The sequence below is a fragment of the Dipteris shenzhenensis genome, chromosome 3, assembly GCF_047967505.1.
Source record: "Dipteris shenzhenensis isolate YYH24624 ecotype China chromosome 3, Dip_SZ_1.0, whole genome shotgun sequence".
Taxonomy (NCBI): Eukaryota; Viridiplantae; Streptophyta; class Polypodiopsida; order Gleicheniales; family Dipteridaceae; genus Dipteris; species Dipteris shenzhenensis.
Window position 1 is genome coordinate 47,585,134 of NC_141598.1, and position 144,179 is coordinate 47,729,312.

The window sequence follows — 144,179 nt, forward strand, 5'->3', positions numbered from 1 at the left end:
AATGTACCCTTTTTCTATACAAATCTGTATTTTTTTTCCAAAAAAAAATTAAATAATCCCTTATGTAAATTAATTTTTTGTAAAATTTAGGAAATAAAAATAACCTTATGTTGAACTCACATGATAGGGTTACATATGATGAGTGACCCCCCCGAGACTTAATCGTACCATTCGACTGCCAATGTTGTTCATCAATCTTAGAAGGGTAATAGGATTCAACACTTGGTCATTTAGTCAGATTGTGGTGTTGTTTTCTTAGGTATATAATTTGCAAAATAACTAGTCTTTGACACTTGGTCATTCACGTGGCTTTCGGTGTCATTGTACCTTACATCATAAATAATTATTTAAACTTCAACATGTGGTCATTTATTTGGCTTGTGGTGTTGTTGTAACTTGTCACAAAATACAATAGTCAAATCTTCAACACTTGGTCGTTTATTCGACTTCTCATGTTGTACTTTAAATTATTAATTGTAATTATCTAGGTTTTGACACCTAGTCATTTTTCGATTCATTGTAGCTTGGATATGAAATGGTTGCATATGCTATTTACTTTAAAATGCTTGTGTAGTAGTGTAGCTTGGATATGAAAAGGTTACATATGGTTGCATCTGTCTCATGGTAGTAGTGAAGCTAGATCTCTATGCCTTCTCTTAAGCCCCACCCACCAAGGAATTGGTTTCTAGCCCCTATGCGCACAAGGTGATGGAACTAGATGAGACCACTTATAAGGTCAAGTTCTTGAACTCTTTTGAAGAGAGAGGTACCTAACGGGTTTTTTCTTTCCTACATAAGAAGCATGGCTATTTGATTTAAAGTCCACTCTATGCATGTACATAGTCAGAACCATTGATAAAACTTTATTTAAACTCCACGATAATTAGATTTTTTACTCTCTTTTTTGCATGAATTTTGTAAGGTCCTATGCTCTAATAAGAAGAGCCTAAGAAAAGCTAGATGGGACCACTTTTGAGGCTAGGATTTTATACCATGTGCAATATGTTGTGAGCAAGTTGTATTAACATGTAGATATTATATTTGGATTTACAAACTTTCACACAACTTTTTGTGAAATGGAGGTTTTTACTAGCAATAAGTATAAGCATGCATTAACGGTGAAACAACGCAAGCAAGTTAACCATGCACTTAGAGAGCAAATGCTAGACAAATGGAGACCATAATAGATCAGAGCACTGATAGGTTGAGTAATTTCAAGGCGAAGGACTTACATGACAAAAAGAGCATGCTAGAACAAGATGTCAAAACCCATGAGCTTGTCAACATTGTGAATTGGGATTATGATGCATTGCTTTGGGTTGAATCCCAAATTGGTGATGCTCACACACGATTTAAGCAAATGTGTGGTACAAGACTAGGATTTGCCAATGATGTTAGTGCATCACAAATGGAACGATGGGATGGATTATGGGCTATGCATAAAAGTAAGGTCCTACGGTCTGATAAGAAGAACCTTAGAATTGAAATCTGGAAAAAGAAGTTAGCCTTAAAGTTTGGGATGGTAGGAGGCATTTCTCTAAGGAGTAGTAATGAAAGGAAGGGTTCTTAGAGATGACATGAAAAAGATACAACAACGAGCTAGCCATGTAAGAAATGTTAATTTTATGACATTTATCACTGAGAAAGAGATCCTTGTAGGTGAAAAGATTGGATCTCGAACATATGGGTCTATTTATCAAGTCCGTCTCATAGGCTGTCATAGTTTCTTGCAACACATGTGGTATGCTGGCAAGCAGTACAAGGGAAATGCTAGTGATCGTAGACAAGAAGCATGAAGAGAGTGGGGCATGCAAATAAGACACCCTATTCTTGCTCGTGTTATTGTTGCTACTCTAGAGGAGCCTCTTTGGACCATCACAATGGTGGGAGCTTTTCTCAAATTTTCCTTCAGTTACCATTTCATGAAGGGTCCTTCAGGCGTTACTTTGATATGCATTTGAAGGGAGGAGTAGAGAAGAGAGCACATGCAGAAGGCAAGCTAGAGGATGCAATCAAAGGATTTGGAGATGTTGTGCACACAATTAACTTCTTTTGTGCCAATGTACACCATTTGATCCATGCTCTGCTGGCTGGAGTAGCATGCTTGCATGAGGCCCGATGGTTCCATATAGACATGCACCCTGGCAACATCTTGCTTGATTTTACACCAAACGGTGCATCTCAAATTGGAATCATTGATTGGGGAATGGCACAAGAAATTTCAAAGGATCGTAGAAAGGCCTTTAAGAAAATGAAGAGGCTAAAGGATTAGGATTTACAAGAAGCTTACCTTACATCAATATTTTTCCGTACTTCAATGGAGTGAGTATTGGAGATATGATGATGCTGCTACCCTTTGAGAAAGTGACATTTAGAAAGCAAGTGTTATGTTTGAAAGGAAATGGAGTCATTAGGAGAGAACCAGATCCAGTACTTGGTGATACATAGATTACTAGATTAAAGGCATTTGTGGAGGCTACCTCGGACATCATACATGCAATGGTTGATGCGTTAGCAACTGTACATCGAGCAAGCATTATACATTGTGATCCTTACCCTTTCAATGTGATGCTTGATTTTACCAAGGATCATTGTCCACAAGTTGGCATTATTGATTGGGGGCTATTGCTTTGGTCTGGTGAATCAAGAGAAGTTGTTAATTTTCTGAAGAACACTTTAGATATGGATGATGCGACTTATAAGATTAAGAAGGGTGTGGCAATAAGATGCAATAGACTTCATCCTTGGCAAGCTTCAGAGATAATAGACCTTGATAACAACAATGCATATAGTAAAGAGCCAAATGTCTATGCCACTACAAGGCATAGGTCCTTTTTCGATGAAAATAACGACCCTTTTTACACTAAAAAGCTTTTTTTTGAGAGGCGCGAAGGTCATTATTTACGTCGCGATAAGCATCGAAAAAGAATGGTCGCTATATAATCGTCGCTATATAGCGACGTTGGTAAACATTGCTATTTAGCGATAGCATTAATCATCATTATATAGCGACACTGGTAAATGTCACTATATAGCGACGATTAACAGAAGCTTAAAAAAAACATTAGTGGGGCTAAACAGGGCCTATTTAGCCCCACTAATGTTTTTTATTTAGTAATTACAAAAGAATGTTTTTTATTACAAAATTTTCCTTGTGAAAAGGGTAATACAAAATCGCTCAAATGAACCGAGCGACAGAAGCATATACATGTCGAAGATATACAACATTGTTTGTTACAAAATTACCCTTTCGAAAAGGGTGATACAAAATTGCTCAAACGAGCCGATATACAAAAGCATATACATGGTGAAGTATATTCAAACTATTACTACTACTACTACTATTGCTCATCCGAATCATCGTCGTCCTCCTCGTCTTAGCCCTCGTGAGCTACTGTGCCTGATCCTTGGCCCTCATGAGCTACTGCACGTAATCCTTATCCCTTGTCAGCTGCGCCTGATCCCTAGCCCTCGTCGAAGCCGTGTAAGCCTAATCCCTCATCATCATCACCGCTCACCTTCGCTGATGGGACATTCGAACTTGCACTCTAAGAGTAAAACCATATTAATTGGAAAATAGATTGGAACTTAAAGAATAAAACAGTTTGAAAAGTGAGATTACAAGTAGGAGTAGACTTATACCATGCCATCAGCCACCTTAACCCAATCGACCGTCGCCCCAAGTGCCTCCTGGTCAATAAACCACGGCTTTGTTCCTACATGAAAGGTGCATCTCGTCTTTGAGTCTGTAAAAAGGTGACCCATCGCAGCTTGCTGTGAATCTAATTTACGAGAGTTAGATAAAGTGCATGCAATATGTAGTAAAACAAATAGAACAATACATTAAATGAGAAGAAGTAGACTTACCACGGTTGCCTCGAACGCCAACCGTCCACTTGCACCAAAGTGCGAAGTACCTACGCAGTCCAACCATCTCCTCACAGCCCTCCTTTGACCCTCCTCTGACCCTCGAACATTTTGGGATGGTCCCTGTTCTGCTTCTTGAAAAATTTTCAATTAGCTCTGTCTACCTAGCTGGGTTTAGCCCTCCCCTTTGCGATCGAAGTACACAAGGTTGACCTACGATGCTTCAAGACCAAACCCATGCGCTCTCGCATGTAATTCTCATTGAACTCCCAATTTGGGAGGTTAGGGTATTGCCTTTTCAATTTATCAATAACTGCCTATTTCTTTTGGTCATCTTGGTACTGCCAGTCAGTAGCCATGCCACTCCTGAAGTGCTGGCTCATCAACCGCCTCATGGTGGCCATCACTGCTTTGCCCTTTTTATCTTCTATTATCTCTCTAGCAATCGTGAATTGATAGGAGACTCATGGTAGTGGCAGACTCAGAGCGGGTGGTGTTATTGCGAGCGTTTCCGGAGCGAGGATTCCGGAGCGAGGAGTAGCAGTGGGAGTAGGAGAGGGAAAGGGACCTGACTGGTACTGAGTCTCAGGACCAAGTGGAGACTTGTAGGGATGTGAGTGTGCTCACTCGTCTACATCTCCCAAGTCAGCACAACATAAGCGACCCCTCCTACTCTTCCTTCCCTTATGTCATTTCATAATTTTCACAAGTGATTAATTGCATGCCCGTAATTTCTTGAGTTTGAATTTCATAATTATCTCAAAACATTCTTTTATAATTACTAAAAAAAAAACATTAGTGGGGCAAAACAAGGCTTGTTGTGGCCCTGTTTAGCCCCACTAATGTTTTTTTAAAGCTTCTCATAAACGTCGCTATATAGCGACGATTAACAGTGTCACTATATAGTGATGTTTACAAGTGTCACTATATAACAACATTTACCAGTGTCGCTATATAGAGACGCTTATATAGCGACCGTTCTTTTTCGACACTTATAGCAACGTAAATACCAACCTTTGTGTCCATAAAAAAAAACCTTTTAGTATAGAAAAGGTCGATATTTTTGTCAGAAAAGGGCCTATGCCTTGTAATGAACTTAGGGCCCAAAATTGAATTATGTCCACTCCAAAATATATTGCTCAAACTTGCAATAATAAAGAAATACAAAATTGGCACATGGCCATAAATAATGCACTTTGCGACACCTCAATCGGTACCCTCACACTAACTCCAATCCTTGCTATGAGTTCCATCACCTGTTCTCAAGCTGCCAATTACATTAGTTATTAACAATCAATTGAACGAATCACCGAATCAACTGATCCTAACATAACCGCGCTCAAAGCATAATAATCAAGCACAACACCAATAACACTAGCGACATCAGTATTAACATGGAATCACCCACAATACCAACCGTCTAGCATGGCAAAACACATGCTAGTCAGGCATCCCCAACTAACCACACAAAGTATCCACTAGGACCCCCACCGCGTCCGATGCACTCCTATTCGTTTCAAATTGCCTCCTTGATTTGAGCATTCAGATTTGGTTGTGGTCTTCTCCTTGTTGGGTGTCATAGCTTGCTAAATTTTCCTTGATTTTTTCTTTTTTGGGCTTAAAAGGGCCTTTTGAACCTTGGGGTTCTCTCTGTAAATATAGACCCTTGAGTCTATTCTTTTACCCTACTTTGTATGTAGTCAAAGAAGTCTTTGACTTGGTTTTGTATGATCTCAAGTCCCCCCAAGTCTTCTCAATGCTAATGATTGATTTTTTTGAGGGTAGTGAGCACTGAGGAGTGAGGACCTACTGCTGCCTGACAGTTGCTGGGTAGGACCTCTGGAGTCTGTGCACTCGACGCGATGGCTGCTTGTGAGAATCAGACTAGTGGACTGTCTATGCAGGCGCACAAAGTGGAATCGACTCCCAAGGTCAAGACAACTGGCTACACGGTAGCTGGGCGGGCTGGTTGTAGCTGTATAGCTTTGGGATTGGTCATTGCTTTGATGAGAAGGTCCATAGATGGGTGCACGGAGGTGCAGTCCCTAGATGTCAAAGGCTACTCCGGAATCCATGAGGGCATGGCACTATGGCAGCACTGGTAGGGCAAAAATGGTTACTGTGGGTGTGATATGCAACTATGAGTAGTTCATGGGGGCATGATAGCCAAGGGGTCTTAATGGGCATGAACTCTAGGATACATTGCACAGCACATGCAATGGTGGAGCGCACGACGATTGTCTCGAGCCTGATGCTCCCAAATCCCCAATGGATTGTGCACTTTAGTTTAATGCAAGGACCTAAGCAGAGATATATATAAAGGCATTGGTGTTGAGGAGGCAAGGAGTTGAAGGCTTTATAGTAGAACTCCTTGGAGTCTTGGACTATGAAAGAGATGCAACCAACAAGGCTTGTTTGGCTCCAAAACACACGTACGGGCACATCCCTCGATGCGAACTCCCTAGCTCTGATTCTGCACACGAGTCAAGTGGTACTCTTGACTCTAGATTCCAATCTCTTTCCCTAGGCTTCTCCTTCTTCCTCCACAAGAGTGTGACCAAAGCTCTAATTCCACTGAAACCAAAAAGTAAACTCTTCCACACCAAATTCACCACTTAATCAATTGGAGAAGAAGAACACAAATCACATCATGAAAGTGATAGCAAACTGGGTACAATCTCCCCCCCCTATATGAATGGCTCACGCTTCCTCATCTAGAGTATTTATGATATTTCATAAAAGCACAAGGAGCCAAAATTATCCCTCTCTTCCAAAATGAGGGATTTGCTTTACATAGCCATCTTTAGGCCCAAATTTGAATTATGTCCACTCCAAAATATATTGCTCAAACTTGCAATGATAAAGAAATACAAAATTGGCCGATGGCCATAAATTATGTATTGTGCGACACCTCGATCGGTACCCTTGCACTAACTCCAATCCTCACTGTGAGTTCCATCGCCTGTACTCAAGCCGCCAATTGTAACATTAGTTATTAACAATCAATTGAACAAATCACTGAATCAATCGATCCCAACATAACCGTGCTCAAAGTACAATACTCAAGCACAACACCAATAACACTAGTGACATTAGTATTAACATGGAATCACCCTTAATATTGACCATCTAGCATGGCAAAAACACAAGCTAGTTAGGCATCCCCAACTAACCACACAAAGTATCCACTAGGAGCCCCACCGCATCCGGTGCACTCCTATGGAGTACTTTGCCATAGTCACACTCGACTAAAATAATAATGTCCAAAACAAGATATACTAGAAATATAATTTCCATAACAGAAAGCCAGCACCACCAGGTAGTAATTACCATGAAGCCTATTGCTTGCATAAATAGGCAACATGGGCCTCTTTGCGAATATGATAAAGACTACCCAAAGCATCCCATGCATCATACAAATGTATGGGGTTATGCCCAGACCCACAGCATTAATGGTTCACTTTACTACTTGACTTTTCATTGACGACTACAGTAGATATTGTTGGGTCTACTTTTTTAAAGAAAAGTCTGAAGACTTTTCCAGATTTCAAGAATTCAAAGCCATAGTAGAAAACCAGACAGGCAAAAAGATCAAAGTCATGAGATCAAATAGAGGAGGTGAATATATGTCTTCAACATTCATGAACTTTTGCAGAAATCACGGCATTCAAAGACAATTCACATGTGCAGATACTCCTCAGCAGAATGCAAGAGCTGAAACAGAACATGACGACCCGTGCACCACTCGTGAAACAAAGCCAATAATAACCGTGAAAATTCGATCTTTTTGGGGAATTTCTTCTAATTTTCATTTGTTAAAGATGATCGTCTCGCTAAGCCCTTCCAAAGGTCAGGCCAAAAAGTGTCCCTTTTGTCGTGTGGCTCCTCCCCCATATCCAGCAAGCTGTACATTTATTCATCAAGCATATCTTTGTTCATCATGGCTTGCCAAAGATTATAGTGTCTGTGTCTCCTGAAACAAAGGAGAAATGGCTTGGGCAGACAATGTCAAAGATATTGTCAATCAGAAGGACCAACATGGCTCCAACAGTTGAAAGTAGAGCAGAAGCAATGCACGATCATCCCGATTCGAGAAGTCTTTGGGCTTCAACAGAATGCAAGAAAATGAGAGACAGCCTAAGTGTGGAAATTGTTGCTGCAGAGATGACATTTTGGCACAAAAATACGAGAGTTTCTCCAAATAGAAAGAACATCTGTAAGAAGCGGACAGGATGAAAGGTGTTTGAGGAGCACATCATACACATGCTACATACAACGCAGGTTAGTGGTTCCTAAACCAGCCCGGTGGTTGTTTGTGACTGAGCTTTGGGATAGTTTACTTGTTTCTTTTCTTAAACTAGGCTTGGTGTACTAAAAGTGATTGTCCTAAACCAGCCCAGTGGTTGGAACATCATGCAACTGTAATAATAACAATTCATAACAAAAATCATAACAACCCTACCAACACCTCGGGAGATGCATGCCCAAGAGGCAATGCTCTCTAACCTGAGAAATGGCCTACATAAAGTGAAAGGGGTGCATGTGCAACTTAGATCAACTAGTTGCAAAGAGGGCTACATTAGCTGCTGTAGTAGGAAAGCTTGTTATGAAATCCATGGATATTTGTTCCCAAGGTTGCATAGGAATAGGCGAAGGCATTAGAAATACTGGGGTCTTTCCTTTATAACTCGTGATCTTTTGACAAGTGATGTATTTGGCAACAACCTTAGCCACATTTTTTCTTATAGTCGGCCAATGAAGTTCCCTTGCTATCACTTGTAAAGTGGTAGTCACTCCCCAATGTCCCATATATGGTGGTTGGTGCATTTCTTCCATTACAATTTGTCTAAAGGGTCGAGTGATGCATAATTTCTTTTGATAAAAGAGGTATCTATCATTGCATGAATAGTTCAACATAGGATTCCAATTATTATTCTCTAATTTGTTCCATAGATAGGAAAAGTCTAGATCCTCTTGATAAGAATTCTTCATACCTTTGAAAGGGTGGGTCTGTACAGCAGTGATGTGATTAATACTTGGCTTTCTGGTAAGAGCATCAACTACATTTTCTTTTCCAGGTTGATACTGAATCATGGGCTGAAAACTTTGTATAAATGATGCCCACTTGTCCCTATTGGATATTAGTGGCTGAGTCAACAAATGCTTAATACTTTGCTGATCAGTTTTGATAACAAACTCAACTCCCATCAAGTAATGTTTCCACATTCGTAAGGCATGCACAATAATGGTTGATTCTTTATCATATGTGCTATAATTGCATTCCACTGGTTTTAATTTTTGGCTCTCATATGCTATTAGATGTCCATCTTACATAAGTACAGCTCCAATTCTATATCCACTAGCATCGATTACAACTGCCAAGAATGGTCTAGAGAAAGCGGGTAGTTGCAATATAGGAGCTTGTGTGAGAGATTCTTTCAAAGCTGTAAAAGATTTATCTTGACTCTTGGTCCATAAGAAATGCTTAGCTTTTCTAAGAAGGTCTGTCAATGGATGTGCAATGTATGCAAAATTCTTGACAAACGTTCTGTAAAAGCTACACAATCTCAAGAATGATCTTAATTCATGTATATCTCGGGGTTTAGGCCATGTGACTATGCATTCAATCTTCTTTGGATCCACTCGAATCCCATCGATGGATACAATGTGACCCAAATACTCTATTTGATCTTGAAAGAAACTACTCTTTTCAGGATTTATGTACAATTGATTTTCTTTCAAGAGTGCAAAGACTAGCTTCAGATGTTCCTTATGCTCCTCAATGTCTTTGCTAAACACCAGAATATCATCGAAAAATACTACCACACAATCTTGGTGTTTAAGAAAGATTCGGTTCATCATTCTACTAAAAGTAACTGGAGCATTAGTTAGCCCAAAAGGCATAACTAGGAATTCATAATGTCCCATTTTGCGTTCTAAAGGTAGTCTTGTATATATCCTCTTCTACCATACAAACTTGATGATAGTCGCATTTGAGATCTATCTTACTGAAGACCTTGGCCCCTTTCAATTTGTCCAAAAGATCATCAATCCTAGGGATTGGATATTTGTTCTTCACTGTGATTTTGTTTAGTGCATGATAGTCTATGCACATTCGATAGGTTCCATTTTTCTTTTTGACTAATAAGATAGGTGCTCCATAAGGAGAACTACTGGGTCTTTTCAATCCTATCTCTATCAGTTCCTCCACTTACTTTTGAATTTCCTTTTGCTCTAGCTGGTTGATTCTATAAGGAGCTTTGCAAGGTGGAGTATTGCTCGGTAGGATTTCTATCTTATGATCTTCAGGTCGAGAACATGGCAGTTCAGGTGGTAGATCTTCTAAGAAACAATTAGAAAATTGAGAAAGAAACTTTTGGTGTGTAGGCTTAGTGTTTGGCTGAGTAGCCATTAGTGTATTCACCCTCGGGGGGGTCACTCATCATATGTAACTCTATCACGTGAGTTCAACAAAAGGATATTTTTTATTTCTAAAATTTACAGAAATAAATATACATAAGGGACTATTTTAAATAGTTTTGGAAAAAAATTACAGATTTGTTTAGAAAAGGGGTACATTTTATTAATGAAAAATTTTACAGATAAGGGATTTTAAATATAGGCCTTGAACGCACGTGATATAGAGGGTTTGTACATAGTGACCCCCCTGAGTATTCACCAAAATCAGATATGTCTTTTCACATTTCCTAATTGCTCTCTTAGCTTGTGTGTGGTTGAGTAAAGGATTGATCTCAAGTTCATAGAGCTTTTTAGACATATTTCTTGTTTGTCCTCCACATCTGATGTGAAGCATAATCTATCTTAGGATTATATTGATGTCTCCATGACATTCCTAAGATGATATCAACTCCCTATAAGGGTGCCACTAAAAAGTCTCATCTATACTTGTATGGTTTGATTGAAATTTCAAGATTCTTGACTTCTCTAGTGCAATTATACTTTGTCTTGGTAAAAGTAGCTTTGACCTTATAGTTAGATGGGAATGACTCCAGGTTTAGCTTTGCTAAGGCTCTTTTTGAAATGAAATCATGTGTACTACCATCGTCATGTAGAATAACAACCTCTTTTCCATTAATGAAACCTTCCATTTTCAGAAGAGCATGACAATTGTACTTACCTCCCTCTTGCTTGGATACTTCGTCGTCGATCATGTGCACTTTTTCCATCAGGATATTCTTTCTTTTGGGACATTCAGTAGCTATATGTCCCACCTTCTTGCACCTGAAACACCTTATTTCTTTCTTCGAAAAATTTTCACCATTCGGCTTCAAAGAAGAATCTGTCTTCTGTGGAACAAAACCATTTTCAAATTTAAAGAAGGGCTTTTTATCAAACCTCTTTTTCTTATGGAAGGGTACAAGCCCTTCCAAATCTTTCCCTTCCTTTGGGATCCCATTTTTCCTCTCACAATTCATTGCAAGAGAAATTGTAGAGTTTAGTAAGCGAGGACGAAACATGTTAATCTCAGCTCTCAACCTAGATTTTAGACCTACCACATACTTCCATCGTTGATCTCGCTCATTCACTTTTTCTAAGGACTGCCATTGGGTCAACGTTTGCCAAAACCTATCAGTATATGTGGAGATCATTTCTTTATCAAATTGCCTGAAAGTATCCCACTCTTGTCTGGTTTTTGATTTGAAGTGTGAGGGAATAAAATCTCTCTTGATGGGATTTTTAAAAGACTTCCAAGATTTTGGTCGCCTTTTACTATGCTTAGTGATGTTCCACCAAAGTGCAGCACTCTCAACTAAATGATTTGCAGCACATTTAATCTTATCTTTTTTAGAGAATTTCTACCCTGAAAAGTAATCATCTAGCTGACTGACAAGACAGTGCATGCTTCTTTCTTTCCATCTAAATTTTGAAATGAGAATGCTTTTCTACTTATCTTACTCTCCTTTCTCGAATTATGTGCTCTCAGTGTGGCTTTGATTGTCCTGCTAATATGATCATCGTCCGAATCATCGTCGGATGACCCATCATCACATGAATACCTCTTCCTTTTCTTACCATTGATTTTCTTTTCCAATCTCTCCCTATGATCATGCTCATTGGCCAACTGTGCCTGAAGTGCATCTAACTGCACTTGTAGCGTGGGTGCTTGTGGTTGATTCACCATGATAAAGCAATAATTACAAATAAAGCAGAGCGGAGGCAAATAAGGATAATAAGTGTATGAGAATTAAATGGATGAAATAAAGTGTGATTCGAGTGTATGGTAAGAAATGGATGGTAGAAGATACTAAGTGTATGAAATATAAAGCAAAAGAAATCAATTATCTTACTCTTTGATCGGACGTAGAAAAGAATAGACTGGGAGATATGTGACTGATCATGTCACTTGTAGTCATCTTTGCACTCGACCGTTGTCCAATTAATTGAACGGTGATTTCGTAGTTCCAAATTGCCTTCTTGATTCGAGCTTCTTCAAATTTTTCTTTTATATATATATATATATATATATAAAACATACACCTTTGCTGGTCAGTGGAGTGGCCTTAGATCGCCAATTACGTCTTTCTCTGAGAACATTTGGGCTCTCTCTCTTTTCTTTTCTTTTTTGAATAAAAGCCTTTGAGCCTTTATACCTTGATCCTTCTATTTAATTGTCAAAGAACCTTTTGCTTTGTAGCGAGATGGAAAGAAATGCTTCGTGACGTTGCCTTCATTTCCCCTGAATTGTCAGAGTGAGAAGCCATGCCATTGCTTTGAATGACATGCTTGTATGATTGTAGGGATTGGTAGATACACAGTGGGGTAGAGATAATCAGGTGCACAGAGGTGTAGTAGGCGGGCTACGTAGGCTAGCAGAGTAACAATAGAGGTAGCTTTTATGTAATGGGACTACTTGAGTGCACAGCTGCACTGCATGCGGGCAGAGGCTACTTTGATGAGCCGGGCTGCCGGTGGCTATAGGTCTGCACTCTGCAAATAGGTGCACATAGAGGGAGACCCCCAAGGTCTCTAAAGGTGGCTGGCCTTTGCAGCTAATCGAGGTAGAGGCTACTACATAGGTTGAGTAAAGGCAAAGCCGCAAACTCCAAGGTCTAGAGAGCTCTCCTCAAGAGTACTTTGTTATTGCAGTCTGGCGGCGATGGCACACCAGCCGAGGTGCTATAGTGACTTTCTGAGGGCACGGAATCTAGATGTAGGCTACGCATAATCCAAGACTGAGAGGCATTCTAACTTCGCACGATTCATTGAAGGGCTGGCAAGGTAAGGCTGCTGTTTGGATTCTGGAAGGCTTTGCCAAAAGTAAATTTTTTTCCAAAGTGTCCTTTTTTAAAAAATCCACAAGAGGGAGCTTCAGACTTTCTTTTTTTTAATTCCACCACAGAGAGCGTGACAAAAGCTCTGATCCCCATCAAAACCTTAAAGGTAATTATCTTCCACATAAATTCACCACTTAATCAATTGGAGAATGAGAACACAATCACACCTCGAAAACGACAGCAGACTGGGTACAATCCCCTGCCTCAGATTAGTGGCTCATGCTTCCTCATATAGAGTATTTATGATATTTCATAAAAGCACCAAGAAGCCAAAATTATCCCTCTTTTCCAAAATGAGGGATTTGCTTTACATAGCCATCTTAGGGCCCAAGATTGAATTATACCCACTCCAAAATGTATTGCTCAAACTTGCAATAATAAAGAAATACAAAGTTGGCCCATGGCCATAAATAATGCATTGTGCGACACCTCGATCAGTACCCTCGCACTAACTCCAATCCTCGCTATGAGTTCCATCACATGTACTCAAGCTGCCAATTACATTAGTTATTAGCAATCAATTGAATGAATCACTGAATCAATCGATCCCAACATAACCGCACTCAAAGCACAATAATCAAGCACAACACCAATAACACTAGTGACATCAATATTAACATGGAATCAAACACAATACCAACCATCTAGCATGGCAAAACACAAGCTAGTCAGGTGTCCCCAAATAACCACACAAAGTATCCACTAGGACCACCGCTGCGTCCAGTGCGCTCCTACTGCGCTCCTACAGAGTACTTTACCATAGTCACACTTGACTAAAGTAATAATGTCCAAAGCAAGATATACTAGATATATAATTTCTGTAACATGTTTCCAATCTTTGACATATGAAAGATCTAGACGTTTGTATTTGGTAAGAAATAATTGTTATGTACTCATAAAATATTTTGTCAATTTGACTAATGCTAGTTCATATGGTTTTTGTGACATTTTGAAGCATATATGTCATTTATAAAGGTTTCCAATCTTTGAAGAATTTCTATAAATGGTTTTTCTTTTGGATTGCAAGAGCTCTTTGCATAGTTCAAGTCAATTTGCATACCTTTTTAGTCTTGGAAGTTGGTGTGTATAGCACATAAGATTTAACTTCTTTGCTATTTGTTCTTACTTTTGGTATACATGCAATGCCTTGTTTACTCTTTGTTTCTCTTAGTCTTTTGGCATTGTCCACTACAAGGCATAGGCCCTTTTTCGACAAAAATACCGACATTTTTTACACTAATTTTTTTTTAAAAATGGGCGCAAAGGTCGTTATTAACATCGTTATAAGCATCGAAAAAGAACGGTCACTATATAAGCATCGCTATATAGCAACGCTAATAAACGTCACTATATAGTGACACTGGTAAACGTCACTATATAGCGACGATTAACAGAACTTTAAAAAAAACATTAGTGGGGCTAAACAGGGCCATAGCAAGCCCTGTTTTCCCCCACTAATGTTTTTTTTTTTTAATTACAAAATTTCCCTTGCAAAAAGGGTGATACAAAATCTCTCAAATGAAATGATCGAGTAACAAAAGCATATACATGTCGAAGATATACAACATTGTTTGTTACAAAATTACCCTTTCGAAAAGGGTGATACAAAATCGCTCAAATGAGCCGATATACAAAATGATATATATGGCAAAGTATATCATTAGGGAAAAAGGGAGCTCATTTTGGGGCCCTGTAAGAAATTCACTATTTTTTTATTTATTTCTCTCCTAAAAGACCTCAAAAATAGTAAAATACAGAAACTTGTCTCAGAACTGTCAGTAAGGACTACAAAAGTGTCATTTCAGAAAGGAATAAGATAATCTTTTGTCTGACTAACACGATTTTGCATTAAATATCTCCTTAGATTTTTTTTTGTTTACCAAAGATTCCGCATCTCTTTTGCTGACGTGTGCAGGCCTTTCATAAAGAATCCATCACTGAACTTGGTGATTGCAAGTTTTCAAAATATTTACATGGATACCGCCACACTTCCACAGTTCATGTTACAAAATGACTATGAGATTGACAAGCAAACTTCGCAACCTCAGAAGCACAAAAAATGGCCGATACTAGTGAGTCACTATCTCAGAAGAAGCGATTACACCATCTTCACATCGACTTAGAAGAACAATATGCTCCAGCACAAAAAAGACGAAAGGATACGGTGCTGAATGCTTAACAGCGGGAAAATATGAGAAGAGAAGGGCTTCAACATATTGACTTATAGTGCGATGGAAGCATATATCCAAAATGTCAAGTAAAAAACTCTACACCTCCATTTGTCAATCCCACCACATTACTGAGGTTTGCCGGCGATGGACAAAATGGACTTCTTGGTTATATTTCTGCACAGTCTGCATTTGCAGAAATGTATAAAATGATGTACCTACAAGAAAAGGGGGCCAAGATGCAAGAGATAGCCATTCGTGCAAAATTGGAGAAGCAGTTGCAGAATGAAATTGAGGAGCATTCAAAGAGTAAAAAAGAGTTAACAAGAGCAAGAAAGAAGAGAACCGTGCTTGGAGACAGACAACGTAGCAAGAAGATTAAAAACATTGCAAATTTGAAGGCTGGGATTGATGGATGCAAGCGAAGAATTCAGGAAGCAAGGTTAGATTGCAATTTATCATTTTGTATACTCAAAAAGGCTCTCAAATGACTATATCTATTTCGTCCATTACCGCAAAACAAGAATGGAGGTGCTGAATGATATAGGCATATTGTGTTGTTACTATAGGAAATTATTGGAGCGTGCAAAAGAAAATATGGATCCGAACCTTCTTCCTGTGAAACAAATGAAAGGATTGCTTTCTTGTGGTGTAGCAAAAGGTTTGATTGAGGAAAAAAAATACAAAACAGTCAAATGCAATGTTGTAGAGAACTTTGTATCCAATAATCAAGTTGATGGCACTACAATCCAAGATGCTCTTGATGTTAGTGGAGTTAGCAGGAAGGGATATAGTTCGATTTTCCATGCGATATCCTCAACTTTGAAAGATCAAAGGATTAAACGAGTTTTACTACTAAATCCAGCAACTGTGTGAAGGATAAGAGGTCATTTGAATGAAAGTATAGATGAGTTTATTGGGCAATATATCCATATTGAAGAAATATTTCATGGTGGTAAAGGAACCACTGTGTATGACCCTTGAAACAATATATTTGTAGATCTACAACAACTTCAAAGAAGAATGGTCGAGTTTTATGGAATAACATTTCAGGAGTGCAAAGGCATTTTGAAATTTGTTATCAAACTGGATGAGTGTGAGGTTGTAAAGGAAAAGAAAATGGAAAGGGTTACTATTACATTGATGAATGGAGCACTTGATACATCATTGACTGAAGCGAGTTCGAAGTATTTTAGTGTGCAGTCGGAGAAACACATATGGTGGTTAGGCTCGTTCCAGGTATGATCATTTTTTGTTTTGTACTTGATTTTGGTCATTGTTTTCAAATCTGTTATAGTAAGACTTTTGTTTTCTATAATCTAGCAGGTGAAGACAAAAGACCATGAAACACTAGATTGGGTGTTTCACCACACGGAAATACCAAGAATAATCAAAAGACAAGTGCAAGGCGAGAATCTCCATGTTGCAGGAAAAGGTGATTTTCAAGTAGAGTGGCACATGGCCAGGGATCTTAAAACACTTAAGTGCATGTATAACGTTAGTAAAGGAGGCAACTCAAAGTCTCCTTGTCTTTACTACAAAGAATCAGCTCAAGTAATGGATTCCAAATGGTGGAAGAGAGCACCTAATAGAGATAAACCTGACTTCAAGGCCATTCTAGACATTCCACTATGTAATGTTCACATCTGCACATTGCATGGTCTATGTCGAATTATTGAGAAATTGGTATTTTTGTATATTGGATTTGCTTGGAAACTCTGTCCCAAAAAAAATAGAAAGGATGCTCTTCAAGCATTGGAAAAAGTGTTATCCGATATAGGTCTGCATGGAGGAGATGTTCAAATCACAAAGGATTTTAAAAAGTCTACCAATGGCAAGGAGGTACCAATCAAGCCCTCTATTGGTGGTGTTAAGGCAAGAAGATTCTTGTCTCGACCCAAACACAGTAAGCAAGTACGGCAAGGTAGAACAGTTTCAAAGATTAATTATGGATTGTGGAAGCAAGTCCATAATGCCATGAAAGATCATGAGGCAGATGGGGAAGCACGAAATGTGAAGGCAGAGGTGTGGAGCTCTCTTGATCAACTCTTCACGTTTTGTGACAAAGTAACATGGAAAAAGAGTGATTACAAGAACTTTGAGGAGGCAATTAAACATTTTGGGAAGTCAATGAAAGACGCGTGGATAGCCTGCAATATAACTCACTACATGGTAAGGTTCTGTCTTCTTCTTTTACTTAAGTGTGATCCTCTTTTTTTTATTGCTTACTATGCATTCTTATGTCTTACAGCATATCATCTACAACTACCTTCCCTATTTTGTCAAAAAGTATGGATGCCCAGCAATTTGGTCTACCCAAGGCATGGAGAAGTCTCACTACATGGCACATAATGCATTTTTCAGACACACACAACACTATGGAGGGAGTCAAAAGGCAAATAGTCTGAAGGAAGTCTTCCAATGGTTTTACCGAGGCATACTACAGAGGCTGCATGCTAAAAGAAAAGTTGCTAGCTCCAAAGTCAAGCTTGCTTTTCTTCTAGTTCAAAAGCAAAGACGAAGACAAACTCTACACAATTCAATGGCAACAGAGAGACATAGACAATGTAGGGAATCGAAGATATTTAGAAACCATAAATGGACAAGTAAACATGAATAGCAGTTTGTAACTTATTGGTGTTATGTCCACATGTTTTCAAACTCAATTAATAGAATTTTTTTTTGTGGAACAAGTGACTCTTGGTGTTATGCCTATATGATTTGAGACTCCATCAACAGTATTTCTTTTGTGAAACATGTGATCTAAACGTAATACAATTTGTTCACAATTTCAATATATTATTTGTTTAATATTTGATGACACCACTCTATCTATCCCAAGGACTTTGTACAAATCATTTCATCTTCAACTTATTGTTCATTTATACAAGATCATACCAGACATCAAAGACTTTGTACAAATCAGTTCAACTTCAATATAATGTTTGTGCTATATATAATGACTAAATCCTATTTCTCCCAGGGCCTGCCGATCGGAACTCTCTTTTTGATCTTGATTGGACTCTTTTTCTTCCTTATTGGCTTGATGTGGACTGTCTGTTTATCAATGCTTGCCTCTGTTGCTTGTCTGGGAGGGGTATCCTTTTCTTCAACTGTCTCCATGTGTTCTTCTTCTTGGATTGTGTCGCCTGATGCAATCATGGGTGGCTCTCGAAACCTTATGAGCTTGTGTTTTCCATAGCCCTCCAGACATTTGGGCTCCTTAACACCACATGCTAATGCATAAGAAGTGTAAGACAAAAAGTAAGAGGCCCTAGAGGCCTACTTATTCACATAATCCCCAAATATATCTATGGCAGACAACCTCTCTATCAAAATGATCTTTTCCTTTTGCCATGAAAGATCATGTCCACCTAAAACCCTGGACAAACATTTTAAGAAGTAAACAATGGCTTCTCCATTTTTGCTCAACTGCCTATGGTAAATCAAGATCTTAGCACTGCCTAGATCATGAATATAATGAGCTAGGCTTGATTGTTTGCCAAACCTAGCCGGCCTGCTTCCACTTGTTCTTTGGAGGAATGTGTCATCCTCAATTTGTAGTTGCCACATATCAAAACATTGGAGTGAGACAATACACAACCTACAAAACATTTAAGCAGAAGACAAAGTATTTGATTTGAAGTAACAAGATCGTACCTTCTCATTTTCATCAGCAACAAGCAGTTCATCTTTCCAAAGATTTATTCCTCTCCCCTCTAGTCCAGCCTCTTCTTTAAGCTTTTCCGTGTATAGTGCTGAGAGATTCATAGCTTCCTATGTGAGCTGGAAGGTAGTTTCACCTGGCTCTTGGAACTTTTTAGCCTCTTTGAAACAAATAGTAAGGGCCTCTGCAAGATCAAAAATTGTTTCCAAAGCCAATAGTGAATCTTCATCCTCTATGCCAACCTCCTTGTCAAGCCTTGAAGCCTGGGCAATAAGGGAAATGGCATAGTCCTCCCTCAAATTGAACATACACTCTATATCATGGAGGAAAACATAATCTTTTCCACCAATCAAGACACCTGGAAGCATGGGCACTACATAGTTGCTGCTCTGAACATCAAAATCTTCAACTGGCTATACTGCCCTAAGAGATTTTGTCCTCAGTTGAACAAGTCAAGAGCAGCCACTTGCAGCCCCTCATCCTGGAGGTTGATATCTTCTTCTTGCTCTGCCATTTTTGTTACCAAAGGAACGTCCTCTTTTTCCTTTGCTTTAGATGTGTCTTCTTCTTCAGCCTCCTGCCCTTGTTCATCCAGAGAGTCCTGACTGAAGACAATGTACATAAGGAATGCCATGGTTTCCTCAAGCACTCTACACTTTTTGGTGTGCAAGTTACAGTTGAATTTATATTGATCAGGCAGCCTATCAAATCTTCTATTCACATGGTACCTCAGCCTGTCAATGGAGATAATATGATTTATATGCACAAAAACCTTTTCATCTTCCACAATTCTTCCTGCCTCTGTCAGGTGTTTGAAGGTATCCCAATGGTCTGAAAGAAAATCTTTGTGATGCTCCAGTACAGAGCTCATAGTGAACTCCATGTTGAGAATACTGTGGTATATGTGGAAGTTCCTCTGAGCCTTGCATTTGTGAAGAAACTCAAATAGGAGCAAATCTGGAGATTTGTCCTCTTCTGGTTCCTTTTGTTTTGAGATGGAAGACTCAGCATTCTGCTCCAGTCTCTTCTTTTTGCCTGTTCCAAAATTTATATACATTGAATTCTATATGCTGACATATGCAATCAGGAAATGCATAGGATATCACCAGATAAATCACTTCATGAGCTCTCATGACTCACCTGGTGATTGCTGTGGTCTAATTATAGCAGCAGAAAAGTCCAGCTTCCTCTTGAAAGGAAGGGCCTGGGAGTCAACTATTCCAAAGCAAAAACATTTCTCAGCATCAAGGATGAATTCCATAGGGCCAAAGATAGCAAAACAATGAGGTAGAAGTGAGAACCAAAAGAGACACAGGAATTTGTAGGAAAACGCGATGTAGGACCATTTGGAAAATATCAAGCACTCTCCTCGCATTTTGTTGCAAATTTTTTAGTTCTATTGATATCCATGTCAAATCAAATGCAAGGATCATCTCACAGATTCTTGGACAATATGAGTTGATATGCAAGAGAAAGGAGCTGAGTGAAACTTTTCAAGAGGAATGTGTCAACAACAAGAATTTGCAGCAAAATGCGATATGGGCTATCTAGAGATGGATAAAGCACTTTCCTCGCATTTTGTTTCAAACTTCTAGGTTCTAATCATATCCATCTCCAATCAAATTCTTGGGTGATCTACCACATTCTTGGACAGTATAAATTGAATATGCAACAAGAAGGGTGGAGCTGAGTGAAGATATTTGGACATCAAGAATTCAATGGATGGAAGAAATATATGTCAAAAAACATTGAAAAGAATCTAGAATTCTGACCTTTCTTTTCCTTTTCCATGCTGTTGGAGTTGCACTAGTGAATCTCCTGCTCTTTCCCAAACTTGAACTACAGCCTTAGTAACCTGGAGATCTGGTAGTGGTAGTAGTCTTCAGGCAGGTTGCAGTCTAGATGGAGTGTGCTGGGTAGGAAGGGATCAGAGAGGGAAGGAAAAGGACGATGGGAGGGTGCTGGCAGGGATGAAAGATTGGGAGGCAGGGAGGGAAGAGTGGTTGTGGAATTGATTATGAAATCATGAATGGCATAAGTTCCAAGGCATAAAGTGTCCTTTTCACATGTGCCAAGTTTCAAACTCCAAGAGATCTGGGTCCCATCCACACTTGTGAAAAACGTCTCCATTCCACACATGTGGGATTTAGTAGTTGCCTTGTTTGTATTTTGCACTTATCTTTTCCCTCCTCTTTAATCTATCCTGTCTCGGCCCTTCACAGTCTCAGCTCTCTTGCCTCCCTACCTCCCTACTCTGTAACATCAGCATCCTGACTAGCAGCACAGGTTCATCCCCAACACAGGGTACTCATCAGCAGCACAACACACCCATAGATAGCTTTCAGGTTGGTATTAATGGGTTCTTCCCTCAGTCTCTGCAATCTTCTTGCCTTCCATAGAAACAATCCATCTTGCATGGACATGCATAGACTCAATCCATATTTTATTTGGTTTTAAAGACAAGGAAATCACTATAGGAATGCAGATCTTCAAGTGTGATAATTGCATGTGAGGGGAAAACTGTTCTTATGGGTTCTTCCTTCAATCTGTGCACACTTCTTGCCTTCCATAGACTCAATCCATCCTGCATGGACATGCAAACACCTTCAAATTACTGACGGCATATTCCAGCATGCTGCCTCATGAATTTGCAGGAAAATGCAAGGAGAAGGCCTTAGGAATTTCAAACAACCGAAATCACGTTTTTTTGCGAATATTGAACTGTTGCTTCATCCACCCTTGTCATTCTGGTTTTGTGACTTTCATAGTTTTCCATGGCTATACTCTCCTTTCATAAACTCCATTCATATTGTATTTAGTTGTAAAGACAGAGAAATCACTGTTGGAGTGCACCAGCATGTCACTTCAAGAATTTGCAGGAAAACGTGATTTCGAGCTATTAGGAATTTGAAACTGTCCATATCGCATTTTATTGCAAAATTTTCAATGTTGCTTCATCCACCCCTGTGATTGTCTTTTTGTGTCATACCATGTTCTCCATGGCTGTAATCTCTTTCCATTGCTTTGTATGCAGTTTGTCAAAGTGATGGCAAGAACCAAGTCAACTGCAAGGAAAGCTGGCAAAGGGCCAGGGCTTGCAACAACAGCAGCTGGGGCAGGTACCAAGAAATTTAGTGTGCCTCCAAACGGAAGAGCTGCACATGGTAGGAAGGGTAAGCCAATGAGCCTGCTCCAGCAAAAGGCCAAGAGATTGAAACATGGTGCAGGTGTGCTAAGGGAGATCAGGAAGCAATAGAAAGCTATAGGCTTTGCAATCCCAAAGGCACCTTTTCAAAGACTGGTGAAAGACATATGTGATAGTTGACACCTTAGGTTCAGGTGGAACAAGACTGCCATTCTTTCCTTACAAGAAATGGCAGAGGATTACTTGGAAAAATATTTTGAAGATGCAATGCTGGTTGCAGCCCATGCTCACAGGGTGACTATGATGGCCAAAGACTTCAACACTTTGTCCAAAGTGACATGGAGGTATGACAAGCTTGCTCATCCTGTGGAATGGCAGGACATAAAGATGAGAGACATATTATTAATTCCACCTACAAGGAAGTTGAAGGTAGATGAGGTTAAGGTTGTTGAAGTAACCCACTCAAAGAACACAAAGGAAAGGCTGCTTATGAGGAGTCACTGAAGCAGCAAATAAGAGAATCAAAATCTGTTATAGATGTGGAGACTAGAAAGAGGGAGCTGCAGATACAAAGAAGGTTGCAGGAGCTGGGCCCTAATATAGTTGTCCATCTTGAGGATGAAACTTCAGTGAATGATTTTGACTTGACACAACCATGCTTGGCAGCATTGGCTCATAAGAATGAGTATTGCTCAGATACTATCATTCTTGCAATGCTCTAGTAAGTGTCTATTATTTTACATTTTTTTGCAAAACAATCCTCCTTGTACCTCCTTTATAACCTACCCTAATTATTTTTTGGTCCCATGCAGCATGATGAGAAGCTGGCTTCACCCCTCTGTACAGCATACAGTCCATATTATTGATCCTGCCATTTCTTCCAAGTTAAGAGATGCAAAGGAAACTCCCATCGGTATTTCCAACTGTTTCAGACACTGCAATTTTGAAGTTATTGATGTTTTGATACTTTCATACCATAATAGGTATGTGGGTGATTGCTTCTTGTGGGATTCTTCTTTAAGATTGAGAACTCTTGTAGCCTTTGATTTCTTAATGCTTTTTTTCTTACTCAGTGACCACTGGAGTTTTGTTTCTATTGACATCTAGCAGAAGCAATGCTTTATATTCAACTCTCTTAAAAACACACATAGAGAGCTGAAATTGTAAGTGGTGTGTGTGCTTTTTTAACTTAAAAATTCATTATTTTGATTTCATACTAACTAAATTATATGTATTGCAGTTGTATTAGAAGGCTTCTAGATGCATTGGATCACTGTCCTCCTAATGTCTCTCTTTTGGATTCAATAGAACCAATCAATCTAGAGTAAAAATTCGTTCCCTCTACTGATGTCTATTTCATGCTATGCCTTTGAACTTATTGAATAATTTTGTTTTGTTCAGATGTTAACAGTTTCTAACATATCTTTCCAACTGTACAGACACCACAACAAAATGATTCAAGTAGCTGCGGATGGAGAGTGCTGATCAGTGCCAAATATCTACTTTCAAGCTATTTTGAGAAAAACAGCCAGACCTTGTAAGAAAAAATAATTTTCATTCAGCTTCAAGAAAATTGATAGTGGTACAAAGTGTTCTAAATCATCATATGCTATTGCAGATGAAAGAAGATAGCTTCAGCTCAAACTATGTATATAATTTTAAAGCTGATACAATTTGGAAGTTTTTGAGCTATGCTTCCCCCAAACTTATTGTACCAGCTACTGTGTCGAGTTGGGTGAGAGCTCTAAAGTACGAGAAGGTGTCATACACCTTGATGACACAGATGAAACCGATGTGGTGCCACAGGAACAAGGACCTAGTCTTGATGAGGAGAAGCCATAGGAACAAGGACCTACTGCTGATGTTGTTGAGGAGAAGATGGAACAGCAGCAAACAGATGCTCTAGGGGCAGTAGAGGAGACAATGGAGCAGCACCAACATACTGTAAAGGACAAGATGGAGCAGCAGAAAATAGATTCTCCAAAAAATGATGATACGGAGAGCTTGGACCATGTAGAGCAGCCTCTGGATCAAGCTGTAGATAAATAGAAAATGGTTGTCAAGAATATATTCTACATGTACAATTAAACACTTCTGTACAAAATTTTACTTTATTGAATACAATACATTTGTTTATGGAGTCTGTGCTATCTCAATTTTCAAATTTTCAATGTCTTTGCATTTTATTGAGCTCTCTCTTCTTTTGAGCACCTGTAAAAGCAATATGAATCAATAGGGTAAAGTAAACTAATAGAAGTGCTTAATGAGACTAGGATAAATCAGATGGTGTACCTTTTTATTGTTGTAGATAAATAAAAAGTCGTTTGAAATAGAACCTTCTGTCTCAAACAAAACGTCATTGCACAATTGAGCTAGGGAGCAACATTTTGTTAATGAGATATTGACTAGCACATCACCATTCTCAACAACATCAATATCAAGAAGTTTATTTTCTGCACCAAAAGAATCTTCATCTTGATCCATTGGGACTAGTTTTGTGCCTAGCATTCGACTGAGCTTATAATAAAAAGAAAAAATAAAATTTTGTGATGCAACCATGTACTTCAATTGCATAGAAGGTTGGACAACCTCACAAAACACTGAACTACATGTCTTCTTATCCCAACCTTTATCCAAAAATTGTGGCATGCATGCCGAACTTGTTGCTTTAACTATGAACATTGTTTTTGAAACCTTCACTGGAAAGGTATTAAACAAGTCCACAAAAACTGTGAGAGGCATGCATAAAGAAATTTTTATTATCCTTGTGGCAATATTGGGCCTTAAAGCTTCCTGTACTTCTTTGAAAAGCTTGGCCCTATATGCCTCTATAACACTAGAATGTGGGTGAGGCCAATCCACTGAATTCCATGCCGGAAGGTCTTGTTTCCTTAACACACCATGTGTGTTAGCATTGTCTAGCAAGTGATAAAAATGATCAGTAAAAAATATAGCCGATTGAGCTAGCTCTATTGCACATCGACCTTGGTATTGTTGTTCTCCTATCGATCCATGCAAAACATCTATAAATCCCAGAATACAATCGATGTTTTGCCATGTTTCATACGATGAAGGGTATAAATCTGAAATAAAACAACACAAGAATGTCAATAAGCAAAGAAAGAAAGCTTCATCTTAAAAATCCATACACCTCATAAAGAAAAAAACCACAATAGAAAAATATACAATTAGGCCTGTGTTGTGGAAGATCATTTGGATAGTCTCGCAAGACAAGTTCTTTATGCATGTACACATGCTGAATCAAAACTTCTTTCATCGATATCTTCCCTCTGGTGATTTTAAAATCTTGTACTCTTTCCTTCCATGACGCCAAGAAAATGTTTTTTGTCTGGGGTCTTTTTCTTTTGCTAGGTTGCATGAGCACCCATGCTCCTTTCGAAACACTAAACCTTTCCCAAGTTCCTTCTGTTTTGACTATACTTGAATTCTCTACCAAAGAAATAGAAGAAGCAGGTCGACGGGGTAAGGATGTGTGGTATAATTCTGCCTTCGTAGCATTATCATCCACAGAGCGTCTTCCACAAGAACGGCCATTGTTTTTATTCACCAATATGGAGACCTTTTGAATCTGTAACAATAGCAAAGTAATGTAAACAAGATAACAAATTGAAGTTTCAAGAAAGAGAAAGTGGGCAGAGAGACAATTGACAAGAAACATCTTACTCTACGCCAAACAGGATCAAGGGAGCAGTTTTGGAAAAGAAGAGGCTGCTACACAATGAGGCAGTGGTGTAGAATGGTAGACCTTTCGAAGGAAAGGCGGCACAACATTTCAAAGTTCAAAGGAAGGTGGAAGCGGGAAGGCCCTTGTCAAATAAAATGTCAGACTAGATTTTATCTTCATGTCCAAAGATCTTGTGAGAATAAAAAACCAATCTCCACATTAATATAGCACGCTTGTACCTACATAAAGTATTGTTTCTTTTTTCTATTTTCTCTTATTTTCATGAATTTCCAATGTTACGTTGGCCCTCTATTGATTGGTTGAGAGCTTATTTTTCCAAACCGTAAAAGGCCCAAAATGAGCTCCCTTTTTTCCTAATGGCAAACTACTACTACTACTCATTCAAATCGTCGTCGTCCTCCTCGTCCTCATCTTGCTCGCCTGATCCTTGGCCCTCATGAACTGCGCCTGCTCCCTAACCCTAGTGAGCTACGCCTAGTCCTTAGCCCTCGTGATCGCTCGCCTCTGGTGATGGGACGCTTGAGCTTTGACTCTAAGAGTGAAACCATATTAATTAAAAATTAGATTGGAACTTAAAGAATAAAATAATTTAAAATGTGAGATTACAAGTAGGAGTAGACTTATACCTTGCGGGCAGCCACGTCAACCCAATCGATCGTCGCTTCCATTGCCTCCTGCTCAATAAACCATGGCTTTGTTCCTATGCAAAATGCACATCACGTAGGAAGATAACCCATCGCAGCTTGCTGTGGACCCAATTTACGAGAGTTAGATAAAGTGCATGTAATATGTAGTAAAACAAATAAAACAATACATTAAATGAGAAGAAGTAGACTTACCATGGTTGCCTCGAATGCCAACCATCCGCCTGCGCCAAAGTGCAAAGTACCTACGGTGTCTAGCCATCTCCTCGTAGCCCTCCTCTGACCCTCGAACATTTTGGGATGGTCCCTATTCTGCTTCTTGAAGAGCTTCCAATTAGCTTTGTCTACTCAGCTGGGTTTAGCCATCCCCTTTGCGATGGAAGTACACAAGGTTGATCTACGATGCTTCAAGACCAAACCCATGCGCTCTCGCATGTAATTCCCATTGAACTCCCAATTTGGCGGGTTAGGGTATTTTTCTTTTAATTCATCGATGACCACCTGCTTCTTTTGGTCATCTTGATACCGCCAATCAGTAGCAACCACTCTTGAAGTAATGGCTCATCAACCGCCTCATGGTGGCCATCATTGCTTTGCCCTTTTTATCTTCTATTATCTCTCCAGCAGCCGTGATTTAATAGGAGAGGTACTTGATTGGGTAAGGAGGACTCATGGTAGTGGCAGAGTCAGAGCGAGTGGAAGCTATGCAAGTGCTTCTAGAGCAAGGAGTAGCAGTGGGAGTAGGAGAGGGTAAGGGACCTGATTGATATTGTGTCTCGGGACCAAGTGGAGACCTATAGGGATGTGAGTGTGCTGACTCATCTACATCTCCCGAGTTAGCACAACATAAGTGACCCCTTCTACTTTTCCTTCCCTTACAATGGGCACGTCTAGGTGATGACCCTTTGGTCGAAGGGACACGAGGGGACGGCTGGGCAGTAGGTCCAGCCGTCGATGTAGGAGAGGGAATTGCTGAGGTCCTCTAGGATAGCAGAGAGAAGAATCTCGCTGCCTCCTCATCGGTCATCTATGCTACAAACTCGTCGGGACTCTCGACAAAGCCATGGGCTGCAAGCAAAGGAGTTCCCTGAGGGCTAGTCACAGTGCTACATCTGAGAGAAGTCGAGCCAAGGGTAGTCACAGTGCTACATCCGAGAGGAGTCGGGGGCCAGGGGTAGGCCCCTGAGGTGTCGCCTAAGAGGAATCAAAGTCCTCTAGAGAATAGAGATCGTGATGTCTCCTTCTGCGAGGCTGTCCGTAGTCGTAGGACATGCGACGTGATCCCATGTCTAACGTAGACACAAACACGAAAACAAAAAACAAAAAACAAACATAAGCATAGGCATAGGCATATGTTTATGAAAAGAAGAACAAAAGAGAGGAAGAGAGAATAGAAAGAAGAGAGGAGGAAAAAAGAAGAGAAAGAAGAGAGGAGAAGGAGAAGAGAAAGAAGAGAGAAGGAGAAGGAGAAGAGAAAGAGGAGAGGAAAAAAGAAGAGAAAGAAGAGAGAAGGAGAAGGAAAGGACATGCATAGGCATATGCTTATGAAAAAGAAGAGAAAAAGAAGAGAAAGAAAGGAGAAGGGTATGCATAGGCATAGGCATATGCTTATGAAAAGAAGAGAAAGAGTGAGAAAAAAAGAAGAGAAGGAGAGAGGACACTACTACACACGGATCCTATTGCGACGTTTACGTACCGACGTTTAGCGTCCGCTTAGCGTTAATCGTCGATATAAAAAGCGGGTTTCGTAAATCGTCGCTATATAGCGACTGTTGTTGAAAGTCGCTATATAGTGACTTTCAACTATATAGCGACGATTACAAAAAGTCGCTATATAGCGACACTGATACAAAATATTATAGCGACGTTTTTACATAGAGGTTTTTTTTTTATATAGGCCTTAAAAGTTAGTTTTTTGCAATGACAATTTTTTTTAATTTTTCATATATGTTTGAACTCATAGAGAATAAAAAAATGAGAGCATGTACATCAAGCCTTTGAAGCTCATATATTCATGTCCAAGTTTGAGATGAGAAAAATCAAATAAGAGCATTTACATCAACTGTTTCATCTTGAGCCAAGTCTAAGGCGCCAAGCAAGTCTATCTCCAACTCTATAGCGAGTTAATCTCCTATATCATCATCGTACTCTAGCATCGTACGTTCACCTAAAGGTATTTGATCATCTTCTTCAATAAAGCTTAAGTGTGGTGATTGATCTTGATGATTGTTGTCTTCTTCGTCAATATCGTGATCTCCATCCTCCTCCCGTGCAATGTCATTATGCGCATCTTCCTCTTGGCTCATATGATGATCTACATATTCTTCGCTAGATTCATCAATTGGATCCGGCATTGGTAGTGGCATCTCCATATCCACATCTCGATCTTCAAGAATTTGCTTACTTCGTGGTGTAACTTGGATCACGTACCACCATCTTGGATCAGAACGATCCGGATGAAAAACCACCTATATTGAAGATGGGTGCCAAATGTCGTCAATTATATATATATCAATGGACTTTAAAAACGAAAGCTTCGACTAATTAAATCATTAGTATGCACCTGCTCATAGTGCTCGGGAAGAACAAAAGTATCACTTTCATCGGTCCAATGTTTGGTGGAGTCTATTGCAAAGAGACCGCTACTATCTTTTCTCACTGTTGCATGGGGACCGTTGTAAGTAGTTCTAAACCACTTTAATCAAGAATGAAAATAGTAAATCGTCTGAAATCAATTTCATAGATGTCGCGTATGATTCCACAATAATCCAACTGTGAGGAGAGAAAATTGGTATCCGAAGCACTTGCTCAGCTATCTTGTATGAAGTTAGCCATGACTCCACAATCATACGTGACTCTCTTTGAATCAATGCGTTCCACATGAAAATGTCGTCCATATGACCATAATGCACTGTACTTTTTGTACTGTAAAAGAGCATCATTAAAACAACGAAGATGCACCTATTTTATAGCATATATTGCCACAAATAATTACTTAATTACGTCAAGAGATAAGAAACTTACATGCACCATACATCCAGATGATAACTCTCGCTCGCGCTCGTTTATTGTCTCTCCATCACGTTCGGCTTTACGTAGAGCCAGTTGTAGCCAATCAAGTGACATGTGAGTAGGGAGAAGAGCCAAATCTCGTGGATATGGTTGTGATCGCCTGTACATTACTCTGAATCTCGTCCTTGCATTTATTCTTTCTGCTTTGGCCACTTCATATCTCTCAATCCACTTCTGCATCTCAGGGCTATTGAAGATACAAGACTTATTGAATTTCTCCATTTGCTCTTCGCTCATCTTTCTTTCAATCCCTTTTCCTTGGGGAACCTCGCCAACGATGCGATCATCATCCTTGTTGTGCCAAGCTTGCGGGATATCAGGATCCGTGGATGCAAGAAACTCTGTGATATATACTAATGACTCTTGCACAAGCCATCCCTTTGCCATGCTTGCTTCCGGTCTTGCTCTCTGTCTTACAAACCCCTTTAAAGTTTTCATAAACCGCTCGAGAAAAAACATCCATCGACTATGAACGGTACCTGCTATAGCCACCTCATCAACTATGTGCACGAGCAAGTGGACTTGAGTTGTCATAATGCTCGAGGGAAAGTGCTTCTCAAGCAAGCATATGGCTTCGATGGATTCCACCCTAGCCTTCTCGATGCTCGATATAGAGATCTCTTTTTGAGATATCCACCTATTTCACATGTCCATGCATATGTAAGATATTTGAGATATCCACCTATTTCACATGTCCATGAAGAAAATACATAATGCGATTTGATAGTAAGCATACCTCACAATACCACAGATCTTGAATATAGCATTTCTAACATCTTCTTGTAAGCACCCTTTTATTGTAATTGGGAGGATGAACTATCAAAGCAACAATGAAGTCATGTCAACAATATAACATAATAATAATTACGCTAATGCATCACTATTATCGGTACACTAATTCTACTTAGAATACCTGTAAGACCTTGTGCCAATCATGGGACTTGAGGCCACTAAGCTTATTGTCCTTTGAAAATGCTCCTTTCAAGCAATGCATGTACCCTGTCAGTGTTTGAAAAGAGGCAATGTCTGCCTTGACCGCTGTCTCCTCCCTCGTAGAGAGGATCCACGTTGCTTTCGGGAGGACAACTTTTCCCGAAGCATGCACTTGGGGCCACAAACGAGACATCCTATTCATAGCACGCAAGTCTTCTCGCACTCCTCTCGAGTCCTTGGAACCAACCAAGTGTGCCCAAATAGTAGCCCCCACATTCTTGAAGATATGCATGGGATCCAAGAGATGATTGATTTGTAACTGACCCCAATAAGGAAGCTCGTGAAAGAACGATAGCCTCTTCATACCAGGAGGAGGTTCCTCTCCATTCACCCTCCAAGCTTGAATCCAATCACTTGCCTTCAAATATGATGGTGGTGGATCAAGCTGACCTCCACGTGCGAGATGGTCGAGTGGAAGGTATCGAGTCCTTGGAACCAACCAAGTGTGCCCAAATAGTAGCCCCCACATTCTTGAAGATATGCATGGGATCCAAGAGATGATTGATTTGTAACTGACCTCAATAAGGAAGCTCGTGAAAGATCGATAGCCTCTTCATACCAGGAGGAGGTTCCTCTCCATTCGCCCTCCAAGCTTGAATCCAATCACTTGCCTTCAAATATGATGGTGGTGGATCAAGCTGACCTCCACGTGCGAGATGGTCGAGCGGAAGGTATCGAGCATGACCTTCATAAACATTTTTTCTCATATGTTTGGAGTAGCGTGCAAGCGATTTCAGAGCCGGTCCACAAATAGGACAAGCATGGTACCCACTTGTAACAAGTCCTGCACGCGTGCATGAATGTGTTAGTACAAGACATGCATGCAAAAGAGAGTAAAAAAGGCTTGAATCCCTCATTGTACATGTAAAGACACAACCACGTACCTGCGCACTCTCCATATCCTGGGTAGTCATGCATGGTCCACATCAAGATACCCCTGACCAAAATATCATTGGTATGTCTAGGAGCTCTGGAAATATCAAAGACTTGCACTCCTCTCCATAATATCTGTAACTCCTCTATCAAAGGTGCCATGTACACGTCCATGTTTTTTGCCTTGTACTTTCCTGGCACAAGTAGTGCAAGCATGAGGTGTCCCTTTTTTATTGTTACCCATGGTGGGATATTGTAATTCACCACGACTATGGGCCATGTCGACCAAGATGTCGAGCGTAACCCGAAAGGATTCACGCCATCCATGGCTAGCCCAAGATGTAAGTTGCGTGGCTCCCTTGCAAAGTCCAGCCACTGATTATCTATGTGCTTCCAAGCTGCACAATCTAGGGGAATCCTCAATGTGTGATCAGTGGACCGATGAGATGCATGCCATGTCATCAACTCCGCTATGGATTTGCATCGAAACATGTGTTGTATTCTTGCAATGATGGGAAAGTGTCTTAAGACCTTTACCGGTATCCGCTCACCCTGCAAGTCATCTCTATATTGTTGTTCCCCACACTTTGGACAACTAGCCAAATCTCCATGCTCACGATGAAAGAGAATACAATCATTACGTCAAGCATGGATGGTATCATAATCCATACCCACCGTTGTTAGCATCTTTTTCGCTTCATCTCTTGATGCGGGCATGGTATTTGGTGCAGGCAACATCTTCTGGAGCAACCTATGACAAAGACACTATCCAAATGATGATTCTCAAAACAAACAATATCCAAATAATGAGTCAAATTAATGCAAGGGCTAACCTCATTAAGGCCAAGACACTTGTATCCGACCACCCATACTATACTTGTAGATTCAAGATTGAGAGACAAGCACATAGTTTAGACATCCTAGCACCCTCGTACAATTGTGTTGATTGCAACTCTCGCATTTTGACCTCAGACTCTGACATCACGTGTACATGGGATGTAGTGCCCCTAAAAATGGAATCCATCATGTCGACCATACCCTCATCATCATCCGGGAGACTATAGTCTTGCTGAAAGTGAGAAGGTATATGTGTACCCTCGTCACCCTCCTCATCCTGTTTTAAGATTTCGTGTAAATATAAGATCTTCTATTTCCTGGTATACAATAAGATTGCGAACTTAAATAGCTTTGACTTACCGATGATCCATCAACATGTGCAACACCAATGGGGGGTACTGCTCCCATACATCCGCAAGTGGCACATGATAATACGACGTTGATGTTGTACTTCTCGCTTGCAATGAGTGCAATGACAATATAATCTCTCCGTAAGCCACTTCGTGCTCTCGGGCGTTGGAGCATCATCGGACGAGCTTCCACTCGTCCCTTTCATCTACACTTATAAAATCACAACATAAGCATGAAGAGGAGATATTGACAATTATAAAATAGCATGTTTGAGCTTCTCTTGATGCCACATCAAAAAAGTAATAGTAAGCATCGCTATATAGCGACACTTTGCTCTGTTCCGTTGCTATATAGCGATGTTTTTAATTAAAAACGTCGCTATATAGCGACAGATTAGCATCGCTATATAGCGATGCTGTGGGTTAAAACCCGAAACGCAAAACGCGCTGCAGCATTTTGCTCATACTATTCCCTAATCTCTCAAGTAAGCAACCCAAAATCTCCTCCCACCTATTTTCAATGACCTCCCACCTATTCCAAGCAACCTCCCACTCTATTTTTCACTCCTCACCCTTCTCCTACCTCTTGTACTCCCTCTCTATCCTTTTCCCTCTTTGGTTTCTTGAAAGGAAGTTCTTCAAGAGGTGAGTTTGTTTCAACACTATAGGTTGTTTGTTTGTTAGCTTTAGTTTTGTGAGTGTTTCTTCTTGTATTGCTAAACTTGTAAACTAGTTTTCATGCTTGTTTTGAAAGGATTGAAACAAAAAACGAGATTCAAGAAAGAAAGAAAACTCACCTCTTTTTTCTGTATTTCTCTTCCTTCTCTTTCTCCTTGTCTCCTCAATCTCCTCCTTTCCTTGTCTCCTCAATCTTCTCCCTTCAAGAAGTTGCTTTTGCAATCTCCTCCTTCCACTAATATCTTATTTGAAAAAATGGGTTGTTTTCTCTCTTTTGTAGGGCCAATCCACTACACTGAGCGGGACATACTATTTCAGGTAAGTGCTTCCTCTTTTTTCCATTTATTATTTTTGTTATTTGCATTGGCCTGCAGCTAGCGCCTTAAGCGCTAGCTACAGTGATGGGCGTAGGAACCCTCTCTTCCCCTCCCACTCTTTCCTTCTTCCCCCTTCTCTTATTCTCTTTTTTCCCCCTTCTCTTTTTTCCCTCTTCTCTTATTCTCTCTTTCCCCCTTCTCTATTTCCCCCTCATCTCTTTTCCCTTCTCTCTTTCCTTTCCCTCTTATTCTCTATTTCCTTTCCCTCTTATTCTCTTATGCTTATGCTTCTCTCATTCCCCCTTCTCTCTTTTTCCCTTCTCTATTTCCCCCTTCTCTCATTCGCATAAGCTCATGCTCATGCATGAGCATAAGCATGAGCTTATGCTTATGCTAATGCTTAAGCATAAGCATAAGCTCATGCTTATGCTCATGCATGAGCATGAGCTTATGCTTAAGTTTCCCCCTTCTTTATTTCTCTATTTCAACATAAGCTTATGCATAAGCTCATTCTCTATTTATTTATGCATGAGCTTATGCTTATGCATGAGCTTAAGCGGAAATAGAGAATGAGAGAAGCATAAGCTCATGCTTATGCTTCTCTCATTCTCTATTTCCGCATAAGCTCATGCATAAGCATGAGCTTATGCAGAAATAGAGATGAGAGAAGCTTATGCGGAAACTCATTCTCTATTTCCACATAAGCTCCTTCTCTATTTCCGCATGAGCTTATGCTTATGCTTATGCTTATGCTTAGCATAAGCATAAGCTCATGCTTATGCTCATGCATGAGCATGAGCTTATGCTTAAGTTTCCGCATAAGCTTATGCTTATGCATGAGCTTATGCGGAAATAGAGAATGAGAGAAGCTTATGCTTCTCTCATTCTCTATTTCCACATAAGCTCCTTCTCTATTTCCGCATGAGCATAAGCATGAGCTTATGCTTATGCTTATGCTTATGCTTATGCATAAGCATAAGCTCATGCTTAAGCTCATGCATGAGCATGAGCTTATGCTTAAGTTTCCGCATAAGCTTATGCTTATGCATGAGCATAAGCATAAGCTCATGCTTAAGCTCATGCATGAGCATGAGCTTATGCTTAAGTTTCCGCATAAGCTTATGCTTATGCATGAGCTTATGCGGAAATAGAGAATGAGAGAAGCTTATGCGGATCTCATTCTCTATTTCCGCATAAGCTCATTCTCTATTTCCCCCTTCTCTCATTTCCCCCTCATCTCTTTCCCCCTTCTCTCATTCACATAAGCTTTCGCCCTTCTTTATTTCTCTATTTCCGCACAAGCTTTCCCACTCTATTTCCCCCTTCTTAAGTTTCCACATAAGCTCATGCTTATGCATGAGCTTATGCGGAAATAGAGAATGAGAGAAGCTTATGCGGAAACTCATTCTCTATTTTTGCATAAGCTCCTTCTCTATTTCCGCATGAGCATAAGCATGAGCTTATGCTTATGCTTATGCTTAGCATAAGCATAAGCTCATGCTTATGCTCATGCATGAGCATGAGCTTATGCTTAAGTTTTCGCATAAGCTTATGCTTATGCATGAGCTTATGCAGAAATAGAGAATGAGAGAAGCTTATGCTTCTCTCATTCTCTATTTCCTCATAAGCTCCTTCTCTATTTCCGCATGAGCATAAGCATGAGCTTATGCTTATGCTTATGCCGCATAAGCTCATGCGGAAACTTAAGCATAAGCTCATGCTCATGCATGAGCTTAAGCATGAGCTTATGCTTATGCTTATGCCGCATAAGCTCATGCATAAGCATAAGCTTATGCGGAAACTTAAGCATAAGCTCATGCTCATGCATGAGCTTAAGCATGGGCTTATGTTTATGCTTATGCATAAGCATAACACGAGCCAAGAAAACTACGGACTTCATGTAGGTTCTTCAATGGAGGCCAATTCTTGATTGCCTCTATCTTGGCACGGTCCATCCTCACTCCATCTCGTGAGATAATGTGCACAGAAACCGCCTATTTTAGACAATAAAGTATCTAGGGTCTCCAAATGTTGCGAAAATCCGCCGCCAGCCCGATTTTGGTCGTTTTGACTTTGATTTTGGCCTCCTGTGCAATGTTTCGCTCCTTACACTCCTTCAGCCTCATACTCTCTCCATCCTCAAGGTTTTCCAACCCTCCTTGATCCCCATTCACTCCTTTCTCTCCTGCAGGCTGCTTTATCCCTCCATCATCATCTACTCCCCTTCAGCCCTCCTTCAAAGCTCTAACTCCACTCCTTTAGCCCTCTTTCAAGCTTCAGCCCTCTTTCAACCCTCCTTCAGCCCCCTCTTTCAGCCCTCTCTTTCAGTCTTCTAAGTTTAACTCCTAAGTTCTAATTTGTAACTTGTTCTAAGTTCTAACTTCTAGGTGACATTGTGGTAAGTATTATGCACTATATTTTAAGTTACAGATAGGTTGTAGGCTGTAGCAATCTAAATGTGTGTGTTATCATCTCAAAACCCCCTTTTCTAAAACCCCCTTGATGACATGGCGTTTCCCCGTTTCAACCCTCCCAAAAATCCCGGAACGTTTTCATTTCCATTTTCGTTTCTGTTTCCCGTTTCCCCGTTCCCGCTTCCCCTAAGTATGCTTATGCATAAGCATAAACATAAGCCCATGCTTAAGCTCATGCATGAGCATGAGCTTATGCTTAAGTTTCCGCATAAGCTTATGCTTATGCATGAGCTTATGCGGAAATAGAGAATGAGAGAAGCTTATGCGGATCTCATTCTCTATTTCCGCATAAGCTCATTCTCTATTTCCCCCTTCTCTCATTTCCCCCTCATCTCTTTCCCCCTTCTCTCATTCGCATAAGCTTTCCCCCTTCTTTATTTCTCTATTTCCGCACAAGCTTTCCCACTCTATTTCCCCTTTCTTAAGTTTCCGCATAAGCTTATGCTTATGCATGAGCTTATGTGGAAATAGAGAATGAGAGAAGCTTATGCGGAAACTCATTCTCTATTTCCGCATAAGCTCCTTCTCTATTTCCGCATGAGCATAAGCATGAGCTTATGCTTATGCTTATGCTTATGCTTATGCATAAGCATAAGCATAAGCTCATGCTTATGCTCATGCATGAGCATGAGCTTATGCTTAAGTTTCCGCATAAGCTTATGCTTATGCATGAGCTTATGCGGAAATAGAGAATGAGAGAAGCTTATGCGGATCTCATTCTCTATTTCTGCATAAGCTCATTCTCTATTTCCCACTCTATTTCTCCCTTCTCTCATTTCCCCCTCATCTCTTTCCCCCTTCTCTCATTCACAAAAGCTTTCCCCCTTCTTTATTTCTCTATTTCCACACAAGCTTTCTCTTATGCATGAGCTTATGTGGAAATAGAGAATGAGAGAAGCTTCTCTCATTCTCTATTTCCGCATAAGCTCATTTTCTATTTCCACATAAGCTTATGCTTATGCATGAGCTTATGCGGAAATAGAGAATGAGAGAAGCATAAGCATGAGCTTATGCTTCTCTCATTCTCTATTTCTGCATAAGCTCATTCTCTATTTCCGCATAAGCTCATGCTTATGCGGAAATAGAGAATGAGAGAAGCATAAGCTCATGCTTATGCTTCTCTCATTCCCCCTCATCTCTTTCCCATGAGCTTATGCTTCTCTCATTCCCCCTCATCTCTTTCCCCTTCTCTATTTCCCCCTTCTCTCATTCTCTATTTCTGCATAAGCATAAGCATGAGCTTATTCTCTCCAACTCTTATTCTCTATTTCCCATTTCTTCCTCTTCTCTTTCCTTTCCCTCTTCTTTCCTTTCCCTCTTCTTTCTTCTTGCCTATGCCTATGCCTATGCCTATGCTTATGTTTGTTTTTTTGTTTTCTGTTTTCGTGTTTGTGTCTATGTTAGACATGGGATCACCTCGATCATCCGACGAGTACGGACAGCCTCGCAGGAGGAGAGCTCACGATCTATATGCTCCAGAGGACTTTGATTCCACTCAGGCGACTACCCCGAGGACTACCCTTGGTCTGACTCCTCTCAGACCTAGCACTACGACTACCCCTGGTCCGACTCCTCTTCCACGTAGCACTGCGACTACCCCTCGGGGAACTCCTTTGCTAGCCGCGCATGGCTTTGTCGGGAGTCCCGACGAGTTTGTAGCGCAGATGAGCAATGAGGAGGCAACGAGATTCTTCTCTCTGCTCTCTCAGAGGACCTCAGCAATTCCTTCCCCTACACCGACGGGTGGACGTACTGCTCAACCATCCCCTCGTGCCCCTTCGACCGCGAGATCATCACTTGCGCATGCCTCTTGCAAGGGAAGGAAGAGTAGGACGGGCGGCTCATGTTGTGCTGACTCGGGAGATGTAGACGAGTCAGCACACTCACACTCCTTTAGGTCTCCACTTGGTCCAGAGACACAGTATCAGTCAGGTCCCTTTCCCTCTCCTAGTCCCACTGCTACTCCTCGCTCCAGAAGTGCTCGCGCAGCTTCCACTCCTTCAGACTCTGCTACCGTCAGTCCCCCTTACTCATCAGGGGATCTCTCCTATCAAATCACATCTGTCGGAGAGATAATAAAGATAAAAAGGGCAAAGCAGTGATGGCCACCATGAGGAGGTTGATGAGTCATTACTTCAAGAGCGGCATAAATACCGATTGGCAGTATCAAGATGCCCAAAAGAAGCAGGCGGTGATCGATGAGTTAAAACAAAGATACCCTAATCTGCCAAATGTGGAGTTTAATGACGATTATATGCGAGAGTGCATGGGTTTGGTCCTGAAGCATCGTAGATCAACCTTGCGTACTTCCATCACAAAGGGGTTGGCTAAACCCAGCTGAGCAGACAAAGCTAATTGGAAGTACTTCAAGAAGCAACATAGGGACCATCCCGAAATGTTCGACGGTCAGAGGAGGGCTGCAAAGAGATGGCTAGACGTCGTAGGTACTTCGCACTTTGGTGCAGGTGGAGAGTATGCGTTCGAGGCAACCGTGGTAAGTCTACTTCTTCTCATTTAATGTATTGTTCTATTTGTTTTACTTACATATTACATGCACTTTAGCTAACTCTAACTCTCGTAAATTGGATCCACAGCAAGCTGCGATGGGTCGTCTTCCTACAGATGCAGAGACTCGATGCGCATTTCGGATAGGAACAAAGCCGTGGTTCATTGAGCAAGAGGCAATGGGAGCGATGGTCGATTGGGCTGAGGTGGCTGCTCGCACGATATAAGTTTACTCCTACTTGTAATCTCACTTTTTAATTTAAGTTCCAATCTAATTTTCGATTTATATGGTTCACTCTTAGGGTCAAAGCTCAACCGTCCCATCATCGAAGGCGAGCGATCAATAGGGCCCAGGATCAGACGTAGGTGGCGAGGACGAGGGAGAAGATGCAGGTGTCGAGGACCAAGGAACAGGCCAACAAGATGAAGATGATTTGGATTCGGATGAGTAGTAGTGGTAGTAGCATTTTGTATATCCGCTCATTTGAGCAATTTTGTATCGCCCTTTTGAAAGGGTAATTTTGTTACAAACACTGTTGTATATGTCCGACATGTATATGCATTTGTTACTCATCATTTCACAAGAACAATTTTGTATCACCCTGCAAGCAAGGGAAATTTTATTATAAAAAACTTTCTTTTGTAATTACAAAAAAAAAAAAGGATTAGTGGGGCTAAACAGGGCCAAAAGGAAGCCCTATTTAGCCCCACTAATCCTTTTTTTTTACTTATGTTAATTGTCGCTATATAGCAACGTTTACTAGTGTCGCTATATAGCGATGATTAACAGAGTCGCTATATAGCGACGATTAACAGTGTCGCTATATAGCAACGTTTGCATCGTCGCTATCTAGCGACTTTTGCCAGTGTCGCTATATAGCGATGCTTTATAGCGACGGTCCTTTTCTGACACTTTATAGCGACGGTCCTTTTCCGACATTTACGCCCATGAAAAAAAAAAATTTAATGTAAAAAATTTTAGCGACGTTTACGCCCGTGAAAAAAAAAATTTAATGTAAAAAGCGTCGGTATTTCCGTCGGAAAATGGCCTATGCCTTGTAGTGGGAGAAGAGGAGAAGGAGACATACGCTCATGCATAAGCATAAGCATAAGAAAAGGAAGAGCATGCATAAGCATAAGCATAAGAGAAGGAAGAGGGAAAAAGAGCATAAGCATAAGAGAAAGGGAAGGAAAGGATATGCTTATTCTTATGCATAAGCATAAGAGAAAGAAGAGAGGGAGAAGAAGGAGAAGGAGAAGGACATGGCCAGGGGCATATGCTTATGAAAAGAAGAGAAAAAGAGAGGAAAAAAGAAGAGAAAGAAAGGAGAAGGCATAGGCATATGCTTATGAAAAGAAGAGAAAAAGAGAGGAAAAAAGAAGGGAAAGAAAGGAGAAGGCATAAGCATAGGCATATGCTTATGAAAAGAAGAGAAAGAGTGAGGAAAAAAGAAGAGAAGGGAAGGAGAAGGAGAAGGAGAAGGAGAGAGGAAAAGAGGAGAAGGAGACATATGCTCATGCATAAGCATAAGCATAAGAGAGAAGAAAAGGGAAAAAGAGCATAAGCATAAGAGAAAGAAGAGAGAAAGGATATGCTTATTCTTATGCATGAGGATATGAGCATAAAAGAAAAAGAGAGAAAGATTAAGCATACGCAAATATATATGCTTATGAAAAGAGATCGAAAGAGGGGGAAGAAGGGGAGAGAGAGAGAGGAAAAGAGGAAAAAATGAGACATGCTCATGCATAAGCATAAGCATAAGAGAAAGAAGAGGGAAAAAGAGCATAAGCATAAGAGAAAGAAGAGAGAAAGAATATGCTTATTCTTATGCATGAGCATATGAGCATAAAAGAAAAAGAGACAAAGCTTAAGCATAGGCAAATACATATGCTTATGAAAAGAGATCGAAAGAGGGGGAAGAGGGGGAGAAGGAAAAGAGGAAAATGAGACATGGTCATGCATAAGCATAAGCATAAGAGAAGGAAGAGGGAAAAAGAGCATAAGCATAAGAGAAAAGAAAGGAAAGGATATGCATATTCTTATGCATGAGCATATGAGCATAAAAGAAAAAGAGAGAAAGCTTAAGCATAGGCAAATACATATGCTTATGAAAAGACATTGAGAGAGGGGAAAGAGAGGAGGAAAGAGAGAGAGGAAAAGAGATTGAAAGAGGGTATGAAAGAGGGAAAAAGAGCATAAACATAAGAGAAGGAAGAGGGGGCCGGCAGGCCATTGAAAGAGTGAAAAAAGAAGAGGAGGAGGAGGAAGAGGGGAAAAAGAGATTGAAAGAGGGGATAAAGAAGAGGGAAAAGGAAGAGAAGGAAGAGAGGAAGAGAGGGAAAGAAGAGGGAATAGGGAAAGAGAGGGGAAAAAGAGAGGGAAAGAAGAGGGAATAAGGGAAGAGAGGGGAAGAGAGGGTTCCTACGCCCATCACTAGAGCTAGCGCTTAAAAGGAAAAAATAGGAAGCACTTTCTTACCTGGAATAGTCATGCTCGGTGTTTTGTGAAGTGGCCCTACAAAAGAGAATATACATACCATGTTTCAAATAACTAGTTAGAGGAAGAAGGAGTTTAAAGAAGCAACTTCTCAAAGGGATTGGATTGAGGAGACAAGCATAAGCCTCTAAACAAGGAGAAAAATAAGCTTTAACACTCACAAAAAATGAACCTATATTGCTTAAAGAGACTCACCTTCTTGAAAAACTTCTTTTCACACAAGCAAAGAGGGATAAGAATGGAGAGGGAGCACAAGTGTTAGGAGACGGGTTGAGTAATCTCTCTCTATCCTTGGCTACCCCGTGGCAATGAGAGCCACCCAACTATATGAGTCTCATAAACTGATTGAGATTACAGAGATGCAACAACCACTTGTCAAGGTCATTGTGCATTCTTGCTAGTCAATTTTTCACAATAGAGATGCTAAAGAAAGCATTGCGTCATAGGGTTTTGGGTTTAAGCCCATAGTGTCGCTATATAGCGATGATTATAATTAAAAGCATCGCTATATAGCGATGGAACAGAGCAAAACGTTGCTATATAGCGATGTTTCAGAGCACTTATTGTTAAAAGTTAAAAAAGAAGCTCATAGGTGGCTATTTTATTACAGTTAATATATTTCCTTACAACTTATGTTGTGATTTTAGAAGTGTGCAAATGGAAGGGATGAGTGGAAGCTCATCAGATGATGCGCCAACGCCCGGGAGCATAGAGTGGCTTACGGAGAGGTTGTATTGTCATTGCACTCATTGCAAGCGAGAAGTACGACATCAATGTCGTATTATCATGCGCCATTTGCGGATGTATGGGGAGGATCCTGAACCAGTACCACCGTTGGTGTTGCATGTGTTGATGGATTATCGGTAAGTCAAAGCTATTTGAGTTCATGGTTAATATTGAATACCATTATGATACGAAACCTTGAGACAAGATCTTATATTTACACAAAATCTTAAAACAGGATGAGGAGGCTGACGAGGGTATGCATATACCTTCACACTTTGAGCAAGACTATAGTCTCCCGGATGATGATGATGAGGATATGGTCGACATGATAGATTCAATTTTTAGGGGCACTACATCCCATGTACACGTGATGTCAGAGTTTGAGGTCAAAATGCAAGAGTTGCAATCAACACAATTGTACGAGGGTGCTAGGATGTCTAAACTACGTGCTTGTCTCTCAATCTTGAATCTGCAAGCAAAGTATGGGTGGTCGAATACAAGTGTCTCGGCCTTAATGAGGTTAGCTCTTGCATTAATTTGACTCATTATTTGGATATTGTTTGTTTTGAGAGTCATCATTATTCGAAGCCTTTGTATTCTCACTTTTTCTCTCTTTTATTCCTACTTTTCAGGTCAAGGCAGACATTGCCTCTTTTCAAACACCCATAGGGTACATGCGTTTCTTGAAAGGAGCATTTTCAAAGGAGAATAAGCTTAGTGGGCTCAAGTCCCATGATTGGCACAAGGTCTTATAGGTATTTTGGGCTGTAGGATTAGTGTACCGATAATCATGATGCATTAGCCCAATTATTCATGATTATGTTATATTGTTTACATGACTTCTTTGTTGCTTTGATAGTTCATCCTCCCAACTATAATAAAAGGGTGCTTACATGAAGATGTTAGAAATGCTATATTCAAGATCAGTGGTATTGTGAGGTATGCTTACTATCAAATCGCATTGATTGCATTTTTTTCAATTTAAGCTGAATAATCTGTAGACTAATTATGAATATATCTTACATGGACATGTGAAATAGGTGGATATCTCAAAAAGAAATCTCCATATTGAGCATCGAGAAGGCTACGGTGAAATCCATCGAAGCCGTATGCTTGCTTGAGAAGCACGTTCCCTTGAGCATTATGACAACTCAAGTACACTTGCTTGTGCACATAGTTGATGAGGTGGCTATTGCAGGTACCGTTCATAGTCAGTGGATGTTTTTTCTCGAGCAGTTTATGAAAACTTTGAAGAGATTTGTAAGACAAAGAGCAAGACCAGAAGCAAGCATGGCAGAGGGATGGCTTGTGCAAGAGTCATTAGTATATATCACAGAGTTTCTTGCATCCACTGATCCCGATATGCTGCAAGCTTGGCATAACAAGGATGATGATTGCATCGTTGGTGAGGTTCCCCAAGGAAAAGGGATTGAATGAAAGATGAGCGAAGAGCAAATGGAGAAATTCAATAAGTTTTGTATCCTCAATAGCAAGGAGATGTAGAAGTGGATTGAGAGATATGAAGTGGCCAAAGCAGAAAGAATAAATGCAAGGATGAGATTCAGAGTAATGTACAGGTGATCACAACTATATCCACGGGATCTAGCTCTTCTCCCCACTCACATGTCACTTGATTGGCTACAACTGGCTCTACGTAAAGCCGAACATGATGGAGAGACAATAAACGAGCGCGAGTGAGAGTTATCATCAAGATGTATGATGCATGTAAGTTTCTTACCTCTTGACATAATTAAGTAATTATTTGTGGCAATATACACTATAAAATAGATGCATCTTCACTGTTTTAATGATGCTCTTTTACAGTACAAAAAGTACAATGCATTATGGTCATATGGACGACATTTTTGCATGGAACGCATCGATTCAAAGAGAGTCACGTATGATTGTGGAGTCATGGCTAACTTCACACAAGATAGCCAAGCAAGTGCTTTGGATACCAATCTTCTCTCCTCACAATTGGATTATTGTGGAACCATATGCGAAATCTCTAAAGTTGATTTCAGACAATTTAGTATTTTCATTCTTGATGTAAAATGATTTAGAACTATTTACAATGGTCCCCATGCCACAGTGAGATAAGATAGTAGTGGTTTCTTTGCAATAGACTCCACGTCGCTATTAAAAAGTATTTCAGTGTCACTATATAACGACACTTACAATTCTGATAAAAGTCGCTATATAGCGACATTTGACTACAGTCACTATATAGCAACCCTTGATGAGGCGCGCTTCCAATACCGATGAGTAACGCCACATGCACGCTAAATGTTAGTACTTAAACGTCGCAATAGGATTCGTGTGTTGTAGTGATCATCAAGGTTGAAACTTGCATGTTACCTATTGTTGCACTCTAGTACCTCCTTCATGTGTGTAGACTCAAATAACATGTGTGATACCTTCTATATCTCTCATATTGCCTCCAAAATGACTCTAAAAGTAGTGATGTATCTCTCACATAAGGACATTAAATATTCTTCTAGCAAAAAAAATATAATTACATTATGGGATTTTTAAATTTTGAGAAAATTTATAGAAGGAGCATAAGGAAATGACAAAAATAGGCTACATAGGGATTTAGAAAAGAAGTCCTGAACACACATGATATAGACATATTACACTAAGTGACTCCCTCGAGTAATTTAAGAACATGAAATTTACAACTTGTAAAATAATATTAACTTACAGTGTCTTGTGCATCTTTTTTGTCAAATCTCTCTTTGCAAAGGTCAATGGAGCCCTTGCTCTCATGAATTTCAGTTGATGAAGTAGATGAAGAGGGCACTCCAAGGCTTTTCTCCTTGATGGTTTTGTATGCATCTCCTTCTCCACACATTCTTGCACTTGGAGAAACTCAACCTTGGTAATAGTTGCTTGCTTGGAATCATGCATTTCTTCCCAAGTCTTGAAGGGTAGTTCCATTGGGGACCCACCAAGGGCTACATTTGTACATTGGTGAATCTCATTCTTTTTGAAGCCTAAATCAATAATACTCTCCCAAGAAGAGATATGGCAAAAAATTCATCTTCCCTCATCTTATAGATATATTGAAAATCACTCTCTAAGGGATTAGCCTTCTAGGTGCTTTTCTCCTATGCCAAATGGTCCTTCTTCCTCTTAGTGGAGGGCCATCATTGACCCAGTTTCTTCTTCTACTTCTATGTGCTTCCCTTTTTGTGATGTCTTGGCGGACCATGCCAGGGCTAGTATTGCTTTGCAAGCCTCATCAATATTTTCTTCTACATCTATCTCTAGCTATGGTGCAAGTAGATTTGGGACCCCATCTATGAACCCAAGGAGAGAGGTATTCTCCATATCTAGCATTGCTATGCAAAAGGCCATCTCAATTTGGTTTCTACAAAACCCATTTAAAGAAGCCTTGCCTCCTCACTTGTTATTTTCATTCGCAAGGGGTGGCCATTGGAGGAGATATGTGCTAGACATAGTTGAGTGCTGGGTAAGTGACAAATGCAACACAGGGGAACAATAAGCTAATCCAAGGCCTTTATACATGCCATGGACTCCTAAAAAATTTATTAGTAGTTCAAAGTTGACTTTATGTTCAATTTGTTCCATTTTCTTGGTGTTGAACTCACATGCTATGATTACATATATTTATGGGTGACCCCCCTCCCCCCCCTTGATATTAAAGCCCATACAAAGTACCATACCCATGGAACACATACACATGATGGTAGTAGTCCATCGATGCATCTTTTTTGAAGCAGTTACACATGGTGCATGATACAAAAACTAGAAAATATACATGTCTTACAACACAAATGATATCCAAATCAAACCAAAACTTCTTATTGAAGTATCTTACTTATATTAAGACCTTTGCAAAGTATTTACCCATCAAATACATAGACATGATGGTAGAAGTACAACAATGCATATTTTTGGAGCACTTATGCATGGTACATGATAAAAAGACACAAAATTATGCGCGTCTTACTGCATAAATCATATCTAAATCATACAAACTTTGCAAGCGCATGGACCTTAATTATATTAACCCCTATGCAAAGCATCTTATCTATTGGACACACTTATGATGGTAGCACAATCATTCATGTTTTTTAGCTCTTATACCTGATGTATGATTGTTAAAAAACAAGGAAATATGTATGCCAAAATATTTTTCAATTTATAATGAGATGCACCAATAAATTTCAATCACATATTCTGAATGAAGATTAAAATATGCAATGAATAAATGAACACAATGATAGGAATTCAATACAATGTCCATATACAAATGAACATCATCCTTGATACAATGATAATATGATCAATATACAAATTATATTAAATGTATTTTTAAATATATAAAATATACAAACAACATTAAATATATTGAATATATTATTTATACTAAATACACCAAATCAAATATATTAAATAGATTAAATATACTAGTACCACGTGGTATTTTATTGTATATTATGTTAAATTAAATATATTAATTATAAATAGATTAAACATACTAGACATGATGTGGTTGATGTAGAATTATCGCAGATTACGGCAGGGTGATCAAATGTAACTGTGATGGCCAGTAACTCACGACTGGGGTGGTTTAAATAATTATTTTTTAACCAAAGAACATTTGAAATGTTTTAAAATACCAATTTAAAATGAACTATTTAAATCTCCTGCAAACCCTTAATAATGGTGTTTGTTGTTCAACTATTATGGGTGACTCTTAGAGTTGAAGTGTTTTAGATGTTTTTCGATATGGTTGGACTTAAATAATTTTGTTATGCTCTCCCAAAAAATCATAAATGAGACAAGATTTTTATCTCTAATGTCAACGTTGCTATGATACTAAAGAAACCATCTATCCATGTGTCATGTAAAAACGAAAAATATATTCAACAAATTTGGAAATCATTCCCAATATAATTGTACAGCAAATCTTATGCTTTATCAATCAAAATCCTTTTTTTTTTTCACTATTTCTTAAAACCCCATGCTAGAATAGTTTCATTCATGAGATTCTTTTGATATATTACATGATATATTTTGATTAAGATCAACATCACTTTTTAGCTTTGATATTGGGAGACCATTCAAGTTTCATTGTCACCCAATGAGCCCCATAAACGAATTCCTATGTCTTATGCTAGTTGGTATAGGATCCTTCAGAATTATTCAGCAAAAATGAGATTAGAGATCCCTCTCAGATTCCATATGGCTTTCCAAGCTATTTGAGTTTTGTGTGCATTAGGTTCTATTACTTCTAATCATTCCCAATATAATTGTATGACAAATCTTATGCTTTTATCAATCAAGATCCTTTTTGTGCTTTCACTATTTCTTAAAACCCCATGCTAGAATAGTGTCATTCATGAGATTCTTTTGATATATCACATGATATATTTTGATTAATATCAACAAGACTTTTTAGCTTTGAGATTGGGAGACAATCCAAGTTTCATTGTCACCCAATGAGCCCCATAAATGAAATCATATGCCTTATGCTAGTTGGTATAGGATCCTTTAGAAATATCCTGCAAAAGTGAGATTAGAGATCCTTCTCAGATTACATATGGATTTTTAAGCTATTTGAGCTTTGTGTGCATTATGTGCTATTACTTCTAATCCTAAAATTTGAAGAATGAACTCGTTCGGGTCATTTGCAATGGGTTCTTAATAGCTGATTTTGACTCTTTTTTGAAAAAATGTTGATCCAATAGTTGATGATCAAAACAAGGGTTGCCAGACACATGCATAAGGGTATATATCTCTTATGCTGCATCGCCTTTTAACCAACAAATTTGAGGGAAGATGCAACTAGCACTATGAAGAATTAATTGATGTTATGGACATTCTTGATCAAGTGTACAATACAAATTTTTGTGATTGGTGATGATTTGGGGATCTCCATCTTCATTGGTAGTGAGCATAATTCATAGGGTTACTCTTTATACTAAAGTTTGCTAGCATGATAATTTTTAGCAAAGATTGCTAGTTGGAAGATGAATGTGTGAAGGTTGTTAGTATGGTCATTTTAGAGCTTGAAGAGGTGTTCATAAGGTTGAGGATGAGTATAAGGAAGTAGCTACAATATCTTGCCTCCAAGGGACATCACATGCACAGAGTAGCTGGGCTATTAGGGAGTGGTGGATTCTTTTTGGAGACATGTTTTACTCCAAGTACTATGATAGGCAAATTCTCCACGTCTGACTTTGATAAAGTATATATTGTTTGCAAATGCATAAAGAAAAAAGGCTACGGTAGAGGATTTGGCTATCTGCGCACTAAATGTCCGTGAAATACTTTTTATCAAGACTTCATGATTTTGCATAGTCATTGAAGATTTTTAATACAAACTAGCAAGGTTTTAGGCAAAGCAAGAATTTTCACCTCCTTTTCTTCATCATGTGCATATTGCAATTCAAGTGATATTAATTCATTTTTGTTTTTCCAAAATTAAAGACATTTGTCTACATTTGTTTATATCATTTAGTTTTCCCAACTATTTCAAGGGCAGTTGGAATTTCGACCTGGGCCACCAAAGAAGAAATATGTGCCCCATGTTGTATCAGTACCACCTTGAATATCATAGCACGTGGGATCCTCAGCTACTGTTTGTAAACCAGATACAGTCTGAAGGGTGTTTGCTGCATCCACCCACTCCAAATTTCGTATGTAAGCTGCTTCATTAGAACCAGCTTCTGCAAACTTTCCACTACCCATTTGTGTGGTCGTGTGTTGACCGTTTTGCTCTTGATTCATGATCTCTCCTCCCCATTCCAACGAGGTTGCCGAATCAGATAGATGTGTAAAGAGTGATTGAGGCCAATAGCCTACCGATTCTCCATTGAATTGTAGCCACCAATTCCCTGTTCCAGAGTCCTATGCAACACATGGATTAAAATAAACATATGTGAAGGAGTGATCTGTGGTTTTGTTTGGCTGCTTATAAGAATAGCTATGAGCATATCTCCAAAAACTATCATATGTAAAAGAATAGTACAATGTCATTCACACTCTCATTTAGGATCTCACTTTGAATACATTTAGTGTAAACTCGACTTGTTGACCGTCAATGGTAGATATTGGAGAAAGAGTCCCTCCTAAAACTATATTGTTGCTTGTTTGTACGAACCCGGAACAGGCCAAGTTGTAACATCCTGTCCCATTATAATTATTGGCCTGCAAATAAGTTCATAGCGGGGTTACGTGCCGTGTACCAAATGACGTCGAAGTTCTAGATAAGGTGAATATAGTACATGAACTTACAAGTGCTCAGCAGGAATGTGAACTATGAATCTAAAGTTACGATTTTGAAAAAGTACTTTTCTTATTTTGGACCCCCAGTGTTCTTAATTGTCTATTGTGCCATGCCGTGCCAATTAAACTTTTGGTGCAACTATACAACGAGATGTGAATGAGATATAAGAAGAAGCACAAGCGCACTCAGCTTTTTCACTTTATAAGTGTAGATATAACTACTCAATATCCATTAGTTAGAACATAAGCTGTGAGAGAAAGGACTCTTCTTGGGCTATCTCGGTTCTACGACATTTAGTTGAGTATTTCTCTCAATGATGTTCCTTTCTCCCCTTTTAGACCAGTGCATGATTCTATGGATACCTCCTAAGAGATACTAGTGACTGATGCAGCGTGGCATATTTGGAGAGCCAGATGCACAGAGGCATTGGATGGATCTCCATCCCTCTCATACCATGGCCAATATTTAGACTGATACCATACATACGCTGATGGCCAGTTGGGTGACCATGTAGGGTTCCTCTTGGGTAGCGTCTAGAGGCTATCCGGAGGGATATTTTCTTTAGGGATTGGAGGGGCTGTCCCTTCTTCTTAGAGTCTATAGCAGGATTGAGGTGGCACTTTCAGCCTTTTCCTTCGTTTCTTTTGAGTTAGTTCTGAGATTTTGTGTTGACCCGCTTTGGGTGGTCTTTTTATTCATGCCATGCATCTATTTTGAGCTTGCTCTTGTGGGAGTTTTTTCATACTTATTAGAAGTCTCTTTCATGAAAAAAAAAAGAACAAAGCTGAAATCTTTTAAGTATTTGGAAACTTTTAGACATGGTAAAACGGGTCGAGGGGTATTAAAGAGGTAGACATGCTAAGAATCTACTTACAGTCCAATACACAAAAAGGCGAGGATTGTTGTCACCATACGTTGCTGGGTAGACCTGTACCACGCACACGTGCATTACGATGAGAACGCAGTCACCAGATGACAGTTTTCACGTAATGAGGAAATAGGACAAGCATGAAATTCGGTCTGGATATTATACATACTTGCCAGCCTGCCTATATAGTGTTCAATTCACTACCAGACCCCGCCGCGACCCACCATTGGGCAAGGCTAAATTCGGTGGAGAGCTCCACATTGGGATCCCATAAGCTGAAGATTGCTTGTGTGCCATAATACGCTTGCGCCCCGTTGGCATACCGTCCAAAAGAATGCTAGGTACACGCGCAAACCGAAAAAAAACTCAGTAGTCTCAATCGAGACCCGGAATACGGATTGAATGTCATATGAAGTTCGAGAAGAGTATCAGCTATAGTAGCTACACTCACTTGGTGGTCAACTCCTCCAACAACCTGAGGAGCTCCGTAGAACTTGCGGCCGTAGAGTTCTGGTGAAGAACCCGTTCGTAGGATATCATCAACCGTAGTGCGCCGAACAGGAATCGTGCCGTTGGGGCACTGGCCATTTTTGTGCCATAACTGATAAGCTTGACCGGAGAGCTGGTGGCGAGTATGAGACTCCGATCCATGAGGTACGGTGGAAGGGGATTCCTGCCAAGGGAGCACCAACCAAACAAACAGGTTTTAACACTCGCGCCGTCTTATTCGCCGTACGTGGGGCGCCATAGTTTAACGTCAACCCTATGAAAAGCTTGGGCTAACTAGTGTTCACTAGTAAGTACCTGAAGCTTGTGGTCTTTTAGTAAAGGGTGGTCGAAAGCCAGCTGAGTGGAACGGGTTATGCAGTCTATTGTATCTCCATCGGAACTCTGCACGGCTGGCGGCATGGTAAGTACTGCTCCATTTCGAGTGCAACACGACATAGTAAATCTTGCTTTAAGAGGTATAGCTGCTAGCATATACATAGATGCAGGATAATCATAATTACCCGGATGCTCTTCACTGCAGGCTTATTCAACTTCCGAAGATGCTCTTCGATGCTGGACATGTTCCCTGGATTGACGTTAGTACTGGATGAAAAATGAGGAGAGGGCCTTAGTGCCGAAGTGCAGCAAAGTATACAGAGAAGAATCACATTTAAAGGAACAAACACAGGACGGAGAAACTGTCCCATGCAGATGGATGGGTTCTACGAAAAACTGTAAACAAGAGCGCTCTCCTCTGACACAACGGCGGCCTTTCCTGACAGAAGAGAAATGTTCTTAAGACTATGGGTGCTAGTCAAAACTGTAAAACTCTCTTTGACACAACGGCCTTTCCTTACAGAAGAGAAACGTAATTATATAGCACGATGATCCAAGCGTGAGGCCACGTACAAAATGGTGTGTCAAGTGATTTTGGCCACAAAGATTACTCGTATATATAGTGTCGTTCGGATGGTCGGAGAGCTGGATGAGCGCTGTGCTTCAGCGGGTCAAGAACTGCGATGACAGTTCAAACAAGAGAAGCTGAAAGTATCTCGTATGGTGCGACCCACGCGGGAACAAGGCCATATTGCACGATGATGGGAGACTTATGATAGTCAAATGAGCGTGAGCGACGGAGCACGACGAGAAGCATCTAAAGTCGCTGAGGGTTCTCTTACAGCATTTCTAAGATGGGAGTCCGTCAAAGTGCGCTGGTCGATGTAGCGTGTCGTGGAGGGTATTTGAAAGCTCCAGCAGGAAACGATTTTAGATGCACTGTGTCCCTCGATTAGTTTAAAGGGTTACGCTTCTTTTGTTTTCAGGTCAATTCAGCAAACCAGCCTTCCAACCACAAGGTTGGGCCTCTCCATCAATGCCTTGGCTATTTGAAGAAACTAAAGGCTCTTGGGCACTAATGAAGCCTTAGATGAAATAGAGGAAGATGGAATTCTAGGATAATTTGAGACTAACGCTGACATCTTGAATACTAGAGTAAACACACATCCACTAGCAATAAGAAAATCCTCATGTGTGTATGTGCATGTGCACACGCGAGCGCGTGTGTGTGTGTGTGGTTTCTCCCACTCCAAGACATGCTTCTTCTTCTCAAGTTTCTCCTGCCACTAGACTATGGACTGATGTTCTCAAAAAAGAGATTTGATGTTTGATCTAACAGATCCTTCTCCTCCTCATGAGCATGGGTCTTAGCAGGAGGCTGAGGATATGGTAGCTGCTTGATGCTTTGTCACTTGTTTGTACATATGTATATAGCTATGAAATGTCTTTCCTATAACGTTCAAGGCCTTTGCAATGTCAATAAATTCCTATAACGTTCAAGGCCTTTGCAATGTCAATAAATGGAGCCTTTTTTGGCATTATGTACATACTATGCATCTAGATGTGATTTGTTTACAAGAACATAATCAACATGATATGGCTAGACATCAAGGACATTTTGCAGGATATGACATTTTCTATGCAGGCAATTTGAGTTTTTTTGGAGTGTTATTAGCGAGAAAAGAAATTAAGACAAGAGGCTAGAGGATAGGTATGGTGACGCTCGAGGGCCATAGAGGAATAGGGAACGTGAGGGGAGGAGCGTTAACATGGGTGGGGAAAAGGGATTAAGAGGGGAGGGAAAGAAGAGGGAGACTATGACACAAGGGGAGAGGGAGAGGGGAAAGAGAAGTATGTACATGGGTGGAGGAGGAATGTAGAGATGGAGACATCAAGGGAAGAGGGTCATGCTTTATTTGAAAGGAAGGAAGAGGGGAAATATCAAAGTACTAGCTAGGTGGCTTTACAAGAATGAGCGTGTCACATCAAGGAATAGCCCCCTCCTTTTATAGCCAGAGAGAGGGTCTCTCCCAATAAATGCATCCTCCCACATGCATGGTGTGTGTGGAAGAGTCTCCCATGTGGGCTAGGCGGTTACGCACTCTCAATTGTGTGCAACAACCCTTTGCCTCATTTTTCCACATACATCAACCGCCATATCCCAAGTCTAAGATACTCCCTTGGTCTCTTCCCAATTTTATAATACGTTCAAACATCTAGGAGGACAAGTGGAGGGTTGGCACAAGGAATCTTGCCACCTCATCCTTAACTTGCATTCTTGGACCTTCTATACCACCCCCACACGGGCCTATCCTATATGGAGGGAATAACCCAATATAATATCCATCTCCACCTATTTTATATTACTTCTCCCATGGACTTTGAGCCATATCTCACTAAATGCAAGCATGGGACTGCCTAGGTGGAGGGGTGGCACATGGAGGAGCCATGCCACCTTAACATTTTATAATATTACTACCATGGATTATGTACAACACACCTTATGGGTCCTCTTACATGGAAGGGTGGCACATGGTCATGCCCTACCACCTCAACCCTAGGCCCTATGCACTCCATATTTTATTATACTATTGCCACACATACAAGCACACACTCATGTTTATGCCTTTTTACTTTGGTCAAATTTATCCATAACAGTCCCCCCCCAAGGTAGGGAATGCACATCATTTCCATGCCTGGGACCGTCACACACAAAGAAGGGCTTGAGATAACGCTTGTTGATCACCTTCTTGCCATATGGCTCATGCAGCTCCTGAACTTGTACAGACCCATTGCTACGTTCCTTGATGACTTTGTATGGACCGGTCCACAGTGGCAGAAACTTCTTATCCATTTGGTGGTCCAATCTGTTATCAAAGCATAGCACAACATCCCCCTCAACAAAGTGTCTTTCCCATCCCTTGCGAATCTTAGCATCCAAGCAGGCCTTTTGTCGATTCTTTTGGATCTCTGTTTGGTGTAGTGCAGCCCGTCGGGTTTCATCTAACTTCTCAAGTTGTACCAATCTGGCCTCTACATGTTCATCTTCTATAATCCTCTGTTCTTGTGCCAATCTCAAGGCCGGAATCTATATCTCTAGTGGTAAAACTGCCTCAGTACCGTACACTAACTCAAAAGGAGTGTGACCTGTAGACATTTTATGAGTGATGTTGTAAGCCCACATGGCTTCAGTGACCTTTTGATCCCACTGGCTCCTGTTCCCTATGGCCATTTTTCCCATGGTTTTACAAAGGAGGCCATTGGTCCACTCCGTTTGACCCATGGATGCTAGATAATAGATGCTAGAAGTGCGATGATCAATACCCATGCGATCCATGAGCAATTCCACTGCTTCATTTAAGAATGGACTCCCATGGTCAGATACTATTTCCATGGGTGTCTCAAACCTTGTGCAAATATGTTCAAATATGAAATTTGAAACTGCCTTACCATTTGCAGTGGGAAGGGCGATAGCTTCAGCCCACTTAGTGACATACTTCTTTTTGCGAGCAGTCATGGGCAAGGGCCTGATAAAATCTATTTCCCACTTCTGAAACGGATGGATGGACATCACTGGGTGATGTTTCCCAGGACGCAAATCCTACCTACCAAAGAATTGGCATGGTTCACAGGTTTTGCAATACAAAGTGACATCCTTGAACAAGGTCGGCCAATAGTATCCAGCATGTAAAATCTTCTTAGCTGTATCATCACTGGTAAAGTGGCCTCCACAAAATCCATCATGATAATGCTTCAATACCTTAGGCACTTCATCTATATCAATGGCCCGTCTTAGTACCCCATCCATGCCTTGACGGTACAAGACCACATCAAAGAGAGTAGTGCGTACTATCTCTTCGAATCTTCTTTCTCTCATAGCTAGTACTTTTTAGAGGAAAGGAGAAAGCAGTCAGAAACTTGTAGATACCACCATACCATGGATCCCCAACTTCTATGGCCGCTACAAGGGTTACATCGAGGTACTTCTCTAAATCAATCAAAGCATTCTTCAAGTTGGAACAACCCCCTTGTACAATTTTGAAAGAAAAATCATATTCTTGTAGAACTGCCAACCATTTGGCCAACCGGCCCATGGGATTTGGTGATTGAAGAACCTGCTTTGCAAGACCATTGCTAGAGATTATAATGAAGGACTTCCTAGCCACATAATGCTTAAATTTCTCAATGCAGAACACCAAAGACAAGGCATGCTTGTCAACCTCAGAGTAGCGTCGTTCAATTTCGAGAAATTGTTGAGAAGCAAATCGAACAGGATACATGAACCAATCCTCCCCTTGCTAGAGAAGAATACCCGCCAGAGTGTGCTCACCAATAGAAAGTCTTTAACCAATCAGGATTGCGTAGAATGGGTTCTGAAGCCAGAGCATTCTTGATTTGTGCAAACCCAATGATCACAATCCTCATCCCAAGAGAAATCAACCCCATCTTTTAATAGCATAGTCATGGGTCATGTCAAAGCAGCATATTAATCAATGAAGCGGTGATAGTATCCTGCTAGATTGACAAATGAGTGTACCTGACATTTCGTTGTTGGTGGGGAGAGCTTGAGGATGGCTTCTACCTTCTCGGGGTTAGGCTTGACGCCCTTGGATGAGACAATATGTCCTAGTAACCTCCCTTGAGTGGCTCCAATGGTGTATTTCTCAGGGTTGAGACTGCCATTCGCATCATTGACCCTTTCAAAGGCCAACCTAACCTTCATGACGTGCTCCTTGCATGACGAGAATGTACAGAAATCATCTAAAAACACCTCCAAGAAATCCCCTCAATAAGGATCAAACACCATCTACATAAATCTTTGAAAGGTAGCAAGAGCGTTAGTGAGGCCAAATGGCATTACTTTGAATGCAAATGTCCCCAAGGGTGTGGCAAATGTGGTTTTAAGCACATCTTCTTCAGCAATTCTGATTTGCTAAAACCCAGAGTAACCATCACAGAAAGTATACATCTCATGACCACTTACCTTCTCAAGAATGAGGTCTTGAAAGGGAAGAGGATGATGGTCCCTCTTGGTGGCTGCATTGAGTTTCTTATAGTCGATGCAGACCCGCCACTTGCTGCTTTTCTTTGGGGTGACTACCACTAGTGAAACCCATTCAGTATTGTGAACCGAAACAATAAACCCAGCTTCTACAAGTTTTTGCAACTCTGAGCACAAAGCATCGGTCTGTAGGGGCCCTAATCTTTGATACTTCTGAGCCACAAGCTTCGCATCAGGCTTTAGCTCTATCTTGTGCTCTATGGTAGTCACATGGCGAGGGTGGCGGTAGCTAGTTGTGAAAAGGTTAGGGAAATCTTTGAACATATCTAGGAATTCATCTTTCTCACTTGGAGTGAGGTCTGGGGAAAGCATAGATTCAAGCTATTGAGGACTAGCTGTTACCTTTTCTACAGGTGGCGGGGTTGGAGACACCCCCATAATGTAAAATTCCTCCTCTGAGAACTCCTCCCCCCGTCTGATCCTTCCATTGATTTAGACACCGAGGATGAGAGAGTATCACTATCTTGCTCCTCTTCTTCTTATAGTTTCGTGGCACCTGGTTGCACCGGGATCTTCTCCTTAGAAGCACCAAAAGATATGTGTCCTGTCTTCCAATAGCTGACTATATCACTCTTTCTCAACCATGGTCTCTTGAGTATGGCTGGGCAACTCCTGCCTGTATCTTCGATGTCCACTACATAGAAATTGATGGTGGTGATCAACCCATTGACAGTGATGGGCAAATCCTCAATGACTCCCAGGGTGGCAAGTCGTCAACCATCTCTCGACCATCTACTACCTTGATTCGAGTGGAGGAACGCCTTGTGCATTTCAAATTTAATTTCTTCATGATTTGAGGCACCATGATATTACATGCAGCTCCCCCCTCAACACACACACTTTTGACACGACAATTATCTATGATGACATCTACTGTATGTAGGTGCCGATCAATTTCTTCAGAGATAGAAGAGACCTCTCGTACCTTTCCCTTTTTCTTGCTCCTCCTTGTTGAGAGCCCTTGCTGTAGCTCACGTCTCACCTTAGGGCTTAATGCTATTAGTTGAGGGAGCGTGATGCTCAAAGACCGATGAGCAAGGTCCTGAATGACCGAATAGTCCTCTTGCCCTGAGCCGATGGGAAAATCCGAGAGCGACCACTTACTCCTACGAGATCTTTTAGTCTTCTTTGTTGGTGGGTTTGCCATCTCAGCATTTGAGGGCTCTGAGAAGGACACCTTCTTCTTGGGACAGCCTGGTCCATGGTTTGGAGAGAGGTCTGAGGTGGTACAACTTCTTTTCCTGAGGTCAAGGATCTCTACATCATAATCCTTAGTGCCTGATTCACTTAGAAGATTCACCCTTGGAATATTGGGACATTCCTTGCGATAATGAACCTTCTGGTGGCACTTGTAGCACACAACATTGGCACGTTCTCTTGGAGGGTGATTGGGTTGATTTCTAATGCCCACCATCTCAAGCCGAAGATCATTCAGGGCCTTGGCTAGGTCATTGACTCTGGGTTTCTTAGCAAGAGGGGCCGGGGGAGTAGGAAGGAGGGGGGCTCATGGGTGAGGCTGGGGAAATCTTCCAGGTGGAGGTTGAGGATATACTCCTTGTTGAGGGTAAGCATCTAAGGGAGGACCATACATTTGAGGTGGAGAAGGTGGATACATCCCTGATGAGGGGTGGAGGTATGCCCCTGAGTTAGACCCCCCAAGTTGTTGTTGCAAGAATTGAGGGGGTTGCGGAGGGACAATCGTCTTCTTTGTGGCTTGCGGCTTTGTTGGGGTGGTACTTCCACTCGGGTCATGCGTTATTGAAGTACAAGCTTCATGTGCCAAGAAATCAGCAACTATATTTTGAGCTCGAGGGATATGCTGAATTTTTACCTCTTCAAATTGTTGGCACAGTTCCAATGCTTGTTGATGTCATGGAACCAAGCCTTCGCTCCGCACCTTTCACCTTCCACTAACTTGTTCACACACGAGTTGAGAATCTCTTTGCACCTCAAGTTGCTTGATGCGATGTTCTTGCGCCTTTTGTAGCCCAAAAATGAGTGCCGAGTACTCAGCTTGGTTGCAAGTACCTGCTAGTGTAGACTTGATATAACAATACACCTCACCCCCTGGTGAAGTGAGCTTCACACCCACACCAGCAGCCTTCATCGAAGGTTTGTATGCGCCGTCAAATTGGAGGAGCCAAGATGTCATCACACCAAGACTAAAATCTAGACATCCCAAGTTTCTCGGTAGTCCAAGATAGGTAGAAGGAGAGGGTGGGGAGAATTCAATTCTTGAGCAAGACGTTCAACACCAAATAAACTTGCAATCCTTTGTTGATAGTTTATCTTTAGACCAAAAAGAATTACAACTTGAAGCTCAAAATGAGGCACAAAAGGTTGATTAGGTACAAATGGATTCCTTGGTCCAAACATTACCACGAGCCCTAGAAAACTTTGTAGTGAGATTGAGAATAAACCATTCAAGATGAGCTTATCCACAGGAATTAATAAGCAGATGCGCCAAATCTCCCCCAAGCTTGGGGAGCATCCCACCCTTCGAAGAAGGACACCCTTTTAATTACCTCCGAAGCAGCAAGTAGCTCGATCACCGCACAGTGAGTAGAATTGAAATCAAAGTCCTCCCAGCGTATCATTAGTTCTTCACCTTGAATCATCCATGGTGTATCATCCCACCCATCGTCTCCTTGAGCAATGCATTGTACAATCACTTGTTGAAGATTGACATGAAGATCAAGAAAGAGATCTCGCCCATTGGTAGCCATAAGGCGCAGAGGACCAAGCACCAAATCCTTAAACTCGTCGAGAAGTGACATAAATATCCACCCTCCTCGTGTGGCGTGCGTCCGTGAAGTGAACTTCAAAAAGTTTAGAATCTATGATCTAGTAGGAGATATGAGTAGAGCACATGAAGTGAAGTACTTTTGCTTTTTACAGCATGTGAAAACTCCCTACGGTTAGAGAGTTACAGTTCATGGGATTTCAATATATAAGCAATATCAGTACATTTTCATCACTTCTTATCTGCTGGCCCAATGATAAGTCTCCCTTTTGTGAAGGGGGAGGTCTTGGGTTCAAATCCCACTCTTTAATAAAAAGAGAGGAGAGGAGAGGAGAAGGAGAAGAGAAAGAGAAGGAGAAGAAGAGAGGGGGGCACAGGATCTGTTGTTACAGTTTTGCAGAAACCCAAAAAAATTGTCCACGACCAGAAGATGCAGAAGCCCAAAAAACCATCGCGATCTATCTGCGATGCGTGTGGGTGTACACAGTAGACAGGTGAACGCACACGTAGGAATTCAAAGGGAGCACGGATGTTACAGTTTTGCAGATGCGGCCGGTATGAGCAGAAGATGTGCCAACCAGAATACACATAGGAACCGTGAGCAGAAGGCAGGCAGACTGGAAGCAGGGAGGTTTTGCAGCTATAGAGATAGGGAAGGCACATAGTTTGGAGGTGCAAAAGTAGAGAACTATGCACGGAAGAGGCCGCAAAGCCGCACCCAGTCGTAGGAGTAACAAATTTTACACCACTAGCCATGGAGATTTCAATCCTAGCAGCCACACCATTTCTATTAGCCAGAAAAGAAATCAAGACAAGAGGCTGGAGGATAGGTATGGTGACGCTCGAGGGCTATAGAGGAATAGGGAACGTGAGGAGAGGACTGTTAGCATGGGTGGGGAAAAGGGATTAAGAGAGGAGGGAAAGAAGAGGGAGACTATGACACAAGGGGAGAGGGAGAGGGGAAAGAGGAGTATGTACATGGGTGGAGGAGGAATGTAGAGATGGAGACATCAAGGGAAGAGGGTCATGCTTTATTTGAAAGGAAGGAAGAGGGGAAATATCAAAGTACTAGCTAGGTGGCTTTACAAGAATGAGCGTGTCACATCAAGGAATAGCCCCCTCCTTTTATAGCCAAGAGAGAGGGTCTCTCCCAATAAATGCATCCTCCCACATGCATGGTGTGTGTGGAAGAGTCTCCCATGTGGGCCAGGTGGTTATGCATTCTCAATTGTGTGCGACAAACCTTTGCCTCATTTTTCCACATACATCAACCGCCATATCCCAAGTCTAAGATACTCCCTTGGTCTCTTCCCAATTTTATAATACGTTCAAACATCTAGGAGGACAAGTGGAGGGTTGGCACAAGGAATCTTGCCACCTCATCCTTAACTTGCATTCTTGGACATTCTATACCTCCCCCACATGGGCCTATCCTATATGGAGGGAATAACCCAATATAATATCCATCTCCACCTATTTTATATTACTTCTCCCATGGACTCTGAGCCATATCTCACTAAATGCAGGCATGGGACCGCCTAGGTGGAGGGGTGGCACATGGAGGAGCCATGCCACCTTAACATTTTATAATATTACTACCATGGATTATGCACAACACACCTTATGGGTCCTCTTACATGGAAGGGTGGCACATGGTCATGCCCTGCCACCTCAACCCTGGGCCCTATGCACTCCATACTTTATTATACTATTGCCACACATACAAGCACACACTCATCTTTATGCCTTTTTACTTTGGTCAAATTTATCCATAACAGTGTGCATCCTAGTCAAGCATGACTTGCATCCTTTGATGGCTTTTAATGATCAGCATGGCATATGGATGGTGATACAATGCATGGTTGATAAAGATGTTTATGAGATTGCTTTTGTATATGCTCCCTAAAGTTTTTCTCTGCATCATAGGCCCATTTGGAGAATACTTACAACTATGTTGCAGCCATTTGTTCCTGTTCCTCCGCTATTTGTACAAGACAGATTACTGGACTGGAATCTGACTTCCTTGTCTCCTGGTACCTGTTCACTTTCAATGCATAATTTGACATCCTCGATGGTTTACAGATTTCTTCTTCCACTGCCATGGATTGATAAGCATGCCAACACTCTTTGGAATTTGGATAGGCCTTTATCTTGGTGGCAATCAAAACTCAAGAAATTTTGGAAAGCTAAATTGCCATTGAAACAGAGGCTTTTCTTTTGGAGATGTATAGTGGGAGCTTTTTCCATTGGGGTGAAATTGGAAACACATCGTATTGCTTCTTCTTCTTGCCCCCATTGCTCTCATCACCATCTCGGATATTGATCACTCATGTCTCTCATTTGCTGCGCTCCGGTTTCCCTCTATCAGATTCGAGAAACTCTTCTGGATGTTTGGATGCTTCTCATCTCAGATGTCTCCATTCCTCCTTTTCTTTCACTGGGCTCGTTTTTGGGTACTATGGACTATTTGGACACAGAGATTGCATTTTAGGATGGGACAACAATTTCCTCAGGCATATGCTTTCTTCAGAATGTCCCTCAAGCAATCTTTATATGATAGTTATGCTGCGAGGGACTTGGATGCTACTAGTCTTGAAGTGTTTTCTCACTATTTTTGAGTTTTTCCATTAGGCTCTCTTTTGGAGTCTAATGTCATGTACATTGATTTCATGTTAATTTTATAGTTACTGGTTTCACCCAAAAAAAAAAGTGTGTGTTTTCGATCAATTCTAGATAGGACAGGGATGAGTGATGATGTGGACAAAAAACTTTTCTTTTTTTTAAAGACGGGTTGTCAAATCACATTTTCTTAGAGATCATGTGCAAAGACTTGGGAGTCCCTTACATTTCTTTTCGTGCTTTTCCATCTCTGTATGTGCGCATCTAAATATACAGACCAAAAAAATCCGATGGCCATGCGTTCGATTCAAATAATTGATGTGTGTTTTGCATATAAACCATTGATTTTGCGTGATTTTGCCATGCTATTTTTAAATTACTAACTAGTTCATCTCAATAAAGGCTATAGCAAGTAGTAATGGATAGCTATCACTGTTGTTAATCGAATCATTGAGTGCATAATTCTCAAGGGTACATAATACCTCGACCAACTCCTTATTGTAGAGGAGTATAGCTCTAGCACAGGTGTCATCACCTGTCATGAAATCCCAAGGTCTTTTTGAGACCAAAAGATTCTTAATCATAAAGCTCCAAATAGAATCGTTGGTGCCATCCAACTTATCCTCTTGAGCAAGGCTTTGAACACATCAGTGTCCATTCATTCGCCCCCCCCCCCCAACTCACACACACATGACCATCTACAAGGGGGCATTCACTTGTGGCCTCTACTGACAGGCAATAGGGGCATCCCAAGGGATTTGAACGTGAGTAGCCAGCTCAGGTGGGCATACACCCAACCATATAAGCTACCACTATCCCTTCATTCTTGCATGATTGCCATAGTTTGGTAGAAGGATAGAAAAATGTCCCTATGACACTTTTATGTCATCTTAACTTAGCCACTTCCTAGGATTATTCTAAGGCATTGATAATGTGTTTTGGGGTTTTTATTATTACCCATAATAGCTTATGTATTGCAAAAACTTGAAACTATTATGGATTGGAACTCACACCTATGACTTTGAGTTTTACCTGAAGTTTTTAAGGTCAAGTTTGAGAAAACATGTGTGCCTCAAGATCTATGGAGCGCTCTAAGGTGGATGGAACCTATGTGGAAACATGATGAAGAAAGTGCTCATGACATGTAGCTCAAGTCAATTAGGTTCCAAGATAGATTAGCTTGGACTCATAAACAGAATCTTGAGTGAGTGTGCATTTCTCTCTTCAACAATACATGATAGGCCTCTTATATAGAGAGTGCCCTTTGAATAGTCAACACTTGTGGGATCCTCTGATCCACATCTCTCCTTGTGGATATCCTTGATCCACATCTCCACATCATGTAGTCCACATCCTAGGGTGGCTACTTTAATACATTCCCATACCATACCTTAGCCTCTAATTATGTGCTCATGGCACCATATCTCAACACCTCCCCTTGGTACCATGATCCATTGGCTACCACAAGGTGGTCATATGTGAGTTACAAATCCATCACCTCCCCTTAGTGCATGCATTGCTACTTAAGGTGATCAAGTGTGGTTTTTACATGTCAATACCTCCCCTGAGTGCTTTCATAGCTACTCTCAAGTGGTCAGGTTTGATTTACAAACATTTGGGTTAAAGTTGGAAAGGCTTTCACTTTTCAATACATGTTGTCAATTGTGTTCTCTTCTTTGCTTGATGTAGCTTGATGCATGATGCTTTGTTCTTTCATGTGCCTTAATGCTTTATGTGTGGATGCCATGTTCTGTGCTATGGTCATCTCATGTACTTGTGCTTTTCGCATGCGTTGTGCATTTATGCATTGCTTTTTCATTTTTTGCAAAGGTCTTACCATGAGCTTCGTTTTGCTTCAATGGCAGTGTCTAATTGCTAACAATGATTCTGACTTGATAGCCGCGTAGAGCTCGAAAAGGCGATCACTTTTCCTTTTTGGAGCATGTCCAAATCTTCATGGATTGGAAGTTATGGATTGTTAAAGTTTTGATTAAAAAAGGAGTTATTGATGATGTGGCATATGGATTCACATGCTACTTACAAACTGTGCTTGGTAGGGGCTATGTGCTTAGGTGGCACTTATGTCACGACACGATTTTGTAGTCTAGAATGTATTAGGCTAGCATGATCAAATGTAATACTTAGAAGGTAGGCTAGGTAGGTTTAAATGTATTGGATATGTTAATTGATTAATATATATGGAGCACTCACACATGTAGGTCCTAGGATAGGAATGGGTAGGAATGCATGGGTATGCATTAATAAATGGTAGGCATAAAAGAGTCATAGACTAAGGGTAGAATAATGGGGTATGCCCAAGGCATGGATCCCAAGAGGCATGAGAGGTTGTGACCTCTCGTATGCATGGAATGTGTGTATAAGCCATTATGCATTCATATGTGGTTTGTGGATGGCATGAGCATTGTAGAGTTGTCAATAGCAAAAGTACACTCACGTTGGCACTCCTTCCACCCCATTTGGAGGGCCAATACTTCTCTAATTTTGCATCATTCTCTCACACATGTGCATCCTCCAACTGGTACGTGACAAGTGGTATCAGCACCAAGATCCTCTGACTATGAGAGCCTGCCATGTGGAAGTTGCAACAGTCATTGACATTGGCGTGAAGTCATCGAAGAGAATCAAGATTCACCCATCAAGAAATCACTACGGGGTTCCTTTTCCCTCTCTTAAAGTCGCTTTCTTTTTTGTCGATAGGCAAAATTTTTTTATTTGTGGGGAACCGACCTTGTGCCACCAATTGCGGGCCTTCAGGGCCCCTGTGTGCAGTCTGTGGGCTGCATTAACTACCCCCGCCAGGTGCAGTCCTCGACATGGGAAGCCTTTATATAATGCCTTGTGTAGGCCTTGTGCGCAGGCCTTAGCCACGTGGCGTGTGGCGCGTAGCACCGCGAAGTACACCGCAGTCCACAACTCGTGCCTGGGAGCCACTGCCAACCCTTGCACTCGCCACGTGCTACCCTTACCAGTTACCTCTGCCACCTCCTTGGACCCTCTGCTACAGCTGTCCCACCACTAGCAATCTTGTTTCCCCGTTAGCCATCGCCACGTGTTGGCTCTTTAACCTGTACCCTGCGCCTCACTAGCGCCTTAGTCGTCTCTACCCCCCCTTGCTGCAATTCACGTTAAATGTCCCCCCCCTTCATCATTACTTACCGTTTCGAACTTCCCCCCCCCCCTCATCATTACCTACTCCCTCATTACATTGTTTAATTGCCCTCCCCCTTTGCATTTCGAAATCCCTCCCCTCATATTTCAAACCCCCCCTCCCTTCTCCTTAGTTAGTTCCCTTTCCCTCAGTCCCTCTAGTTCCTCATTTTCCCCCTTGCCACCATTCAAATTTTCCCCCCGCCTTAATCAGAATTTCAAAAAAAAACCCTCTCTCCTCTAACTTCGAAGGACCCCTTTGTCTTTTTTTTCTTTTTCCCCCTCCTTACCTTACAATTTTATTTATTAAAAGATTAAAAAAAAGATAAAGATAAAATATAAAAACAAAATGGAGAAAATAAGAAGAAAAAAAAAAGAATAAAAAGAAGTTTTTAAAAAATAAAGCTTAAAAGAAAAATTAAAAATTAAAAGAATATAAAGAGTAGAAGCTAAGCTATAGAGGAATTGATTTAAGAATAGAGATTAGATACTATTTAAAGAAAAGGTTAGAAAAAAAAAAGAAGGGGTCAAAAAATAAAATAAAAGACAACATTAAAAAAAAAAGAGGAGATTATTGAAAATAAAGGGATTGTGAAAAAAAAAAAGGAAGAGAAGATAATAGAGAGAAGGGCATGGTAGTTAAAAATTTGGAAATCGATGCATTTTGAGTGAACCATGGTCACTTCACAATTAGCAAGGAGGGGACTGCTACAAAAGACTATTAAAAAGTGGAGGAAACTCGAATGAAGGCTACAAAAGTGACTCATCATCTAGAAAAGAATGGAATACACAATTGCATGGTGATGACAAGGGTCAAAAGATTGATCTACCTAAACTCAAGATGAGCATTTAGGACAAAGAATGAATTAATATTGCATTTGCATGTAGGATAATGAAGTAATAAATGCATTTGCATGTAGGATCATACGTAAAAATAGGAAAAACTCAAGAATGGAGCATGTGCACAACTATTACTTTGGAAATGTACACAATGGTATCATATAGAGACACTCGATAAGGATTCTTTGGAAGGCATCCATGGTGCCAAGAGTCTTGAAGTTAGAAACTTAGAGATAGTTAAGTTATTCTCTTAGGTTGGGTTGATGAGCCAAGGTAGTACTGCTCTTCCCAAGCAAGAGGGTGCTATACATGGCCATAGGTGGTGGATATGTAAGCGCTTAGTAAGGTATGGTGACCTTAGGTTTGGTGACCTTAGAGAGATCTCAAGTAATCAGTAAGTCATGGACGCATGACTATGGGTGGATCCACAATTAAACCTGGTGGTCTAGAATGAGTACTCAAGTAAGATCTGGTGATCTTGATCTTGTAAGTTAGGCCTATTTTGTAAGTTTTGGGTCTGATCAACTTAAAACTAATGGTTCCAAACTGGTCACTTGGAACTTGGACCAATGCATGCATATGAGAGAGATAGATTAGGAAATGGTATCCTATTGGAAAGGAAAGGTAGAACAAAAATGGATTCCTACCAACCCTAATGGATAAAGTTGAATTAGTCTTTGTAGGAATGTCCAAAGCAAAGGAGTATATGGACAACACAACGTGAAAGATAAGTACTATGTCTTTCTTATTGATTTATTTGAAAATTGGCTTTAAAGGAACATACTAATGTTGGATTTGTTTGGCAAGAGTACCAAATATAAAGATGAAAGATTGAAGTTGTTGTATGGAAGTTTATACAGGAACCTAATGAGTGCTAAAGACCATGAAGACAAAGGAGAATACCTAATAGATGAGGACATCTATGTCCCAAGCAAGAGGGCATGTAACAACACGATTTTGTAGTCTAGAATGTCTTAGGCTAGCATGATCAAATGTAATAATTAGAAGGTAGGCTAGGTAGGTTTAAATGGCCAAATGCCATATGGATAATGTATTGAATATGTTGACTGATTAATATAAATGGAGCACTCACACATGTAGGTCCTAAGGATAGGAATGGGTAGGAATGCATGGGTATGCATTAATAAATGGTAGGTATAAAGGAGTCATAGGCTAAGGGTAGAATAATGGGGTATGCCTAAGGGGATGGATCCCAAGAGGCATGAGAGGTTGTGACCTCTCGTATGCATGGAATGTGTGTATGAGCCATTATGCATTCATATGTGGTTTGGGGATGGCATGAGCATTGTAGTGTTGTCAATAGCAAAAGTACACTCACGTGGGCACTCCTTCCACCCCATTTGGAGGGTCAATACTTCTCTAATTCTGCATCATTCTCTCACACATGTGTATCCTCCAACCAGTACGTGACAACTTATCTAATCCTACCCCTAACCATGGTTATTGTGAGTTACTTGACCATTGACCAAGGTAAAATTAAACTAACCTTAGTAAGCCTAGAGACTAAACCAAGGGTACTTCAACTGCGTCCAAACATCTTCTTTCAACAAATCTTTTAATGTTCTACTCTTTCCTGATCATCTAGCATTGGCCTCTGGCTTCGTTGATTCTGTGTCCTCGGTAACAGTCGATTCATCTGGGATCATTTCTACGCAGATCACCCTACTCAACGGGGAGACTTTGTAGAATACATTGCTACTTTGCTCTGGTGAAAGAGAATGATTAAGAATTGCAATGGGCTTATGTGGAGTGAAGAAATTGATGGAAGGAGCCCGTTTTGGTGCTAGTGCTGTCGGTTCTGAGATTTGTAGACAGAGAGGCCGCTCCAAAGTAGGCTGTCGATGAAGGTGGCCCGTTGGCCCGTTCTAGAGGCCCGTGGAGGAAATATGTGCTCACAAGGAGATCTGTGAAGGAAAGGCTGAGAGTCTCGTCTATGCTTAGATGCACCTAGGGAGATGTGTGGAGGTCCCTTGCCACCCAGAGTTCGTTTTGCTAGAGCGGGCTGGCTGTTGGAGCCTTAGTCATTGAAGTTGGTTGGTCTGAGTTGAAGGAGAGGCTAAGGAGCAGCTCGTTAGAGCCATCCTCTAGTTGTCGAGTGATGAGGCTCGTCTATGGAGCCTTCGTAGATGCTGCTTGCTTGTTGGTTTGCATGGACAGCCACTTAAGCTTTGTGGAGGTTGGACTTAGTGGTGGCTGAGGGAGGAATGGCGACAAGGAGGCTAAAATTGCCAGCCAAGGAGAGTTGCCTTGCAGCATTCCTCACACAGGAAATCCATGCGTTTGTTGAGGATGCTGGTTGAAGCTTCTTCTCAAAGAACCTTGAAGATCTTTCTCTCTTTTTCAAGAACTGAGCTTGCCTTGCTCACACCTCTCTCACGAATTTCTCATAAGAAGAATTGAAATGAGCGGAAACAGATGGATGGAAACTTGTCTCACAGAGAACACTCAAGAAAAACTGCTCAATCTAAAACTAAAACTAGCTTTGGAGAAAACATGAGCTCCTAAGGCATACATATAACTAATCTAGGAGTCTAGACCTATGCTCTGATACCAACAAAAAGTTATTATGTGTATAACACTTATGGATGCTTCAAAACTATAAACGCGAGATTACTATGAAACCTATTTTGCATACTGCCTGGGTAAAAGGGTCCCAAAAAACATAAAGAGCGAGTAGGTTTGGGCTGACAAATATGACCTCGGGTTCGTGGATGTAAAGCATTAATGCCAATGGGTACCTTTTTGAGATATAGGCACCATGCCCCCTTCCATTTCTCGATCACGTGCATGACAACTAAGTCGATGATGCTAAGATGATAAAACTTATACTTTAGGAACTTGCGTGATACCTCTAACTCAGTCTGCTTAGTAATGGGGTTTTGGTTGACATTAAGAATATTTTCCCACATTGGTGTGGCCTCAGTGATGGTGATGCCCAAGAGCTTTCTCAACATGGCAAAGGAGATGGGTGAAATAAGCAAGCAGGTTTTGAGTGGTTGGGCTTGGGAAAAGCCAAGATCTATTCCGTAGCTCGGCCTTGTAGTTGTCCCACTACCCCTTGGCCTTGGCCTTGACTACCAAATCAAATTCATGGTTCACCCAATCATACAAACTAACATTGACTGGAAGGTGATCCCTCGGTGTTCCAATGGGATGACTCAAATGCGGGGCGAATACATATGGCCAAAACATGGTCCTCCCTGACTCTTGTATGACTTCCATGCTGTGGAAGGCAGCAATATGTACACTCTCTCTCATAGGGATCACATGGAGAATGTCTATGAGGAGATGAAGAGCAATTGGTATAATGTCGAAGAGGACAGGGAGGGGCTCAACATTGAGAACCACTGTTGTCCCTGTTTCTCCCAAGTGCAAGTTCCGAGGGTGTTGGTCACCTACAGTCGTGTTGTTGCTCGTTGTAGCATAGGTCCTCGGGTCGTATTCCGATGAGAGGTGTAGGCTAATGTGTTGAAAGCAAATCTCATGCATGGGTGAGAAAGAGGGCTTGATCATAACGATTGATGGAGACTCTCGCCTCCACGGGAGTTCAAGGGTTTAGAAGGGGATTTCAGGGTTCAAAGAGGGGACATGGTTGAGAGAGCTATCTAGGAGTTCCAAGGTTCAGAGGGGGTTGCAAGGTTTAGGAGGAGTCCAATGTTGAGGAGTGGAGAGCTAGTCTCCTTTGCGGATTCGAGGGGTAAGGGTTGAGGAGGAGGGACAAGGAAGGAAGAGGAAGAGGGAGGAGTGTCAAGGAGGAGGGAGGAGGAGGAGGGAGGAGGAGGGAGAAGGAGGAGGAGGGTGGAGGAAGAGGGAGGAGGGAGGAGGAGGAGGAGGGTGGAGGAAGAGGGAGAAGGAGGAGGGTGGAGGAAGAGGGACGAGGGAGGAGGAGGAGGGTGGAGGAAGAGAAAGAAGGAGGAGGAAGAGGGAGGAGGGAGGAGGAGATGGAGAAGGAGGAGGAGGAGGAGGAGGAGGATGAGGAGGGAGGAGGAGGAGGAGGGAGGAGGAGGAGGGTAGGGAGTGCAAAGGTAAGGGCGTGCTAGAACACGATAGTATAAGAGAGCATAGACTCAATGGAGATCAATCACATGAACACAATAGTGATCTTGAACACTGAATCCCAAAGAGTGGGAGCTTCATTTCATTGAGAGATTTTTATACATGTTGGTCTCTACACAATCCCTAGGTATCTCCGCGGTGGGACCTCTTTTGTAGGAGACCTTTTGGACAAGTCCCTCCACATTTAGGGGAGACCTTTTGGGTCTCTGCACAGTGGGGGGACACGCTTTGAGTCTCTACACAAAGTGGGGGGACCTTCGGGTCCCTACACAAAGTGGGGGGACCTCAAAAAGTGTAGGCTTTTAGTCTCTCTCTCTAGATTTAGTATTTCTCTCTCTAGATCTTGATTTTGCAAGTATGGAACTTTTCTAGAGAGGATTTTGGCTATCCTCATCCTTTAAGATTCATCATACCATCTTTCAAGCTCAAGATATTACAAGCAGAGCTTTGCCACTACTCTACACACACAATGCTCTCATCGTTGTCCTCCTAGACTGCACTTCTGGCCCTTTTTGCCACCGGGTTAACAACTCCCGTACACTGATTTGATTACCCGTCGAGTTATGGTTGAGTTTGCAGACGATGTTGTGTTGCACCTGTTTTCACCCAATGAGTATAGTAAAGATGGCATCGGTGATATATGGAGTGAGCTTGTTGTCGATCTTTTCCCTGTAATCCACGAACACTGTAGATTGCTTGCTCAGTTTTTAAGAAGCCACTATCAACCATTTCTTGGAACAAACACACATAACGCCCTGATATGGCTCTTTGAAAGAGGTGACTTGTTGTTTGAGCATCTATCTGTTGATTTGGATTGAAGCTGAGGTTGGTGGGCAAATGGTCATAAGCCTTGCATAATTGATGTATGTTTGTCCAAGGCTCTGATGAGTGTTTCCTAGCTTGTCCATTTGATCTTGGAGTTTCTACTGATTAACGGCCAATTGCGAAGTGCATCTACACTATCTGGATCATGATGATTGGCATCCCACTGGTAGTGACAGGGTACTGCATCAAATGTGGGATGTGTGAAGGAATATGGAGCTTGTAAGTACTCAAGGAGGTACTTTTCGTTGAATAGATTTGGTTTATGCCAAGCAGGCTGTGGCTCCAATTTGTTGTTGACGTCTAGAGAGTGATTTGCGCTTGGCGGATACTCATTGAAATTTCAGAGAGTTCCCATCCTCCTCTTGACTGCATGTCTAGGTATTGCCTCCAAAAATCACCAATGGGATTACCAGGCATGGGAATCCTATCTTTATCTTGCTACAACTCTCGTGTGGGTGTGCGATTTGGATTATCCAATTCTTTAAGCTCATTGATGGAATCACTAATGGTGTCTTCCATTGAAAACTCAAGGGAGATATGAGGAATATGTGGTCTTGGGGGAGAGGAAGAGGTTATAGGGGAAAAGCTTGAGGTGGTAGCAAGTCATGAATTTGAGAAGGTAGAAGTAGGGATGTTGGTGGAAAGTGGAGGGAGAGCAAGGAAAATGGATTTAGCAACTTGATAGTCCTCAAGGGATGGATTGTCGTGTTGGAAAAAAGTTAGGTGTAACTGGACGATAGGAGTTGGATTCTTGGATTAGGCGGTAGTTTTGGGAGGCATTGTCATTATGCGCATCTTCCTCTTGGCTCATATTGTGATCTTCATCTTCTTTGCTAGATTCATCGGGATCAATTGGATCCGGCATTGGTAGTGGCATCTCCATATCCACATCTCTATCTTCAAAAATTTGCTTACTTCATGGTGCAACTTGGATCACGTACCACCATCTTGGATCAGAATGATCCGGATGAAAAACCACCTATATTGAAGATGGGTGCTAGATGTCATCAATTATATATATGAAATTATGCTTAAGTACATGTATCAATGGATCTTTAAAAACGAAAGCTTCGATTTATTAAATCATTAGTATGCACCTGCTCACTGTGCTCGGGAAGAACAAAAGTATCACTTTCATCGGTCCAATGTTTGGTGGAGTCTATTGCAAAGAGACCGCTACTATCTTTTCTCACTGTCACATGGGGACCATTGTAAATAGTTTTAAACCATTTTACATCAAGAATGAAAATACTAAATCGTCTGAAATCAACTTCATAGATTTCGCGTATGGTTCCACAATAATCCAACTGTGAGGAGAGAAGATTGGTATCCGAAGAACTTGCTCGGCTATCTTGTGTCAAGTTAGCCATGACTCCACAATCATACGTGACTCTCTTTGAATCGATGCGTTCCACGCAAAAATGTCGTCCATATGACCATAATGCACTGTACTTTTTGTACTGTAAAAGAGCATCATTAAAACAATGAAGATGCATCTATTTTATAGCATATATTGCCACAAATAATTACTTAATTACGTCAAGAGGTAAGAAATTTACATGCATCATACATCCAGATGATAACTCTTGCTCGTGCTCATTTATTGTCTCTCCATCGCATTCGGCTTTATGTAGAGCCAGTTGTAACCAATCAAGTGACATGTGAGTGGGGAGAAGAGCCAGATCCCGTGGATATGGTTGCGATCGCCTGTACATTACTCTAAATCTCGTCCTTGCATTTATTCTTTCTGCTTTGGCCACTTCATATCTCTCAATCCACTTCTGCATCTCAGGGCTATTGAGGATACAAAACTTATTGAATTTCTCCATTTGCTCTTCGCTCATCTTTCTTTCAATCCCTTTTCCTTGGGGAACCTCGCCAACGATGCGATCGTCATCCTTGTTATGCCAAGCTTGTGGCATATCGGGATCCGTGGATGCAAGAAACTCCGTGATATATACTAATGACTCTTGCACAAGCCATCCCTCTGCCATGCTTGCTTCTGGTCTTGCTCTTTGTCTTACAAATCCCTTCAAAGTTTTCATAAACTGCCCAAGAAAAAACATTCATCGACTATGAACGGTACCTATAATAGCCACCTCATCAACTATGTGCACAAGCAAGTGGACTTGAGTTGTCATAATGCTCGAGGGAAAGTGCTTCTCAAGCAAGCATATGGCTTTAATGGATTCCACCCTAGCCTTCTTGATGCTTGATATGGAGATCTCTTTTTGAGATATCCACCTATTTCACATGTCCATGTAAGATAAATTCATAATCAATCTATAGATTATTCAAGTTAAATTGAAGAAAATGCAATCAATGCGATTTGATAGTAAGCATACCTCACAATACCACTGATCTTGAATATAGCATTTCTAACATCTTCTTGTAAGCACCCTTTTATTGTATTTGGGAGGATGAACTATCAAAGCAACAAAGAAGTCATGTCAATAATATAACATAATCATAATTACGCTGACGCATCACGATTATCGGTACACTAATTCTACAGCTTAGAATACTAGTAAGACCTTGTGCCAATCATGGGACTTAAGCCCACTAAGCTTATTGTCCTTTGAAAATGCTCCTTTCAAGCAATGCATGTACCCTGTCGGTGTTTGAAAAGAGGCAATGTCCGCCTTGATCATTGCCTCCTCCCTCGTAGAGAGGATCCACGTTGCTTTCGGGAGGATAACTTTTCCCGAAGCATGCACTTGGGGCCATAAACGAGACATCCTATTCATAGCACGCAAGTCTTCTCGCACTCCTCTCAAGTCTTTGGAACCAACCAAGTGTGCCCAAATAGTAGCCCCCACATTCTTGAAGATATGCATGGGATCCAAGAGATGATTGATTTGTAACTGACCCTAATAAGGAAGCTCGTGAAAGATCGATAGCCTCTTCATACCAGGAGGAGGTTCCTCTCCATTCACCCTCCAAGCTTGAATCCAGTCATTTGCCTTCAAATATGATGGTGGTGGATCAAGCTGACCGCCACGAGCGAGATAGTCTAGCGGAAGGTATCGAGCATGACCTTCATAAACATTTTTCCTCGTATGTTTGGAGTATCGTGCAAGTGATTTCAAACCCGGTCCACAAACAGGACAAGCATGGTACCCACTTGTAACAACAAGTCTTGCATGCGTGCATGAATGTGTTAGTATAAGACATGCATGCGAAAGAGAGTCATAAAGGCATAATCCTATATTATACCTGTAGAGAAACAACCACATACCTATGCACTCTCCATATCTTGGGTAGTCATGCATGGTCCACATCAAGATACCCCTGACCAAAATATCATTGGTATGTCTAGGAGCTCTGGAAATATCAAAGACCCGCACTCCTCTCCATAATATCTGTAACTCCTCTATCAAAGGTGCCATGTAGACGTTCATATTTTTTGCCTTGTACTTCCCTGGCACAAGTAGTGCAAGCATGAGGTGTCCCTTTTTTATTGTTAGCCATTGTGGGATATTGTAATTCACCATGACTATGGGCCATGTCGACCAAGATGTCAAGCGTAATCCGAAAGGATTCACGCCATCCCCATACATCTACAAATGGCACATGATAATATGACGTTGATGTCGTACTTCTCGCTTGCAATGAGTGCAATGATAATATAACCTCTCTGTAAGCCACTTTGTGCTCTCGGGCATTGGCACATCATCGGACTCGTCCCTTCCATCTGCACTTATAAAATCACAACATAAGTTGCAAGGAAATATATTAACAGTTATAAAATAGCATCTATGAACTTCTTTTTTAACTTTAAACATAAAGTGTCCTGAAGCGTCGCTATATAGTGACGTTTTGACTTGTTCCATTGCTATATAGCGATGATTTACTCTGTTCCATCGCTACATAGTGATGCTTTTAAATATAAGCGTCGCTATATAGCGATTGACTAGCGTCGCTCTATAGTGACGCTGTGGGTTAAAACTTGAACCTCACGACGTGTGGCGCCTTCTTTAGCAATCTCTATTTTAAGCTACAATCTCTCCTCCCACCTATTTTCGATGACCTCCCACTCTATTCTCCACTCCTCACCACACCTCACCCCTCTCCTAACACTTGTGCTCCCTCTCCACCCTTCTCCCTCTTTCTTTTCTTGAAAAGAAGTTTTTCAAGAAGGTGAGTCTCTTTGAACAATGTAGGTTCTTTTTTTGTGAGATTTCGCTTCGTGAGTGTTGAAGGATGTTTCTCCTTGTATTGCTAAGGCTATGTGCTAGTTTTCATGCTTGATTTCAAAGGATTGAAGCCTAAAAATGAGATTTTGTGAAAGAAAGAAGACTCACCTCTTCTAGTCTTTTTTGTATTTCTCTTCCTTCGCTTTCTCCTTGTCTCCTCAATCCAATCTCTTTGAGAAATTGCTTCTTTAAAATCCTCCTCCCTCTAACTAGTTATTTGAAATGATATGTTTCCTCTCTTTTGTTGGGCCAGTCCACAAAACACCGAGCAGGACGTACTATTCCAGGTAAGAAAGTGCTTCCTCTTTTTCCCTTTTGTTATTTTTGTTATTTGCATTGGCCTACAGCTAGCGCCTTAAGCGCTAGCTGCAGTGATGGGCATAGGAACCCTCTCTTCCCTCTTCTTTCTCTCTTCTCTCCTCTTTTGTCTCTTCTTTTTCCCTCTTTCTTTTCCCCTCTTTCAATCTCTTTTCCCCTCTTCTTTTTCCCCCTCTTTCAATCTCTTTTTCCCTCCTTTCCTTCTCTTCTTTTTTTCATCTTTCAATCTCTTTTCCCCTCTTTTAATCTCTTTTTCCCTCCTTTCCTTCTCCTTCTCCTTCAATCTCTCAATCTTTTTCCCCCTCTTTTTCCCTCTTTCCTTTTCCTCTTCTTCTCTCTTTCCCCCCCTCTTCCAATCTCTTTCCCCTCTTTCATGCTCATGCTCTTATGCTCATGCATAAGCATAAGCATAAGCATGAGCATATGTCTCCTTCTCTTATGCTCATGCATAAGCATAAGCATGAGCATATGTCTCATTCTCTTATGCTTATGCTTATGCATGAGCATATGTCTCTTATAAGCATAAGCATGAGCATATGTCTCCTTCTCTTATGCTTATGCTTATGCTTATGCATGAGCATATGTCTCTTTTTCCCTCTTTCCTTTCCCTCTTCTTCTCTCTTTCTTTCCGTCTTTCCCCTCTTCCAATCTCTTTCCCCTCTTTCATGCTCATGCTCTTATGCTCATGCATAAGCATAAGCATAAGCATGAGCATATGTCTCCTTCTCTTATGCTCATGCATAAGCATAAGCATGAGCATATGTCTTATTCTCATATGCTTATGCTTATATGCTCATGCTCATGCTCTTATGCTCATGCTTATGCTTATGCATGAGCATAAGAGAAGGAGACATATGCTCATATGTCTCTTTTTCCCTCTTTCCTTTCCCTCTTATTCTCTCTTTCCCCCCCTCTTTCCCCTCTTCCAATCTCTCTTTCCTTTCCCTCTTCTTCTCTCCTCCCCTCTTTTCCCTCTTTCATGCTCATGCTCTTATGCTCATGCATAAGCATAAGCATGAGCATATGTCTCATTCTCTTATGCTTATGCTTATGCATGAGCATATGTCTCTTTTTCCCTCTTTTCCTTTCCCTCTTCTTCCTCTTTTCCCCTCTTTTCCCCCCTCTTTCATGCTCATGCTCTTATGCTCATGCATAAGCATAAGCATAAGCATGAGCATATGTCTCTTTCTCTTATGCACAAGCATGCGCATAAGCATAAGAGAAGGACACATATGCTCAAGCTTATGCTTATGCATGAGCATAAGAGACATATGCTTATGCTTATGCTTATGCATGAGCATATGTCTCCTCTTATGCATAAGCATAAGCATAAGCATAAGAGAAGGAGACATATGCTCATGCTTATGCTTATGCATGAGCATAAGAGAAGGAGACATATGAGCATAAGCATGAGCATATGTCTCTTTTTCCCTCTTTCCTTTCCCTCTTCTTCTCTCTTTCCCCTCTTCCAATCTCTCTTTCCTTTCCCTCTTCTTTTCTCTTCCCCTCTTTTCCCCACTCTTTTCCCTCTTTCATGCTCATGCTCTTATGCTCATGCATAAGCATAAGCATGAGCATATGTCTCCTTCTCTTATGCTCATGCTTATGCTTATGCATGAGTATATGTCTCCTCTTATGCATATGTCTCCCTCTTTTCCCCTCTTTCCCCCTTGTTTCCTCTCTTGAGCATATGTCTCCCTCTTTTCCCCCCTCTTCCCCCTCTTTCATGCTCATGCTCTTATGCTCATGCATAAGCATAAGCATAAGCATAAGCATATGTCTCTTTCTCTTATGCTCATGCATAAGCATAAGCATGAGCATATGTCTCCCTCTTTCAATCTCTTTTTCACTTTCCCTCCCTCTTTTCCCTCTCTCATGAGCATGTCTCATTTTTCTCTTTCGATCATAAGCATATGTATTTGCCTATGCCTATGCCTATGCTTATGTTTGTTTTTTGTTTTTTGTTTTCGTGTTTGTGTCTATGTTAGAGATGGGATCACGTCGCACGTCTGACGAGTACAGACAGCCTCACAGGAGGAGACATCACGATCTCTATGCTCCAGGGTGGTAGCAAGCTAAGGGTGTCCACTTCCGGACCACTTTCGGGTGAGTGTGACACCCGCTTGAGTGAAAATACAAAGGTTTTACTTCGGTCTGCAATACCTCGATCGAGGTATTATCTGAAAATCACACACGAGGACAACCGAGCTAAGCCAATATCTCGATCGAGGTGCTGGGCTTTTTTCACCGGACCGAGCCTATACCTCGATTGAGGTTTGCTGGCATGCCACCTATACATGCCACATATACCTCGTTCGAGGTATCGTGGCAATCTAGCTACACCTCGATCGAGGTAGTGTGGCATGTCCAGCTATACCTCGATCGAGGTATGTGGCATCCGACAGGGCAGCTGACATACCTCGATCGAGGTATGCTAGACCGATGACTTAGCCGCATGTCGAATACGTCAATCGAGACATGTGGCATCCGGCTGCTGCTGACATACCGAACGAGGTATCGTGGCATGTCAATACCTCGATCGAGGTAGATGTACCGATATGTATGGGCATGTCAAAAACCTTGATCGAGGTATCGTGGCATGTCTATACCTCGATCGAGGTATGATGTATGTTGCATGTGAAATACCTCGATCGAGATAGGGAAACCCTAAATTTTCTTATAAAAGGAGAGCGACCCCCCTCATTCTTCATACCTCGATCGAGCCTCCTCATCGACCGATTTCGGATTTACAGGACGTCGACGGAATTGCGGCAACAACGGAGAGCGACCGACGGACAGCGACGGAGATGGACGGAGCGGGAGAGTCCAGGTAGGGTTTTTTTTATATAGCTTTTTTTTTTGCTAAAATTTATTTAAATTTTAGTTTATAGGAATAATTATAAAATATTTCTAAATTTCAAATGCATTTTAAAGTTTTTTTAAAATTTTTGAATTACGACATTTTTTATTTAAAATGTAAAAATGTAAAAATTTTATTTTTTAAAATCATCTTTGAAAAAAAAGAGATTAAAGCTATTTTTATTTAAATAAAAAAAGGTTTAAATTTTAGTTCATGAGAATAATTATAAAATATTTCTAAATTTCAAATGCATTTTAAATTTTTTTTTAAAATTTTGAATTACAATATTTTTTATTTAAAATGTGAAAATGTAAAAATTTTGTTTTTTAAAATCATCTTTGAAAAAAAAGAGATTAAAGCTATTTTTTAAATTAGAGCTATTTTTATTTAAATAAAAAAACGTTTAAATTTTAGTTCATAGGAATAATTATAAAATATTTCTAAATTTCAAATGCATTTTAAAGTTTTTTAAAATTTTTGAATTACGACATTTTTTATTTAAAATGTGAAAATGTAAAAATTTTATTTTTTAAAACCATCTTTGAAAAAAAAAGAGATTAAAGTTATTTTTTAAATTAGAGCTATTTTTATTTAAATAAAAAAACGTTTAAATTTTAGTTCATAGGAATAATTATAAAATATTTCTAAATTTCAAATGCATTTTAAAGTTTTTTTTTTGAATTACGACATTTTTTATTTAAAATGTGAAAATATAAAAATTTTGTTTTTTAAAATCATCTTTGAAAAAAAAGAGATCAAAGTTATTTTTTAAATTAGAGATATTTTTATTTAAATAAGAAAACGTTTAAATCTTAGTTTATAGGAATAATTATAAAATATTTCTAAATTTGAAATGTATTTTAAATTTTTTTTAATTATTTATGGAATTACGTAATTTTTTATTTAAAATGTGAAAATGTAAATATTTTGTTTTTAAAATCATCTTTTAAAAAAAAGAGATTAAAGTTATTTTTTAAATTAGTGCTATTTTATTTAAATAAAAAAACGTTTAAATTTTAGTTTATAGGAATAATTATAAAATATTTCTAAATTTAAAATGCATTTTAAAGTTTTTGTAAATTATTTTTGAAATTACGTAATTTTTTATTTAAAATGTGAAAATGTATATATTTTGTTTTTTGAAATCATCTTTTAAAAAAAAGAGATTAAAGATATTTTTTTATTAGTGTTATTTATATTTAAATAAAAAAACATTTAAATTTTATTTTTAAAAATGATGTTTAAAAAAAAAGAAAATAAGAGTTTAAGTTAGTGAAGTTTTTATTTAAATGTCAAAAAGTATATAATTTGTTTTTTAAAATCATCTATTAAAAAATATATATATAACTGAAGTTTACAAATTACTGAAGTTTTGAATTTAATATAACGTTTAAATTTTGTTTTTAGAAATCATGTATTAAGAACAAGAAAATAAGAGTTTAAAGTAGCTTTTATATTATTTTAGTTTATAGGAATATGTAATCTAATTATAAAATATTTCAAAATTTCAAATGCATTTTAAAGTTTTTTCAAATATTTTTTTTAAATTACGTAATTTTTTATTTAAAATGTGAAAATGTATATATTTTGTCTTCTAAATTCATCTATTTAAAAAAAGAGAGATTAAAGTAGGTTTTATGTTATTTTTTAAATTGGTGCTATTTTTATTTAAATAAAAAACGTTTAAATTTTAGTCTTCAAAATCATCTTTTTAAAAAAAAGAAAATAAGAGTTTAAGGTAGCGGTGTGCATTTATCAATCTTTATGTGGAATATTATAGATTATATAGTTGGTTAAGAGCTGTTTCATAATTTAGGTAGAGTAAGTAGGCTGTATAAAACACCACATGGGCATTATCCCTAAAACACCACACCACATGGGCAAAGACCCCAACACTAGAGTGGTTAGATGCATAAGCGTATGGCTAACTGGATCTTCTAAATGCATCAGCGCATGGAAAACACATACGTAAATGATTGTCCAAAGGTCTCCTCTCTCCCCAGGCATGGGAACCAAGTGATGATCTATAGGAATGGCCACTAGTTGAGGTGGATTGCCCAACCAAAATAGATAATATTGAAAAGGCCTACTTATTTTCTCAAAGTTCTCGCTTTAAAAGATCTATAGTGTCAACCCGCTCTCTTTTTTAATGTGTAGTCCGAGAAATACTAGATGCACCTTGCTTGTGTATCGTTCAAAGTAATGTATTAGATATCCTTCTATCTCCTCCATATCTATTGCAAACCCAAGGCAGTAAAGCATTCAAAGAAGGTCTTATTAACCAAACCTCTCCACTATCTGTCCTTAGTATAGGGGCCATAAGTGGACAATGTGGTCCTTACACCACATGTGGAAAAGTTTCATATTGGATAAAAAGTAAAAAAAGGGAAACATATAAGGAAAAAATATTTGAGACATCTAAGTTTAAAAATGCAACAACTAGAGTTTGAAAAATTTTTAATCAAAATTAATAATTTTTAATATTATTGAGTTTGATAAACATAATATTGAGCCACACATTTGGCCCATCTACCGGTAGGTGCATAGGATGATCCCAACGACATCCTACCTCATCAAGGAGTACGTACAAATAGTTTTCATTACGTAAATAGATTATAAGTCATATTGAATAGAATATTATTTTCATTACCCAAATAGAATATTAATTTCCATGTGTTTTTTTTGTGCATGCGCTAGCCAGCACACAGGTTCTGGCACCACTATTCGTATGCAAATAGAGAGTCTGAGAGCTGAGATGAGGGCACTGCAGGATGCTAGGGCACCCCCTCACTTGGTTGCAAGTCTAGATTCAGTTATTGAGGCTCTGGGTCGATTGGACACAGTTGAGGACGTTGTGGATAGCTTTCAGGCACAGGCTAAGGCAGAGATCACTAGTGATGGCTTGGATTGGAGAGCCATTCGACAATTGTTTGAGTGTGAGTCACATCACAGGCAGGCCTTAGAGGATATGTTTTGGGATGGTCACACTGAGGCGATGCGACCACGATCAGGGCTGCCCTTGCATATTTTACGTTTTAGGCACCCCATCATAGCAGCACACATTTATTCGAGATATCTCGTTGTGAATGGTGGTCGATTGCTCACAACTGTCAGATAGCCAGGTCATTTGCCATGCAGCTATATGCTGAGTTTGTGCTTGGTCATCGGGTAGACTACCTTAGTACCCGTCCAGGATCAGGAGCGGGACATGGTAGGATGGAGGCATCAGGAGCATCAGACTTCGGCATCGACGCGAGGCACCAGAGTTGCACACCATCCCTACACCGGCATTACGAGCTGTTGGAGGATGGATTAGGGGGGATGTTCATTTAGTGGCATCATCCTTGCAGCACATGGTCTCTGCCCTATCGAGATCACTTTTGATTCCACCTCCCCCACCTCGATCATCGATGGAGCCTCCCACATCTACACCACCTCCCACATCTACACTGCCTCAGCACGAGTTGGAGGCTCGAGACGCACGGATTGCAGAGTTGGAGGCATTGTTGGCCGAGTCTAGGGACGAGGTTAGTTATTCTGATTATGTTAGTTTATTTTTTTGTAGCGTGTTTTGAACTGAAGTTTTTTGGTTAATTCTCACCATGTACGCGACATGTTTGCATTGCAAGCACATCTATTGCGATAGGATATGGAGTCTCGTGTACGACTGTTGGAGGCAGATTTGGAGGAGCAGAGGATTCGGACACGCATAGCATACCATCGTGCGGAGCACTATATTTTGTAGTTGAGGCATATTAGTCGTGATCCATCTCGCCATAGAATCGACCCCAGCGTGACCCTATACCCCGCTCCTCCTGTAGATGTGTCGACTAGGACACCCATAGATGCAGCAGTCATAGCCAGGCTTCCTACTGCCACTTGCGTCCTTTGCCACGAGGAGTTTGACACTGTATGGTGGTTTGGACTAGGGTGCGGCCACATCGCACATCTCCATTGCATGACCCGCCACATGGTGGCACGATCAGTGTGCCCTGTATGCTTTGCTGACATTGATGTGGCCACATACAGAGGACTAGGCATGGATGATCTGTATCCTGGTCATCGTTAGGCCATTGATCCATTTGCCTGCATGGTCTTGATAGAGCACTACAGGGAGGAGGCACAGAGAGCGTTGCTGATGCAGGAGGATGCTGATACATTTGTGGTTGCAGCGTGTGTTCCACGACGCTTTTCATATGGTGATTTCATGCCAGGTGACAAGGCACGAGCAGAGGAGGCATGCCGTATTGAGCGAGAGGTAGAGTTGTAGACATCATTGCAGCAGTGGGTGGAGCAACAGCTTGGGCGGGGCCGAGACCAGCGTCTTCTACATGTAGAGACGATTACTCGCGTTGGATTTGAGGCACGAGTATTCGCAGATGCACGACTATGGGAGCTGAGACGTGCATACATAGAGGAGGCAAGGGAGGTAGAGATGGCAGCGGTGGCTTATGTAGCATGCCCTCCTCTTCATCAGGATGAGGCTGGCCCATCTCATGCAGGTGATGAGGCTGGCCCATCTGATCCGGCTTTGCCTGAGGGCACACAGCGGACGGTTGGGCAGCGGGTCATACAGGAGCCACGTCAGAGGATGACTAGAGGATCATATGTGGAGTTATCAGATTCTGATTCAGGATGATTATTTAGGCTTCACACATTTCTTGTTTAGGGATGCACTTCTGCACGATGACGATGATGATGTACACATTCATTTTGGTACTTTCATGATATTGTTCTTACTTTTATGATGTATGAGCATTTTCGTACTTTCATGATGTTCTTCACACTTTGTTTATCTCAGTTTATAGTTTGTTCAAATCTAACATAAACATTTAAAATTAGGAGTATGATTTTGAATTTCGAATATCTCAATTTACACATCTAATACATAAGATATTTAAAAAAGAATGCCATGTGAAGTAATTGTAAACATTAAGCATTGAAAAAGTGTTCAAGTATAAACTTTATCATTTTGAATATCATATTGAATTTCGTATATATCAATGCTTGCAATTATTACACTAAACCTAAGAGCCGTGCAAAGTTTCATCCCGATATGCGTATTTAAAATTAAGAGTATGATTTTGAATTTCAGATATCTCAATTCACACATCTAATACATAATGTATTTTAAAAATAATGCTATGTGTCGTAATTGTAAACATTAAGCATTGAAAAGGTGCTTGCAAAAATGTATGCATTATACCTTCCACGTGGTGCATACCAAATCAATTGGAGACCAAATCTTGCGTGGATGTACGTCTAGGGTAGCCTAAGAGCCATGTGAAGTTTCATCCCCAACAAGGTTTAGGATTTAGGGTTCAGGGTTTAGGGTTTAGGGTTTAGTCGTGCTAGTAGGAATTATAAAAATGTACGCATTATACCTTCTACGTGGTGTAAACCAAATCAGTTGGAGACCAAATCTTGCGTGGATGAACGTCTAGGGTAGCCTAAGAGCCGTGTGAAGTTTCATCTCCAACAGGGTTTAGGATTTAGGGTTCAGGGTTTAGGGTTTAGTCATGCTAGTAGGGATTGTAAAAATGTACGCATTATACCTTCCACGTGGCGCAAACCAAATCAGTTGGAGACCAAATCTTGCCTGGATGTACGTCTAGGGAGCCTAAGAGCCGTGTGAAGTTTCATCCCCAATAGGGTTTAGGATTTAGGGTTTAGGGTTTAGGGTTTAGTCGTCCTAGTAGGAATTGTAAAAATGTACGCATTATACCTTCTACATGGCGCAAACCAAATTAGTTGGAGACCAAATCTTGCGTGGATGTACGTCTAGGGTAGCCTAAGAGCCGTGTGAAGTTTCATCCCCAATAGGGTTTAGGATTTAGGGTTCAGGGTTTAGGGTTTAGGGTTTAGTCATGCTAGTAGGAATTGTAAAAATGTATGCATTATACCTTCTACGTGGCGCAAACCAAATCAATTGGAGACCAAATCTTGCGTGGATGTACATCTAGGGTAGCCTAAGAGCCGTGTAAAGTTTCATCCCCAACAAGGTTTAGGGTTTAGGGTTCAGGGTTTAGGGTTTAGGGTTTAGTCGTGCTAGTAGGGATTGTAAAAATGTACGCATTATACCTTCCACGCGGTGCATACCAAATCAGTTCGAGATCAAATCTTGCGTGGATGTATATCTAGGGTAGTCTAAGAGCCGTGTGAAGTTTCATCCCCAACAAATAAGTCCACGTGCATATTTCATTAGTACATGCGTCATTTTTCATACATAGTCGTGCTAGTAGGGATTGTAAAAATGTACGAATTATACCTTCCACGTGGCGCATACCAAATCAGTTGGACACCAAATCTTGCGTGGATATACGTATGTCTACAATAGCCTAAGAGCCATGCAAAGTTTAATCTCCAACAGATAAGTCCACATGCATATTTCGTTAGTACGTGCGCCATTTTTCACATGTAGTCGTGCTAGTAGGGATTGTAAAAATGTACGCATTATACCTTCCACGTGGCGCATACCAAATCAGTTCGAGACCAAATCTTGCGTGGATGTATGTCTAAGGTAGTCTAAGAGCCGTGTGAAGTTTCATCTCCAACAGATAAGTCCACATGTGTATTTCATTAGTACGTGCGCCATTTTTCATACATAGTCGTGCTAGTAGGGATTGTAAAAATGTACACATTATACCTTCCATGTGGTGTATACCAAATCAGTTGGACACCAAATCTTGCATGGATGTATGTCTACGGTAGCCTAAGAGCCGTGCAAAGTTTAATCTCCAACAGATAAGTCCACATGCATATTTCGTTAGTACGTGCGCCATTTTTCACACGTAGTCGTGCTAGTAGGGATTGTAAAAATGTACGCATTAAATACCTTCCACATGGCACATACCAAATCAATTGGAGACCAAATCTTGCATGGATGTATGTCTAGGGTGGCCTAAGAGTCGTGCGAAGTTTCATACCCAACAGATAAGTCCACATGCGTATTTCGTTAGTACGTGCACCATAGCTTTGCCGCAGTCATGCTAGTAGGGATTGTAAAAATGTACACATTGTACCTTCCACGTGGCGCATACCAAATCAGTTCAGACCAAATCTTGCATGGATGTATGTCTAGGGTGGCCTAAGAGTCGTGTGAAGTTTCATCCCCAACATATAAGTCCACACGCGTATTTCGTTAGTACGTGCATGAATTTTCTTAGTCACGTTTTTAAAATGTCCTAAAGCACAAAACAAATTACAACATTACTACTAATAAACAATTTTTTGTTTTACAAACACAACAAATCCCATTGAGAAGACATCGAACATCATGTATAAAATAGAATCTAATACAATGATGTGTATACAACCATCAGAGTGAAATACAAAATATGAGTCCATGAAAATTACAATGGTACGGTCACACAGTGAGCCTATACATATCGAATACAAAAATGTGTAATCAACTAGTGATAACCAATAAAAGTCAATCTGATCAACTGATGATCCCAAAAAATATGATATGTAATGTGCTACTCCTTAGGATCAGCTCTCATGCCAATAGTTGCAAGTATGCTCTCGTGATCCGCCACTGCAAGGCCCATCGTGGAGTGGACGTCGCCTTGCGAGTGCGAACACGACTCAAAGTAATCTTGATCCCAACAACAAGATGAGAATACATGTATGCCTCCTGATCCGCCATGTACTCCTGGAACTCAATATAGCGACCACGCCTCTGTATCTGCTGAAAATAGTGGCCACCTATGATCATGCTATGAGCATTGAAGTGCATCCCATGCCCATCCACTGTATCCTCATTCAGCACACTCTTCAGCATAGAGCATCGCAACAAGTAATAATCCACACCCTCCTCATTGCCCTCCGAAGCAATAACCGCAAAGATATCACCAATACGCAAAATATCTGTAAGCTGGTCATAATCTCTAGAGGAACTGAATCCCGCATCCTGATCATCATGTACCTCCTCCCAAGGTTGGAAGGGAGAAAGCACTCGTCATACCCATGGTATCATGGAGCACCCTCCCCAATCATCATCAATGCATGCAGAGCAAAAACATGCAAACCGTCGAGAAAAGATCGTGGGGTGAGACTCACCTACGCTCCTGATGGAATGGAAATCAAGAGTGCTAGGCACAGAACGACAATCAAAAGGCCTAGACCGATCAAGACTCCCAATGTCCACGCACCAAAAATACCGGCTCACCACCCTATCGTCACGCGACTGAAACGAGGAGATAACACTAGTGGATAAGTGCTGGCTGCACCACCGCACCACATCATGTGCATCCTTGAAGCGATCGGCACTGTGACGCAACTGGTATCGACGCAAAGCACGCTTCATGCAAGCACCTGCACCATCGTGCTCTCCCTTACCGTGCCCTGTCTCGAAGTAGCTCCATGTGATCGGAATGCCTGTCTCACAGTGCCATCTGCAGAACCAATAAAACTGTCTAGCGGATTTGAACTGACCACCGCAGCCGTCTGACCAGATCCAGCACCACTGCCATGTGACACCATGATCCCTCAAGAAACTATCATGCAAAGTGAAGCAATGCTACACAAAATGGGCATCATGCGATCGATCATCACTAATGTAGAAGTGATACTCTCGCACAATGATGCGTGAGTCCATGGTGCTATCAATGCCATCCACATGAGCCTGTGCATGACGATAGCTAATGTGCACAAATATAGCAACCTGCAATATGGCATTGAAAAAAAATATGACTATTGAAATAATTCAATATAATGAGGCGGGGAAAAAATCAATACTTAATCACATGTCACCTGTTCGGAGAAATAATACTCCAATTGGATCTCATGCTGTGGTGCGAAGGTGTAATTCTCCGCAAAGTCCACCACTGAGACAACCACCCCTATAGGAAATGTCCTCAAACATGCACGGAACTGACGATCCTCCCATTTCGCAGTGTGCGAGTGGCGTATGTAGCGGTACAGCTTCCCTCGAAAACTGTGAATGAATACAACACGTGGTGTCTCCTTCCCCACAAGCTGCAACCTCCTCGACTGTGCACCACCATCTAATGTCAAGGTAATGTACTCATACTACTGCCAGCGAACCATCTGCACATCACAAGTATCTAGTGCAACTCGTGGTACTCTAGCAAAGTCACCACACAAAGTACACGTGCCTTCCACACAATCAAGGGAGTGGAATAAAGCATCACCATCTCGTGTACACAATATGGAATGAATGAAGTTGCGAGGGCTAGTAGGAACCACTCCCCTATGACCATCAAGGGAACGGAATACGTCATACATCAATCCAAAATCCACATGGTAGCAACAACAACATGTGTCATGCTCCTGAGAGCATCGCACAAACCATGGCCTGCATCGCTCAAATGACCTCTGCCCAATCTTGAACTCCGGGTGCGCCTCTACAAACTGAGTGCAACTCAGTCTAGGTACACTCCAAAAAACATGCACCATGCTCAATGTACACACCGCGTGACACCCTCTTCCACAATGCATTCTTGAACACCGGGGATGCTCTGCAATGCTCCTCCCAAAACTATTGTATGAAGGACCTAGTGGAATCATCCACAATCGATCGCTGCGAGGTGCACGACCACTCAAAGCCCAAAGAGCATCAGTCTCACTATCCTCTAGACTCTGCCTCCTAATGATGCCTGCTCGCAATGCTTGCTCGCAATGTGCGCGGTGCAATCTAAAGAAGACGTGAAGCGGTACGCACATGGCCTATCATATGAGGTCTCCTAATGGCAGCCACAATAGCACGACGTGCTGCCAAGGCATCACTGGAGTTCCTATGCTTAATAGAAGCATAGGAACGTCGAACACTGCTAAGGACCTCGCTAGATACAACCCTATCTCTACGTGCCCAAGACCAGCAAGCCTCCTACACTCTACCAAGTTAGGGTGATCAATCAGGGACGTGAGAAGAGAAGACTACGAAGCTAGCATGAGGTCACAAAAAAAAGACTGCACAATCTTGCTAGTACGACGACGGATAGTGGACTTCGGCAAGTCACGTCGTGAAGCAACACTACTACTGCAAGTTGGTGCAAGGGGATCAATGGGAGATGGTAGGGTGGACGGGGGAAGGGAGGCGCCAAGGGGAGCAGGGGGAGGGGGAGGGGGAGGGGGAGGGGGGAGGGTGGAGGGGGAAGAGGTAGAGGTGGAGGCCAAAATGTAGGTGGCTAGGGGAAGGGCGAAGGCTAGAGGTAGGGGAGTGGATGAGGATGGGGGGACAATGGAGGTGGGGGTGGGGGTGGGGGTGGAGGTGGAGGTGGGGGTGGAGGTGGAGGTGGGATGTAGAGGTAGAGGTGGAGGTGGATTAGTGGTGGCAGCGCGAGCTCTAGCTCTAGAGGCTCTCTTGCACTCACGAGCCTTCCGCTTGCGCTCCTTGTCAATGAGATTTGGGGGGGGGTTCCTACATCTTTCACGTCTACTAGCTCTACGGCTTTGAGAACCCATTCTCAATGAAAGTAGGATGGAAGGTGTGACAAAGTGATGAGGAGGCAAGAATGGGTGAAATGAACCAAAACGTGGTGTCTTATAGAGAGCCTCAACTCATCCACTAGATTGCTCTTAGATTGCTCTTCATTATTATTGGTGGAGAGGTGCTAAGATTGAAACTAATTGGCTAAGTTTTTTACCTTCAAATACCTCGATCGAGGTATGCTATGCCCAGATCATATACCTTGATCGAGGTATATGATGCATCACGCAAGTATAAACCTCGATCGAGGTACCCCTCGGTCATAGCACATTCCCGTCGGTCATATACCGCGATCGAGGTATTGTATGCCTCACGCAGGTCATATACCTCGATCGAGGTATTCTATGCCTCGCACATCGTGATGTGTATACATGTGGCTGATGTGGCACCATGCATGGTCATGATGTGGCAATATAGTCTCTTCCATGTCGTGGAAAGGTGATGTGGCATGATGAGTTGGCATTCATGAGGTGGTAGATTGACATGACAAATTGAGGTGGAGGGATTGGTGACGTGGCAAGGTTGACGAGGTATGCCAAGGTGGCAAGGTGTGATGACATGGCTCATGATGTGGAATGATGAGGTGGCACATGTGGCAGCACGTGTGGCAATGTAAGGTGACATGGCAAGGAGTGATGTCACATCTCCTTGATGACATGGCACCACGTGGTCTAACAACGTGGCATGGTTTTGATGACTCAGCCTTCCGCATGGGCAGCATGCACACTCCAAAGGCTTGCCACTAGGGTCGGTGATGCTCCTAGCCTACCTCACCAAGCCTAATACCAAGCCTACCTTGTCTTGGTATTAGGCTTGGGTGGCCCTTTTTCCCCCACAAAAGGGAGATTTCACTCTTGGAGGCCATATCGTACATTTCCCTTACTCAAATTTAACCAAAAATTTTTCCTCTTATTCATCATGTAGAGGACTAAAAATATTGACATTTTTGAAATGTTTGGTCATGTTTGAGAATTACTAGATTTATTTTTAATATTATTTGTTGATCCTCTCAGGAGTAAAAGTAAAAATTAAACTTCAATCTTCCTAAATCTAACCGTTGGATTTGGGATATGATGATTCAACCACACACCCTTATTGCCTACTAACCTTCCACTGAATTGGATTCGCTTAATTATTCAAAATACTAAAAAAATGTGGTGTGCTACAAAAATGCATGTATTTTATGACTTTATTTATTATAAATAATTATTTATAATTAGATAAATCATTCAAAAAATTACCAATAAATCAAGTTAAGCTCTACATAATGCAAAGAGACCACTTACAAAGTTTCAATAACATTTAATCTAAAATGAGTGAGAAATTTAGAATTTAATATGACACTCTTTGTTCGTGACAAACGCGACCACCCTGGAACCATGCCGTGTGACACAAAGAAATTTTTTGTATGTGCATCGAATTTTCGATTAGACTATACGATTTTGTGCACAATAGCAAGTGTGATGTTGTGTCAGAAGACTTCAAAGACTAGATCCATAGGGAAGTAGATGAGATTTGCATTTTTGTGTGCTAAAAAGCTTGTTTTTCCACCTCCTAAGGATTGGGGAGTGAACAAAAAGTGGACACCCTTAGCTTGCTACTTCCCTCCAGAGGACTTTGATTCCTCTCAGGCGACACTTGAGGGGACTACCCCTTGTCCGACTCCTCTCGGACATAGCACTGTGACTACCCTTGGTCCGACTCCTCTTGAACCTAGCACTGCGACTACCCCTCGGGGAACTCCTTTGCTAGTAGCACATGGCTTTGTCAGGAGTCCTGACGAGTTTGTCGCGTAGATAACCGATGAGGAGGTAGTGAGATTCTTCTCTCTGCTATCTCAAAGGACCTCAACCATTTCCTCTCCTACACCGACGGCTGGACCTACTGCCTAGCCGTCCCCTCGTGCCCCTTCGACCGAGGGGTCATCACCTGCGCGTGCCTATCGTAAGGGAAGGAAAAGTAGGAGAGGTCTCTTATGTTGTACTGACTTGGGAGATGTAGATGAGTCAGCACACTCACATCCCTACAAGTCTCCACTTGGTCCCGAGACACAATTTCAGTCAGGTCCCTTGCCCTCTCCTACTCCCACTACTACTCCTCGCTCCGGAATCCTCGCTCCGAAAGCGCTCGCACAGCTTCCACTCGCTCTGATTCTGCCACTACCATCAGTCCTCCTTACCCAGATGAGGACCTCTCCTATCAAATCACAGCTGTCGGAGAGATAATAGACGATAGAAAGGGCAAAGCAGTGATGGCAACCATGAGGCAGTTGATGAGCCATCACTTCAAGAGCGGCATTGCTACCGATTGGTGGTATCAAGATGACCAAAAGAAGCAGGCGATCATCGATGAATTAAAACAAAAATACCCTAACCCGCCAAATTGGGAGTTTAATGAAAATTATATGCGAGAGTGCATGGGTTTGGTCTTGAAGCATCGTAGATAAACCTTGCATACGATTCCTAGGATTGCCAATTTGAACTCTATTTCCAAACCACTATAGATTGGTTTGTGACTTTTTAATTAGATTCCATGAATATATTCCACAAAATATAGTTTGAAATATTCTTTCATGCCATCAAAATATTTTTCAACATGTGGAAACTCTTGCATGCCAAGCTCATTCAAGCTTTAAAATGCAGAGGCTCCATTACTATTGAAAAGTTAAGTCTTCTCCTCCATCTTTTCCCACAACCACAACCATTGATAAGACATGATCTTGTGTCTTCATCATTTTTGAGCCCACAATCACTGATAGACCTTGAGAATGCATCTTTTTCATACTCAAAGGCCATCAAATCGACCACCACTAGCAAGCATGTTCATCACTCTAGTATCTACAACCACAGTTAGCCAAAACATGCATCCTATAGGCTATTTCTCGTGAGCCCTCGTGAGAGATGCATACTATAGATGTCCTATACCTAAGCATAATTCTTATTTGACATGCCTAATTTAGATTTACTATATCTAAGCATAATTCTTATTTGAGATTTCAATCGATGGGTGTTAAGCCTACTATGACTATAAGGAAATAGTGACTTAGTATAGTAGGTGCATTCGTTAGTGTGCCTTTCAACTGCAAAATTTGGAATTGACACAATATTTTTCCTAGACTACCATAGTTACCATGGCCCTCCCATGGCCCTATGTCTAGTTATACCAATCATATAAACATGATAGATCCGCAAAGGCCTGCCTTAGAGATAAGTCCTAGAATAGATATTTAGCCACTTTGATTTGTTCCATCGTTAAAAATAAAGATTAGCATTTTCCTTGGCCAAATGTAAGAAAATATAAAAGATGTTTTTCAAGTTGAAAATGAGCTCATTTATAGGTACAATGAGCACTATTACAACATGAACCTTCAAAGTTGTATAGTATGAGTATAGTATAATCAAGGCTCTCCACTCATCATGTTGCAAGTGTATCCATAACCCATCACATCTCCCATGATTGTGGTGTGTCCTAAAGGTGTGTAGATCACCATCCCAATCAACCCTTCATTTCTTGGCCCGTTAGATGCTCCAAGGATGCTCCATCAAATGCTAATATTATGATAAATCCATATGCTTAGCTCATCATTTGATCAAGCAAAAAATCCACCAACGTTTTTCTTTCATGTGGACAAACATTCCATAGTTAAGCATGGAAATTCACAATAGTAACTGACACCAAACTTTCTTTAAAGATGTGCTAGTCTACAAAATGTCAAAATGAGAAATGCAACAAATGGTTTCTTTTCTTCATTCTTTTTATGTGAAGGTTTAAAGAGGCTACAAATGAATTAGGATTGGTTTTGATGACGAAGCTATGTGAGTTTCACTATGTAAAATGTTAGAAATTTTATAAACCATATTTGCTAATCAATTTTTACTTTTTTAAACTCATCCAAATTCCTTTAGAATCAAAATTTGTGGCTATTTTAAAAATTACGAAAGTTCGTCCTAAAGCAGTGCTAAGGAAAATGATATGGCATAGTGTGGGCATAAGATACAAAAAGAGAGTGCTTGTATACCACATTGTGCTAAGGTGGTGCTATGTATGGTGGTAATATGGAAAATTGTTGATGTGGCACTAATTACATGATTGATGATAGATAATTTGACCGTTGGCTATAATCGACTATTGATTATAGTGTGATGTGGATTGATGGTGGATTGGATACATTGTTTGAGTGACTATCAGATTGTCAAACTCCTATTCTAGGGTCAAAGTGCTCTGAATATAGTTCTTATTTGTAGCTAGCTACATTTACAATTATATTATCTGCTATAGTGACAGACTGGCCTATCTATAGTTCTTGTTTGTAGTTAACTACATTTATAATTATATTATCTACCATAGTGACATACTGGCCTATCTAGGTTGATTGAAGTAGAGTTGCCACATGAAAATCAAGAAACACATGGATACTGGTTAGGTGGTTGATGAGAAGAGTGTAGGCTAGTTGATAGGGAGTAAAGCACAACACCATGTGGTAGCATGACACATGGGATAGTGGACGAGTTGATGGATGCACTAGTGATAATAACATTTTTGAGGTAAGTCTTTGAGAGATGCACTGATGAGGTAGGACTTTTGGTATAGTTTGAGTAGCTCGATGTAGATCAGGCTTGGGGCCTCCATGCTTCACAAGTATTGAAGAGTGGAAAGCAGAAGAATTGTAGAGTAGAGCCAAGATGATGGTAGGGGCATGATTTCTTTTCTATGAGGCTAAGGTGTGGCACAAAATTTTTGAGTTGACAATAGAGATTTCAACACTATCCTAGCTAAGTACCCGAGGTGAAGTAGACTACATGGAGGTGGGAGAAAAAGATGTGGTGGAACAAGAATAGTCAAGGATGAAAATAGCTATTGTGTATGATGTGGCAAATGCAAGATGCATGCAATAGAAGTAGAAATGTCGGGGGTCGCACTAATTGGCAGGCTCTATTCAAAGCCTAAGGGAGACTTAGCTATACTTAATACATGTTTGTTGTGGATAGACACGAGAATTGATAGCATGCTATAAATCATTGGTGGCACTGGAAAATGAGGTGATGGAGCTTGAGGAGGTCATTTGTGTGATGTGATCAAGGTAACTTGTACAGGGGCCAATAGTGTATCTCATAACCACAACACACTATGCATAGAGTGCACAAGGAGGGAGTTCTCCATCTGAGGTCTTCTATAAATACTAGGAAGGGAAATCTCTCCTCAACTATTTGACTAAACTATCAAAGTGATAGAAATCTTGGAACACAAGAAGGTGAATGATTTGAAACATGATGTCTTGAGATTGGAAGCTCAAATCAAGGTGTTGTAAAACACAAAAGCATATTACCCTAGGCTATTTGGTGAGCACAAGAAATGCTACAAAGGATGCAAGCACAGATACCATGGGATTTGGTTCTAGGTGGCAAAAATAGAGTAGAAAGTTGTTTGTAACTATACATAATAGGGGAGTGCACTAGGTTGAGAAAATAGAGGAGAGAGGAGACCACACAATATCTAATTGTACATTGAATGAATTATGAACATGATGAAGGATATATACATATGTATGCCCTAGGGCTAGGGGTGGGGATTGTCCATATGCCCTTATAGTCCTCTATACAATAGTGCAATATGTACTATACTTAACAAGGAAGGAAGGGGAGGGAAAGAGGAAGAGACACAGAGACATATGCATTCAAGTTAAAAAAGATTATGATATTGCATAGTCAATACGATTTTAAAAAGGCCCAAACTAATAGTTTTCATAGGTTTTAGATCATCGAGTGATCTTAAAACATTTAATGATAAAGAATGGACCTTGTAATGAAGAGTGGTCATGATACTTATATGTAAGGATAAAGAATGGACCTTGTAATAATGCCTTGGCAAAGGAAACACTAAAATCTTTATCTTAGCTAGAAGTAATATGCAACAATGCATGCGATGACATTTCTCTTAAACCATTTGGTGTTGATGACAATTATCAAAACATTGACATTACCTTCTAGAGGCTTTGCCCATGGACCATGACTAGCTATTGTAATTTAGGAATCTTGCATGTCTTCTCATATGGATGGTTGTGCAAAAAGAGCCAAGTGCAAATGGTTCTCAAAGTGACCACAATTCATAGGTACAATATCCAATGAACTACACATTCAATGAGGACATATGAAGAACTCACATTTCAATGAGGTAAAATGAAGAACTTTGACTACCAACAAATTGAAATATGACCTCTAAGAGGGAAAGCAATTCAATCTTTTAGAACCATGATATCATCAGATACTAGACTTGTTTTCTTACTTTGACGAATGTATCCATAGTTAAACACGTAAACCAAAAATATCTTAATCCAAGGGTGTGAATTAAACATATATATTTGAAATAATTTTTGCAAAAATTTGCTATTCAAAGAAGTGTTGTTGAAAGTGAATTCTTAAAATATAGGATATTAAGACCATGAGTATTCATATGCTACCATATTATGAAAATGTCGTTCTCAATGGATGCTACATATTTGTTAAACAAACGATGTTCTAAATTAAGAGTATGGAAAAAAAAGGTCTCTCTCTCTCTCTAAAAGCAAAAGAAGGTGGAAGCATTATGTTATGCCCTATGCATCAATAGGTACTTGATAACTCCCATGGACAATGAACAAGTACATTTCAATGATCTTAGCAACCATGATGGCAAAGGGGGTCACTTCATAGGAAACCATATAATACTCCCACATTTGGAATTCAATTCGATATAGTTTACAAGGAGGGGGGAAGATAGCTACAAACTGCCTAAAATAAAATATGTTTGAACAAGTGGTTGCATATGATTACTTAAGTAGTTTCACACCAGATCCTAGGAAGTTTAAACCTCTTCTCAAATTTAATAAATAAACCTCTTGTTAAAAGTAAAAGTTTTTGCAATCATTGCATTAAATGCACTATTCAAAAGTGTAATTTGTATATCTATATAATTAGTTAATACTAATTGTAAATTACTCTTTGACAATCATATGGATTTAAAAGTCGAAGTCTTTATTCTTAATTGCTTTGGTACTAAAAAGTCATTGTTCCAAGTTTCCTTAAAAGTTTAATTCTATTATTGTTGATGTGGCCCTCTGCCCACACCACTTGTGTCCTATTGTTGGTGTTACACTACATGAGCCACATGTTTTGATGAACCTCCACATGCTCAAATGTGTAGAGGTTGGGCTTTTCGAGCCGAAATGATTGGGATACAAGCTCTCGACCTACTAATCCCAATGATCCTACTAATCTCGCCCTACTAATCCCAATGATCCTTTCTTGGGAAAACCCTCCCTCTTTGCTTTCCTTATCACTTGTGGAACCACTAAGAGGGGAATCCTAAAGGGAAAGGTTAAGAGAGGGTATCTCATGTAAAAACTTCGTCTTGAAAGGTAGCTTGCACTTGAAAGGCATTTGAAAATGCCAAACAAAGGGAGAGGATTCCTAGGGAGGTTGGGAGGTCACTCTAAAGGGTTAGGGAATCTCTTGTGAAAAATGGTCGGCTGATGACAAGCTTTGGCCAATTCTATTCGTATAACGTAGCAACCCACACACCACAGCTTTGTATAAGAATAGCCTGTGCCTCTCTACCACCTTGTCTCTCTATCTGTAAATTTCGCACTCTGCAACATCCTTTAGTAGGTACGTAACCTTAATCACGCATTTCTACACTCCTTCGCCAATTATCGTATCGCCTCTTGTTCATTGCATCCCGTCCCCCCTGCCTCCATGCGATAGATCAGAGTGAGAGGGAGTTTCTGCGTTAAAGAGAAAGTCTAGGACGACTGACCTTAAGCCTGGATCAGTGAGTAAAAGAGAAGCGGAGACGGTTCTTCAAACCTTTTTGCATTGCATGCGTCTCTGAATTGCAGAACCTCCAACGACATGGCCCACGCCACACGTCTTTACCTTTTCGTCGCGATCCTGTCCGCAGGTTTCCTGTTGGTTTCAGGTAATTACAGCAGCTCGATGTTTCATCATTGCAAAGCTTGACTGAATCCCTCTTACAAGCTTTCATGTAATCTTGGAGTCTGCTGAACAGGCAAGCTGCAGTGCGAAGATCTTCCAGTTGATCGTTGTGCCTTTGCGGTGGCCTCGAATGGAGCGCGCTGCATACTCGAGAAAAGAATAGTGGGGAATCAGGATATTGAATATGAATGCCAGGTAATTCCTGTGCTAGCGTTTTTAGACTTTGGGAACTTTATAGCGAGAATACGCTCGACGTTGGGGTTCTTCGGGACCTTGCCGGGGATAAGTTTAGGATCACAAAATTCCGGAACTCTCCTGGCGTGAGGGAGCTAAGTCGATCGTTAATTGTTTTCGTTGCAGACATCCATGGTCGTAGCAGAACGTTTTGCGGAGTGGATCGAAAAACGCGATTGTGTGAAATATTGCGGACTCGACGGGATGTCCGTGGGCATGTCCTCCGATGCACTTCACGAAAGCAGTTTTACCCGAGCTCTTTGCTCTGCTGAGTGCCAAGGCAACTGTCCCAGCATTGTTGACCTCTACACCACGCTGTCTGCAGACGAAGGTGAGTTTGTAAGTCCTTGGCTAAGATTTCTTTGTCACTTAGGTCTAACACTTCACCACTTTAACGTTTTTGAAATCCTGTACAAAGTTTTTTCATGAACTTGAATATGACAAATTTGGAAATGGCGCAGGTGCATCATTGGTTGAGCTCTGCAAAGCCCATGAAGGTGATTCTAGAAGAGTGCTCTATGCTTGGGAACCTGCAGCTTCACCTTGTTAGCTCGAGTTAGATTTAATGAATCTCTTCTAAGGTGCTTAATAAAAGAGTCTAACGTCATTGGAGTATGCTATACAACGTTTCTCCAACACTTAAGAGAGCTCTAGGCGCTTCTTTAGTAGTACTCATTCTATTTGTAATTTTTGTACTTTGTATTTGACATCACGTACCCATGAGGTCTTCATTGCAAATAATAATAAATCTCTCTCTCTCTCTCTCTCTCTCCCCCCCCCTCCATGTATGTGTGTACTCTTGTGCATGCATCCTCTCTCTCTCTCTCTCTCTCTCTCTCTCTCTCTCTCTCTATATATATATATATATATATATATATATATATTGTAGCAAGAAGAATCTAAATTCCTCTCCATAATTAATAGTCAAATGCCATGACAAAGACACTACTCCAACAAGTAGAACAAGCTCTCTACATCGTTCCTACACATCTGATAAATTTATTATAGGGGACTTCAACATCAATTACAAGAACACATCCACAAACATGATGAAACTTCTTCAATTCATGAGTAAACATAGAATGGAACAACTTATCGATACTCCAACAATGATCCATGGATCCTACCTGGACAAACCACAAAACATCAACACAATAAGAGGAACAAAAATTATCTATTGGTTTGATCATTCTCTCATCTACACAACCAGTAACTCAAGATAATTAGTTGTGCTCCAAATATCACCACCATGATTATTAAATTATATTTCTTTTTTTCCTCATGGCAAGACAAATGAATATAACTCATCTTGTTTAAAAAAAGGGTAGAGTAAGAGCAATCCTACTCTTATGTAAGAAGGGGGATAGTCAATTCACACAATTAACACATTTATTCTCCTAATTAGTATACATGACTGTATATGTGTATATGTATGTGTGTGTGAGAGTTAATATGAATGCAGATAAGTGTGTGTGTATGTGTGTATGTGCGTGTGCGCACGTGTGCACGTGCATGCGCATGCACATGCATGTGCATGCGAACATGTGTCTATGTACGCATGTACATGTGTGTCTATAGAGAGAGAGAGAGAGTGGCATGCTATTAGTTTCCATCTAAAACATCTTGAGGCAATAGAAATTTAATTTTGTTGATTTTCTCTTATAATGAGCGTATAAGGATTTGCAACAATGATAGTTGGAGACTAAATTCTTGTTGTATTAACACAAGCTCAAATTTTGAAAAAGGCTATTACTCCAGTGGATGTTTTTGACTTAGTGCCATTCTGGTTTGGCAGTAGGACCCTAATAATGGATGCAAAGTAGCAAACGGTATTGATGGATGCAAAAACAATGTCATTTTGTTGCAAAATGTCCACAATATTTAATCTTAAGGTGTTGCAATACTCGGTAATAGAAAATCATATTCACTAGACCCGTAACACTTACTATTGGTATCATATGATATACTTCAATTCATCTCCTTGGATTCACCTTGTCTGCTAGCAAGCATGATGGTTCATCTAGTACATTCAATAAGAAATACTCTTGATATACAAACCTTTTCATTATCATATTTTTTGGTTATGTAATTGTAAGTTCAAAACAAAAAAGTTAAAATGTTTACATGTGTCATAAATTCCAATTCCTCCATGGTCACAATTTGTTATATGCGATTTCTATAAACAATTACAAATTTTGAATAATTCATACAAGTCCTGAGAGCTCACATATCATCTATGATATATGATTTAGGATGTGTCCTTTTATTGGAAAACACAAGCATGCATATATCCATACATGCATCTACACACACACACACACACACACACACACACACATGTGGCTAGTAAGCATTCAGAGCTAGTCTCATAGGAGGAGACTTGATTCATTAAGGTGAGTGTATGTTTGTAGCATGTTGTGATCCCTAGCCCTGAATTTGATGAGATCATTTGAAATCTTGTTAAAGCTATTTAATTATTTGCATGCATATGTGTTTCTTCGAGACATAGCACTATGGCATCGAGGATGCTTATGCTATTGAGGAGGTCCTTTTTGTGGGAAAGGAGTGATCTTGTGGTGAGCGTTTGGAGTGATTGTGTTCCATGATTATTCTCATGAAATTGGGTTTAGTTCATTTCCTATTTGTTTCTCAATTTTCATTACTCATTCTTACACTTTCTTTTGAATGAATATTTAATATTCTTTCAATAGAATGTGGATGAATGATTTATAGTTTGAGTATATTCTTTCAGTAGAAATGAATCCATGTCTCTCAATTTTCATTACTCATTCTTACACTTTCTTTTGAATGAATATTTAATATTCTTTCAATAGAATGTGAATGAATGATTTACAGTTTGAGTATATTCTTTCAAAAGAATATGAATTGTGGTCTTTCAATTTTCATTACTCATTCTTACACTTTCTTTTGAATGAATATGTAATATTCTTGCAATAGAATGTGAATGAATCATTTACAATTTGAGTATATTCTTTCAATAGAATATGAGTCCATTTTGTGAATGAATGAAATACAATTTGCATTTATACTTTTTTTGAACGAATATTTTATATTCTTTTAAAAAAATGTTAAAAAATGAATTATTATATCCTAGTGAGGATATAATCTAATGTGAATGAAATATAATTATTGATGAATGAAAATAATCTTGTTTTTTGATAATGATATTTGAATGAATGACAATTAATATATTGCATTCTTGAAAGTGTTTTTAAAAGTATATGTGTTGCTTTCGACGAAATATGTATTGCAGTATGTTTCTATTGCATACACAAATTAATATTTTTGGATTTTTTTTTAGGAAACTTCAAAAGCATGGTGCACGGCAATATCTGGTCATTATGTGACGGAGATACGAGTGCATGCCTCGATCTCTTTCGTGCAGTGTAAATATTGTGGACATAAGTTCACGGGCGGTTCTAATTGCATCAAGCAACATTTTCTCAAAATTGGCAATGATGTTGATGCTTGATCATGCACTCCCATGCACTCCATCTAATGTTCTTCTGTTATGCAAATCGTATTTAGAGAAAGTGAAAAAAGTAGTTAATCTAACCCTGATAAGGAATCGTCCAAGTCCTAATATGAGCACTAAGGTTGATGAGACTGTTGAAGGAGAAGCACCAATAAATGTGAGTGGTGTATCAATAAATGAAGGTGATGTAGATTTCCTAGCAAGCGGGTTGCAGGTGAGTTTTGATGTGACTAATGTCTGTCATGTAAAGAAGAGAAAAAGGGGAGAACAATCATCTATGGAGGACAGTTTTCTTTGACAACAAGTGCATGAAGAGCACTTAAGATGGACAAAGCATTTGTAAAAAATGGTCTACCATTCAATGTCATGAGAGATGAGACATTTTGTAATACCGTAAAGTCATGTGCTAGACTAGGATTTGTTTTGCCAGATTATAATAAAATGCATACGGATCATCTTGATAGAGTTAAACAGACTGTGGCAAACTGCATGAAAAAAAAAGATATTGGAATTTATTCCTACATATGGGTGCACTCTTGCTTTTGATGGATGGACTAGCAAGTAGGCCAGACCCTTGATAAATGTAATGTGCATTACTCCGAAGGGAACAATGTTTTTGGAGAGTATTGATATGTCTCTAAAAGAAAAAACTTCAGCATATATTGTAAAAATATATGAAAGAGCAATTCATAAAGTTGGTGGCAGTCTAAATGTTACTGCATTAGTAACAGATGCTTGTGCTAATGAGGAGGTCCTGTTTGTGGAAAAAGAATGATCTTGTGGTGAGGGTTTGGAGTGATTGTGTTCCATGATTATTCTCATGAAATTGGGTTTGGTTTATTTCCTATTTTTGGTATGACCAGAGGGTCCACCTTTATGTGTATGTGCTTTATTCTTGATAGAAGATACAGTTTTGAGGGATCATGGATGCATGAAATATAGTGTATACTAATCCATGGGCCTTGATGTTGGATGGGGTCAAATGCAACATTGTCCATGGAGAGGCCTTGTGTATGATGGATACTATCTTGCTACTGCTATGGGCTAGATTGGGAATTGTTGTCAGCAAACAGTGTTGAAGTGATTCTTGCCTAATTGGAAATCTCGCTTAATTTCAAGGATTGGTGTCCATGTGTTGATATGTTGGTGTTGTAAAGAATTTCGTTTTGGGAGTGTGTTTTTGCTCCTATCTTATGGTAAGCGGACTCGCGACCCAGGCAAGATGAATGGTTTTGTATGTGTGTTGGATCCTTTGAATGTCCCATCTACACCATTAACCAAGCCATCATTGATGTCTAGGTTACCTTAGAATATTTTCACTATTATTCTTGGTTTGAGACATAGTTCTTTGTGTAAACTGGCAGTGTTCTTTGGGTCTTCTTGAATGGATACTCTCTTGCTGCACCTCTTATGATTGAAGTCTTTTGCTTCTAGGACATGTGGAGTCGATGTGAGGAAGTTGAATACATAGTTGTTGTGCTTATCTTCCTTGGAGGCATTTGTATAGAAGAGATGTGGGATGGTGTGTTTTTTAGTGGCTCTCTATTTGATACAAATCATTTAGAAGTTCCAGATTTGCTTCTGTATAGCAACCGATTCGGATCTTGTTGGGGAGGTTGATGAACGCTATGTCTTCCAGTCTCATGAGATTTTGCAATTTGTAGTCACCGGGGACATTGCTTGTCCATGTCGATTATTCCAAAAAAATCCAGTTGTCCTTTGTAGGGATTTCTTGACATAAGTCTCCACATAAGAGAACATCGATGCCACCAAAAGACCTCATGGTGGTTGTGCTTAATCTCATGCATGCACATGTCAATGGCTTTGAATGTGTTCAATCTGATCAATGAGACTTCCTTGAGGACTATGAGCTCCACATTCTTGTATAATGAAGATAGCTTAAAGATTGAGTCATAAAAGAAGGTCTCGTCCTTCTTCCATTCTGATGGTGTGCGACTTTTGTATTATGAAGACTCTTGATCTAAACTTGGTGGACATGCAACACCCTAGTTATGCATGCTGCAGACTCCCACTCTTTGTAACTAGATGGATACAAATCTATAAAACAAGTACAAGACATAAAAAAGGCCCCAGAAAAATGCAAATAATTTGAAGCATGAAACTAGATTACTTTGGAATACTTACAATTGGACCTACGATATAGAAGGCCTACATGTGGATGCAGATATATGTCTGCGTGGGTAAATACATGTTGAATATATAGTTAGGTTAATGTTTTGCTACTGGGAGATATCTCAAAATCCTTTATCCTTCCCTTCCAATGTTTGGAGCTCGTTTGGAGATTTCCATTGCATCCTTCCGAGCCACTTTATAGCACCCATGATTAGTGGGTTGCATTGTTATCCATAAATATTATCTATAGAGTTGAGAAATCCATTCCCCATGCTCATCTTTGACGTTCTTCAATATAATAAATTGTAAACTACCTCGATATCTATCATTCTCCATCTCCATAGTCCCTATCCCATTTCCATATCATTAATAACATCTCTCTTCCTCTCTCATTCCAACCATAAATAAACATAATAATCATTTCTCAAAATTCTCTCTCTCTCTCTCTCTCTCTCTCTCTCTCTCTCTCTCTCTCTCTGTCTCTCTCTGTCTCTCTTCTCTCTCTCTCTCTCTCTCTCTCTCTCTCTCTCTCTCTCTCTCTCTCTCTCTCTCTAACAAAAAGAAATAGCAATTTGAAATCTAATCTCTCTCTCTCTCTCTCTCTCTCTCTCTCTCTCTCCAACCCTCTCGCTGTCCCTCCCTCTCTTTGTACCTCCTCTACCAAAGAAGAAACAAATGTTTAAGTAATGTTATGGCTCTAAATAAGGGATTGAAGCAAAGGCCTCAAGAGACAATGACCACCCTAGGCTAATAGCCTACCCCCTAGAGTCCCTCTTAACATAGGGAGAGGGAGAGGGAGAAGCATTTGGATAGGGAGAGTGAGAGGGAGACAAAAAAAGAGGGAGAGGTAGGGAGGAAGGGAGAGAAAGATAGAAAGAGGAAGAGAGAGGAAGGGAGAGAGGGAAGGGGCAGGGGGGAGAGAGGAAGGGGGAGGGGGGAAGATGGGGGGGGGGAGAATTTTAATTTTATTGTTTTTATTTTTATTTTTAGGGTAATGTCCCCTTGTATATAAAGTGCATTACTAAATGCCATTTTTACATTCACTGTTCACACTCCTACTTCTCACAACCTTCTTTGTTGTCCCAAGAATCCTTTTTTTTTTGTCTTCCCAAGCATCCTCCCATAATATGGCTTCTCCTAGACAAGCCTTGGACCGTTGGATTTCATCTACGCATTCTCATGCCTTAGTAGACTAGATTTACCATATCTCCTACAAGCCACTCAGTCTTGAATCACACTTGAGATCTTTCCCTCCTACCCATGATCCCTCTCTTCAATTTATTGATAGACTTATCCATGGGCAATCTGTCATGATTGCTAACTCCCCTCACCAATGGGTCCCATTGGAGATTTTGAGTTCTCTTGACTAGAGTGCTAAGTTCAAGAAGACTCCTCTTTGTGAGCACGCTACTCCCCTCAAGGATGCTACATCTCCTCCCATTCATTTGATAGAGAGAGAGATGTAGCCCTTTCCGTTATCTTCACAACTAGCAAGTTTGATGAGGATGTTGAACAATAGCGCGAGCATCCTTCTACATCCACTAGTGGTGGGGCAAGTCTGTCCATAAGTCATGGAGCGAGCGAGGTGAACCTGGACATAGAACCTGAGGAGCATGCGATAGACCTAGCCAAAGAGCAAGTTGAGCCAAGTCATCCTATCATCCTATCTGAGTCATGCATATCGAGTGCATATCCATCCTCCACCTATAATCCTCATGAGGCAGCAGCAAGCCCACACCTCACATTGATTGATTCAACCACTATTGAGGGTAACGAATACCTTACCCTCTTAGAAGTGATGGAGGAAACGAGTCTTCGAGAGGATGAGGTGCTATGCTAGCTAGAAAATGATGCCTATGAGGATGTCATTTACTTCAATGCTCCCGTCGATCCAAAAGTCAATGAGATAGCATGCTATGATAACTCTAGCCTTAGTGATTTAGAGGCCATCGAGTCTCACACAGAAAGCAATCAAGGATCTAGAGCTAGAGTACCAAATGTCAGAGGAGGAATTCCTGGATTTGCAAAGGTCGTTGTTCGGGGACAAAGATAAAGAAGCTGGCACCTCAAGTCAACAAGAAGTACAAGACCCACCAGAAAAAGAATTGCAGTTGTACACTACGGTTGATACCCTTTGCAATGAGGTAGAAAAAGGTATGTACCTTTAATAGTTTAGGGTTTAGGGTTTCTTTTCATCATTTGTTTCATATCATCTATACACTTTAGTATATTCTATTTTAAATGCCAAGTCCATGCTCTCTCTTCAATTAGTAGGTAGGGAATCAAAACTAGGGTTTAGGGCTTAGCAGAGCAAAACCCAACAACTCATAAATATTTTGGTGGAAAATTGGAAGATAATATTCCAACCTAAAAATTTACGGTTCTCAGTGAACAATTTCTTTTTGGATTTTCCTTGAACCCAGGTGATCCAATGGCAATTCTAGTGCATAGGGTTAATTTCTAGCACCAGACAAGCCTGGAAGCATGAAATCCAAAATCATGCTACTAGGGCCTAATTTTGTAAAAAATAGGTCTGACACTAGGGCCAACTTTTGGCAAAAAATAGGTCCGACATCCCTATGAATCCATGCAAGACTATACTATATCCAATGTCAAAACATAATATTCAAGCTCTCTTTGTTGCATCCATGCAAAATGTTGTTGTATTGCATACTAAAACATAGTATTTAGATTTGCGGTGCCACTTCCATGTAGAACCTTATTGTAACCAATGTAGAAGCCAATGTCCAAAACCACTTTGTTGCATTCTTGTAGGACCTTGCTATAACAAATCCCATGCAAAGATTTGGTCTAGAGGGCTTTTGGAATAAAATTTCAGATTATACCCAATGGATGATGAGGGAAATTTTCTTTATGATAGTGTGCTCCATGCTAGTTGAAGATAAGTTCATCTTAGAAGCCTACAACACATAGGAAGCTTTCAAAGACCTCATTGGTGTCATTGTTAGAGGAAAATTATAGCTGTACAACCTGTTAGAAATTGAAATCCCACCTTTGCCTGCAGTCTGCTCTCTAAGCATAAGTCACCCATCCCCATCACTGATCCAAGCGTCTGGCACACATACGCAACTTGGCTCTACGACGTCCTGATATGGTCACCACAGAATAGGTCTTCCTTTCTTGGTCCCACCACATCCACCTTAGTCACGGCACAAAATGTGTAGGTTGCATTGCATCGCCTCCACTATCAGAAAGCCTAGGACCATGAGAGACTACGGACGAAGTACTTTGCACACGGGTAGGGGAACTTGGCCACAAGCCTGGCAATACTCTACTATGGGAGTTTCACTATTCCAGCTCGCTTATGGGTACCGTCCCATGGCCCCAAAAGATGTAGTAGTTCTGGTCAGCAAAGTGGCAATATCACCAATAGGGCGCTCCTTCCATGAACAATGGGTAGCTCGATGGCGATTGTGCACAAGAACCTTGAAAAGGCACAAGCGAGGATGAAGAAATACTATGACTGTAAGGAGACCATAAGAAGCACCACGTGGAGTACAAGGAAGGGGACCAGGTCTATCTAAAAATTGACCCCAAGCAGTTCACTTACCCAAGCAAAATCACAGATCGATTGGCTAGGAGCTACGACAAAACTGTCAAGATTTGGCGGCGGGTCAGTACTTTGGCGTATGTGCCGGAGCTACCCCACACTACCACGTGCATCCAAATTTCCACATGTCCATGCCAAAGACTGTGCATGAGGACACATATCCCGAAAGATCCCAGAAGCCATGTGGGCCAGTCCTACTCGTGGATCGAGGTGAGGTAGAGAAACTAGAAGCCATTCTCGCCCATTGGGATCGATAAAACCAATGCGTCGCAAATCGAATCTTCCTTTGCAAGTGGAGGTCTCCACCTGAGAGTTCAAATTTGTAGCAGTCTACCACATCACTATGGCAGCTCCAAGAAGTGATGATAGATTACAACAGCCACCACCCCTTCCCCAAATTTGGCAGGGGTTGGAAAGGGGGGGTGTGTAACGGTGTCCAGCTATTGACAAGGGATCCCCCGGCCTTGAGATCCAAGCAATCCTCTCCTTCTCGGTCGACTCAACAGCCCTGCAAGCTCATCGAGCCATGTGGTGGCCACATGGCATGTCTACCGCATTTGCATGGCGCCCAAGGTCCAAGACCCCAACCATAGTCTGACATCTGGCACATGTGGCACCACCTGGAGGAGCAAAGGATGTGGCATCAAAGAACAGTCTACAGGAGACCTAGGAGCATGTGCAAATCCATGTACATGGCACCAACACCAAATGGCCTGAGCAGAATTACCAATAGTCTGTGGCTATGGGCACGGGATACAAAGGCCACGATTGCAATTATGAGGCACCTCAGAAGTGGAGTGTGTGGCCCTTGGGGGAGATCTTGAATGAGCTCTTTGGATGACACGTGGCAGCCCAGGACCATAGGGCAGATCTGTATTGTGATCCAAATGTAGGATATCGATGGTTGGAGTTGAGATGGATCGTGGATGTCTCATTCACATCCAACGGCTCCTCGACGATCTAACACGGACCAAATCGCCAAATGAGGAATCACCATTTAGAGTTCCAAAACTCTGAAAGGTGTTCATTAACACCATTAGTAAGTCTTGGAGATTTTATAGGTCTCTCATGGTAAATTAATCTCATGTATGGACCTTTACTATATATATATATATATATATATACATACATACATACATACATACATACATACGTGTGTGTGTGTGTGTGTGTAGATATATATACAGATATAGATACACACACACATGTATATACAATTTTTCATGGATTTAAATTATTAACAATCTAAGGAAAAGTTAAGTTTTTAAATGAGGATTCTTCAAAATAAAGATGTATACTACTAGGACTTTTGCAACATAGAGAATTATGTTTCTTTGTTTTTGCATTATTAGTAAATGTAGTGCTAAAAAGCAAACTTTTGGTTTGGGAAGGATATTTTCATAAAGTTGAATTTTTTAATAGAACTTTAAGTATAGAAATGAATTTGGATGGTGTACCAGTGTATGTAAGACGTTACGGCGCAAGTATTATGGATGACTATTGTGGGTTGCTTCAAATGAATATTTATATGAGTGTGACACAAGGTAGGCTATCAAATAGATGGTAAGAGTGGAGTTCTTTGTAGCATTGAGATGAGGGATTATGAGAGCATAAGTTGGATAACTAGTTATAGATAATTATGATTGCTATTTTTTTGCACTCAGTATGCCTTGGGGAATTAGTCAAAGTAGCATCCTACCAAAAGGGGTGTTCTTTGATAGGTTGTTCCTTCCTTTCATGCCATTGCATTAATATGTATCTTCCCATCAAAGTTGCACTCCGTTTCACTCATGCACACCCTTTGCACTTAGCTTACAAACACCAATCACTCATTATGATGATGAAGATCCATGGTCACAGGGCAATGGAGATGTCACAAAAAAGGAAAGTTGATAGTTTTAAAATGAAGCTAACGTTGTAATATCAGAATTCAAGGATTGAATGGAAGGGGCAATTATTAGAATTTAATGAAGTCTAACTATGCTATGCTAAGAAACTCAATTCTTTTATATATTTTGATAAATTCCTCAAAATGCAATGATGTAAAAAGAGGGAATGCCTAATTTTTAAAAAATCTATTAGTTTATATAATTGTATTTAATCTCAACTAAAAGCATATGGGTGTTAGTCAATTCTATGGTTTGTGACTATGTTTGAATGTGTTTAAATTTGGTTGAATATTATGTGGAAATGACAATGGGCTACATTGATGTATGGGTTTATTAGTGGAAACACACATTTCATTAATTTTGGACTTTGCAATGTCCAGATCCATTACTTTTGGACAAAGTTTTTACAAAAAAACCACCATTGAAAAAAAAAAGTGAAACAAAAAAAGTCAAATTAAATTATGAAATTTAACGTAAGAATATTTTCTTTCCTTGTGCTCACTCCATGTAAAAAACAAAGAGCTATGCAATCCTCAATGAGTGAATGACAAGTGCTGTGTGCGAGTGGATTACTGTGATTGATAAGCATTGTGTGCAAGTGTAATACTGTGAGCAATTTCAAACCCATGGGTGGCCTTTAGGTAGGGTGGGAAACCTCATGGATTGTGTCACCCAAAGAGATAAAACATAACACATACAAGGTTGAAGCCTCTCATTGTGAAGAGAGTGGGAGAGAAGTAAGGAGTCTCACTTGCAGCTTTCTCACATACACAATGGGGGAATACACACAAAGGTGGAGGCTGAAAACAGTTTTCCTCTTCTTAGTTGTGAAAGCCAAAAGACCTCTCTCTCTTAGTACAAAAGGAATATATGTGGGTCTCAAACCAAACTCAGCTAACCTAGGTGACATACTAACTGAGCCACTAACTAGAGTACATAAAGATAGCTATCATCCAGCTATTATTCATGGGCGGTGTACCAACCGCATCTGCAGCTAACAAGCCGGTGACATAGATGCACAACGGTCACCCTGGCATATCACGAGTGGAGCTCGATATCTCAACACTCCCCCTCGAGCTCAATCCCAATTCCTGCACACCAAGTAGGTCTCTGAACTTGTGCAGCTTCTATGTGTCCAATGCCTTCGTGAATATGTCAGCTACTTGATCCTCTGTGCTGACATAAACTAGATCAATAAAACCTACTAGAACCTTCTCCTGCACATAGTGATAATGCACCTCAATGTGCTTTGATAGACTGGGTTATTTGCCAAGTGTATACTGCTCATGTTGTCATAATAAATGACAACTAGCCCATCTATAGACTGATGCATATCATAAAGTAGCTTACACAACCAAGCTACCTCACATGCAGCCATTGTTGCACCCCTGTACTCAGTCTCTGTGCTCGATAAGGCAACTATAGGCTATTTCTTACTGCTCCAAGTGACTGTAGCACTCCCAAAAGAAAACATAGACTACTAGAGTGACTTCACCATTGGTAGAGAGTGTTTTAGATGCCATCAGGCATGTGTGCATGCATGCTTGAACTCGTTCTACAATTTTAGCTCTACGTTACTATGTTAGGAGTGCATTGGGAAGGTAATGTGATATAGATATGATCAATAAGCCTACTATTCAGATTGAGAGATTCATGGACTACGCTTAGATTTTAGTAAGCATCTATTCATCAAACTTATCAAATATGGGAATTATGCTTGTGGTATTTTGCACTCAAGTGGCTACTTTTTTTATGACCTGACTCTTTTTTCGAATGCTTTACATAGTGTTAAGGTAGCAAACACCAAAAAAGCATGTGCTTTTTCTCTCTGGAAATCTCCTAGCGAATTTTTCTTGTATCGATCTTGTTCCTCCGATTCCTCCTTGTACTAGTCCTCGTCCTCCAATCCCTCTACATACTCCAACCCCTAGTGTGAAGGGAAGCTATCAGGAGCAAAAGCTTGGGTTGCAAGAGGTTGACTCGATTGCAATCACAGGAATTCATTTATGAGGTCTTGAAAAAAAATCCTAGGAAACAACGACTCACTCTCCGATGAAAGAGAGATGCATGCAAATCCAATAGCATTCTAGGATTATATTGCAAATTAGGCTCTTTTTAGATCATAGGTAGCTTGAATATTGCAGCTTAAATATCGAAGCTTTCTCACCATTCTTGCAACTTGTTCAATGGCTGAAGCTCAGTTTATGATGGCTATGGATTGTTCAATGGCTGAAACTCAGGTTATGATGGCTATAGATCCAAACCTCACTTCGATGTGATTGACAAAGGGATGTGCCTCTGGGCCAACCTCGAAAGTTAGAGCTTTCAAGGATTTCAAACCTCAAGAACTCCTTCAAAGAATTCCTCTGAATGTGTAATGGCTTCTGACTAATTGGCGCTTCCAAGCTAAATCATTTGGTTGAAATTTCCCTCTACACCATTGTGAGGGAAAGCATTGCACTCATGTTGGGTTGTTCTGGTGAAGAACATAGGGAACAAGAGTTAGACTATTGGCCTTCTCGTCGCTAGGATTGATATAGAATTCGCTTGGCTATTTGTTTACTATGGTATTCAAGTTGTTCAGCGGCAGGCTTATTGTGTAATTTCTTATTTTATTTATCCATAAGTATCTAATGCTATTCTATGTTTGTCGACTAGAAGACCAAGATGGAGATCATGGGCCATGTCTCACAAGGTTTGCTCATACACTCTCGTGACGTAACAAACATTCAAAAAGGTACACCAGCTTAGCTGTGGACCAAAACTAATGGATCGATGGATCATTATACTAATACATCATGAGAGAAGGGCCCATTCCTAGTTTTTAGCTCTCAAAGAGGAAGCGCACAACCTCTCTAACCACACTATGTGTGGCTCTATAATATTATATAAATAAGCTCACATTAATTTAATACTAAGAAACTGCACTCAAATATCCAATCTCAACTCTATCATATGTTGATTACTTTATTCTTGTTGCTTTAATGTGGAGATTGTAGCAATAAGTGGTTTTTTTTTGCTAGAATGAACCATTGAAGGACCGTCGCATGGATCGCATCTCTCTTCAAGACACGTCTTGGTATAGAAGAGGTGATCTGCTATGGCGATCTCTGAACATCAAAAAACATTTCCTCCCATAACCCTTTGGTTACCCCCCGCCCTTTTAAGTAGGCATTGCTAGTTGGAAAATGAATTTGTGAAGGTTGTTCGTATGGTGATTACGGAGCTTAATGAGGTGTTCATATGATTAAGGATAAGGAAGTAACTGCATCTTGCCTCTATGGGATATCACAGGTAGAGAGTGACTTAGTAGGTAGGGAATGGTTGGATAATGTTCAAGTAATATGGTAGTCAAGTTGTCCATGTTTGACCTTCAATAAGGTGTATACATGCTACAAAAGCATAAAGAAAAAAGGTTCAAGCATTGGGTTTTGCTATGTGGGCACTAAGTGTCCACATAGCAAAACCCACATAGTTGAACTTTTTTTTTTGGAAGGTTTTTTTAACTCCTTTTTTCATCATGTTGATATTGCAATTGAGTGACATTAATTCTCTTTTGCTTTTGTAAACGATGGCACTTGTCTACATTTATTTATTTCCTTGTTTTCCCAACCATTCAAGGGCAATTGGAATTTCGACCTGGGCCACCAAAGAAGAAATATGTGCCCCATGTTGTGTCACTACCACCTTGAATATCATAGCACTTGGGATCTTCAGCCATTGTTTGTAAATCAGATACATTCTGAAGGGTGTTCCCTGCATCCACCCACTCCAGATTCCTTATGTAGGCCGCTTCGTTGGAACCAGCTTCTGCAAATTTTCCGCTACCCATTTGTGTTGTTGTGTGCTGGCCGTTCTGCTCCTGGTTCAGGATTTCTCCTCCCCATTCCAATAAGGTTGCAGAATCAGATAGATGTGTGAAGAGGGATTGAGGCCAATAGCCTACCAATTCTCCATTGAATTGCAGCCACCAGTTCCCTGTTCTTAAGTCCTATGCATAGAAATAAAACACATGTGAAGTATTAATCTGTGGTTCTTCTTTACTACCTACATGAAAACCGTTGAGCATATCTCCAAAAAGTATCATATACATGAAAATATAGTACAATGTCATTCACATCCTTGATTAGGATCTCACTTTGAATACACATAGCGTAAACTCCAATTGCTGACCGTCAATCGTAGATATTGGAGAAAGAGTCCCTCCTACAGCTACATTGTTGCTTGTTTGTACGAACCCAGAACAACCCAAATTGTAACATCCTGTCCCGTTGTAATTATTGGCCTGCAAATAAGTTGAATGTGGGGTTACGTGGGGTCTGGCAAATGATGAAGTCAACATAATGTGAATGTACTACATGAACTTCCGAGTGCATAGCACAAATCTGACCTTAAACTTCAAAAACAGTACTTGTTGCAGTTTGTGCAGCTTGTCTTATCTATTATACTTAGGGCTGTTAATTGTCTATTGTGCCGTGCCGTGCCAATTAAGCTTTTGGTGTCACTATACACTAGCGAGATATAAGATGAAGCAGTGCAAGCACAGTGGATTAATTACGGTCTGGTAAACCGGTCAAGTGGTATTAAAGAGGTAGACATGCTATTAAGCATCAACTTACAGTCCAGTATATAAAAAGGCGAGTGTTGTTGTCACCATACATTGATGGGTAGACCTGTAGCATATAGAATGCATTACGATGAGAATGTATTACTATGGTGAAAGTTTTGAGGTAATGAAAAAAATGACAGAATGCATTACTAATGCATTCACAAGGTGAAAGTTTTGAGGTAATGAAAATATAGGAGAAGTGTGAAATTCTGTTTGGATATAGTAAAGAGGGATACTGCATACTTGCCAGCCCGCCTCTATAGTGTTCAATTCACTACCAGAACCCGCCAAAACCCACCATTGGGCAAGGCTAAATTCGGTGGTGAACTCCACATTGGGGTTCCATAAGTTGAAGGTTGCTTGTGTGCCATAATACGCTTGCTCCCCGTTGGCATACCCATAAGAATGCTACATACACCGCGCAAACCGGGAAAAAACTCAGTAATCTGAAACGAGACCTTGATTGACTGTCATAATGAATCACGGAATTTTAATTTTTTTTTCGTCAAAAAAGGTAGGTCATAGACATATCTACAGGTGCAAGCTGTCTGACCACAGACCAAGAATGTTCATGAAAACTTTGCAGCTCCAGTATAAGTACCTAGCAGCTACACTCACCTGGTGATCAACTCCTCCAACAACCTGAGGAGCTCCGTAGAACTTGTGGCCGTAGAGTCTTGGTGAAGAACCCGTTCGTAGGATATCATCAATCGTAATGCGCCGAACAGGAATCGTGCCGTTGGGGCACTTCCCATTTTTCTGCCATAACTGATAGGCTTGCCTCGTGTGGTGTCGAGTAAGAGACTCGGATCGATGAGGAAAGGTGGAAGGGGCTTCCTGCCAAGGAAGAAGCACGCAAGCAAAGCTGGTCTTTACTGTCGCACCTTCTTATTCGAGACACCATAGTTTAACGTTTTGAGGACAGAAAGCGAACGTCAACCAAGTGAAATGCTCAGGCTGACGCGCTAATTACTAGTGTTTTAGTGTTAGTTCCCAGTATCTACCTGAAGCTTGTGGTCTTTTAGTAAAGGGTGGTCGAAGGCCAGCTGCGTGGAACGGGTTACGCAGTCTATTGTATCTCCGTCGGAACTCTGCACGGCAGGCGCGGAGTAAATACTGCTTGAGCTCGAGCATAACAAGACATTCTCAATCTTGCATTAGATGGGGTGGCATTTTCGTGAATCATCCTTAAGAGTTATAGTATACACATATATGCATGATAATCATAATTACCCGGATGGTCTTCACTGCAGGCTTATTCAACTTGTGAAGATGGTCTTCGATGCTGGACATGTCCACTTCCTCGACCTTACTGCGACTGCGAGCCCAGGCTAAACGAGGAAAATTGCAGCAAAGTATCCAGAGAAGTATAACATATAAAGGAACATACAGAGGACGGAGAAACTGTCCCATGATTGACGGGTATTGGTGAAAACTGTAACAAGAGGCTAGAGGCTATTTCAGCTGCACTCTCATCTGACAGAACGTCCTCTCCTTACAGAAAGGTAATAGAAGACGACGATCCAAGCATACAAGATGGTGTATCGTCGATTAAATTTGGCCGCAAAGAGTACTTATTATATATGGTATAGCTGAGGTGGTCGTGCTGGTATTTCTTGCTCCGAGGACTGGATGAGCACTGTGCTTCAGTAAGGCGCATGGACGTCATCTTCATCGTGACCGAAAGATCATGAATTCGCCTAAATTTCACATGCGATTCAAGAACTGCGATGCTTTGTCTAATATGGTGCGACCCACGCGGGAACAAGGACATCTTTGCATGGCCGGAGATAAGAGTCCGTCAATGTGTCGTGGTCGATGTACCGTGTCGTGGAGGGATGATTGAACGCATGAGCGGTGGAAGGGACGAAGGCGACTTGATTGTTGAGGCTTCTAAATCAAAATGTGTCCCTCGATTAGATGGAAGGGAGACTTGTAAATCAAAATGCGTTCCTCGATTACATTTTAATGAAAGCACGTTTGTAGGCCTTGTAGGGGAAACGAATTTCAAGACCTTTGTACGAAAGGACATCCGTGGAATAGGCACTCTTAAGCATTTGTAGTAATCGCACTACATTTCAAATGCCTTTTTTCTAAAACTTGGGAGCTCAAATCTTGTATTATGTACATGGCAAGGACCTCGCTAGCTTAACGCATTTCTCAAATTTGGGAGCTAAAATCTTGTATTATGTAGATGGCAAGGACCTGGGTTAGCTTGAAAACAACCTCCGTTGTACGATGATTGGCAAAAATTTTATAGAAGATAAATATGCACGCTCGAGCTATCATTGTAGCCCTGAGGATGTCGCCATCACCCTGAGAAAATGCCTAGGAAGAACCAATTGCTGACACGGCTCGTAGAAGGTCATCTTGTTGTTGCTATCTGTGACAAAAGGCCCTGAACCTTAATGCTTAGGACATGCCCATGGGAGGCATTTCCCAAAAATCAAGGTGGCGAGCGGCGGCACCTTGACTTACTTTTAGGAAATGCCTCCCATGGGCATTTCCCTCATGTCTTCCTTATCTTGTTATGAATGCTCATGCGAGGAGTAATTTTTCTATAGATTTTTAGGCTAGAGATCTTATGAAGGCCTGAGCCAAAAAATGTCCACTCTTTATGCCTATCCTGATCAAGAGAGTTACATGGCCAATCAATAGAACAAAAGAGCCTATCCCACTATTTCTTAAAACCGAAGGGATACATTTCAAATGCCTTTCAAGAACTTATATGTGAAGATTTACCCTAATTCTCTTTTGAGGTCAATTTAGACATCCACCCTTCTAACCAGAAGCTTATATTTAAGGCAACCCTCTCTTTTTCCTTGTTTCTTATCATGGGACTATCCATCAATATGTTTAGGACTTTTCTCTTAGGCCAGGTTCCAAGCAAGTAGAAGCCAAGGGACCGAAATCAACCTGGAATAAAATAATTGGTTTGAATTCTAGGTCATGTTAACATTGCATAGAATAATTACTTCCAAGCTCATGAGGTTGGATATCTCCCATGTCTGCACCTTCAACCGCAAAACGAAAAGTTAGACAACCACATGGACAATTTTCTATTTTGATAACATATGAATATGTTCACTTTTATTTCTCTTAGCTTCTGCCCAATGTAACTGCATGTGCGAAACCTAGCTCCTTGGCTTTTGGTATGTTTGAAATGGCCCTTAGTCATGATCTCTCCACATTTTATTCCAAAATACTCACCATCTTTTTTATTAATCTTTTCTTCATCTCTAGCTCGTCGATCTCTTCTTCATACATCTACTTTTATACCCATGGCATTGGTTTTTACATTAAATTATTAAGGAAGGTTGACATATTGTTTTGATGTACTCAAAACTATGAGTCTTTATATCATGAACCCCTCTTGGAAATCTCACTTTCCTTTCAGATTCAACTCCATCCATACCTTTAGTGGTTAACTTCATTATTAGCTCCATCTTTGCCACACCTATCTTTGTCTCTTTGAAAAGATTACCAACTAAATAAAGGAGATGAAGTTAGAGCTAATGATAGTGGCATCAACGTTTGGAGTACATCAAAATAATAAAGCAACCCGCGTTCCATCTTGAAAGGTTGAGGCAACAATATGTGAATATAGCACATTTGCCAAAATTTTCAAAACATTGCAAAATAAGATACACAAGGGATTTTCAGAAGGGATTTTGAAGAAAACCCATATGTTTGTATATATAAAAGGGGTTGTTTTAAAAGCCTTAATTTTACAAATAGGGGGGTTTTAATAGGGAGATAACTTACATGTTCATTGTCCTTATTTCATGAGACATTTATAGTCAAGCTAGTTGTCGTCTTCTATTTCATTTGTGTCTTTACAAATTGACACCAGACCATGAATGATTGAAATAAGAAGGTGAAGAATAAGAAGTCCATCAGTTTCTTCTTTTTCTTATTTGTGATAGCTCTATATTTCTTTCCAAACTAGTCACCATTTCCCTTTTTCATATTGTGATCATTTGTCATTTCATATGCATGCTCTTGTCAATTTACTTTTAGATCCATATTTTAAAGCCACTCACCATTTTCTTTCTTTAGTATTGCTATTATGACCAACTCATCTTTATTTCAATCTCCATTTCTATTATTGTCATTGTATGCATGCTTTCATCAATCTACCTCTACCTTTACACCCATGGTGTTACAATTATATAATTCTTTATTGGATGGTTGATGCCTTTTTATAATGTATTTGATACTGTGAGCTTTTTCTTACGTAATTCCCTTTTTTCAAATCAAAGGACCGGATTCATTCAAATTTCTACTCATTTGTTTCTATTATAGAGCAGTAATTGTTTTTTTTTTGCGATAAAGACACAAATTGTATTAATAAAAAGAACTATACAATGAAAATCCTTTCACATTGAAAGGAAGACAGCTTCACTCCCATAGTTTCCCAGGCAATTTACAACTTTCATTTTTTCGCCCCAAAAAGGACATCATCGTCCCTATTTCATCTCTGTCAATATTTTGTCCTTTGGCATTCTTTGGAAAACAATTCTGTTTCTGTGGCTCCAGATTTGGTTTAACACTAAAGCTCTAATAATGTGAAACATCGGATAGACCATGTCATTTTGGTCGCCCTTGTCCCCCAAAAGTGCCATCTTTCACTTGAACTTGAACGTGATCCCCAAACTATTCAACTTCTTTTTCACTATTTCCCAAAGTTCACGGGAGATGGGACATTCCCACAGCAAGTGCATATGGATTTTCAGAAGGGATTTTGAAGAAAACCCATATGTTTGTATATATAAAAGGGGTTGTCTTAAAAGCCTTAATTTTACAAATAGGGGGGTTTTAATAGGGAGATAACTTACATGTTCATTGTCCTTATTTCATGAGACATTTATAGTCAAGCTAGTTGTCGTCTTCTATTTCATTTGTGTCTTTACGAATTGACACCAGACCATGAATGATTGAAATAAGAAGGTGAAGAACAAGAAGTCCATCAGTTTCTTCTTTTTCTTATTTGTGATAGCTCTATATTTCTTTCCAAACTAGTCACCATTTCCCTTTTTCATATTGCGATCATTTGTCATTTCATATGCATGCTCTTGTCAATTTACTTTTAGACCCATATTTTTAAGCCACTCACCATTTTCTTTCTTTAGGATTGCTATTATGACCAACTCATCTTTATTTCAATCTCCATTTCTATTATTGTCATTGTATGCATGCTTTCATCAATCTACCTCTACCTTTACACCCATGGTGTTACAATTATATAATTCTTTATTGGATGGTTGATGCCTTTTTATAATGTGTTTGATACTGTGAGCTTTTTCATATGTAATTCCCTTTTTTCAAGTCAAAGGACCGGATTCATTCAAATTTCTACTCATTTGTTTCTATTATAGAGCAGTAATTGTTTTTTTTTTGCAATAAAGACACATTATATTAATAAAAAGAACCATACAATGAAAAAAGGCTCCTTTCACATTGAAAGGAAGACAGCTTCACTCCCATAGTTTCCCAGGCAATTTACAACTTTCATTTTTTCACCCCAAAAAGGACATCAACATCCCTATTTCATCTCTGTCAATATTTTGTCCTTTGGCATTCTTTGGAAAACAATTCCGTTTCTGTGGCTCCAGATTTGGTTTAACACTAAAGCTCTAATAATGTGAAACATCGGATAGACCATGTCATTTTGGTCGCCCTTGTCCCCCAAAAGTGCCATCTTTCACTTGAACTTGAACATGATCCCCAAACTATTCAACTTCTTTTTCACTATTTCCCAAAGTTCACGGGAGATGGGGCATTCCCACAACAAGTGCATATGGGTTTCTTTGAATCTGCCACACAAAGTGTAGGAAGGTGGACTTCGCGGATTCCATTTCCCTAGCATTACTCTGACTGGTAGCTTACCCAGTAAAACCCTCCATAAAATGAAGTTGAGTCTGAAAGAGGAGGTCGCTTCCTAGGCCCTCCTGAGTCTTCAATCCCATGTGTTAACTCTATCTGTAGGGGCATGGAATCTTCACTGTTTCTCTCCAAGCCGCAGAACATTGCTACCCTAATTGCTTTTTGAAATCATGCAGTGTAAGTTTGTGAAAGGCTTTCCCTGTACACCAGGAAAAACCTTTGAAATCCTCAGCTTCTATGAAAATGTGACTCATTGCCCAATCATCTCTTATTCTTTCTAATAACTCCCAAACTACCTGGGTCTTTGATTCTCGTAAGCCATAAATCGTGGCTATGTTGAGAGTTCACGCTCAAGATCATGTGATCATATGTGCATAGCACTAACCCAATAGAGTGATATAAAGGAAAGGGTTAGATGCCCCAACCCTAACCCTAAATGGGTTTGTATATATTCTACATTTTCTACTAAATCTAGTGTACAGTTAGCCATTTGTGGTGTGCTCTCTAGCTGTGCCCTCTCTCCTCATCTCCACTCTTCTCCTCTCCCCTCTTCATATTATTAGAGCATGGTTCTGCCTTCCGTTGAGGCGCCATCCTTCTTGTGAGAGCGAGAGAGATCGATTGAGAGATTGAGAGCTTCTCGAGTGTTCTTGTGAGAGTTCACTTCCGTAGAGAAAAGTTTTCGCCCATGAGAATTAAAGATTTTTGTTATTACTGAGAGAGAGAGAGAGAGATCTTTGTCCTTGTTTGAGAGAGAGACGTGTTAGTAGTATTCATTCATATTTGAGAGAAACGAGTGAAAGAGAGAGAGAGAAAGTTCTCTCTGAGAAAGAGGGCATTTTGGCTTTTGAAGAGCTAAGCTCAGCCGACAAAGCAAGAACTAAGCTAAGGGCTTTGGAGGAGGTCGACTAAGAAGCTCCATAGCCACAAGCTTCAACCTCTCCACAGCCGACCTGCAGCTAGCCCATCTCTGGCTCATGCCAGCAGCTTCGAAACTCTACAGCCCTGCAACAATCTATCTAAGGCGCCTCCAACAGCAGCTCCAACTAAAGCTTCAATGGCCCTCCACGACGGCCAACGTGCAGCCTACTACAAGGCAACGACTCCATGCCCACGGGCTACTCCTCAAAGCTACGCCCAAGCCTTACCTCCACCTACGTTCAACGCCAGGCCTTCAACTTTCCATTGACTCCTGCTAGGTGCTCTACACAGCAACGACCCGACGCCAAAGCTCATCCTTCAGCAGTCGAGGCGGCGGGCAGAAAGCGAGCCTCTAGCCACTGCTTCACGGGTGCACAGAGCTACAAACGGGCACAACAGAGGACATAAGAGACCCTTGGCTCAGCAACATGCAACGAACTGCGCCTCCAAGCTCTACTGCAGTGAAGGCTCACGCGGCCTCTCTAGCAGCGTCTCCCTCACCAACGAGCTGGCACCTCCTACAACGAGACGTCCTGTGCATGCTCCTCAGCGATGGCCAACCCTCAGCCGCCTCTTCAATGAGCAACTCTGACGACGAAGTGCTACGCTCCAAAGCCCTCACTGTGCATGAGGCTCTCGCAGCGGCCTCCTACAGCTTCACCGATAATGGCGACGGGTTTTGCATCACCAATAGCTTCACTATTATAGAGCACCATCCACGAACCACTGCAACGTTTTCTCCACAAGCGGCCAGCACTCCTACAAAGACCCAGCTCCAGGAGGTGGCCTTACAACCGACAGATGCCCGGACTATCTCCGCGCCAACGCCAGCGCTTCAAACTCCAGCCATGTCCAGCGACTCATAGCTCAAAGCACAACGACGCCTTCATCAACTTGTTGATGGAATCTTCGTAGATTCCCGCGGTTCTTTCGAGATTCCAGCTATCCTCCGATTGACACGCATCGCCTTATCCTCACCAGGATCACACAGGGTTGGTCACCCTTCTACCACGTGGCACTTCCACCCCAATCCTTATCAGCCACGTAGATAGACTCCTACCTACCACGTCAGTAGAGCCCCGTGAGGTTGCCATGTCATCCTTATCTGCCACGTCAGTACCCGACTGCCATGTCAACAGTATAGTCAATACTGCCACGTCAGCTGACACGTCATCTGCCACATCAGCTGACACATCATCAGCCACCTCAGTTGCCATGTTAGCTCAGCCACGTCATCACCTCACCCTGGTCAACTTGACCCTGGATTAGTCAACCAAACTTGGGTTAGTCAATCTGATCATGGCTAGGCCAGCATGACCTTGGGTTAGGTCAACCAGTGCCACATCAGCAGCATAGTCAGCATTGACCTCTGCAGGCACACACAGTGCTCCACAGTCACTACATGTGACCACACCTACCACCTAGGCACAGGGCTCCACTGGCACATCCCTTGCTAGGCACAGTCACTGCATGTGACCTCCTGACTGCCACATCATCATTGAGCACCATTGCACTCCTTTTGCCCCTCCACCTAGATCAAGCCATATCTCTTGATTCAGGAAGAATTTGAGGGCACTCCAAAAAGGAAAAACGATCAATTTTTCATGCTCTACACGTTCCTCATATCACGTGCACATTCCAACGCAATTTGCACTCACTTTTGAGCCTCGTCGAGACGAATCCACTTCCTACACGCACATCAACCTCTACACCGACGCATCTAACCCAGCACTTAAAAAGAACAAAAGAAAAGAAATTATTTGCTGTTCTTTCATCGATCGATGGTTGGTATAGATCTAGATCAGAGTAGACTAGATCGCCATAGAAGGGACGCTTTGAATCTCCCCAAATTGCCAATCTAAGCCATGCCCAAAATTCCCGACTAGTACCTACTCGGAGTCAGTCCATACACTCACATACGGTTTCACATCATCACATTACCTGAAACCTGACGTTCATCAGTTCAGTGAGCAGACTTCAGAGTATTCGGAGGCATTGCCGATTGTTCAGTGGGCAGACAGCACATGATTTGATTTCACACACACATGCCATAATTGTAAAGCCTATTCGGCTATTTCACGACATTGTGCACATCATTTCAACCTTGTAGAGCCTCTTGGCTATTCCCGGCATCATTTGCCACAAGCCTTGTAATTCAGATTGGATTTAATCTATTGCAGTTCTATCTTCACTGATAATTCAAATTTCACTTGGCACAATTAGTGTTTTGCAGTTGATTCATACAAAGATTTTTCACAACACTTTGAGTACATTTCTTGCACCATGTCTACGACTAGCAGCCTCAATCTGGAGGCATCTTCTAAGCTAGACAACTCCAATTACGGCACATGGAAATACCGAATGGAGACCATTCTTGTACTTCAGGACAAATGGGAGTATGTCGACGGATCTAAACCTAGACCATTGGATGATCTAGCCAGCAGTAGCTCTACTCCACCTATTGTCATAGCACCAATAGCAAGATCTACAACTACACAAACAGTTTTCGCACCTGTAGCAGATCTTGCCATTGCCCGAGCACAAGCAAAATCGGATAAGAAAGATAAGTACGCATATCATCTGATCAAGCAGAATTTGCAAGATGCATGCTAGGACAGTTCAACATAGTCAAGACATCGAAAGAAGCATGGGATATGTTCGCAGCTCTCGTAGAGTCCAAGAACACATCCAGGATTCTCACACTGAGAAACCAAATCAACCAGAGTTTTCGCAACAGTAGCGAAATCGGTCATGCTTACGTGCTCAGAATCAAACACTACAACAATCAACTCGTAGCAGCAGGAGAGACCATGAATCCAACAGAAATGGTTCAAGTCATCCTGAATGGACTAGGAGAGGGATACTAGAATCTAGTCCAGAGTATTGCCATTCAACGGCAAATTCCAGCACTGGAAGAACTTTAGTCAGTGTTACTTGGTGAAGAACTCAGGACTCAAGCCATTCAAGCACACAAAGGTCATTCTAATGATCAGGCATTCACACCTTCAGACAGAAGCAGAGGCAGAGGTAGATCATTCCAACAAAGTTGTCATCATTAGCAACAACAAAATCATCATCAGCATCAGCATCATCCTCAGCAACATTAGAATCATCAAAGAGGAAATCATTCCAATCGAGGAAGATTTCAAGGATGAGGGAATGTATCCACCAATGTGTCAAACATTCAGTGCAACTACTGTCATAAGTTTGGACACTATGAAAGAGATTGCTGCAAGAAGCAGTACGACCAAGGTGGTCAATCCAGCAGTAATCAAGGAAATTTTCGTGGAAGACGAAATCATCGTGGTGGACATTCTAGTCACAGTCATTTTGCAAATGAACATGGAAATATGTTTCTTGCAAACGAGGAAATGCAACAAACGGATACAATGTACCTAGACACTGATTTCAATACAAAAGAGGATTTCAGCTATCAAGTCGACCAAGCAGATCAAGATCCTTGGTATATCGCCAATGGTGCATCATCTCACATGACAAATCATCAAGAATGGTTCACAGAGATGAAACCATTAGAAGGTCCGAAAAATCTCAGATAGGTCACATGATGTGTAGACATGCCACACCAGGAAAAATTCTCCTCGGCACAAGTAGACACAAGGCATGGTCTTGTGGACAAGCTTTGATGCGGTGAAGGATGAGAGAGTTTTTCCTTGGCACAAAAAGCACACCAATAACCCTTGGCGCACAGCAAGATTGGATAGGATTTACTTTTGTAAGAATGCAGATTGGGTCATGTTGAGAGTTGTGGTGCCATGATCACTTGTAGAGCAAAGGTATGAGTAAAGGGAAAGCTGCCACATGGCATGGAGGAGATATCCCACATGTGAGCAAGCAAATGGATGTAAGTACCCTCACCTATAAAAGGGAGGTTCATTTGAAGTAATATCAATCAAGCACTTTGCACTATCTCAAGATTCTCTTTATGAGTCCAAGCTAATCTATCTTGGAACCTAATTGACTTGAGGTACATGTCATGAGCACTCTCTTCATCATGTTTCCACATAGGTTGCATCCTCCTTAAATTAGTGTTGTATTAGGATGTTGTCTCATGACTAGGAGAGTCGATCCCCCAATTTGTCATGGTATCAGAGCTTAGGTCTAGTCTCCTAGATTAGTTGTAGGTTGCCTTAGGAGCTCATGTTTTTTCTCCTAGGTTAGTTTTAGTTTTAGATTGAAAGAATTCCGTTCATTAAATGAAAATTCCGTTCATTGCTTTGAGATATTTCCGTCATTCCTGATGAGAGAGAGAGAGAGAGAGAATTCATTTTTTTTAGAGATCGATTTTGTGAGGAGTTCTTCTTCTTCTTCTTCTTCTTAGAGAAAGCTTGTGAGAAAGAGTCTCTGATTGTTCAGTCTGTTGAAAGCTTTGAGAAAAATTTCATATCTATAGTCATTCTAATGCTCCAAATTGACTAGTCGACCGGTCAGCTTCCAGCCTTGAAGCCACCAAGAGCTATCTCTACAAGCTCAATCTTCACAGACTAGCCTCCATGGTCGTCTAGCCCCAGTAGCGACTTCTATTGTAGCACACATCCACGAGCTACTGTAGAAGGTTGACTCCAACCTTCAAAGGCCAGCAAAAGAATCCTTCTACACTCTAGCGCCTCCATCGATGATGAGCTGGTGGCTTACATGAATCTGCCATCAGTTGAGCAGGCTTTTCATGCAAATACAATATGCTTGCCTTGGGCTTGGTCCTACTGCAGTGAAGGGTGCTCCTCAATGACCACGTCTCCTGCAACTCTAAAAGCCAGTGCAACCCCAGCCCGAATTTGTAGCAACAACAGTGACCACAGCTTCAACGCCATCCAAGAGCCTCGACAAGCCTCTACAAACGCTGCAAGCCACCTACACGACGAGCAGCCACGACACAGAAGCAAACAGCCAGCCGCACGGCTCACTGGCCTGCTCCAGCTTTAGCACATGGACGTCGACTGTCTTCAACGAATGTAGCGCGCCATCTATGACCCTCACGAACTCCAACAAGGTGCAAAACTACAGCCTCCTTCAGTGCCAACGCTGTCACCAAAGCCTCACGAGCTTCAACGGCCTCTACAAACTATGGCTATAACGATAGTCGACTGTAGCTTCTCCATCGAATAGTCCATAGCACTCGACGGTCGGCAGCCAACCATCCTCAAACTACAACTAGAAAACTCTGGCAAGGCCAAGCTTCTAGACTCGACTCCATCACGGGCCTCCTCCAAACGTAGAACCAACAAATGGTGTAGCGTCTTTAGAACCTCCGTCGCCATTTGCAAGAAGCTCAAAGCTTGCATTTCCTTTTGTTCTAAGGTCCTAACCTTAGGACACGTGGCAGCCTAAAGTAGAGACACGTGGCAAATAAGCCACTCACCTTGGGTTAGTCTACAAAGGGCCACGTGGTAGATAAGGTGGTCAAAGCTAACTGTGGTTAGGTTCAGCTGCCTGGGTTAGTTCAACCATGGTAAGATTTGTGTAAACCTTGGGTTAACCAAGTTGGGTTTAAAGATTTCCACATGGCACAGTGCCACCTAAGCACAGAGCCCTTGCTAAGCACAGTATGGAATTATGCATGTGAATCCCTGTGCCACATCATCAATGGTCCTCTTCTTCACAAAACCTTCAACAAGCCATAACTTGCAATCCAAGAAGAATTTGGACACGCTCCAAAAGGGAAAAGTGATCGTCTTTTTGAGCTCTATACGCCTGTCAAGTTAGAATCATTGTATGCAATTAGACACTGCCAATATTGAAAGAAATCAATTGGTAAGACCTTTGCAACAAATGGAAAAGCAAAGCATGAATGCACACATCATTGTCATAAAAGCACAAGTGCATGACATGACCATAGCACGAAGCATGGCATCCACACATAAAGCATCAAGGCACATGGTAGAACAAAGCATCATGCAGATAGCTACACGAATCAAAGAAGCAAAGGCATCGTCATCAAGCCATGAGCAGAATGACAATAACAACATGTATTGAAAAGCAAAAAACTTTGCCAACCTTGCCTATATTTTGTAAATCAAACCTGACCACCTAAGAGTAGTTATGAAAGCACCCAAGGGAGGTATTGACATGTAAACCACACTTTACCACCTTAAGTAGCAATGCAAGCACTAAGGGGAGGTGATGGAATGTAACTCACATCTGACCACCTTGTAGTAGCCAAAGGATCATGGCACCAAGGGGAGGTGTTGAGAGTTGTGGTGCCATGAGCACTTGTAGAGCAAAGGTATGAGTAAAGGGAAAGCTACCACATGGCATGGAGGAGATATCCCACATGTGAGCAAGCAAATGGATGTAAGTACCCTCACCTATAAAAGGGAGGTTCATTTGAAGTAATATCAATCAAGCACTTTGCACTATCTCAAGATTCTCTTTATGAGTCCAAGCTAATCTATCTTGGAACCTAATTGACTTGAGGTACATGTCGTGAGCACTCTCTTCATCATGTTTCCACATAGGTTGCATCCTCCTTAGATTAGTGTTGTATTAGGATGTTGTCTTTTGACTAGGAGAGCTCGATCCCCCAATTTATCAGGTCATGCCTATACTAGAAGGTAAAGTCCTACAAGATTGTATTGATTTGGACCACTTTCCTCTACTGATACAGTTTGATCTGATTGCAAACATTGAAGCCAACAAGGGTCCGTTGCCATTCAAGCTCAATGTGTCACTTCGATGCTAAGATAGAAGAAGCATGGCAAAAAGCCAGAGAGAATCTAGGCAACCCTCTTAGGAGGTGGCAAAACTACGCTAAGGAAGTAACCAAGCTAGCAAAATAGTTTGGCATAAACAGAGCAAAGAGTTCTTGACAATAGGAAGGCCTAGCTCGAGAAGCAAGGGGCTCACTATTGCAGGCTCTCCAAGACTCTCCTATGGAGGACGAGTAGTTGGTAGCACTCCTAAGTGCCACTAAAGGTCTTCTAAGGGTGCAAGAACATGAGAGACTAAAGACAGTGAGATTGCAACTAAGACTCAGAGGGTTGGAATATGGGGACAAGTCAATACCCTTCTTATTTTATGCCGTCAAGGATAAAAGACAAAAGGAATTCCTGATAGTAATTCAAGACGAAGAAGAAATTTTGATTTTGGGAAAGAAAGAAATAGCAAGTGCATTTGCCAAGCACTTAGCTTGCATAGTAGGCTCAAAACTGATTCCTCCAAATAACTTCGAGCAAAGAATACATGCTTTCTTAGAGAATATGCTACTAAAAGTGGAGTCACATGAGGAAATCCTTCTTCAAAGACCCTTTTTAGAAGATGAGGTCAAATTCACAGTTTTCAATTACCCAAGAACAAAACCCTAGGCCCAAATGTGATTCCACCAAAGTTTTATCAGTACTATTGAAAGATTTGTAGGATAGAATTGATTCAGTTGATTCTCTGGATCTACAGAAAGGAGGAGATGCCTCAGACTCTAAACACCGAGGTGATCAAGCTGATCCCCAAGAGTCATAATAGACTGAGTTCAAGTCAATAGGGGCCATTGAAAATGCTCAATACTACATATAAGAGAGTGGCCAAGCTCATGGCCAACTAGATAAAATTCCTATTGGGAAGAATCATCCACCTGAATCAGTATGGATTCATAATTGGTAGAAACATTAAAGATGCTATGCTCAATGCTGTGATAGCAATTGATTATGCCATGGTTTAAAACAAGATTTTTGTAAAACTAAACATTGACTTAGAAAAGGCTTTTGATTGAATACCTTGGGACTTCATCCTACTCACTCTATGGGCAATAGGTTTCGGTGATGGATTCTGTCGGTTGACAAGAAATGCTGCTCTCCAATGCATGGGCAAAAGTCTCATTCAATGGGTACTACTATCAAAGCTTTGCCCTACAAAGATTAGTAAGGCAAGGCTACCCATTAGCACCTCTCCTTTTTGCAGTGGTCACTCAACCGCTACTAAACCAAATTGACTACCGTTCAAGCATAGGGCATCCAACTACCTGACATCACGAATTATTGCACCATTTTGTAGATGACAATACAAGCTTCCTTGAAGGTACAAAATAGAATGTAAAGAAATTTATGGAAATTTTCAGTGAGTTTGCTGAATTGTTAGGGTCTAAGGTAAATAACAGCAAGACTGAAGCCCTGTGGGGGCTGGCATGGGTCAAGAAGCCGAAATGGACAAAGAACTTCAATTTTAGGTGGATTTAGAAAAGTCAGATCATCAGATATTTAGGTTTCCCTATTAGTGTAGTAGTGAGCTCGAAGAGTAAGTTCGAGTGGGCCTTTGAGAAAATTAGAGCTAGATTTGAAGTTGGATGTGGGAACTGATTTCCTTTTTAGGAAAGTTAACAGTTGCTAAACATGTTTTGGAGTCAGTTCTTGTATATTTTCTTTCTCTACTACCCTTTTCTAATAATTGCTTAAAGAAAGTGGATAGCTGTACCACGAATTTTGTGTGGGAAGAAAGGTGGCATGCATTTAACTGAGAGCTGCTGTTTACACCAAGAGATGAACTAGGGGGGATTGGTCTGACCAGAATGAAGGCAAAAAATGACGCATTAAGTACCAAAACTTTAATGTAGTTAGGAGGAAAATAGCCGTGGGCACAGATGGCATGCAGCTTGATTTGTAGGAACACGCCAAGAGGAATCCACTCTCCCTGGCAAGAACTTATTTTGTCTAGCCACGCTTTTAGAATACCTCGGTCTGATGTTCTGACAAGACTCCTTCAGGTCTGGAAAGCTAAAGCGAGTGGTTCTTCATGGGCAAGACTAAGATCGCTTCATGGGGACACTTCCCTTAGTAGATCTTATGGTTAGCTGACTAGGCATTCAAGGATAGTCTTGTGGTGAGAGAATCACATCCAAGGATGGCGACTAGACTGTTTAAAAAAGGCTTGACCACCTTCAAACAAATATGAGATCTAGGAGGAAGCAAGTGGATGGAACCTCTTTGAATAGCCTAACAAAATATGAAGAGGGGAGAGGAGAAGAGTGGAGATGAGGAGAGAGGGCACAATTAGAGAGCACACCACAAATGACTAACTGTACACTAGATTTAGTTGAAAATGTAGAATATATACAAACCCATTTAAGGTTAGGGTTAGGACATCTAACCCTTTCCTTTATAGCACTCTATTGGGTTAGTGCTTTGCACATATGATCACATGACGTTGAGCTTGAACTCTCAACACCTTCCCTCAAGATCAACATCATGAAGTAGGCCTTCCCTCAAGATGATGATTTTGGGGAATCGAAGAAGGACTGAGCATTACATTCCATCACACCCCTTTAAAAGACCGTATTAGATAATTCAGGAAAAACCCAATTCCCAGAATGGCAGTTTTGGAAGAAATTGTAGCTCCCCTCAATGAAAAAACAGGAGAAATATGTGAAAATAGACTAGATAGCCATTCATGAAGTGTGAAATATCAACTACATTCTCAAATAATAAATAGAATATCAGTGTCTAAACTACGTTATCATCAAAAAAATAATAAACTTTGAAACCCATTTGAGTTAGATTCATCTCATGAGCCATAGTGATGTTCAAAAACACCTTCATAATAGCGAGTCTCTGGAATTTCCATTGATATTGAGACTCGCTTTTGTTGTGAGCATTCTCATTTGAAAATCTCCAAAACACCGTTTAAAAAATGTAGAGTGTAATTAATAACCATGAGTATTGCAATGAAAATGCACAGGCTCTTTAACTTAGTAAGATATGTAGTTGATGGAAAATCAAGATATTATGTAGTTGAGGAGAATGAATGCAAGATATGTAGTTGATGGAAAATCAATGGGCAATGACAAGCATTTGATGTAATTTAGGTGGCAATGACAATCATTTATTGTGCACTTTCAATGTTTGGACTGACTAGCATTATTGTAAAATGATAACTTTACATGTCATGTTGATTACTCATTGCAAAGTCAAAAAGTACACTTTAGGATGAAAACATAACAACTTGTTGATACACCATTGAAATCCCTGATATAAATCATGATTCCAAAGAAACTCTCAACCACTAGCGGAGAATGGCAGTAGGATAATGGCAAAAGTGCCAATGAACATGTGAGTTTAGGATTCCTTGTGCATGTTTTCAGGTCATGGTATGAGATTGGCAACACTACCATTCTCCACTGGTGGCATTCTCCGCAGAGATTGGCACAATTCCATATGATCTCTACACATGGGAGTTTAGGTTTCTCAATGACATTTCTTAGGGCCTAATAAGAGATTGGCACCACTGTCATTCTTCACTTGTACAAATGTTTACCCTACTATTCTAGGAGGGGTATCCCAGTGATCATAGGAGAGTGGTGTCCGATTCCAATCCACATGTGAGTTTGATGATCTCAGAGATTGACACAATTCCATATGATCTCTACATAGCGGAGACAGTGATCACTCAGGCCATTCAAGTCTAATATGATTGTTAATCGTGGCATATCCAAAGAAATTGTATGTGGATATAGATCATCCAAATTCTCCTTGAAGTTGCTGGCTTCTGGCTCATCCAAATTGTCAGGTGCTATGATTTCATACATGTTTGCATCAACAATAAGATTATCTAGTTTTGTCCCCAATGATGAGACAGTACGTTCATCCATGTTCTCTTCTAAAAGTATAGGATTCGTGATATTCCTTGCAATTTTCTCCATTTTTGGGGTTATGTTTTCTTCTATACCTCCTGTATCCATCACGTAATTGTTAGTCCCCATTTTGGGTGGTATGTTGTCCTCTACATTTGATGTCTCCACATCCTTCCATGCATCATTGGTCCCTGTGGAAGTTGCGGAATATAGAAATATTTTGATTCTTTAGAGTGTATTCAACAATGTCGAAGCACAAAATCATATGAAACTAATAAATAACAATAAAGTATGAACATTATCCATCGTCGTTCACTGATTCCATTGTATTTTTGGGGAATGGCAAAAGTGCCAATCTCTCTACAGGTCAATTGAGAATGCAAATAGTGCAACCTTTCTCTCTAAACTCATAGAGAGAATGGCAATAGTGCCATTCTTCTCTTGGGGTGGTGCTAGTGCCATTTTACATATAAGGTTATGGAGAATGCCACTAGTGCCTTTCTCTATACCCTCATTGGGAGCAGAGAATACTACTAGTGCCTCCGCCCATGTCCCAAAAGAAATGTACAATGCATGATCTGAAAGCATAGATACTGTATTACTTTGGTCCAATATATTTGTAGAAAGCACCCAAATCAAAACTTTGGTAGCATAGTTAATACTATACAATTTTTAATCTCTGTAATGCTTTCAACTAACATAGATTCAAGAAAGGAACATAACAGTATTACCATTTCTACATAACCACAAAGAGAGAATGGCACTAGTGCCATTCTCCATATGAGGTCACATAAAATGTTAATAGTACCTCTTACGTATAACCCGACATAGGGAGAATGACACTAGTACCATTCCCCATGTCATTATGTCACACAATTTTATCATACCTAATGTTTAATATCTTTAATATAATGAGAGTATGTGCAATCGAGAAAATCCATAAAAGTCATATTATTTTGAAACTGAATACACAAGGCATAAATGAGTAGCTAAAGACCTTGCTCCAAATCTTCCAATGTAATCTTTGGGATAGCTTCAAGATCTGCTTCAGTTAAAGGTCGCAAGTCTTCAATGTGATGCTCACCCTCTTTAATTCCTTCATCGATAGGTGAATCAGCTCTATGTGTCTCAAGAGGCCTCTCAATGGTAGACCAAATCTTAATATGGGGATTATTCGATGCATGTGCCACACACATAGCCTCGACCTCTGTCGCCTGTTGGGATGTCTTCACCAGTGAGATCACTTTTCTTTTGCTTGACAATGCTTGTAATGCCACACATCCATTAGTAAAGACGTCAACAACAACTTCATGTTCCCTACTACAATAGCACCTGATGCACTCCTTGATGCTGCCATGCTTCACAACCGCCTCTTTTTCATACTAATCGCCCTCATCAGAATAAAGAATATTGTCCTCAATTATTGTGTATGGCCTTGTGTTTTCTAACATGTGCTCAAATCCATCAAACCCATCATGTGAGCTGACAAATGACAAAAAACAGAAGGTCTCAGACAAACCCTTTTGTGCACTATCCGATTCATGGATAACACCCACAAACCTTCTATGCCAAAATGGAGCCTCTATCATTGCTTCCTTGAGATTTACCATCACAATCATTGTCATGATAAATGATAGCAATACATATTGTGATGGAGTGGCAACGATCTCCATCAAGCCACAGAGCAACTTCTTGAAGGCATCCTTATCCCAACACATGCCTTTGGCAGATCCCTCTGAGGTGTCAAGCACACACAAGCTAATTGGAAGTTGTCCCTTGGAGTGACGTGTTAGAAAGCTCTCCCCCTCCATCTCCATGTTCACTTGAATAATTGTCCAAGGAAAACAAGACTGCGATGTAGACTTGTTACCCTCTATTAAACTAATCACCCAATCAACATAGATTGACGCGGCTTTTGGGAAATCAGGTGTGGACTTGCCAACTTGCAGCTTCTCTTTGACCCATGACTCACATGAACCCTTGAAGCTCTGATAAACAATTGAATCAATTTTGAAGTAAGTTGCAAGGGCATCCCATGTTTGATGCTTTGGCGAAGGGTGACGTGAGTTGAACTCCTTGATGAGCGCTTCTTTCAGGGCTCTATCATGCTTAATCTCCATTGCCCGTTGAGACATTTCAATGGAGTCCTTGTCTTTGCTTGACTTGACCAAGACTATTTCTTTAGACTCAATCTCTGCTTGAAGTTCACGTACATCTTCGTCTTCCAATCCTAGCAGACACCTCATATATGTTATTGTGGGATTTCGACCCTCAAGATCACCTTGCTTCAACAATGTCAAAATCCTAATCCATTGTTCGTAGATGTCATCATCGTATGTGACCATGTGTGTGTCCTTGGTAGCAAAGTTTTCGCCCATTGATACGCTTGCAACTCCTACAAAATTCTATATAAAAAAATCAAAATCATCTTAGACATTCTTCTAATCCAAATCATGTAATAGAGATAATAATGACACTAGTGTGATTCTCCCATTACCATGTCAAAAGCATGACTTGGTAACTAGAAGAATGGCACTAGTGCCATTTTCACATCAGGGAATTGACACTACTATCATTTCTTTTACAAAGCCATAAACATTCTTGAAATAAAAAATGCATACAAAACAAAGTTTATTACTCACATCCCAACTTTGTCGATCTTTATGCCCTTTGACAAGGCCTTGGGCTGGTTTCTTTCGTCGTCCAAATGCAATCCACTGTGCCCTTAGGTGTTGTAAGATATCGATATATGGTTGATTTTTCAAAACAGTCTGTGCCTCCATGTTGGCCATTGATGATATCTTACAACTTGCTTCAACTGGTGCATTGACAACAATTCTCGCCTTCCTCCATGTATAGAAACCTTTTCGTTGATTGAAGGCTTCTCCATGTGCTTTAGTTATAAATATCCTTGCAGCATAAATCGAATGCTGCCCTGCGAGAATCCAATAATTATACTCCTTTAACTTTTCCACCTTTATCTCTTCCTTGCACATCGGAGTATTTGTGCCTATGTGGTAAGGCATAAGATATGCACATGTTGCAGGAGGTCGTGCATTCATTGCAAAACTCTTAACCAAGTCACTGACATAGCTGAGGGTCAATGTCCTGTACACATATTGGCTCGGTGCTCTAAAGCAATTCATCACTCGAATCAACACCTCAAACTCCAAACCAAATGGGAAGTACTCTATGTACTCCATCAAGCCTGTCATACTTGTGTCCTTCCTTTCCAATTTCTTTTGTAGTGCCTTAAAGTCAACATCTGGCTGGATTTTCTTATACAGGATGATAGTTGCTTCAGATGATTTCTCACCATGTCCTGTTACATGTGTCTCACCACTCCCCGTTGCATCACCTCCACTTCCAGTTCCATCAATGACTATTCCCGTACCTCCCTGTTTTCCTCCTAAAGTTGTCTCTTTTTCTTTAGCCTCTAGTTTATCCCCAATGCTTGTTTTTCCATCTGACCTTATTTCCTTCTCACCTGTTGTTTCCTCCTCACCGGTCTCTCTAGCCTTCTCTTTCAATGTGTTCTGAGACACTTGAGAGCTTGATCCCTCAACATCACTTTTCTTGGTTCTTTTCGAAACTTTTCTACTCTTTTTTATATCTTGCTTTATCCCTTTTGTTACCAAATCAAAGCTTTCTAATATCTGTTGGTTGGTATAATTTTTTGGCTCATTAATCCAACCCCTAGATATCATCGTGTCCTCCCCAGTAGCATTCATCCTCGCATGATCAAAACAAGCAGGATCCAATTGATACACATTGCCTCCCAATGTATGAATTTTGAGACAAGGAACGTTGTCTTTCTCGGTATCCTCCATCTCTTTAACTTGTCCAACATCTTCAAAAGTTGTTCCTTGGGATGTTCACAAAACAATGCACTTTATGGAGTTTTTGGAGCTCGTTATTGTATATATCCGAAAACCATCCTCTTCCAGAACTAACTACATCATAAACTGACACCTCTCGAACCTTTCTCTTTCCCTTGCTAGCCATTCTTGCAATGTTTTGTTAACAAAAGAACCAAGGACACAATGAAATATATAATAGAAAATAATAACTGTAGTAGGAAATATTACAACCACAATGCAACTTCTATTAACAAAATAACCAAGGCGAAGCAACTTATATATGCATTATGAAAAACTACACCAACACAGTAAGCAAATATACACAATATCAAAGTTAAGATGGTTATAATAAAGAATGGTATTCGTGCCATTCTCCAACATAATATGATGTTAGAAGAGTGTCACAAATGCCATTGAACACATGGATTGTGTATTTGTTCAGAATGGCACAAGTGCCATCCTCCGTGAGAGTTTGAGCATAATGCCACTGGTGCCATCCTCCATGATGTTAAGGAGAATGGTAGAAGTTCGATTCATCACATGGCACCACTACCATTCTCCACTGGTGGCATTCTACACAGAGATTGACACAATTCCATATAATCTCTACACAGCAGAGACAGTGATCACTACATAGAAGAATGCACATTTGAGTTTAGGGTTCCTTATGCATGTTTTCAAGTCATGGTATGATATTGGCACCACTGCCATTCTCCTCCACAGTGATTGATACAAATCCATATGATCTCTGCACATGTGAGTTTAGGCTTCCAGGGCCTAATAAGAGATTGACACAATTCCATATGATCTCTACACAGCGGAGACAGTGATCACTACATAGAAGAATGCACATGTGACTTTAGGATTCCTTGTGCATGTTTTTAGGTCATGGTATGAGATTGGCACCACTGCCATTCTCCACTAGTGGCATTCTCCATAGAGATTGACACAAATCCATATGATCTCTGCACATGTGAGTTTAGGCTTCTCAATGCCATTTCTTAGGGCCTAATAAGAGGTTGGCACCACTGCCATTCTCCACTTGTACAGATGTTTACCCTACTATTCTAGGAGGGGTATTCCAGTGATCATAGTAGAGTGGTGTCCTATTCCATTCCACATGTGAGTTTGGTGATCTCAATGTCATTATGTAGTTGCCAGCATGAGATTGGCATCACTGCCATTCTCCGCTAGTGGAAATCTAGACAAACTGAACCTATAGATTGACATTCCACTAATTTTATTGGCTGCAGTAGGATAATGGCAAAAGTGCCAATGCACATGTGAGTTTAGGATTCCTTGTGCATGATTTCAGGTCATGGTATGAGATTGGCACCACTGCCATTCTCCACTGGTGGCATTCTCCACAGAGATTGACACAATTCCATATAATCTCTACACAGTGAAGACAGTGATCACTACATAGAAGAATGCACATTACCACTAGCGGGGAATGTCAGTAGGATAATGGCAAAAGTGCCAATGCACATGTGAGTTTAGGATTCCTTGTGCATGTTTTCAGGTCATCACTACATAGAAGATTGCACATGTGAGTTTAGGCTTTCCCAATGCCATTTCTTATGGCCTAATAAGAGATTGGCACCACTGCCGTTCTCCACTTGTACAAATGTTTACCCTACTATCCTAGGAGGGGTATTCCAGTGATCATAGGAGAGTGGTGTCCGATTCCATTCTAAGTTTACCATAGTGCCATTTTCTAGCAAATAATAATTCAAGCAAAATAATAGCACATGTGAGTTTAGGCTTCTCAATGCCATTTCTTAGGGCCTAATAAGAGATTGGCACCACTACCATTCTCCACTTGTACAGATGTTTACCCTACTATTCTAGGATGGGTATTCCAGTGATCATAGTAGAGTGGTGTCCTATTCCATTCCACATGTGAGTTTGATGATCTCAGTGTCATTATGTAGTTGCCAGCATGAGATTAGCATCACTGCCATTCTCCGCTAGTGGTAATCTAGACAAACTGAACCTATAGATTGACATTCCACTAATTTTATTGGCTCCAGTAGGATAATGGAAAAAGTGCCAATGCACATGTGAGTTTAGGATTCCTTGTGCATGTTTTTAGGTCATGGTATGAGATTGGCACCACTGTCATTCCCCACTGGTGGCATTCTCCACAGAGATTGACACAATTCCATATGATCCCTACACAGCCGACACAGTGATCACTACATAGAAGAATGCACATTACCACTAGCGGGGAATGTCAGTAGGATAATGGCAAAAGTGCTAATGCACATGTGAGTTTAGGATTCCTTGTGCATGTTTTCAGGTCATCACTACATAGAAGATTGCACATATGAGTTTAGGCTTTCCCAATGCCATTTCTTATGGCCTAATAAGAGATTGGCACCACTGCCATTCTCCACTTCCACAGTGATCATAGGAGAGTGGTGTCCGATTCCATTCTAAGTTTACCACAGTGCCATTTTCTAAGTTTACCCTACTATTCTAAGTTTAGGCTTCACAGTGCCATTTTCTAGGGCCTAATAAGAGATTGGCACCACTGCCATTCTCCGCATGTACAAATGTTTACCCTAATATTCTAGGAGGGGTATTCCAAGGATCATAGGATAATGGTGCCCGATTCCAATCCACATGTGAGTTTGAGGATCTCAGTGTCATTATGAGATTGGCATCACTTCAATTCTCCATTGGTGGCAGGCTAGATAAACTAAACTTGTAGATTGACATTCCACAAATTTTATTGGCTGTAGTAGTATAATGGCAAAAGTGCCAATGCACATGTGAGTTTAGGATTCCTTGTGCCATTTTTAAGGTCTTGATATGAGATTGGCACCACTGCCATTCTCAACTGGTGGCATTCTCCACAGAGATTGACACAATTCCATATGATATCTACACAGCGGAGATAGTGATCACTACATAGAAGAATGCACATGTGAGTTTGATGGTCTCAGTGTCATTATGTATTTGCCAGCATGAGATTGGCATCATTGTCATTCTCCACTAGTGGTAATCTAGACAAACTAAACTTGTAGATTGACATTCCACTATATTTATTGGCTGTAGTAGGATAATCGCAAAAGTTTCAATGCACATGTGAGTTTGATGATCTCATTGTGATTATATAGTTGCCAGCATGAGATTGGCATCACTGCCATTCTCCACTAGTGCTAATCTAGACAAACTGAACCTATAGATTGACATTCCACAAATTTTATTGGCTGTAGTAGTATAATGGCAAAAGTGCCAATGCACATGTGAATTTAGGATTCCTTGTGCCATTTTTAAGGTCTTGATATGAGATTGGCACCACTGCCATTCTCAACTGGTGGCATTCTCCACAGAGATTGACACAATTCCATGTGATATCTACACAGCAGAGACAGTGATCACTACATAGAAGAATGCACATGTGAGTTTGATGGTCTCAGTGTCATTATGTATTTGCCAGCATGAGATTGGCATCACTGTCATTCTCCAGTAGTGGTAATCTAGACAAACTAAACCTGTAGATTGACATTCCACTATATTTATTGGCTGTAGTAGGATAATGGCAAAAGTTTAAATGCACATGTGAGTTTGATGATCTCAGTGTCATTATATAGTTGCCAGCATGAGATTGGCATCACTACCATTCTCCGCTAGTGGTAATCTAGACAAACTGAACCTATAGATTGACATTCTATAAATTTTATTGGTTGTAGTAGTATAATGGCAAAAGTGCCAATGCACATGTGAGTTTAGGATTCCTTGTGCCATTTTTAAGGTCTTGATATGAGATTGGCACCACTGCCATTCTCAACTGGTGCATTCTTCACAGAGATTGACACAATTCCATATGATATCTACATAGCAGAGACAGTGATCACTACATAGAAGAATGCAAATGTGAGTTTGATGGTCTCAGTGTCATTATGTATTTGCCAGCATGAGATTGGCATCACTGTCATTCTCCAGTAGTGGTAATCTAGACATACTAAACCTGTAGATTGACATTCCGCTATATTTTTTTGCTATAGTAGGATAATGGCAAAAGTTTCAATGCACATGTGAGTTTGATGATCTCATTGTCATTATATAGTTGCCAGCATGAGATTGGCATCACTGCCATTCTCCGCTAGTGGTAATCTAGACAAACTGAACCTATAGATTGACATTCCACAAATTTTATTGGCTGTAGTAGTATAATGGCAAAAGTGCCAATGCACATGTGAGTTTAGGATTCCTTGTGCCATTTTTAAGGTCTTGATATGAGATTGGCACCATTGCCATTCTCAACTGGTGGCATTCTCCACAGAGATTGACACAATTCCATATGATATCTACATATCGGAGACAGTGATCACTACATAGAAGAATGCACATGTGAGTTTGATGGTCTCAGTGTCATTATGTATTTGCCAGCATGAGATTGGCATCACTGTCATTCTCCAGTAGTGGTAATCTAGACATACTAAACCTGTAGATTGACATTCCACTATATTTATTGGCTATATTAGGATAATGGCAAAAGTTGCAATGCACATGTGAGTTTGATGATCTCATTGTCATTATATAGTTGCCAGCATGAGATTGGCATCACTGCCATTCTCCACTAGTGGTAGTGCCAATGCAGATGCGAGTTTAGGATTCCTTGTGCATGTTTTCAGGTCATGGTATGAGATTGGCACCACTGCCATTCTTCACTGGTGGCATTCTCCACAGAGATTGACACAAATCCATATGATCTCTACACAGCAGAGATAGTGATCACTACATAGAAGAATGCACATGTGAGTTTAGGCTTCTCAATGCTTTTTATTAGGGCCTAATAAGAGATTGGCACCACTGCCATTCTCCACTTGTATAGATATTTACCCTACTATTCTAGGAGGGGTATTCTAGTGATCATAGGAGAGTGGTGTCCTATTCCATTCTACATGTGAGTTTGATGATCTCAGAGATTGACACAATCTCCTTTATATGTTTTCAGGTCATGGTATGAGATTGGCACCACTGCCATTCTCCACTAGTGGCATTCTCCACAGAGATTGACACAATTCCATATGATCTCTGCACATGTGAGTTTAGGCTTCTCAATGCCATTTCTTAGGGCCTAATAGGAGATTGGCACCACTGCCATTCTCCACTTGTACAAATGTTTACCCTACTATTCTAGGGGGTATTCCAGTGATCATAGGAGAGTGGTGTCCTATTCCATTCCACAAGTGAGTTTGATGATCTCAGTGTCATTATGTAGTTGCAAGAATGAGATTGGCACCACTGCCATTCTCCACTAAAGGTAATCTAGACAAACTGAACCTATAGATTGACATTCCACTAATTTTATTGGATGCAGTAGGATAATGGCAAAAGTGCCAATGCACATGTGAGGTTAGGATTCCTTGTGCATGTTTTCAGTTCATGGTATGAGATTGGCACCACTGCCATTCTCCACAGACATTAACACAATTCCATATGATCTACACAGCGGAGACAGTGATCACTATATAGAAGAATGCACATGTGAGTTTATGATTCTCAATGCCATTTCTTAGGGCAAGCATGAGATTGGCATCATTGCCATTCTCCGCTAGTGGTAATCTAGACAAACTGAACCTATAGATTGAAATTCCACTAATTTTATTGGCTGTAGAAGGATAATGGCAAAAGTGCCAATGCACATGTGAGTTTAGGATTCCTTGTGCATGTTTTCAGGTCATGGTATGAGATTGGCACCACTGCCATTCTCCACTGGTGGCATTCTCCGTATTATCTCTACATAGGGGAGACAGTGATCACTACATAGAAGAATGCACATTACCACTAGCGGAGAATGGTAGTAGGATAATGGCAAAAATGCCAATGCACATGTGAGTTTAGGATTCCTTGTGCATGTTTTCAGGTCATGGTATGAGATTGGCACCACTGCCATTCTCCATAGAGATTGACACAATTCCATATGATATCTACACAGTAGAGACGGAGATCACTACATAGAAGAATGCACATGTAGTGGTAATCTAGACAAACTAAACCTATAGATTGACATTCCACTAATTTTATTTGCTGCACATCTGAGTTTAGGCTTCACAGTGCTATTTTCTAGGCCTAATAAGAGATTGGCACCACTACATAGAAGAATGCACATGTGAGTTTAGGCTTCTCAATGCCATTTATTAGGGCCTAATAAGAGATTGGCACCACTGCCATTCTCCACTTGTACAAATGTTTACCCTACTATTCTAGGGGGGGTATTCCATTGATCATAGGAGAGTGTTGTCCGATTCCAATCCACATGTGAGTTTGATGATCTCAGAGATTGACACAGTTCCATATGATCTCTACACAGCGGAGACAGTGATCACTACATAGAAGAATGCACATGTGAGTTTAGGATTCCTTGTGCACCACTACCATTCTCCACTGGTGGCATTCTATAATGGCAAAAGTGCATGTGATTTTAGGATTCCTTGTGCATGTTTTTAGGTCATGGCATGAGATTGGCACCACTGCCATTCTCCACTGGTGGCATTCCCCACAGAGATTGACACAAATCCATATGATATCTACACAGCGGAGACAGTGATCACTACATAGAAGAATGCACATGTGAGTTTAGGCTTCTCAATGCCATTTATTAGGGCCTGATAAGAGATTGGCACCACTGCCATTCTCCACTTGTACAAAAGTTTACCCTACTATTCTAGGAGGGGTATTCCAGTGATCATAGGAGAGTGGTGTCCGATTCCAATCCAAATGTGAGTTTAGGATTCCATATGATCTCTACACAGTGGAGACAGTGATCACTGCATAGAAGAATGCACAGTAGGATAATGGCAAAAGTGCATGTTTTCAGGTCATGGTATGAGATTGGCACCACCGCCATTCTCCACTAGTGGCATTCTCCACAGATTTTGACACAAATCCATATGATCTCTGCACATGTGAGTTTAGGCTTCTCAATGCCATTTCTTAGGGCCTAATAAGAGATTGGCACCACTGCCATTCTCCACTTGTACAGTTGTTTACCCTACTATTCTAGGAGGGGTATTCCAGTGATCATAGTAGAGTGGTGTCCTATTCCATTCCACATGTGAGTTTGATGATCTCAATGTCATTATGTAGTTGCCAGCATGAGATTGGCATCACTGCCATTCTCCGCTAGTGGTAATCTAGACAAACTGAACCTATAGATTGACATTACACTAATTTTATTGGCTGCAGTAGGATAATGGCAAAAGTGCCAATGCACATGTGAGTTTAGGATTCCTTGTGCATGTTTTCAGGTCATGGTATGAGATTGGCACCACTGCCATTCTCCACTAGTGGCATTCTCCACAGAGATTGACACAATTCCATATGATCTCTACACAGCGGAGACAGTGATCACTACATAGAAGAATGCACATTACCACTAGCGGGGAATGTCAGTAGGATAATGGCAAAAGTGCCAATGCACATGTGAGTTTAGGATTCCTTGTGCATGTTTTCAGGTCATCACTACATAGAAGATTGCACATGTGAGTTTAGGCTTTCCCAATGCCATTTCTTAGGGCCTAATAAGAGATTGGCACCACTACCATTCTCCACTTGTACAAATGTTTACCCTACTATCCTAGGAGGGGTATTCCAGTGATCATAGGAGAGTGGTGTCCGATTCCATTCTAAGTTTACCACAGTGCCATTTTCTAGCAAGCAATAATTCAAGCAAAATAATAGCACAAGTGAGTTTAGGCTTCTCAATGCCATTTCTTAGGGCCTAATAAGAGATTGGCACCACTGCCATTCTCCACTTGTACAGATGTTTACCCTACTATTCTAGGAGGGGTATTCCAGTGATCATAGTAGAGTGGTGTCCTATTCCATTCCACATGTGAGTTTGATGATCTCAGTGTCATTATGTAGTTGCCAGCATGAGATTGGCATCACTGCCATTCTCCGCTAGTGGCAATCTAGACAAACTGAACCTATAGATTGACATTCCACTATTTTTATTGGCTGCAGTAGGATAATGGCAAAAGTGCCAATGCACATGTGAGTTTAGGATTCCTTGTGCATGATTTCAGGTCATGGTATGAGATTGGCACCACTGCCATTCTCCACTGGTGGCATTCTCCACAGAGATTGACACAATTCCATATGATCTCTACACAGCGGAGACAGTGATCACTACATAGAAGAATGCACATTACCACTATTGGGGAATGTCAGTAGGATAATGGCAAAAGTGCCAATGCACATGTGAGTTTAGGATTCCTTGTGCATGTTTTCAGGTCATCACTACATAGAAGATTGCACATGTGAGTTTAGGCTTTCCCAATGCCATTTCTTATGGCCTAATAAGAGATTGGCACCACTGCCATTCTCCACTTGTACAAATGTTTACCCTACTATCCTAGGAGGGGTATTCCAGTGATCATAGGAGAGTGGTGTCCGATTCCATTCTAAGTTTACCACAGTGCCATTTTCTAAGTTTACCCTACTATTCTAAGTTTAGGCTTCACAGTGCCATTTTCTAGGGCCTAATAAGAGATTGGCACCACTGCCATTCTCCACATATACAAATGTTTACCCTAATATTCTAGGAGGGGTATTCCAAGGATCATAGGATAATGGTGCCCGATTCCAATCCACATGTGAGTTTGAGGATCTAAGTGTCATTATGTAGTTGCCTGCATGAGATTGGCATCACTTCCATTCTCCACTAGTGGCAGGCTAGATAAACTAAACTTGTAGGTTGACATTCCACAAATTTTATTGGCTGTAGTAGTATAATGGCAAAAGTGCCAATGCACATGTGAGCTTAGGATTCCTTGTGCCATTTTTAAGGTCTTGATATGAGATTGGCACCACTGCCATTCTCAACTGGTAGCATTCTCCACAGAGATTGACACAATTCCATATGATATCTACACAGCAGAGACAGTGATCACTACATAGAAGAATGCACATGTGAGTTTGATGGTCTCAGTGTCATTATGTATTTGCCAGCATGAGATTGGCATCACTGTCATTCTTCAGTAGTGGTAATCTAGACAAACTAAACCTGTAGATTGACATTCCACTATATTTATTGGCTGTAGAAGGATAATGGCAAAAGTTTCAATGCACATGTGAGTTTGATGATCTCATTGTCATTATATAGTTGCCAGCATGAGATTGGCATCACTGCCATTCTCCGCTAGTGGTAATCTAGAAAAACTAAACCTATAGATTGACATTCCACAAATTTTATTGGCTGTAGTAGTATAATGGCAAAAGTGCCAATGCACATGTGAGTTTAGGATTCCTTGTGCCATTTTTAAGGTGTTGATATGAGATTGGCACCACTGCCATTCTCAACTGGTGGCATTCTCCACAGAGATTGACACAATTACATATGATATCTACACAGCGGAGACAGTGATCACTACATAGAAGAATGCACATGTGAGTTTGATGGTCTCAGTGTCATTATGTATTTTCCAGCATGAGATTGGCATCACTATCATTCTCCAGTAGTGGTAATCTAGACAAACTAAACCTGTAGATTGACATTCCACTATATTTATTAGCTGTAGTAGGATAATGGCAAAAGTTTCAATGCACATGTGAGTTTGATGATCTCATTGTCATTATATAGTTGCCAGCATGAGATTGGCATCACTGCCATTCTCCGCTAGTGGTAGTGCCAATGCACATGTGAGTTTAGGATTCCTTGTGCATGTTTTTTGGTCATGGTATGAGTTTGGCACCACTGCCATTCTCAACCTGTGTCATTCTCCACAGAGATTGACAGAATTCCATGTGATATCTACACAGCAGAGACAGTGATCACTACATAGAAGAATGCACATGTGAGTTTGATGGTCTCAGTGTCATTATGTATTTGCCAGCATGAGATTGGCATCACTTTCATTCTCCAGTAGTGGTAATCTAGACAAACTAAACCTGTAGATTGACATTCCACTATATTTATTGGCTGTAGTAGGATAATGGCAAAAGTTTCAATGCACATGTGAGTTTGATGATCTCATTGTCATTATATAGTTGCCAGCATGAGATTGGCATCACTGCCATTCTCCACTAGTGGTAATCTAGACAAACTGAACCTATAGATTAAAATTCCACAAATTTTATTGGTTGTAGTAGTATAATGGCAAAAGTGCCAATGCACATGTGAGTTTAGGATTCCTTGTGCCATTTTTAAGGTCTTGATATGAGATTGGCACCACTGCCATTCTCAATTGGTGGCATTCTCCACAGAGATTGACACAATTCCATATGATATCTACACAGCGGAGACAGTGATCACTACATAGAAGAATGCACATGTGAGTTTGATGGTCTCAGTGTCATTATGTATTTGCCAGCATGAGATTGGCATCACTGTCATCCTCCAGTAGTGGTAAACTAGACAAACTAAACCTGTAGATTGACATTCGACTATATTTATTTGCTATAGTAGGATAATGGCAAAATTTTCAATGCACATGTGAGTTTGATGATCTCATTGTCATTATATAGTTGCCAACATGAGATTGGCATCACTGCCATTCTCCGCTAGTGGTAGTGCCAATGCACATGTGAGTTTAAGAATTCCTTGTGCATGTTTTCCGGTCATGGTATGAGATTGGCACCACTGCCATTCTTCACTGGTGGCATTCTCCATAGAGATTGACACAAATCCAAATGATCTCTACACAGTAGAGACAGTGATCACTACATAGAAGAATGCACATGTGAGTTTAGGCTTCTCAATGCCATTTATTAGGGCCTAATAAGAGATTGGCACCACTTCCATTCTCCACTTGTACAGATATTTACCCTACTATTCTAGGAGGGGTATTCTAGTGATCATAGGAGAGTGGTGTCCTATTCCATTCTCCATGTGAGTTTGATGATCTCAGAGATTTACACAATCTCCTTTATATGTTTTCAGGTCATGGTATGAGATTGGCACCACTGCCATTCTCCACTAGTGGCATTCTCCACAGAGATTGACACAATTCCATATGATCATTGCACATGTGAGTTTAGGCTTCTCAATGCCATTTCTTAGGGCCTAATAGGAGATTGGCACCACTGCCATTCTCCACTTGTACAAATGTTTACCCTACTATTCTAGGGGGTATTCCAGTGATCATAGGAG

General features: G+C 40.7%; 3 protein-coding genes across 3 annotated transcripts; 1 reads left to right on the forward strand and 2 right to left on the reverse strand.

The window, feature by feature from the left end:
- Window positions 1–48,126: 48,126 nt before the first annotated feature.
- On the reverse strand, window positions 48,127–113,434 carry LOC147903908 (protein neprosin-like). The gene is made up of 7 exons (XM_087372616.1): window positions 113,066–113,434; window positions 112,837–112,923; window positions 112,451–112,669; window positions 112,076–112,240; window positions 49,951–50,004; window positions 48,851–48,997; window positions 48,127–48,697 (listed from the first exon to the last, which is right to left on the reverse strand). The coding sequence occupies exons 1-7, from the start codon at window positions 113,243–113,245 to the stop codon at window positions 48,323–48,325; spliced, it is 1,227 nt and encodes a 408-aa protein (XP_087228742.1). The 5' UTR covers window positions 113,246–113,434; the 3' UTR covers window positions 48,127–48,322.
- LOC147903909 (protein neprosin-like) lies at window positions 50,126–51,343 on the reverse strand. Its single transcript, XM_087369776.1, has 4 exons — window positions 50,955–51,343; window positions 50,749–50,835; window positions 50,396–50,617; window positions 50,126–50,281 (listed from the first exon to the last, which is right to left on the reverse strand). The coding sequence occupies exons 1-4, from the start codon at window positions 51,138–51,140 to the stop codon at window positions 50,126–50,128; spliced, it is 651 nt and encodes a 216-aa protein (XP_087225902.1). The 5' UTR covers window positions 51,141–51,343.
- Window positions 95,817–96,684, forward strand: LOC147903910 (uncharacterized). Its single transcript, XM_087369800.1, has 4 exons — window positions 95,817–95,883; window positions 95,974–96,095; window positions 96,261–96,465; window positions 96,596–96,684. Exons 1-4 carry the CDS (start codon window positions 95,817–95,819, stop codon window positions 96,682–96,684), a joined length of 483 nt encoding a protein of 160 aa, XP_087225926.1.
- Window positions 113,435–144,179: the final 30,745 nt, after the last annotated feature.

Coding starts and splice junctions, on each gene's coding strand:
- LOC147903909 (XM_087369776.1), bottom strand. CDS start 51,140: ATGGGACAGTTTCTCCGTCCTGTGTTTGTTCCTTTAAATGTGATTCTT. Junction 50,836..50,954: donor CTGCAGTGAAGAGCATCCGG/GTAATTATGATT, acceptor CCAGCCGTGCAG/AGTTCCGATGGAGATACAAT. Junction 50,282..50,395: donor TTGGAGGAGTTGACCACCAA/GTGAGTGTAGCT, acceptor GCGTGTACCTAG/CATTCTTTTGGACGGTATGC.
- LOC147903910 (XM_087369800.1), top strand. CDS start 95,817: ATGGCCCACGCCACACGTCTTTACCTTTTCGTCGCGATCCTGTCCGCA. Junction 95,884..95,973: donor AGGTTTCCTGTTGGTTTCAG/GTAATTACAGCA, acceptor TCTGCTGAACAG/GCAAGCTGCAGTGCGAAGAT. Junction 96,096..96,260: donor ATATTGAATATGAATGCCAG/GTAATTCCTGTG, acceptor TTTTCGTTGCAG/ACATCCATGGTCGTAGCAGA.
- LOC147903908 (XM_087372616.1), bottom strand. CDS start 113,245: ATGGGACAGTTTCTCCGTCCTCTGTATGTTCCTTTATATGTTATACTT. Junction 48,998..49,950: donor GCCTTTTTGTGTATTGGACT/GTAAGTAGATTC, acceptor ACTTATTTGCAG/GCCAATAATTATAATGGGAC. Junction 48,698..48,850: donor TTACACTAAATGTATTCAAA/GTGAGATCCTAA, acceptor TGTGTTGCATAG/GACTCTGGAACAGGGAATTG.